This window comes from Nyctibius grandis, chromosome 6 (genome assembly GCF_013368605.1).
Source record: "Nyctibius grandis isolate bNycGra1 chromosome 6, bNycGra1.pri, whole genome shotgun sequence".
NCBI lineage: Eukaryota > Metazoa > Chordata > Aves > Nyctibiiformes > Nyctibiidae > Nyctibius > Nyctibius grandis.
This window is the reverse complement of record NC_090663.1, coordinates 81281145-81425323: the sequence shown is the minus strand read 5'-3', so window position 1 is coordinate 81425323 and position 144179 is coordinate 81281145. Positions and strand designations below refer to the sequence as shown.

Sequence of the window (144179 nt, the reverse complement as noted above, 5' to 3'; positions counted from 1 at the left end):
TCAGCTCAGTTTAAGTTTCTATTTGAGTACACGTTCCTAATTTTATAGAGTTGTTCCTATTACAGTAACTATAGAAAAAATGCTATTTACCAAATGTGGTAGTAAGCAATAAAGATAAATCTTGGGCATTAAGACAAACACAGTTTGATTGCAATTGACTGGAGATGTTGCCACATCAGAACTACTTGATTCTGCAGAGTAATTCTATCTTAAACTAAAGAACAAAGAAACCAAAGACCCCTCTCTGCATGGTAACTGATTTCCATCAGGTCAGTTATAATGAAAGTGCTGACTGGGAGAGTAAGGCACCAAAACACATACAGCTCTGAAATTTCTAAAACCCAGATCCAAGCCATGTTTTAGAAATACATTGCTAGTAAAACTGTTTCTTCGAATAACTCAGCTTTGATTTCCACCAAAAGTCTTAGTATTCTAGAGGCCTCCCTTCTTACCTCCTACTTTTACTGTAGCTACTCATCATATTAATTATCCAGTACATTCGATCACGCAAATCACCATGCTCAGTAGAGATGCAGTAGAAATTAAGGTAACAGGAAACCCATTCTTCCAAACTTCTCCATGATAAATATGGTATTCACTAAAATGATTCCACTGTCCAACCTGGAACTTTATGCTCCCTCTGAGCATGACATATTTGCACCTATGAAGTCAATCAAATGCCAGTGTTATTTTTTCTTTTATTACCCAGGACTGGTAGAGCTGTTTCAGTAAAAATAATTTATACCAACTGTTTCCGGTTAATGGAAATTCAAAGTCTTCAGACAGTGTTTTTTATTTCTGGTGCTTGAATTCTCAGAGAAATAGTGAGGTATAATTGATACCACATGCTTTTTATTGTTTTCCACATGAAAGAATCACGATTTTCAGTGGATCATCAAATTATGCTGTGGCATTGTGCCAAATCGTCAAACAGCAAGGTCACATGTGATGAAGGTACAGTGTTCAAAATAGGAATAGCATGTATCATATCTTTGAATTGAAGGTTTATTTCAGTTTGAGTAAACTCAGCCAAGAAATTTTCTGGGCTTTTCCCCAGTCTACAAAGCATCTCCTTGTAAATTACTGGAACAAGTCCAAGAAAATGTGCAAATATTCATCACCAAACAACAGGATTACAAAACACTGTCATTTCAAAGAGCACATTATATTAGAACCAAGCCAGTTGCTTCAGCCACTTCAGAAATGTTAAGAACTACCGAATATGAAAATAACTTCACCTCGCATATTTCAGGAATATTGCTATCATAGAAAAATAGTCTTTCTCCCTCAGTTGCGCCTGCCAAAGCCTTATGTTCGCTAATTGTTTTGAGGATTAATTTATCTGCTTTACACGTCTGTTTCACAAAATCACAACGAAAGGAATATTTTTAGAAAATCTGCAAGTTTTTCAGCTTTGGGGAAAAAAAATCTTTTCACTTTGTGTGCAAGTCTACATTAGATACAGTAACTGAATCTTTTTATCATTCTTTGACTCATTTTGTGACACTACTTCACACCTCCACTTCTGCCATATCATTTCAAGCTCAAAACTTGCTGGAAGGAGAAAATCACCTTCACAACACGCGTCTTACACAACGGAGCAATTAGATACACATCCACGAATTACAGTTCCAGCACCAAGTGACAGTCAAAAACTTTTAAGGTTTGCCACTAATTACAAAGTCATTGCAGTGCTTCTAGTTTGGTCAGGGCTTTAATACAGGGGAGACATCTTCCATTCTCAGAAAGTTTGCTCTTCACGTCAGACAAGGAACAACATAACACAAGGAATGACCAGGCAGCAGGAGTACGCCTGGAGTTATCATAACTCTGAACTGCTTACAGAGATATTGCACATGCGTTTCTCATCGTCACAGCAACTTCTCTTTTTAATCTGATATACAAAGCCATTTCTAAAATAATGTACATAGCACCAAAAGAATTCATCAGAGGCTGATGAATTAAAACTTTCATTTAACAGTTCATGATGCAAGTATTTCCAACTAAAGTGCAATTGGCATATTCTATCCAACAGTAGGATTTTTGAAGAGAAACAGGAAACAAGGCAGATTTTATCTCTCAGTACTTCTCAGGCAGGAAATTTAATTTTTCGCCTTCTGGAAGGGTTTCAGTTGTAAAGACTTTTGAAAGAACACAATGGCAATGTGACCTAAATTGATGGTCTTAAAGAAAGGAAACACTAAGTTTATGACAGGGACTAGGTTATAATCCAATATCTCAGCCTTTGTTAAAGACAGAACAAACATTGCCCTGGGGTTTGAATGACTCTGTGGACAATCTTCTTAGGATCTTTGTCACCACTGCTCTTCCAGGTCACAGATGAATTCATGAAAAAAGCAACCCCCTCTCAAAGCCTGAGCAAGCAAACAAGACTGAGGAAGAGCCTCATTAGCCCTTTGGCAATCTTGCTGTTTTAAAGTTCTCCCTACTTTTTGCCTCTGTGGATACTCCCTTGGTTATAAATAAATGAGCTATATTAAAAGATTCATATATATCAGATCAATACCAAAGCTCCTAAGGGCAGGTCTCTCCATGCCTTGTTAAGCCCTGCTTAGACCAGAAGCAGAAAGCACAAATAATGGCATGAAAAACCAACAACAAAAACAATTCTAGCTGATATTCATCCTACAAGATTTTTGGAATTGATTGACTGACCTTGAAAATCAGGCCACATTATGATCAGTGACCAGCTACATCCCCATCAGGATAACATCAGATGTTTGCCCAGGCTGGCAATCCTCACTGGAATGGTGTGAACTATTTTCAGTCCATCTTGAACCAACCCTAGCACACCCTGGGTGCACTGTCCAAAGTGTTCTGCACACATGAGCACAGGGTATCTGCATGGCTGTGAATCTGGCAGCCCTTCTTCTTCCCTACCTAAAGACCCATCCTGCAGCCGTTTGACCTCCAGAGGGAAACATGGGTGGATAGGCCATGAGGTTAATTTCTGAAAACGTTTAAGGGAGGTTCTGGGATTTGCTGGCAGAATGGAGGTAACTACAGAATAGAACCAAGGCCCCCAACATTTTCCATAACAAGATGAGAACTTACACACCCTAGAAACATTACCTTTTCCTTTCACAGGGTGTTCGAGGCAGGAACAAGAATGCTTCATTTTTTCTTGAGAGAGCAGAAAAACGTCCAAGAATTCTCTCTCTGGTGAGAGAATCAGAGATTTGTCCATTTGTCATCTTCATAGAGCAGTATCTGTTGCAAGACAAGATGGAAAAATACCTATCTTTTAGTACCATGCTTATATGAGGTGCAAATCAAATGTTTATCTATGAAATATGAACACGTGCAAGTATCTACCGAGTGCAAATACCTACCTACTGACTAAGTTTTTACACTCAGAGGACATTTTATATTTGCCTCTATTTTCGGGAATTGGTTACAAATGCCGGATTACCCTTGCAGCTATCTTATTTTTCTTTTTCTCCCCTACTTTTTTTTTTTTAATTACACATTCCTGGGTGTATGCCTAAGGGAATTTGGATGCTCTCAAAGAAAGGGAATGCTTAGGTCTGTCTCAGCAAGGGGAAATAAGATGTGTTTTTGCTGGAAATTGCTACTAGGGGAAATAAAAGGATTGGGGAGGAATCTGAAATATTAAAATCCATGTAAGTCCAACTCCCTGTTGTGAATTCAGCAGCAGTTTACAGCCAGTTTTGATCTGTGTGTCTTGCCCTCATTTTCCAAAATAATTTGCGTGTATGTTAAACACATATCAGCTTCAACCTCTAAAAATGTTAAAACCTCTCACAAATGAGCTTCTGTGTAAATACTGTTGGATAAACAATACTCAAAAAAAGTCAAGACACTATAACAAGTAATTGGAGATGATGGCTGCAGCCATGAAATGCTTTTGCCAGGGGCAAATAAATTAATCATCTTGCTGTTGTATCATAGCATATCTTATGCAAAATGCTTGTCTTTAATATTTATTTAGACGTGTGCAATGAGATATGAAGCTATGGTTTCTGTAAAATCCCCTGGAGGAAGCTTGTACCGCCAACACATCAGGGTTTTCTTTTGATGCTGTGTTCTGTAATACCCTTTGTATGTGTTTCCCAGCTCTACGTATATAAGATTAGAAGCAAAACAGATCAATTCTCCAGCAGAAATTTTGCCATGTGGCTTGAGAGATGGCAAGGCATTCCTTAGTGTACTGTCACTCCACATTTCCTGCCTCCTTGAAAATCTTATTTGGAGGGAGGCACTAGCAGTAACGATAGGTGACAATGATGAAGCATCACTTTCAGAGTGCATTGCACTCTTCAGGTGTATTCTGGGGATTTACTATGAGCACCTTATGCTCAACATACTTTCAAGCCATAGGTATACTCTATTTCTGTACATTGGCATATATCCCTTCTCACAAATATCCCACAGAGTATATTCCCAATTGTTACACAGAACGCATCTGGAAATGCTTCCAATTGCACACAGTTCCTATTTTTTTCTTGAATATATTCAACAAAGTGACCAAACCAAATGGGAGGAAGCAAAAACTTTTAAACATAAACAAATGAAGCACAAGACAGTCCTTCTCAGATTTGCGTGGCTTGTTCAACCCCAGCTAAGTAGTTGAATTAACAACATTTTTACTGGACACCTAAGACTCTCTGTCTTTTCATTTACTCCTAAGCAAATAATTTAGACTGGAATATTTAAAATACTATCAGTTCTGTGAAAAGGGTAATGCAGTTTCATCTTGTTACTGCTACACATCCATTGTGGTCAACTATTTTCTTTGCATCACTTCACAGCCTGTAACAACTCTGGACTTCGGGGCCAACAGCATGAACACAATTATCCATCTCCCTTTTAACTTCACGCTCTCCTGTGAGAATATTCTCAGCCATCTGTTGTCAGCACCAGTAGGTCTGCAGTCTCTGTAAGTGTGTAAATTGGTTCAGGGTCAAAGAATACAAAAATCTCTTTTCCCAAATGTTGGTCACTATGTTGCCTTGTAAGTCACACCTGTCACAACAATCCCATCCCAAATATGCTCTGTGCCCACAACTCATCACAAGAGCCATGAGTTCCATGGTTCTAAGATATTAGGGTTTTTAATGTAACTTATTTTAAGAGTTCTCACAGTGGATCAGTATAAATAATGAGTGAATATTCTGTTCATTTTTAAAAGATGTGTGTTTCCTTGCTGAACTCTGCTTTAGTACTTAATCCACTTCAATGCAATTAACCTCAGGGAAGAAACAGCCCTTGTGAGCATGAAGGAATGATTCCCAGAGACTGCCACCACTGCTAACAGACAGAGCTGTCACCAAAGCAAGTCAGATTTAAACCCCAGCTGGGACTCCAGGGACTCCCCAAAGCAAGCCATCCAGGAGACAGATGATGAACTAGTTCTCCACTTCCCATCTTAGCCATGCTATGGTGAAGATAATCCTGACAGCTTTTGCATTAAACAGCTCCAGGCTTCAGTCAGATATAATGGGCTTAGTAAACCTATGCAAGGACCTATAGCTGGGGCTAGAGGTGGTCAGATGTGGATTTTGGATTTCTTCTTTTTTTCCTGACAGAGGCAATATTTTACTGCCATAAAGCCTAATGAAGAGACCTAGGTGCCAGAACATGCCTCGTTCACTTTTGTAAGCAGAGGACCTGTTTGGGACTCAGGAACAATGTCCTCCAACAACGATCTTGCATCCTTCTCCAGAAACTCTGCTTAGCTTAGGGAAATGTAGATTGTATATCAAAAATAAATCAAAATGTCACAATTCTCTCTGGAATGAGATGGGATTAGAATACTAAATTAGAATTCCAATGGGGAAGATCAAATTCAGTTTTGGCATCCAGAACCAAACTCTGCAGCACTAGCACTTTTTTTTTCCCCCCTCTCTTCTGGCTTATTTAGCCAGTAGCACTGACTCTGCAATTACATTTTTCATTATTGCGAAGTAGTAATTATCTCTCCCTCTTTTATTCACATTTGTCACAGCAACTTCCAATCAAGTGCAGAAACTTTTTACAAGTTAAATGTGACTGAGCAAATCTGAAATTCAGCATCACTTCTTCCTCCCTTTCAAGGCAGCAGATAAAGAAATAAAAATGTTCCTGGAAGAGTAACTTGATTAACAAAAACATCTGTAGGCCCAATGCTGAAAAAAGCAAAACTCCTCCCCTTATCATTTTACTAGGAAATCTACCAATATAGACTGATAAATATCCCATTTTCCTAACAAAATAACATGAATGAAACAGCTGAGATATATATTGCTACGTATGTAGAGAGGCTAGGAAAAAAAAAAAACAGATAAGCTAGAAACGTAATACTGTGTTAAAGAGGAACAATCACTGAGAAATACTGATGATACTAGAATAGCTGTAGGAGAAATACTTGAATATTGGCACTGTTCAAGCCAATTTGAAAACTCATCTGATTTCACTAATCCCAAAATAGTTAAAACAGGAAACCATATCATGGATTTTCAGCTAATAGCTTTCCTAACCAAATTTCAAAAGGTAGCAAAAAACTCACAGCTGTCGGAGAGCACTACCAGATTTCTATAAATGTACAGAAAGGTCAAGAGGGTTTCATAAATCGGATGTTAAAAGCTATGTTCAAGGAACAGTATGGTTAATGCCTGAGGCTTGATCATCTAAATATTCTTCAAGTGGCCTATCATAGGTTGCCAGAAAAGCATTTGACAGCATTGAACGGCCCTTATAACATCTTCTAGCAGTTCTCAAAAAAATTCTGCTTGGGACTAACAACATCCAAAAGGCTTGAAATACTACATAAAGTGCACTGATACAACAGATGGATATAAACCCTGACCCTTTCAGCAAAAACCGTGAGTGCTTCAAGGATGTCTACTTCCTCTCCTTTTAACTTCTCCTTGGAGACAGGTGCTACTTATGCATAGTATGTCCATATCATGTTTTATGCTACAGGTAAAATATTGCTAGTGTGATCTTCAGGCAATCAGAACAGCTACAATCAACGTCATAGCTAATATGACGTGACTGAGAGGAAACACAAAATACGCTTTCAGATCTTTTCTGTACTTTACCTGTTCTAGTTCACTTAGGTGGACTTCCCCCATCAACATCCTTTATTCATGTATTGTATAAATTATATCAATATTTTTCAACCATACATGATGCTGCTTAAGCATACTGTGGAATAAATCATAGCAAAAGATGGGGGGATTATAATAGGATAATGACAAGAGAATATTGAAATCAATACCACCTGTAGGTAAGTAACAAAAAGAGTAATTTTCATCTGTTTTTTCTGAGATAAGTGTCTATGTTCTCAGCATATATTCTACCTTCAGTTTCCCTTTTCCCTCTGTTCCTGCCCTCTGTTCTTGCCCAGCAACCAAAATTGTCAAGCAACACTTTTGGTCACCACACACCAGGAACTCCACTTCTCAGAGCAGAATTCAGGCATACATGTTTTCTTAGCAGCTACTGACAGGCTGCTTGTATATCAAATATTTCATTTCAACTATTCTACCTGCTGTCTATGAAATTACGAATGTTGAGATTTTTAAAAAGACTGATTATTATTGTCCAGTCTCAACTTCCATTATACCCAGGAGAGTCTCCCTGATGTCTTTAATAGGAACAGACTCTGGCCAACAGAGCACTTTTGAAAATCCCCTCCTCAGCGACAGAAGGGAAGCACAAGCCACCATAACCACATTCACAAATATCAGAAACATATAAGCTGTTACCCAGATCTTTTCAAAATTAATACCCCCACCCAGCAAAAATGATAGACAGACAGACCTCTGCCCCCATGTGGAGATGATCACAGGAGTGAGGGTTGCATTTCTAAATAAATCCTTATGCACTCTCCACAAAGACTGCACAAGGCAAGGCAGAGAATAAAAAGAAGGGGCCAGAACAGCAATTTGTTCCATATTCTTCCAGGAATATATTCCCTTTTGTTTTAAAACATTCAGGTCTTCTTTACCTTCTCATTACTTGCTCTAAGATCACTAAGAAAACAAGACACAATTATTCAATTTCCAGATGAACTCTTATTATAACAATTTAGGGTTAGGATAGGAAGACAAAACATTCCTGCTATTGCTTGTTATTCTGTTAATTGTTCATATTTTGTTTTTTTCTGGCAAAAAGTACGATTCACAAACAGTGGAAACCATCCTCCAAACAGCACATTAGTCCATTATAAATGCAAGGCTTTGTAAGTGGCAATAATATACAGCAGAGCACGGGAGTCTCTGGTGTAAGCTGCTGCTATGAAACTGGTTGGAAAATGTTTCTTTCCCCCGCGGCAGGGTGCGTGTGTGCCGTGAGCTGAACATCCAAGCTTTCGTTGGGAATTCTGCCCACAGAAAAGGCACATACCACACAAAAGAATAAATAAAACCCCAATTTTCTGTAAAAAAAAAAAAAAAAAACCTCATCAGGAAACTTTCTCTCAACCTTTGCACAGAGTGCAATGCCTCACTGCGGGTGAGATGCAGTTGTGTAAACATAGGTGGCCAGTGGCATTCCAGCTGCCTTGGGGCATGTGAAAATGTCTCCATGAGGCTGACAAATGAGACAGGACCTCGTGCCCTTCTGGGCAAATGCAGGCCCCAGTGAGTTGCCCTAGGGCATCTTCCAGAGCACAATGGGGCTTAATGCTTAGGCAATTGCATCCCACCCACAGCGTATGCCTCACCAGTATCAGAGTCTGCCCGTTCAGATCTGTTACAAGAAATTCAACTTTTTGTTTGTTCGTTGGTTGGTTTTTGGGGTTTTTTTTGTTACAAAAACAATTTGAAAATAAGAGAGCAAAAACCATTAGTGAGGCACAGAGAGGCCAGAAAAGGTATACAAAGACGAAGGCTGAAAATAAACAGAGTAAGAACATGGACTGAAGTGTAGAGTCCTGAGATACCCAGACAGGGATCCTGAGGCAGGAAATCCTACCTGCAAGGCTCTCTTTTACAGCCATTCACTCCTGCAATTGTCATTCACATTTCTATTTACTTTCTTTCTCACCCTACAAAGTGGAACAGCATCTGAGTGCTGCACAGTGGTAACAAGTGGTGATAATCCCATGGATTTCCTTGAAGATATTATGGGAAATTTAGTTTTCACTGCCTGGGACACGCTACTAATGTAAGAATGTAAGCAGGAGTACAAGAGACAGCTGGGAGGGGAGGATCTGCTTCTAATTAGAGGGGAGGAATATTGTACAATTTGCATGAATGCTCCAGGATCAGAAATCATCCTACACCAATGTTGGCATCTCCCTCTGAATTTTAGCATTACTGACTCCATAGCCACCTAATTCCAGCTGATTTATTTAGGGACAGCTGATGGGTGAAAAGCTCTGCTCTCCAAACACATATTCTGCACACAGTAATGCTTAGCCGTTTTGGAGGGACTGCGCTCTTCCTGCACTTGAAAAAAACCAAAGTGAACCCAGTGAACATAAAGAATTTATGTCTCTGTTCATCCTGTGCATGGAGAATAACAGTGATGTGTTGAAGATATCAAAAGACTTATTTCCTGAGAAATATTTTCCGAGTTACTTCAGAGAGATTTTCTAAGAGATCACCACAGCTCATAGTCAAAATAAATCAAATTACAAAGTGTATTGTACAAAGGTCCTCAATTCAACTGCCAATTACATCTGAGAAGACAGGTATTACACCTATATATGCCATAAGCTCCCAAAAGTATTCAATTTTAAGCAAGGGCACAATATTACAGTGTTCATTCACCGTTTCTGTCCATACACATACATTGTGCGTCACGACCAGATACTGGGGTACAGTGCAAGGCAGTAAGAATTCCAGTCCACCCATTACCCAGACTGGGCAGCCTCTCTGGGCTGCCTGCCAGAGCTGCTTTGCATTGGAAGCTCCGCTAAACTCAGACATAGACAGAGCCATAAATACAAAAGTGAGGCGCACTTAAAAACCTCCCAGTGTAAGCCATGGGTCTTACACTCCTTTTGCAGTGGTATAAAATGGTTACATTCTGCACAGGCAAGCAATGACTCAGTCGTTCCATGCTGCATATGCACTCAAACAACAGGACCTATCTTACAGTCAATGTAACCTCATTTTATTTCTAGGAGCAGGCAATGTTTTGTCCCTTCTCCAAGGAAATGACAGAGGAATTTATGATGCAGAATGACTGCAAAGAGAACACCCAAAGTTATGATGCACTGAGCTACCTTCAAACCTGGAAACTATGCCATTAATGCTAAATCTCCTCAATCTCAACCTGTTTTAACAGGTTCAGTTTCACACTCTTGGAATACAATGTCTTCATGGTTAATGCTACAGCCAGAAAAATAGAGACATTACCAGCTCCATGTCCTTGTCTCAAATGCCTTCCGTTCAGACCTTTGATGTGGATACAGAATACACGCCGCTCAATTTCACATCAGTGTTTCAGTTTACTTTGCTTCTTGCTTTACATACAACATATGTTCAGTTATTAAAGGTTTTCTGCATATTACATCACTTTTACAAGTGACCTCCTGAACTTGTACCACTAATTCAAAAGGATTAGTGACATTTGCTCAACATTTCTTTGAACTTACTTCTACTAAAGGATGGGCTGTTGAACAGAAGTTCATACTCCTGCAAAAATAATAGAAAATAGGCTTTGGTATCTGTTAAAAACGTGTATCAGCAGGCAATCTGCTGTTACAACAGGGAATTACTTTTAATAACGCACAGAACTTTGATCAAACCCTTATACTCTGTTGAAATACATTCACCCCTATTGTTTTATGCAGTTCCAGTGGCTAAGCTACCTCAGCTTCAATTACTGCAGCCTGGCTCTGATAGATCACAGAATAAAGTAGCCACAGTAAACTATTCAGAGTTCTAGATTATAGCTGTTTCCAAAGTATTCCCACTGAACTTGAGGATATAAAGCATTCAGCAGTTTACAGTTCTCAAACATTTTGCACTGAAAATACCTTTCTCTTTCTTTTTTTTTTTTTTTAAAAAAAAGGCATTTTTTCTACTTTAGAGAAAAATCCACTTTCAATTAAGAGGATAAACAAACCACGCAGCCATTTTTTGTTTTAGATTTCTGATGTGTTACTTCCCAGTGTGGCAAACATTTAGGGTTTTGTTTTCTTCTTCAGATTTGTACATGGAGAAACATGAGTAGAATGAACTGAGGAGCAGACAAAAGATAAATAAAACAGAGAGTGCAGTGAAAAACCAATGTTTAACTGAAAATTGTCTCTGTTCCATCTGGCTGTTAAAACAAAGGTTCAGAAGCAAAGGTTCATAAAGAAACTCAGAGGTCATTGCTTTGTCACTTTGGGATTCAGAGCCTTGGGTTATAAAACCAGCTTTTCCAGGGATAAAGACAGCCACAAAACCCATCTTTTAAGGACAGTGATGCGCCTGCCTCCCTCCCTCCCTCTCTCCTCAGAGTGGCACATCTCAAACTGTAACAAACTCTTCTATTCCAGGCCATTGCTCTGCAAAGTAAGAAAACCAGACGGCAAAACTCAATACGAGTTTCCCAGGGTCAGTGTGTGCGCTCCAGTCACTGAAATACTGGATAAAAGGAACAGATGTAAACTCCTTGTACCTGTTCGAAGTGAAAGTGGCAACCACTGTTGTGCTGACAATAGCGAATTTTTCTATTAGTTATATTAGTCCATTGCTGCAAAAGCAATGGCAGACAAAAAAAGAAAAAAGCCTTTGGCCCGAATGGGGTCAGATTTTCACAGAGGCGAAATCACACATCTCAGTTGTCATGTCTGGTTTCCCCCTTGAGTTTATGAAATCTTTAATTCATTATATTAGGTTTACTTGATATAGACAGAAGCATTAATGTCGGGAAGATAGAAAACTGTAACTCAAGACGGAAATAAGAAATGAAGCAACAAGAATGGGAAAGTTTGTTTTCACAGGGTAAACAGGTAAAAAACCAGAAAACGTACGTTCACAAAGCACAAAGCTATGCTTTCTACAATTGTCCTTCACATCCGGCTCTTGTTTCTCCTTTCTTCAACTGCAGGGAAGATCGCTTTTCTTATTATGTGCATACAGCACTTAGCACAACTGTCAAGGACCTCCAGACTTTACTGAAATACAGAGGACAAATAAGATAACAGAACACATACAGTTTAATCTCAACAAATCTCTAGATAGAATATTTTCCCTAAAACAGCCCTTTAAAGAAGCATGCAACTGTCACGTATTTCCTGCATTTCATAAAATTTGTTTTATATATAGAAAAATGGGGGGGTGGTGTTAAAATTAACTGTTGGTCCAAGAATTTGACACAAAACAATACAATATGCTGTTATCCTATAAATCTAACCCAGGTTGGAAACTGGCCAGTGCTGCACCGTTTGAAATACAGTTTGCATACTGTCACATATTTTAAATACATGGTTAATAATATATATCAAAAGCAGATTTTTTTCAGATGGGGAAAATAAAATAAAGGAAAAAATAATTATAAAAACATAGCCAAATTTTAAGTTAACACAAATCCAAAGAATAATCCCCAGGCAGCCATAAATTATGGTGTCCTCACTCAATTGGAAAGCCACTGCTGCATCTGTGGCTTGGAGGGCAGGGATGGGAGAGACGGGAGAGTTCTGTTAATCAAATAAACCACAATACTTAATGCCTACTTAATAGTACCTAGTTTATTTGAGCAGATAACATATGGTGAGAACGTTACTTTAGCCCCATGGTATACAGCAATTATATCCATTGTCAAGTGCTTTCTCATCATCTACCCTTAGATCCTGCTGGCAGAAAATACCCAATGCCAAGCAATGTCTGAGAAGACACAGATCCTCTGCGCCTCTCACTTATCCGCTGAAGGCTGACCAAAGTAAAGAGCATCTCTACTGAAGCTGATACTCACCAGATGGCTATTAATTTTAATGATAACAAAAGAAACTATAATGAGTGTGCACCTTGCAATCCTGTTCAGTTCAGTACATAAGAAACTGAAAGTTTACAATTCCACGCTATTTACTAAAATAAGCCAGCACAGCACCCTCCCCTCCTCTCCCACTAATAAAAGACGAAATACAATTCACAATGTGGCTGTCCTATGCATTAATAATTCACATCTGGGCCAGTATCAATCTGCTGGTCAATGCTGAGCAATCTTTTTTTGGTCAGCAATGTCTGTGTCCCTTCAGCTGGGTCACAGAAACAGATCTTCAGCTAATGAAAAGTCAACATAAGTCTCCCGAACTCTGTGCACATGTTAGTTTACACACCACTCATAACAAGAGCTGACTATTTCATTCTGCAATTCAGTTTTCTGATTTTTCAGTCTTCAAGTTCAATTTTTACCCTTTTTTGTCTGGAAACAATTTCCTTCAAAAACTTTATAACAAGATACACTTCCACAGGCTGTAACTCATCCTAAAGAAATCTCTGATTTGTGAAGTTTAAAAATATAAGGGGAGGACTTTTAAAGCTGTTAACAAACGTTTCAGACTTGAATGCCAAAACCTAGCTTCAGATCACGGTTTACACACTTGATCCTTGTGGGAATTTAACACTTTTCAAAATGGCAGACCTTACAAGAAATAGTTGCAGAGTTTCTTGACTAACTGCTGCCTCCTGAAATCTTGCTGAGTTTTGCAACTGTGCCTTTCTACAGTGAGATATAACTGAAGAAAACTAATTGAGGGAAATGAGTTTGTCTTGAATATACTTGCACTGAAACACATTGAACTATAGCTAGATTAAAAATAGCGAGCAAGTTCTGCCAATTATTGTGTTTCCATGAGTTTATTGGAACATGAGTTTGCCTGTCACAACACGTGACTTACTGCTTTTACCTTTCAAGACACTAACCAGTAAGCAAATTTCAAAGTTACGTGCCTGACCGCATAAGGAAGATGAATTTTGAATCACCTACACATCCCGACCGCAGAGCACTCATACCCTTCTCCAATAGCAAAGGGAAACAGTGCCACATGACTTATCTGAAATTCAACACTAGTTGAATTTCAAGCACTAAATTAACACCCTGAAAAAATGCAACCACAAATAGCAGCATTAAACAGGTGAAAAAGAATATATTCAGCCTCATAGATATTCTTTCAGAGGATATAGAAGCTAAATTACTCAAAGCGCTATTCACTGTAGACTTTTCATTCGGATCTAGTTAAAACGTAAACAACCCTTGAAAATTTAGTTTGTTTTTCCACTTCCTGTGTTATGCAATGAACTCAAGTTACACAAGGTTGTTTTTTCAGCTGGATCACAACATGGTAGCATTTGCAGACCAGTGCTGATGTTTCATTAATGATCTCCATAACAAGAAGATCATTGTTTTCTTTTATGCAAATGCTGGCTCAGTTACAATCACATTAAAATTTACCACATTCTTTTTGGTGGCCCGGTATCAGAGAGCAGGTCATGCATCCCACCAGTAAGGACACTCCAATAACGTGTAGGCTATTTTGGGTTAGTGCCTGTTAATTAAAAAAGCCACATAGTTAATGAAGTCTGCCAGCAAAAGAGGAAACCTTGGTTGTTCATGTCAAAACAAGAAGAGAACTTGGTTTGTTAGGTGACATTCAAACTACTCCATAGACAAAAAGGTTTTGTACAGCTGAAGCTCTCTGCAGTCAAGGAGTCCAATCTAACAGCTGACTCAGAATACAGTTTCAAATTCTAGCTTCGCCACAGACTTCAGAGCATGGCCAGGCCAACTCATTGTTTCATTCCTCATTTATCAACCACAAACTAGAAACAGTATTTTTCTTCCTTTTTCTTAACTATTGATCTGAACTGTAAGCTTGCTAGTTAGGAATAACTAACTCGGTAGGTGCAAAACAGTACAAAGTAAAACAGCATCCCAGGCTGTAAATGAGAACAAGCAGAAGACCACAGTGCACACATCAAATAAAACTGTAATTCTTAGTCGGATTTTCAATTGACGTGACGTTTCAGTTCACAAATCACTCAGCAAATGTCTTCCCAAATCAAAAAATTTTAGCATAGTAATGAACTACTATCGTATTAAGAAAAAAAACCACACTCTATGTAAAGCCACACTTAGTTTCAGGTACAAACTGGCAGGAAAATGCTGACCATTCATGTAACACCCAAACACTATTCCAAGCTGAAAACAAGGTTTTCAAAACAAATGTTCTTTTACAGTGTTAGTATTTACTCTACTGATCAGAAAAACATGCACAAAAATCCACCCAATGCCCTCCTCACATGCATACTCTGACTGACACTTAGAAAAGCAGCATTTATGCAAACTGTAGATGCCTTAGGGAAAAAAACACCACAAGATATAATGAATAAAAATATCTGAAATAAACAAATAAGATCTTTTTTAAAAAAAACCACTAAAAATAAACCATGACATTACTAACAAATGCTTTCCATAAATATGCCACCTTTAATCTTGTAATTGCCTTTGCTAGTTTCCTGAGGCAACAAGTCATGTTAAGAAAATGCTGCCACTAGCTGGAGCCTACACAGGGAGTGCCATGGAATGGGCTCCTCATCATTGTGCAAGGTAGGCGGCAGAGAAGCCCTCCCAGAGGGACATGACACCTAATCATCCGACACAACGTCTCCTTCTTTTATGAAGACTTGTGGGTCTCATTCAGCCTCTTCTTTTGGAAATACCGAAATATTAGATAACTACAAATGTAGTAAGGAACTAAGTATCTCGGTATCTATATTCTCAGTCACTGCTTGGACACAAAACCACAAGCAGCCAGTCTCAAGTGCTCTTTTGAACGAAGCTAATAATGCTGACTGGCTCTATTCATGCAGCTCTGAAAATGTTAGAAAAACATGGTTTAAAAAGAACAGTACTTTAGCAGTTCAGTAAAATAACTATAGCATGTGTTATAGTTATAACAGCTATATGTTATAACTATAACATAGTTATAATGACAGCTACATTGCATCAAAGTTAAAAATACATTATAAGGTGTGTCAAAGATATCAGAACACAGTTTTCCAGGGACCTTGAACTCTGCGTAATTACTTATGTTATAACAAGCTCAGATGCAAAGGAAGCGTTAACTTTTCTCTACAGAAAAATATTCCTGCTTTTAGCACTTGCAGTCACATTTTCCTAGGTCACATCTTATCCTAGTAATCCATAGCAGTGCATAGCCACAGCAGTGAGAGTTTGAGCAGGGATCAAGATCTGGCAGGTGCCTCTGGAGGAAGGTTGCGAAAACACTGTGAAAAATATTGGTTCAAGTTGTGAAATCAGCAGGGAATACACCACTCATTTTGCACTTTTGTTCTTCTGCTTGGAATGAAAATAGATGAGTGCATCTTTCCAGATTTCTTGGAGAAAGATCTAAACACAGAGAAAGAGAGCCAGGAAAGGAAGGGTTGAGAAGCTGACATGTGTAACAGCAACAATAACCTGAAGGGAAAAGGCAAAGAGGGGAAAAAAACCTTAGAGGGAAACAGATTTTGTATCATACCTAATCTACTCCAAGAATTCTACTAAAATAAGAGAAAACGTTCAGTGGAATTGAGAACACAACAGTAAAAACTTCCAGGGAAACACTCTTGGCATTTGCCAGGACTTTTGCAACAGCTAAAATTCCAGTTCCCTCTATTTCACATGCAAAACCACCTCAACTTAGATGAAATCATGAGTTCCTTCTGCAGTTCATCTACCCTATTCCTAGACTCCACGATATTATCTCATAAGTTTACATACAAAACTACAGAAATCTACCTAAGGTTCCACAAACATCTCTTTTCTGTAGCCTTTCTGCTTGTAGCCTACTCTTTCCTCAGAGTCCTTTCACCACGTAGACACAAAGATGTATTTTTACTAACAGTAAGCACACCAAATCCAAAAGGTCCCATAGAAATTGCGAATTGCTGCTGTTCTCCCTCCAGGCACAACCACATGAACACCTGAGGTCTCTTCAATACCAGACAGTGAATGTTGGTTCAATAAAATCAGCAATTTTCTGCAGGTAATGCAATAACAATAGCAGATGGTGCAAACAGCCCAAGCTGCAAGGAGAAGAAAAGCCATTCTGTTCTTGTACATCTCTACTAATTCCAACGTAAAATATCGTGTCAAAAGGATCTTGTCATTAGGTGGCAGACTGGATTAAACTTCATTAAAATGGGTTGGAATAACACCGGCCTTTCACTTAAGATAGTTTTATACAGTCATTAAAGCTTCCACACGAAGCAAAACCACACACAAGGCCACCTCAAAACCTGACCTATGCAGGTGAAGGTGTTTTGCTGGATTTTTTTTTTTGTCAGAACTGTGTATCTGTACATCTGAAATGAGAAGGCAAACTATTACAGACAAGAGAAAAGAAAACCAAAGCCAGTCAGGAAGTCAGAGCAAGAATCACATGCATATACCTAAAAAAAAAAAAAAAGCTTTGTTGGAGGGAGAGTGTTTTATATGACAACTACCAAGAAATTTTTGGAATTGCACTTATTAGACTTCTTATGTGCTTTTTTTAAAACTTTTTGTCTGTCTTCAGAAAAAGAGTTTTGTACCTTCCTTGTTAACAAGTCAGATTTCATTGAAGATTTTCTTTACATTGCCATCAGTTTCCTCTCTTACTGGAAATTCCCTGCAAAGCCCCACATTTTGACTATTTCTGCTAGAGAAGAATAACATTCTTGCAGTCTGTTGCTAGCACATTCTCGCTAGTTATTCTAGCGTCAGCACTGCAATATTAGAGCAACAAGAATGATGTGAGGAAAAAATTCAGGCTCTAAAGAGGTAAATTTGTGTTCAAAAAGCAAATATGGCCAAATAGAAGTAAGAAAAAATCTGCTGCTCGGTCACCAATGCCTACAGCACTTTGAAACTCAGGAGAGAAGCTTAAAAATGAAAAAAGAAAAAAAAAAAACCTCACAAGCTGGGAAGAAAGAAAGCAAAAATCAGGAGTTGGAGATTTCACAGAACGAAGTAAAGCATCATTTAGAGTGTTTCCAGAAGAAAAGGCTGGATGATGAGTTGCATGGAAAAATAAAGCATGGTTCATTCACTTTTGTGCTTAGATGACATGATGCATGCCAAAAGACCTGAAGTCTTTACAATGCTCTCTGCCAATCTGAAGCTAAATCTGGAAAAGTTTGTAGTGTGTCCAAAAGAGATCATCTACCTTTCATACACCATCAGCAAGATGGGAATTACCACTGACCAACTCCCACAATGCTTCATTGAACAAACCATCTCCACAGATACTCCCAGACGTGCAATTCCATACATTGCTGCTTTAACTACAGGTTTATTTGTGGGTATGCCAATACCATAAGCCCACTATTCAGCAGAATTATTTAAGATTTTCAAGGCTGAAAAGGGCCCCTGTGACCGCTCCTTTCCTGGCATACCCATGCTTCAAACCCTTCAGACTGGACACAGATGATAGTGCTTATGGCTTGATGGCGGTGTCAGCACAAAATCATGAAGTATTTTAAGTAATGGACATTTATTACTGAAGTCCTTGTTCCACAAAAGGAGATTGGTACATCACCTGGAAAGAACTTGTGGGAGGGGTTGAATCTATAGGATATTTTCACTGATGTTGCCAACTTGTCAAGTGTCCAGAGATACTGCTGTGCTGTATTATTAATACTGCCACAAACCTGGTGACAAGGCTGAAAATGGTCAGGTTGGTATAGGCAACCTTTCAAGCGCATGCTCATTTATACCTGTGTGAAATATGCATCATCCTCTGACATGTTGTGGGGCTCTGGAGAATTAGACTGGAGGTAGGTGCAGCCCTTCGGACAATGTGAGAGCTGCCTTTCTTCCCAGGTCACTTCAGATGCAAGTGACTACATCTGCATTTCTCAGCTCTGTGCACCATTTCCAGTTTTCTCCGGCTTTTCACATCAGTCATTTGTAGCCACAGAGGAACTGCAGTGCTTAGCTAGGAAAATCTAAATTGCCAGTGCCACTGCAAGGGATTTTAGTGTAAGGAAACACATGATCCATTAGCAGCTTTCCTTCTGCCCTCCTTATATCTACACCTAGACCTCCATTCTGTTCTGTTGCTGAATCACTACAGAGGTTGAACAAATCAGATGTAACCAGCTTGGTTCACGGAGGTCATAAGTTTCTGAGCTCTTGTTCCAGTCAGAGGATGCAAGTGTGTGGATTATCAGCAACCAGGGCAATTAACTGCCTTGTGCTTCAATCCCACACCCATAAAATGGGAACAATTATTCCTTCTTTCTGAAGTGCTACCAGAATCTTACGTGAAAACTGCTGAAAACTTCCTCTCTGCTACGGACCATGGTGGTCTGTCGTTATGCCATTTCCTTTACCCAGTGTTACCGCCTGACTAGCTGCCCTTCTGTTTAATGAAACAGCCAGCGCAATGAGCTGGAAGTCCTCAACACTTTCTTCCTACTTGTCCATCTTCCCACACAGATATTTATGCCACCCCTATCTGGCTACCTCCTCCTTTTCTCAGAGCTGGGGACACCTGTTCTGCTGCAGCAGCAAAGAGGTAAGAAAGCGAAAGAGGCAAACGTCAGAGAGCGTATTCAGGAGTAACAGGGATTTGAATACTATCTGAATACTATACCAGCCTGATAATTACAAGGAAATGGCAGCAGATCTAAATCATGACTGGATAGGAGGTGTCCCTGCCAGCAAATATGACAGTCCTAGCAGGCTCCGTTCAGCAGCTCTTTTGCTGTAAAAAACATTATGGCACTGAAATTAAATATTTTGGCCTCACTCCAGCAATAACCAAGGCAGGCTATTGTTCCTCTGGAAGGAAATCTTGCTCAATGTGATGGAAGCAGCCACTGCCTACTGAAGAGAAAATTCAGCAGAAATATCTCTTTGTTCTAGTATTCTGAACTGAGCCTTGATTTCTCGCCCTGCTGTCAAAAGGAATACTCTGCAAACAGGACCTTAGCAGCAGACAGTGGTTTGAATATATGCTGCCTTGGTCTGGCATGCTGCCTATTAAAACAGTTAGTTAGATATTTTCTTACAGCCCTAAGACCTTCTTCTGGCTTTACTCTGAGTCAGACAAGTTCACCTAAAATGAAGTACAGAGTGCAAGTTAGATCTACTCAGAGTGCACACATTTTATTGCTGGAATCTACTGGGCATCTGAGAAATCCTGCCACTACAGCCTAAGAGTATAAGATGAATACAAATAATGAAAACATTTTGATAATTAGACTGCCAAGCAGAAAACCTAACAGAACACATTTAGATATTCAAATACACTTCAGATGCATGCGCATCAGCCCTTTGGTGGCCAATATACTGCAAAGAAAACATCAATAGTTTGCAGAAACGGAACGCAGACAAGACTTAGCGAGATAGTGCTCTAGCTGCTAGACCCTTTCACTTCCTGGCTTGTCACTGACACTGTTACCTTATAAAGCAACACTGGGCAGCAATTAAGTAGGACTGTTATTCACCACTAACTTAGCAAAGGAAAAGAAATGAATGAGCTTTCCCAGGTTGCAGCAGTTCCAGATTGTCTCTCAAAGGGCTGCATCAATTACTGTCACTTATTTGTCAGCAGTATGCCATGATTAATTGGCAAGATCCACATTTTTGTGTGCCTTACGTCATACACGGCTCTGCTCCCCCATCTGTTTTTATTGGTGTTATAGACCAAAACGTTCCACACCATGTACCTTGTCAAAGCTATATTAATGTCTCACCATGGACCCAAGCTAAAACAACTTAAAACCCTACAGATTACCTAAATGTGCTGAAAATAAAGATGTAAAGAGAAGTGACTGAAAGATTTAGTAGAACTGAAAGTTGAGATGCAAAAGAGAGCAACAGACTTCAGGCTTTCTTCAGTAAAAAGAGAATGTTGGCAGAATAAGGGAATTTGTTGTCAGTACTAAAATATGTGGAAAAGTTTTTATCACTAATTCAGAATAAGTAGCACTTTACAAAAACCCCCAAGACATTTACAAAGTAAAGTGTTACTTAGCAAGAACAAGTATGTTAAAAACAGCCTTAAGTTTCAGTTCCTCACATCCTTACTTTCCTGTTTAGGATGGTGTTTGAATGTCTCTTCCTTATTTTCTAAAAAACATCTGTGTCCTATGGACTTTCACAGAAGTCCAACATGCATTTAAACGTTTCCTTGGAGTCTTAGTGAACACACACACACATGTATGTGCCAGGTAGTGAGTAAAAAACCCCATACATATACTAAAGAGCAGCACAGCAGAACAGCATATGATAACACACAAACTTATGGTTACAACTATAATAAAGGCTTAATCATCAAAGCACCATTCAACATTTATGTGGTCATTTTCATGTGTAGAGATGAATGTGCTTTAAAAAAGAAGTAATTAAACAAATGTTATTTCCATTCTAGCCTTGACAGCCAACAGGACTTTTTATACATCTTGTGATACCTGTCATCTTTCTGAGAGCTTCTACTCAGAAATTGTGCCATTTTGAGACTCCAACTTTTGTTTTTTTAAAATACACTTCTCTCCCTCCTAGCTGAAGGAAAGGTAAAGTACCTGAAATACCATGTTTGGCATCCAGAATCCATCCATTTTATGAATACATCTCCTTAGAGCAACAAGATCCATTTCAAAAGATGCTGTGAGGGACACCATTGCGCTTTCATGGGAATTATGCTTGCCCTTCCACACTTCCTGCCTTTCTGACCATCTGAAGCACTCAGCAAATATTTACACTATGATCATCTTCTGGCTTTTTAGTTGCATTGGTTTCCAAGTTCAGAATCATGAAAATAGTACAGTGGGTAATTAGAAGTCTCATAATTATTGGACTAACCATTAGTAATTCTGCAAGGATGGCACTTGTCCATAGCAAAACAGGAAAAAGAAGCTGATAAGTGCCTCTAAAATAACATATTTTTACTCTCAATATATACAACCTCAATTCAAAAGCATTATTTTTCTTTCAAAGGAATTATATTTTAATACGCTTTTGTTGCTTACCCTTTAGTTAGCAGAAGTGATTGGCAGTCCAGGCTAAATATTAAAACACCCATATATCCTCCTTTGGTTTCCTCACAGCTCTGGAACATTCTCTCCGAGCTTGAATCAGAGTTCTTTTGAGTGAGCTAGATGATCAATTAATCTTCTTCTCCTGAAAAGTCTTATTTTCTATTCCTGTGTCAATGAAATAATGCAGGAGAGAAGAAGGGAAAATGAGATGACCTTTTAGGAAAGTGAGTATTCCACATCATGCATCTTCCCTAACAATATTGACAGGTATTTAGAGTTTCCGACTGGGAGAGCCGCTACTCCATTACTAGCTGGGATAAATAAATTCCTCCCAATAACAAGTCCCCTCTCAACTTGCAAGTGCTTTTATAGAAACAGAGCCTTCTGATAAGCTTTGTGCTCCCTTTACCTCAGAATTCTATTGCTAAACAAAGAAACAAAAGCACAGAAGAAAGGACCACTAACCTTATCAGTCAAAACTGAGTTTACAGTTTCAAGAGATGTAAATGGTCTGTAATGTCAAATACAAATAGTACCAAATACAACTAATGAAATTTTACTTCCATTTCTATACATGTCACAACATGATCACAGCATCCTCCTGGGACCAGGAGTTGTGGTGTATGTGATCTCTGCCAAAGAAACAGCATAAGCTTACTTCAATGCCTTTGTGTGTCTCAGTTTTTTCCTGTTGTTTCACTACTCATAACAGCAAGCTACTACCTCCACTTTCACCAAAGTGACCTCTAAAGCCTCTGCTGTAATACTGGAGGCATGAAAATGACCACAGACACCATAAAAAAAAGCAAAGAAAAAAACGAGAAAAGCAGGTTTTGACCAGAGAAATTACAGAGATTAGGAACCAGGTCCACATGAGGCAGCAACACTGCGTGATAAAAGTTTAGTTACCAAGAAGAAATGAATTTTCATAGGCTTTGAATGTTTTTGCTACTTTTCTCAAAACGAAAGATAAAAATTATTCTGCAATATCATGCAAATGAAGCAAATGTAATCACGGAGGAATAAGGTTAAGGTAATGGGACATTCAGGCCAAAATGCAGATAAGCCATGCTTTTGTGATGGCTATATACCATGCCTGCAAAGAAGTTACCACAATATCGACACTGTCAGTAAGATAGGCTCTGACAGTTCATCATCCCATGCTGTTGTGCAGAACAGAACAAAGCCTAGATCTGAGAGATCTGTCCTTTATCTAAGACTTTACTGGTCCCAGAAGGCTGGTCCCCACTTTTGTGGTGCAGATGTTGTCCGTGTCCCTCAGGTGCCATCAGCACCTTGGACAGTGTGAGCCTGGGCCTAACCAGTGGCACATGCTGCTACCCGCACGCAAAATGCAGACAAATCAATCCCCATGGTCACCCACGACAGCTTAGGGACACCTCTACTATGGCTTTTTGCCTGAATTTTCATGGCTCGTACCAGAAATATGTTGAATTTTTTCCAGCAGGCCAGTTTGTGTGCATCCAGAAGAGAACAGGATTCCAATAAAATAGTGTAAGACAGTTTTCTAGCACCACTGGCTGCTGTGCTCATTGAGCTGCTGACAGCAGCAGTGGTAGAAAACTGAAGAGGAAAAAAGCAGGATTAAACTGGGCTTTTTCTTTACCGCCACTTTGTTATAAAGCCCTTCAGAATGCTCCCTGGTGCCAGAATACCTCCTCCTTCTAGGAAACCCACAACCTATTTCAAATTTCTATCCAAGAATTCACTTTTCACACTTATTTTTTTAATACCCAACTTTGAACCCATGCTATTTATTTCTCCTTTCTTGTCCTTTGACTGTTATATTTTACAAGATACAAGCCAAGAGGCTGCCTAAATTATTTTGCGTTAACCATTACATTGCCACAACAATACTGATAGGTCGTTTTACATTAGCAGAGTTTTTCTGTTCCCAGATGCACACTATCAACATAATATCAACATAACACACATCCCTCTCTTAGTTCTGTAGCAAAATTCAAAACTGCATTGGCGTAAAAAACAAACAGAATGAAAGTGACAGATAATTTGAATGACTTGGAAAATCGCAGAATGTATACATAACATTTTGAATTATCTACGATATTCTACCTTGCAGGCTTACATACACTAATCCTCCTGGATGTATTCAACACAGGGAGTGATCCCTTGCCTTCAGCTTTGAAGCAATTTACTACTTCTGCACACACAGCAATATTTTAGATAGAAATTACAGATAGTATTGGTGAAGTGTTATGCTGTAGGAGGCTCTGATCTGTTCACGTTATGACCTTAGAAAAAGTTCCTAAAGCTTTGAATAAATCAGTGGTATTTCATATGTCTTGTCATTACGTTATGACCTTAGAAAAAGTTCCTAAAGCTTTGAATAAATCAGTGGTATTTCATATGTCTTGTCATTATCTTTCAATTCGTGGTTTCCTGAGACAGTTAAACTTGAAGAGCAATTGTATGACAGTAGGGGGATGAGAAATGAGAACAACATGTAAAATATCTGGCAGCTATGCCAGTTTCACAAATATGATTTAAAAACAGAACAAAAGAACTTCCCAAACCAGAGGGTAAGCAGTACAATTCTTTTAGTCAAACAATACACTCAGAAGAAATGTAGCAGATCCTAGAACATGCACTCTTGGGGTTTTTTTCTAGATAATGCAAATTAGTCCTAAGATCATCAGAAAGACCTGTAGTCTTAAAACCTGGATAACATAAATCCCCAGTATTTAATACATTTAAAATCCACAAGAGGGCAGAAGCAAAGGTAAACTGATGAATGTAAAAGACACACACAGAGACACCAGATAAAAAGAAGCTCAAGACCCTGGTGTTCCAAAATACATGTGGGTTTGGGTTTTTTTTTTTTAGTAGAAGAAATTGACCATTTACTAGGGGAAATTAGATTCATAATTGCATTTAGATTCCTCATTGCATTTACTTAAACACATAACCTTGTCATATGGTGAAAATATGAATCCTATTAACCAGGTTCAGACAATTCTTCATTTGTTCTGAAACTGGTCTGCTTTGGTTCCACAGATAATCAAAATGACCACAACTTAGTCATTCATATTTATTCACTGATTTCAGCTGGAAAATCATTAATCGCTGCCAATGATATAATGGCTTTTAAAAACACACAGAGGAAGTCTGCATCCTCAGCTTGGCAGCGACATGATCAGTGTGTACAACAGCTAGCCCAACTCAAACAGAGCTGCAACTGGAGAGTTTGGTTTCTCACATACAGTATCTCATGCTGTTTGCTGACAGGACAGGACAAAATTGTCCTAACTGACTTGGAAGCCTAAAACCAATCTTCAAAAGACATTCAAGTATTCAGGGCTACAGCCATAAATGGATTTACTCCCAGACATTCTTTCACCCAGCAGAACCTTCAGTCCCAAATCAGATGCCAAGATCCAGCTTGTAAAACACAGAGAAAGTATAAGAAAACAAAGCACAAGAGGGAAGTTGGCTCACATAATCAGTATAGTCAGAAGAATGACTAGGCAATTCATTTCAAGGCAGGTAATCACCTACCTGATTAGGGATTCTCTAGTCTAAATCCTGTTCTCTGTGGTGCTCAAGTAAGGACACAATTAGACATAAGAAAAAAATCTGCCCACTGCAGCCTCTCGACTAATGTTATCATTATCTAGAAGATGAAAAATTTGTTTTCATTCTTCTCCACTAGAGTAAGGACTCCAGTGCAGCTATTTTGGGAATCCAAGCCACAGGGTCAATATAAATTAGATGTTTTAACTCACACTTTGGAGAAGTCTATTCAGACACAGGGATGCTTCAGTTAGTCTGCAGACATGGAAGCCATATCCTGTGTTTCATTAACAAGTTGTTCAATGAACCTCCTCAATGAAAGGCCTTCTTACTACTGTCAGTTTTTCTTCATGGATGCAAGGCAGAGACAGAGTCTTCTCAGCCTAATACACAGAGCAGGTTTTCATCCTTTCCTATATAAAGGATGAATTTGGACCTGATTTGTCTTGTTCGGTCACTATGTAAAACTTTAGTCATATTCCTAACATCGCTTTCCTACTGTGTACACATTTTGATCTGTGTATGTGCATGCACGCATACCTATGTAAGCTTTTTAACTTAAATATATTGCTTGTGCCTGTTGTAAACAGTGAACTCCATGACCATAAACTTGCGTATGTATTGACTATAGTAATTTATTTTTCTTACACCAGTATAAATCAACTTCCCAAAGCAAATTAAGGAAGTATGAGATGAGAACAAGAAAACGTTTTCAGTTTTCTCAGACTGTATCTTGCTAAAATCTACAGCAGTTGTGGATTCACCTAAGGTAAGTTTGAAATGGAATACAGACCAAAGGATTCATCTGTGATTTATTTTGCTTGGTTTCTAGAAAATGTTGTTCTTTATGGCTGGGTCTTCTCAAAATATGTCATGAGGGATACAGAAAGGAAAAAGAGATGGTAAAACCAGTCACTTTATCCAGCCAGGATCTGCTTTTAGAAAAAGCAAAGGCAAATGCCACAGCCATTTTGAGTGCACAGCAAATATGTAGCTCTAAATTCTTTTAGAGTAAGTGCCTTCCTAAGTTGTTTTTATCTTTCTGAAAATATCTTTTGAAGCAAAACATTTACATATTTATCCTCTATTGACAGAGAGATGAACTATGGCTAAAATGAACAACATCCTTGTGGACATGACAGTAGTCCATATCGTGAGCAGACCTTGCTGGACTCCAATTTGGGCAACAGCACAATTAATCATAGCAAACTTGCAAGTACAGAATTGACTACTGATTGGGCTTTTATATTCACAAAGGAAGTTAACAGCAATTATGAAAGAAGTCTGCTAGAAAACACACACATGTTAAGCTTTCTTAGGTTTAACAAATGTATTCACATTAATACCTTGATACAATGATCAGTACTATGCTCAGGAGTAACAATTTACAATCATGACTAAGGACTCCTCAATCTGTCTATTAATTTTCTATTTCTGGAAAAATCTTGCCTTGTAACATTTAACTGGAAACTAGTTGTTTTACTGGCTAAGAGCTGTATTTCTGCTTACTGATGGCATTTTAATATTGATGAACGGGACATGGTTGAATGGGAAAATACTGTCTTCTACTGTTAGTCTTTTATAAAGAAATCAAATCATGAGCTAATCCTAAAAGACTAAGATATACTAATACATATAATAAAGTCCTTATACTAATATGACTCAGAAAATAGAACCCCGTTCACCATACATAGCAAACAATCACATGGCTAGTAGCTAGTAGACTGAAATTTAAGTAGGAGGATTCTTTGCAATACTTGTCGATTTTAAAAAAAAAAATTAGACAACCTCAGCTGAAAGAGTAGATCACTGAACTCTACAACAGAAAGGCACCATTCCTGTACAAAGCAAACGCACTAATGTATACCAGGGAAAATAAATATTTTTTCATTTTCCTTCTGATGGGCCGTTAATTCTTTAAGTTTAAAAAGAAACCATTAAACTTACATACCAATCATAGTAGTTTTTCCATCTGACTGAGAACAGCTAACTCTTAACCAACAGGCAGCCCCTTTGTCATCTCTCCAGCGATGAGCTGAATGATGTTCAGTTTTGTGGTGGCACAGAAGGCCTGCTTTCCACAGACTGATTTTTAGAATCAGGAAAACAAAAACTAAGTCCAAATCATTAATTTCATAGCTTTCTTCTACTCCAATCTTCATTTGAATTCTGAGGCCATATTCAAACCTTACTTATCTTACTATAATTGCTAAGCTGATGAAAAGTGTCAAAGCAAGGAGAAAAAAAAATCAGTTTCCAGCCATCCTGGCTGCATGGTAAAGGAGTAGGCAGAAGAATTTACACACGCTTTGTTTTGCAGGTCTGTACAGCTGGCCTCATTTGTAGCTCTAACACAGGGCTTGTTGATCTTATGGTCTTTTTCTATATTGAAGAGTTAAGCCTAGCCTTGTCATCCCACACAAATATTTTGGACCTGGGTGAGGAGATAGATAGTTTAGAAAGGGATAACCTCACCTGCTTGGCTTTCTGACAACTACTCTCAAGGCAGAAGAAACTTTCCATTGCACTCATGTGAGAATGACTCTTAGGCCAGGTCACTAAAAACAACTGCAGGATTTTCTCTCAGACATACAGAGTGAGTTTAGAAAACAAAAGTATAGGAAGAGATTTAACAGAAGGTGTTCTTAGGTGACTCAAGGCTGCTCAGATCACAAGAAAGCATATGAAAGCTCAGGCCTTGGCACCCTTTACCCAGACTGAGTAATTCAACCACCTTTTCTTTCTGTAAAAGCAGAACAGTAGAAAATGTCTTCTACATAAGCTGTCAGTGTCATCCGACAAGATTTAGTTATCATAAGCTAAACTTTGTGCTGAAAACCAGAAGGCAAGGCAGCAAGTAGCCCTAGTTAGAAACAGCAAGCGCCAATAAACAAACACAAAACACATGCATCCTGTCTTTTTGTAGAGATTAGCATAGTTTTACTTTAATAATTCATCCTCCTCTTGCATTTTCTAGATTGCATTAAACAGATATTTTCAACCTTAGTTTTATTATTCAAAGTTTTTAATAATTTAGTTCTAAGTGATAAAGGAAGAAAGCAAAGCAAAAGTGAGATCTGTAATCACAAATTTTTTCTTCTGTGCCCAAAGGGCTTTTATTATTTCATCTCAGCAGATTCAATCCCCAGTCTACCTACTATGAACTGAACAAACTGCATACAGATGTAGAAGATAATGTAGAGAAGAATCCTTCTGAGTTTTATCACAGTATAAATGACCTGTATTTAAAAAGTCAGCACATACCAGACAAATGGACTTTGATGCTTTAAAATATTTAGAAAAAAGATGACATTTTGTGAAATAACTTTGGTGCTTCTTGACTTGCGAAGTGGGTTTATGATCTACCTTGAATTTGGCAGATAAAGTTTGTTAAAGAATATTTTAAAGTCTGAAGCATGACACAGACAACGACCATAATACTTGTACCAAAGAGTTAACCTGGATAATGCTGTAGTGAAGGTCTCTAATCCAGCAGCAACATTACCTGTTGTAGTACTTCCTCCCAGTTTTGTTTGAACAGCTGTTAAACTGGAAATGAACTTGTGGATTTAAGGGCTTACAGTCTTTTCCTTGTAGAAGGATAACAAAAAAACCCCCCACAAATCCAAAACTTTATTAATAGTTCCTTTTTGTTGAATGCCCTTCTCAAAGAAGAACAGAAATGAAAACGTCTCTTCAATTATTGTTCAGCAAACAACACAGTTGGCTTCACCATGCAACAAATGGAACAAGAAAACTGTGAACCAGTTATTCACAGTTTACTACTTGCTAGATGTACCTGGTGCTAGGTGCTGCACAAACATGCTGAGATACACTTTCATTACTTCACGGATTTTATAAAGGGTAAAATAAATTAATAATATCAAATAAAATATCAAATAAAACCTGGGATATTTTCTGGTTATTTGTAGCCATATTAAATTCACAGTCCTCAAATACTGGTTTCCCCATCAGGTCCTACTACCCTGTCAGTAATTACCAAGCAATGCTCCTATTAGTACTACTACATTCAGTACAGTAACTAAGCAAAGGCAAGTGCAAGTGGCTATATAAGCAGAAGACAGATATTTTGTCTTTAAGAGCTCAGAGGCTAATCAGGAAGAAAGCAGTGATGAGAGAGAAAGAGGAAAACAGAGAGATAAGTTTGTCCAAGTGGCAGACAGTTAACAAGCAGATCCTGGAATACCCGCATGCTTCGGAGTTCCTCAGATACCCTTCTATCCTGGGCCTCCTGCTTGTTCCAGAAAGTGAAAAGGTCTCAGAAGCCTTGGCTCTATTAAAATGTCTTCTTAGCTAAGTGTAATTTCTTTTATTTTTAAAGATAAAGATTTCAATTCTCTTCTCACTTGCACTCAAATTACTCTATTGACTTAAAGAGCAACTGTATTTCATCAATGCTTGTATTTGTGCAGAACTGAATTCCTGCTTACTAGGACATCCTGTCAAGAAAACCCTTAAGAATGCAATCAATCAAATTCCAAAATGTACTTAAATTCCACTGATTTCCAGAAGCACACACAGAATCAGGCTTCAGAACTCTACAAAACTGTGATCTCACCTTTTCAGGCTAGACTGTCTTTTATATATCTGACGTATACCATCATCATATATGCATCTCGTACATTTCTAAGATACACTGCTTAAGTAATTTCTCAAAATCCTATTCCACTCAGGTCACACACAGACTGAGAGCAGTGAGAACCCTCTCAGGACTCAGCTGACTCCAGTTACAACGGATCATTGCAGAGCCAGTGCAGAATGACTGCGTTAATCAAAATTCCAATAAAACTGGTGAAAGTTCCACTTTAAAACGAAGATACTTCTCAAGAACACACTTCTTGCTCACTCCTGCTGTATACTCAAATCAAAGAGGTTTTGGTTTTGTTTAAGCTACAAAGCACTTACCACCACTTTCAAGGCAGGCATCAAAACGTATTACCGCATACATTTCTACCGATAAGTGAAACACTAAGTAACTTTGGCTTTGTTGCTCCATCTCACTACCTAGATTTTTCTGAGATGATCAGGCCCAGGACACGTGCAGTGGTGGAGATGCAAGAATATTTTCTTGCCTACCTCAGCTAGAGTTCATGAAGACAAATGGACCATCAAGTTTCTCCTCCACTTGTGACGTGGGTGGTTGTTTCCCCCTGGTTTCTTTCGTCACTGGAGGGTGATGACAGTTTATATTACATGCACAGCCTCTGGTCTCACACTGCTGCTGTAACACGAGAGGTAGCTGGGGTTAGCAAACTCAGATGCACACTACTTGAACATAACAAATAGGGCTCAGTGAAAGTGACACAGCATAGCAGCAAATGCTTTGCAAACAGAGTTTGCCAGTATACTGTCTGCCCTTGGTTCACAGGATATTAGGGATTCAGCACCAGATTACAAGGGAACGGGGATGGGACATAAAATAGACTGAAAAAATAGACAATAACTATTAAATAAAATTAAGACTGTCAGTCCCAGGTTGAAATATTCAACAAATAATTTTCCAGGTCAAGGAAACTTGTTTATCAGTGACAATTTTTCAGCTGTTACTGAGCATCCTTAAATTACTCCACCTTCGTGATGTGTCACAGTATGTGCAAGACACAAAAATAAGCTGTCAGAATTCAAATGTATTCAAGAACACAACTTTACAGCTGTAATTGCTATCGTACTCTGAGCTAGTACTAGCCTAAAAAACCAAACAGGCAGATTTCAAATCTCACTGTGAAGGCAATCCCTATACTTTTGTGCAATGAGTATTTATGTAACTGAACCTAAAACATTTTATTATAACCTGATCATACACTAACAACAGCACATTGAGCTTCTCCACCTCTAAAGGTGATGCTTTAGAGGGATTATTATGCTATGTCTTTTAAACTGGAAAAATTAAAATAAACTAGAGTCAGAGGTCTTTGAAGAATAATGGTATTGGCACATACTGACACAAACACGGAGCATTAAAGGCTGCAATTTAAAACACAAACCAGAAACATATTCTTATAACAACATCACAAATTAACTCACAGAACATACAAATTGCTTGGACTACACTATGTCTGTACATTCAAATATAACAACATAAAATGCACGTCACACGTTAACTTACACTATTTCTTCCTTTGTCTGATTTCTAATTAGAACTTACTAGTGTAAACTAAAGGATGCATCAAATCCTTCAAAATCATATAAGACAAAACAGAATTATAAATATCCCTTGTACTTGCTAATATTATCATATTAATGATTTGTGTCAGCTTTTGGTTGTACATCCGATCACAATAGAAAGCAAAAGGAACAAGCAAGTTTGCTGCTGTTCCTAAGATCAGAGATGGAGTTCTCTCCAAGAGGGGTTAACTGTAATGGAAAAATAAAGAGAATAAATTGAATGTCACGATCTGCAGAAAATTATACAATGTAAGGGGAAAAAAAGAATCACAGCCTTCTAAAATTGCAGTGACTACATGTCATTGCAGGAATATCTCTAGCTTTTCATGTTATTCTGCATGGCACAACTTACTATGGAAAAGTCAGGATTTTAAACTAATGATGAATCTTGTCAGTTTGTCATAGTAGACAGTAAAGCAAAACAAACATAAGCACACCCAAAAAATTAACTATAACCTTTAAACCAAAAAGTTTCAATTTCTCATTTCTCAAAATCAGCTGAAGGGAATGTTCTCTATTTTTTTCCAAAGGCAATACCAAGCTGGAGACTGTCAATGGAAATCTTTACTTACAAGGAGAAGGGTTTGTTGGTTTAGGTTTTGTCTTTGGTTTTGTGCTTGCTTTTTCTTTGTGTATGTGTTTTTGGTTTTGGGAAGGGTTTTTTTGGGGTTTTTTTTGGGGGGGGGGGGTTGGTGTTTTTTGGTTTTTTGGGGGGTTTTGTTTTTTTTTTTAAGAAAACTATGACCGAATAGAAATATATTGCATAATGTAAGTCTGCATTGCATATAAACTCAATTATACAGTTCACCACTACGAATTCAGTAATCTGAATCATATTTCCTCTGACTGCGAGAAATTCAAGCACCTCATGGAAAGAACAGGGCAGTTCTTGTCATGGAAACACCTGCAGATGCCAAGCCATGTGCTGGCTCTGTAGGAGCTCAGGCAGATCTGCAGCTGCTTTAGCCCACAAGGAAAGTTCCTGGAGGAGACGATCAAAGAGTCATCACCTGGAGCCACCTACTCCACCTACTTCTTTTATTTCCCATGAAGACCTTTCACTTGCACACTGATCATGTCTATCCCTTGCTCCATTGAAGCCATTAACAAGATCAAAGCTTCAGTTAGTTACCTGCTGCTATTGATTACATACAGCGTGATTAATGTTAATATGTATGTTGTCATTTATCCAGCAATAATTAAAAACTAAAAAAGTACATTCTCCTCTTTGTGTACTGACTTTCCGCAGCTGTTTTTCTCAAATACAGTTATTAATTCTAAACACGTAACACAACTTTCAGCAAAAATCTCTGGCAAAAACCCTATGCAAAATATATAAAATACATTATCTTTTTTTCTTCCCCAAAAAGAATTTTCTTCTTTTTGTTTTAATAGCATTGTTCCCCAAAAACTGCTTAGAAAAACTTCACTTTTGAACTTTTTCCTTTTTTTTTCTTTTGTTTTTTTTTCTTCTGCTGTTCTCTGTGCCTTAGTTTCCATTGACCAAATAGAAGAAAGAAAAATATAAAGAAAAAATATAAAAAAATTGTAATCTCAATTTTTCTATGATTAAATTATTGATTTTTATGTCAAAAAGGCAAACAAAAAAAGGTCACCTTTGCAATGTTGTCTCACCCCAGACATGCCAAAAAAAGTCACCAACCTAATTCTCCTTGCAGATAATTAAGAACATAGAGTTAAAACACCTTCAGACATCTCAGTATATTGTACTGATTGATTTTGCTAACTGAACACTTAAATTATATTAATTTTTATAACTGTAGCCATAAGTTAAAGTTCTCTGGACCTAGAAATACACTAGTCTGATCAACCTTCTAACAGAAGCTCTCCAAATAAGGAGAGGAAGTATTCTTTACTCAACTTCATAACGCCTATTTCTACTATATTCGTCTTACACACATATGATATATTCGATTTATATGAACTAATGATTTGTATGGAACTGGCAAAGACTCCAAATTTCACGTACCTCTCAGGAAACAAAAAGGGCATGAAGACTATGCTTTTACACATAGGTGGTTGTCACAAACAAGTGAAATATTCATAATTACACTTCTCCTTCAAAATCTGCAGGATTCCTAAACAATTTAAAAACAATTAAGTGTATGCATTTGAACAGGCAAACTGAATGCAAGAAAATAGTCAAGTGTTACTGAATAATTATAATTCATGAAACATCAGCCACACAGTTTGCGTTCAAAACTAATACTGTGAAAAACTAGTAAAAATACAGGAAAATAAGTTCTATATTTAATTAAAAAGAGCACAGAGGTTATAACATAACACAAAATTACATAACGCATACATGTAGTGATATGCTTTTCTGTCACACACCAGTGTAACACCAAAGTCACTCGTTCCACACTGAACCGATACATTACAGAACATTATATGAAATTGGGTTCTCCATCTGCAGGTCTTCTCCAGGATCGCCTTCATGTGAATTTACATCAGTGTAACTGCTGTGGTCTATTTTATACATTACAGTCCGGACCATATGTCTGTTGCTTTACTACGCACTTTATTCTTTTTTCAGCCCAGATCAGCCTAGGGGACACTGGATTCTAATTTCAAATCTGCAGATACAGCTGAAGGTTATCCTTTTGCCTGCAGACACCTTGCAGGTGGCTCATTCAAGCCTAACTAGTAACATGGAATTTGAGCCAAGGATCTTTGAAATAAATGGTAAGACATCACTTCGAAGTTTTCTATAATGCTGAAAATAGTGACAGCTCCTGCTTGTCCCTGATAAACTGTGTTAGAATTGCTAGCAGTAAGTGACCTGGTTTCTTAACTTGAGCATACAACCTCCTTGTAAATGGGAAGAACACCTGTAAATTTGTTAGTTTGTTGTCATAGAGCATTATAGGCTTCCAAAAGAAAAGTAAGGAGGTTGAAGACAAACAAAAGAGAAGGCTTCCCAGAAAAAACTAAGACCTCTGATATAGAACCTGTAATTACCCCTGTTAGTGGCATGCCTTCTTCAGCTTCTGAGAAAAACACAAAGTGTCTTCTGCTTATTTTCTGGAGAAAAGTAATGGCTTTGGAAAATATTACTATTGTGATCCAGTGCTGGGTCTCAAAACTGAACATGTAGCGTACAGATGTCCATGCAGAAGAATGGGATCCAAACTATTAGTAGAGAAGGAAGGAAGTGTTAATCACTAAATATATCAACATCATCTATTTCTAGCTATTTCCATTGCTAGCAATACCACTATTGCTATTTTTTTTGCTCTTCTGAGTAGAAAATCTACCATGGGATAAAAAGATTTGAGTAAAGAGTCTACTGTGAGACAAAGAATTATGCTGCTCGTTTCAGCATAATTGTCCCCACTGCAGTTCAGAAAAAAGCTGATTTTTTTCCCCATGAAAACTAGAAGCAAGATGTCCCAATGCAAGTTCATTTTACAAAACATTGACAGGTCCAAAATTAATATGAATAGTTTACTAATGACAGAGTCTTAATATTAACTGCTGATAACTCAGGAATTTCACATGCAATCACCCTCTGAACTTACAGTTTTACCATCCTTGTAGATAAAAATTTCTTGGTTATCTAGCTGTGGTACAAGAGGGCCTGTGGGAACTCTTTTCAAGAGTTTGAGTTTTACTGCAGTAAACAACTCAATCTGATAACATGAAGAATTTGATTGTTACTTAGTTGTAAAGCAATATTTTTCCCAGTGCCATTAACAAAATTAAGAAAACAAATGTAGTTAAGTGGGCTGAAGAAAACCAGGGCATCTGATGCAGCAGGAAGACACACTCTGGGAACCAGCTGTTCACCAGGAAACTAAATACATGTTAACTAGGCAACTGTAGCTGCTCAAGCCACTCTGTTAAGATGTCTTTCCACTTGCCTTGCTAGTCACAATGATGGCTATGAATGTAGTACTTCAACTAAATTGCTCAAAGTTTTCACTTCAGTCTTGTTTCATGTAACCAGAAGAAATACATCTTCCTCAATGCTTGTACAGAAATACTTAACGTGACAGTTTTCCACAGTTTCTGTACTCATACATTCTGGCATCTCAAGAACCAATTCAAGTTAATAAGTTTCATCTAGTAATGAGAAAGCTGTAAATAAAATGAGACAAAATCATGTTACAACAAAATGCAGAATTAAGATCTGAATAAAATATGCCTGGACGCAATCAGCAGCCAACTAGAATGACAAATCCTGTGTGGTTTCAAATTAAAGAATTTTAATGGAATCTTGAAGCTTAGATACAGAAATACAGTTGCAGACAGCCAAAGGTTCAGTTCCAAATGTCCAGAATTTCCAGGTAATGCTACCAATACCTAAGTTTCTAATGCTGTAATTGAGAAGATGAAGTTTGCTTAAAGCTTTTTTTTTTTTTGCTTTTTTTTTTTTTTCAAATGAGGGTCAAATTTTCCCAAAGTTCTTTTATCTTCAACTTTTCATTTTCAAGCTATGTTTTACTTCAGGTTAATGTCTTTCTTTGGTTTTTACCTTAATGGTATATTAAAAAAAAAGTGGGAAAAATAACATGTGGACACATTACAGTTGTTTCTCCTGCCTATGCTTACTAGTCAGGTGAGAAGTCTGGAGTTTGTAAACATACAAATGGAGCACTTTGGAGCGGGAGATCCATTCTTCTCACACAGGCCGTAATTAGCTGTCAGTTTCACCGTGGACATTTTCCATGTGCACTTTGAGGTAGTCATTTCTTGTAAACTTCTTGTGGCAAAGCTGGCATTCTGCCATCGGCCGATTGGGGTTGTGAGTCAGCTTGTGTCGGATCAGCATTTTCTTCAGGCTGAAGGACAGATCACAAACCTGAGGCAGTGAAGACAAGACAAAGACAAAATAAGTCTTAAAACTTCAAGCATGTATAATGCTCCTTATGTTACACCCCTGAGGCCACAGCCATGCATACCTGCAATACTTAATAAATGAGCTGGTCTTTGGAAGAATAACTCCTTCAGAGAGCATCTTAAAGATTATTACTCTGTCTGGTATCTTTCAAGGTCATACATTAACAGTGGTACCACAGGTATAGGGCAGGGAATTAAAAAGGAAAAGGGAAAAAAAGACGCAATCTTCAAAATATCAGCACACTGAGGTGTCCCAGTTATATTGTGGGGTTTTTTAAAAACCTATTCTTCCATCTGGGATGCAGCAAAAATTACGACAAAACATCACAAGCCTCCGTCAATTCAACCTCAAATGAAATATTTCCTTCCTCACCCTCCAGAATGACATCTGCAGGTTCCTAAAAAAATCAGTTCAAATTGCTCAGTTACTAGGAGGGAGGAGTAAGGAAAAAGAGGCTCTGAAGACTGCAAGAAAGGTTAATAACTATTATAGAGGAAACCTCATAGTTCCAGTCCTCCTCTGCCTGGCCAAGAAAACCGAAGACATCTGGCAAATGAAGGTGCAATTCCTTTGCTATATTATCTGGTGTGCTGCTCCCCCCTTCCTCCACTGTGCTCCAAGCAGTCCAGTTCATTCTGCCATTTGAATAAATGGATAGAGGGATGACGGGCTCTGCCATGCTAAAACCATCACTTCTTATAAAAATTCCTGTACTGAAGTCAAAATAAAAGGTTAAGAACAAGTTCAGCCAAGAGAAATTAGAATGAAAAGTTAAGAACCTGTGGGCAAAACATCAACTCAATTGAAATCGTGCAGTTATATTGTCACATTCACCTTCCAACCAGGTACATATTGTACGCATGAATTTCCCAGAAAAAAAAAATTTAGAAAGCACACTCCTGATTTGACAAATGAAATAGGCAGGAATCATATAACTAAATAAGAATGAACATCCATAGGCTTGCAATCTTAGAATTCCAGGTTCATTCCAGACAAAAACATCTTCCATGCAGAGGAAACTCAGGGAACCCAGCACAATCCTTCTTTAGGAAAATAAAATTTTAAATTCATATAGGTATCAAACTAGTAATGAAAATGCTGAATGATTACTGATTCCTTTTGAAACCAAGACAGACAAACAGAGCTGACTATCCAAACAGATAATCTGGAGCTGGAGTATATGTATTTTATGCCAATTAAGGCAAAACCATAAAACAACCATAAAAAGGGCAATTGCCAGAGGCAAGTTTTGTGCCAAAATAATTTTTCCCCAGACAAGAACACTGTATGTGCTGTTGCAATGGAACATTTTTGAATTTATGACATGACGTAATACCAAGGACTTTTATACAGCAACTGTAACCCTCCAACTTTTTTCCCCTCAATGTATAATTACCTCTTTCAGACCCAAGCAACAGTTGTTCTTTTGTTACGTGACAGTGAACCTCACTTACAGCATCCACTGGTCAGGTCTTACTATTGCTTTTGCCAAATACCATTTTCTATTCCTCTTCCAGAGGACACACCAAGTGAACTCATAACATTTATCTAATCGCAGCCATCATGCATGCTCACAACTCTCAACATGTTAAAACTATCATATACTTGTAAACACAACATGCTTCTTGGAAGCCAGGAAGCCCATCAAGGATATACACACATAAAAGATACGTATGTGTTCTGTGTATCTTACACACGCCTCTTCATTTTTCAAGTAAACAGCTTGTAACATAGTCTTAAAGTACATTTTTTTTCATTTATACTCCTCCTGTAACAACTAGTATAATGTGTCCTGCTGTTCCTTCAAGGCTCTAGCATGTTCTACTACCTAACTTCTTCAAAAAGAAAATGGAATGCACAGGATCATTACTTAAAGATATGACACATCTTATGCTTGCTTATGCATAAAAGTTTTGGGGTTTTTTTTAAGAGCTTGCTTCCTATTTCAATTTTATAAGCAAGACTGACATTTTATAGATTTACAGCCATGCTTGCTCATGTGCACTTGAACTCTAATCAATCTCTTCAAAATGATCAAAGTTTTGATCAAGTAGGGAGGATGGAAAAGACTGACATTTGAAAGTAAGTGTAGGGTCAACTAAAAACAGAGTGGAGGGAAAATACTGTACTGGAAAGAAACCAGAACAGGCAGTACTTGACCCTTCTGCCCCCAAAGAATAATCTGTTGTCTCTGAGGCAACTGAAGTTCAATTGGCCTTACAGTGAAAAACAGGCTGGTCTTCAGAGGACAGAAAGCTAATATACTAGGAAAAAAGTACGCTTTGTATTTTTGTATTTCACTTATTTTCACTCTCCTATGTGATATATACTAGAATTTTCACCTTAAAATGGGACTATTCAATTTCAGCTACTATCAGTGGGATGTGAGAGCTCTGAGTCATTAACAGTAAGTTCTGAAAATGCTTTTGTTGACTGATAAGACAACAGACTGATAAGACACAGAAAGAGCCACATAAATAAACTGTAGCACCTTCATCAAACAGGATACAAGGATTACTTTTACAAGTAGAACAATCCTGTACCGTAATGTCTACTCCCTATGCCTTAGAGAGAGAAGAGTGAGAGAGGAAGAGAAGATATGGCTTTTATTTCTGATTCTGGAAGAAAATTCTATTTAAAGCAAAAATGCAGACTAAAAAAAAATGGTACATAATAATTTATATTGGGTGGGGAGACGTGCGTTGTCAAGTGAAGCCTATTCTTGAGCCCATAAAATACACTTTTTTTTCAATAGTCAAAAGTTTTCTTTCTTCAGTTCTTTGGCACCGAAGGCAATTCCTGTCTGTAAATGCTAATGGTACTAAGAAACAAAGAAAATTCTGACAGCAAATGTTAATATGTTATTTAGAAGAAAAAGCTGAATAGTTTCTATGACTGCTTCTAATGCCAGGTAGGAAACAAGACCAAATCCCTCAATCCTCTTAAGACTTTTGTCTTTCAGTGTGGCTTCATGTATGACTACATTTATGAATATGCTAATCATTGAAAACACAGCCTGTTTTTCATCTTCAAAGGATACTTAGTAGGTCTGGGCATTGGACTTAAGGACTTTTCCAATTACTTTAATGAGTAAGTGTATGCCAATAGTATGCCTTCATCACCTCTTAAAACATCCAAAGGAAATGGGGAAAAAAAATTCAGAAAATAGTAACAAAAATGATTATGAACATGGAAAGTTGTCATGCAAAGTGCTGGCAAGAGAAACAACTTCAGAGAAGTTGACTAAGAAGGAATGTGGTACATGCACAGAAAGTAATGAATTGAATAGCTGTTAGCCCTTTCTGTTAATGAAACAACTAGAAGACAGTTATTGAAATTCTGTTGCAGTAACCTGACACACACTCCCCTCCCCAAAATCTCTTTCCACATTTAAGAATTTGTGGAAGTTATCACCATAAATTACCACTCAAGTCATTATAAGAAAAACAGTGAGAACATCTACGGCTATCTTTAGCAGGATAAAAAATTATAGGTGAGAATATCTGAGTGCAAAAAGCAATCTGTAGTATTGGGGAGCTAACAATAAATGTCATGTACATTTTTCTGTAACTGTCTACTACTGGTTTTCCTGTAACTTCTGCTGAAACATCTAGTAACATGCAATGTGCGAGACAGCTCTAGAGGAATGGCCTGCTCTGGGTGACATTTACTATGTCCCCAGCATCTGCAGAAGTGGAGTCTAGATGAAATAAGGAGTAACTATTGAAAACAAAACCTACAACACTGTCAAAGTGTACACTAAGCAGCAGGCCATGGTAGACATCTGGGCAACTGAAGAGTCTACGAATGAATAGTAGAGGCAACTGCCATTTATGTCCAAACCCCGAAAAGTCAGCGATCTCTGCAGTGTGCAGCTGGCAAAAGACTAGTGCTGAAGAATAATTTTGGTGAAACATGGTAGTAATTTAAAATATAAAAAATGTCTCCAGTAAATGAAGGTATATAAAAATTCTCAGAGAAGGACTAGGATTAGACACAGATTACAGCTGTTTCTAGAAATACTATGATTTGGGAAAACACAGTTCTATCTAATTAATGAGGAAAACTGAAGGAATAGTTGAAGCAGGAAAGTATGTTTTCATACAGCTCCTATTTTCAATTAAAAAAAGAAACAAGAATAAAACATAACCACCACCCCAAACTGGTCTGAAAAAGCATACTGTGAATCCAAGACCAGTGAATCTTGGATCCACAGTGTGGGAGAAATTACACTTACACTGCATGCTAGCCAACACCTGATAAACAGCACAGAAATCTGAAAGCTGAAAGAGTTACTGACAATGATTTGGAAGTAAGGAAATCCTCAAGGTACTATCTAGAGCCAGGCTGAGATTATCCCCCAAAAATACAGCAAATCTCCTGACTTGTAGACATCAGCAAAATATTGTAGCTGAAATTTTTCGTTAAACTAATACATTTTATTCTCAATGAAATGTCACCAGATTATTTGTTAAAAGCCGTATCAATTAACAGACCCTTGTGACTTTCATGCCAAGTGGTTATTCTAATTTTGCATCTAATTTTAGAAATTTATGAACAAATTTACAACTGTTCAGACCGAGCCATCTAGGATATAACTGAAAGCTGGCAGTTCCCTTGGGACTAGTTTATTAAGAGCCAGTATCACAAAACAAAGCACCTATACTAATTCTATACCCTATTCTGATACCCTTCTCTAAATCCTCCAGCGACAACTTAAATTCTGGCATTTGATAATTCTGAAAGACATTCTTTTCCAATAGTTTCTGCATGTTCTGCCTCCCCACCCACCTTCCAAAAGCTGTGAGATGCGTTGTATACAGGATGGGGTATGCTGAATGAAAGGTACTTGTCAATGATCTATGAACTGTAATAGGATATGCTGCATTTCAGTGCTGCAAGCATACACAGCATCCACAATTTCTTCATTGAACAATAAAAAAAACCCAACCATGAGCAGATGTTGAAAATATCAAACCAGATTTCACTAAACACAAACTGGAAATTCTGAATTCATATTTGTGTCATTCAACAACATCAGAAGCATTTAGATTGCATGTAATGAAAAATGCCTTTTCCCTTATAAGCTAATGTCCAACTATTAAAGTGTCACACAATTTATATGGGAACCCAACCAGCATGCATTTGTAACTTTTAACATCCAAATTGCATTAATAATGGTGAAAATAACTCTTAATGTATCCAAAACCATAAAATAAAAGAGTGTGCAACACCCTTGGCAACTGAAGAGGGTACATAAAATTCCCTGAATGGTCTTTCATTAGTTAGGCAATCAAAGACCATATGAAGTGTAACTTTATGCCACAACCAATAGGTGCAAGGACATGGCCTCACTGCAATTAAGTCCTGCTGCTGCACTGAAGTCAAGACGACAAAGGGATAGATCAACTCACATCACACTGAAACGGCTTCTCTCCGGTGTGGGTTCTCATGTGCTCATCTAGGCCTCGCTTTTGACTGAAAGCCTTGTTACACTCTGAACACTGGTACGGCTTTTCCTGTATGAAATGACAACAGTGAGTGAAAGTGAGCCAACACAGAGCCCAAGTCATTAAAGGAGTGGAATTCCATGCTGGATGCTGCAAGTTTTATATTCTCTCTAAGGGATTACAGTCAGTGAAAACAACAGAAAACGACTTTCAAATGATTAAGCGAAAGCTGAGAAAGCTGCGGCCTGACAGTTTCCACTTCAACACCCACTTATGAATTAATTATCTGTTCCAGTCTCTCAAACCCAGCCATTTTGGGAGTCTGTTTTTTGTAATGTGAAAGGTACAGAAACATAAAATTCCAAGGTACTTTCCTTTATCCTCCACAAAAGCTTAAAGCATAAAGACAAGTAAGATGTCTATAAAAACCTCAGGTTTGTTAGCACATTTCCAAGCAGGAGAAGAGGTGAGGGGAGGAAGTGGAGTACAAGAGAAAAAGAATTTATTTTGAAAAGCAGTGACAGAAGGTTAATCACATATTCATTGCAGAATCTCAGAAGAAGTGCAGATGGCAACCAAACCATCTGTTTTTTTATTAGACCTATTGGTTAGTAGCTACTGTAACACATGTTATAAAAGTTGCAAGCTCACTGACATCAAATAAATAATTAGAAATATGTATGGAAAACCACTTATATAAAGATTTTCTTCTTTGAAGTTCTTCCTTAATACAGAACCTTTTACATAAGGTGCAATTCCTCCTTTATTCCACTAAAGTTACAAAGGAACTATATGGAAAACAACTTTTAAATAAATTAATTAAATGTAGAAGTTAGTATTATGGCACTGCACATTGCCTCACTAAAATTTTGATTCTGTAGAGGCAACTTCATTTTGAATCAATTATACTTATTTCATTCTAATCCTACTTTTTTTCTGTGGTCTCTAATTCTGTATTGCTTACATTCTGAAGATGAGTATTTTAGGCAAAGTAAACAATTTTTACTGAATTAAATTGAAAACAAAGACTAAAAATCAATAGGCAATAAAAATGTTAAGTCCATGAATTAACAAATAATAGGCAGTAATCTCAATGGTCTTTTGGGAAATAATGTGGGATCCAAGGATAAGTGAGAAGGAACAACTCAGGTTAGGTGTTAAAGCCACAAAGTGAAGAAATTCTCGGGTTATTGAATTCCTATTCTGAGTATGTAGGGGACAATCAGGTCTCCATATATTGCTGAATCCTGCCAGGTAACTCAGCATAAACGTACAAGTAATACAGTGGACTATAAATCAGGGGTGTTCTGGGTAAGTCCCAAGCTCTCTCTTTAGGGCAGCTCTTTGCAGGTACAGAGATCTCAGCTGGGCTGAAGACTGAGCTCTTCATTTTGCTCTAGTTGCGATGGACTACCCTCCCATAAGGTTTCCTAGAAAAGGCAGTGTCATAGACAGAAACATCTCAGCTTTTAGTGGCAGAAATCCTGTAGCTCACCAAAAACAGGACATAAGCTGTGTAGAAAGGGAAAAGCATTTCTCCAGCAATTTCAGTTTCAGATACGAGTAAATAATGAGATAAATAAAGTACATTTCAGTATGATGCAAGACAAATCTTTCCACTAACACCGGCTGAGTACATGGTGCCCAGCTGCATATAAACAAACTGGCCTAAAGGGAAGCCACTAATGAGGTTTTCTGTGCAAGAATCTGCTTACACACATTTATAATCTTTGTGTTTTTTCATCATTGTCTTAATTTTGTAATTTCCATGATTATGCAGTATAGAGTAAAACATAATAACTTACCTAAAAAACACCTGAGCTGATCTTAAAAAAAAAGTATCATCTAGACCAAAAACTTCATGTCACAGGGAATTTTGCTAGACTGACTAAAGACTTCATGGAGCAGGTCTGTAATTTTCAAGGAAATGTATGAATAAGCCATATGAAAAGCAGGTTTCTGCAACACCCCCTTAATTGGTTTTGCATTGTGGTTAACATAAACCACATTTTCTGTGAGGTCTCTGAAAACAGCCTTTCTCTGTGTAGGTTGTTCCACAGAAAGTGCAAAGTAAAGTATATGATGTGTACATCTTGAGCACCTACGAAAACATTCATGATTGCAAACTGTACCAGATGTACTTGCTCACTTTTTATCATCTTGTTCTTCAGGTATCGGAAAAGTTAACTTGATTATGATTATCTTATTCATTTCAGACTTAAATGGACTTCAGGATTCCATTTTGGAGAAAGAGCCACTATAAAATCTAGGAAGCTGAAGTCACAAGCCTGGGCTGTAATATCTTCCCCAAGGTTATGTTCAGCTATTTGTATTATTCTCTATAGCATAAAAAAAAGGGTGTATCTAACCATCCCCTTGGCATTTGTATTCAAACTCACATATGTAGTGCATGAAACACATCCAAAGCTTTGATCTAATTTTAGATTCCTTACATCTGTACATTCCAGTGACTTCAGCAGATACAATTCTGATTCACACCAGCCCCCTCTCCACTAAGCTAAGCTGCCCTTCGTTCACATTTTGTGGCCATTTCAGTACAATCGGTAGGGTTGGCCAGAGCAAAACTTGGCCCTCATTTTCTCTCCAGAGAAAAAGACTTTTTTGATGGTTTCAAAGATGACATCATTCTCAGAGACTAATTTCTTCAAAACAAAACATTCTGTGCTTTTCCTTTTCTGTCCCCCTCTTCTTCCCCGCATATCAAATTTCCATTGCACAATACTCGGAGAAGGCAACATTTGTAACACGGAAAAGATAATGTTAGCTTGGCATAACCACCACTGCTCTAAACGTGAACTGAAAAAAAAAAATAGATAAAAACGACAGCAATAAGTCTGAAAGAAAGTTAATGCCACCACAAAACAACAACAGGGACAAACGATGAGATTAGAAAAAAGTTGGACAAACTTAAAACATCAAGCAAAGGAAAAAACCTGCTGTCAACAAAACAGGAGGTCATTGGGAAGAACATATAAGTCTGACTTCAGAGGAGTTAGCAACAGCTAGTACTATAAATCTACCCTCTGTTCAAAAAGCATCTGCCAGGCCATGACTATGGTAGCAGCAAAGCCAAAGGATTACATGTGTTTTCTTTTATTGATGATATAAATGAGGAAGGGAGCAGGGAGAGTGAGAGAGACAGGATGTAGCTGATACTGCAGTGATTTAATATTACATTTTTAAGTATACCATTTATAAATAGAAATGTGTAGATCAGGATTTATAACCTTCCTGCCTCCAAACAAAGAAAGGCCAAGGAGAGCCCAAATGGGACTTAGTATTCTGGAAGGTGCTTCACTGTAACATTGGGATGCTAACTTAGAAGTTCCCATCTCTGACGATTTTCACTTCACTACGTTAAAACTGAGAGGAATTCAACATCTTAACAACTATGACAAATAAAACAGTGCCTGCAATACAAAAGTCATCTGTCTGTGAATAGCTGAATCATGAATTACTACCTTGGATTATATGCAAATTGTGCTTTGCATTAGAAAGACATCAGAACACAACAAATTCTCAAGGCCATTTTGATGCCACCTTTAACAGATTGATAGAACATTTGTACAGACCATACTGCAACCACGGCAGATGGAAATACTTAAATGCAGAAGATAGAACTGCTAACTACTGCTGTAGTTGACTGTATCTCCCTTAAGAAATATAAATCCATTATGTATATTAGCTTAGCACTAGTGCATGCAGTTGTTCCTGTAAACCTGGTAAAATTGATTACACAGGTAAAACGTGAATACAGGAGTACCTCCAAAAAACTTCTTAAATCTAAATTTAGAACTATTACATGAGGTCAACAGCAACATAATCTAGACACTACTATATCCAAATAAATCATAGCTCAAGATTCAAATAAATGAGAGTTAAGAACAGTTCTAGTAACTCTTTCCAAGGTGGCAGAAACAAGTTAAAACTGGGCTAAACCCACACTCAGGGAAATTATTCTTTGGGTTTTTTTGGTTAAATTAATTTACTACAGTGATTGCAGATTTATACCACTCAAAGTGAACTTGTTGACTACAGAAATGTTACTCGACAATCCTTTTTGACACTTAGGTTTTAACTGACGTATAGAGTACAGTTAAAATTCCAGAGCTATCTAGGATCTAACCTCTCTCATGCTCATTTTTTTACATCCTACTGAATTCAGCAGATTTACTTCTGATTTATTTCAGAATTTCATGTACTGCACGTTTCTTCTTGTAGATAGTGTTCATACATCTAAGCACACATTAGAATTACTAGCATCTTATGCATTAAGGGAATGAGATTAAGTTTATGACACCCCGCATATTTCAAATAAACCCTTTGCTTTGTGTGTTTTAAACCAGAACTGGTATCATCCTGTCAAAAAACCCACCTGAATGTGAACTGAAGGTCCAGGGCTACAACAGCCTGAAAAGCATGTTCTCAGGAGCCTGGAAAAGAGTCCAACTAGAGGCAGCCTACACAGGGTTCATGATGCAACCTGTAAGCAACCTGCAATCTATCTTGCAGCCTCGCTAACAGCAAACTGCTACCAAAAGTTAAGCAGAACAGCAATGAATGAGTATCAGAAGTCCTAGAGAACTGGATGGATCTTTCTGCTTGGTCTAGAAACTCCCCACAGATAGTGTCAGACCATGCTGAGGGCCAGGCCAAGCGAGTCGTTTTTCACCAGAAAACCTGTTAGACAGCAGCTGTAGTAATAGACCTTTGAGCCTCAGCAAATTCCAGTGTCAATGCACAGGGTTTTTTCCTACATTTAAGAAGAGCGATGGGTAGTTTCACTATCAATTAAGTGGTGACATGCAATGTATTGCTCAATTCTTTTTAAAAGACCAGCTTTCACCTTTATCAAAGGGCTGGGAATTGAGGTACAGTGCAGAAAGAAAGACAGTAAAGTGCCTACTGAAACAAGGGTGGCTTATGCAGCTGATGTTTAGTTACATTCCAGCCCTAAAAAAAAGACTAAGCTGATTAATGTCAGGAAAAAACCATCAGTGATACTTTCTGCTAGGTCATCACCACTAGCAACACATCCCCCGCTGAGAAGAGAGGCTAAGTCACTTAAGATCACAGATGGCGCGAGTTAATGGAGTCCAGTTTTGTATCTAAGTGTGAAAAATGTGCAAGAACTAACAAGATGCTCTCTTAGTAACTGGAAGGTTTTTGGAAGTTACAGCAAGTGGCTCACCCACAGACAGAGGCCTACTTAAACTATCAGACTTGCATTAAATTACTAAAGTAATGTTGACACGGGAAGACAAAGGCTGATGAGAATTTCCAACTCTGCAGAAGTAGTTGGGATTTGAATCTTATAATGACTAAAACTCAATAAACAATCACTTTACAAGTACACATCTCCTCAGTTGAGAAGTAAAATCCTCTAAAAAATATTTCCAATAATTACAGCAGGCACAGAAACTTTCCTGTTGAAACAATTGTAAAAGGATTTTGGCAAATTTAAACAAAAAAGTCACTTTTATTAGAAGTGACTGATGTTTTTGTTAGAGAAGTTCTCAATTAATTCAGTCTTGGGGGTTTTGGGAAAAAAAAAAAAATCCAAAATTCTTGCAATAAAATTTGTAACGAAAATAAAAACATACATCTTCACCAAAATGCCTGCCAGAAGAAAAAAGGTATACATTTCTTCAAAAGCTCTAGTATATGCAATTAGTTGGACTTTACTATACCATTAACTTCCCGTTTTCCACAGTAGTTCTGCCTATTTGCTACTACAAGCTGTAAAGTTTTTGTTTCTTTAGTTTTTGTAATCTGCTGAAGTAATTTTTGCCCATAAGAAATAGTGAAGAATGGTTTATTTAATCAGTTACGATGAAAATTCAATAGATGTTGATCTGCTCTTGGAAAAAGAACAGTATCAATATAAAAAAATATATTTTCACTCTATGAGGAAAAGATGATCACCATTCAACATTACATAAAAAAAAAAGTGTGAAAATATAGGTGCAGTGGGATTCAAACTTTCAATATTCCGTATACAAACACAGATTCCACAGGCAAGGAAACCACAGCACTGGCAAAGTCATCATCCTCAGACAGATGTCTGAGAACTCACTCATGTCTCACCAACAGGGAAATATAAAGAAAATCTAATATTGAAAAAATTCAAAATTCAATCAGCACTTCATATTATTTCATTACACACTATCATGTGCATAGAAGACTACATTTAGTACCCAATGTAAATTTTTTTTTCCTTCGGCAATAGCATAGTATACCGTTTCTAGAACACATGACCTTTTTCAAAACTTTCTTAAGCCCAAATATTTCCTGGGAATCACAGAGCAAGTGAAATTATGTCACAACTGTCAATATTGTTCTTGCATTTTTAAAAATTATTTTATTTTAATATTCTTCTGGGTTAAAAAAAGAATAGAGGGGGTTGTGTAAAGTTCCAAATGAGCGCCTTGGAAGGACTGTTTAACTCAGGACCTGGATGACGACAGTTTTCTTCTTGTACTGTCCCAGCAGCAAGATGAAATACTGACTTGAAGAAAAAAACCTCGACAGTAGACTGCCTAGCTTCCATACTTATCATGACTTATACCTATTCCCAGGAAGTTCATAAATAAAACTCAAAATTAACTCAAGGTTGGCTAACTCTCACACGTACTGTGTCATACCTTGAGTCCCTAGCTTCTAAGGATACCTTTACCCTGAAGTCACTCACATGACTGCAGCCTATGCAGACATACTCAAAGCTTCAGACTAATACTCTCAGCCACCACTAACAAATTAACTGAGAGATTAAGGAGTTCAAGAGTTGACTTCGAAACATATCCAATACTCAGGCCACTAGATCACACCAATCCTTGCAATTTTGAGGCTACACTGTTTACAGTATCCGAGTTGCCCAGCTTCAGATGAACAAGAAAGAATAGGAGGCAAAGCTTCCTAAACAGTATTGTGAGTACCGATAGCTTTAAGTGTCCAGAAGCCACATAATGTCAATTGCAATCTATTGACCAGTTCCATGCAACATATATATATGTATGTGTGTCTGTATGTATACATAAAAATATACACACTGGCCAAGCAGTTCAAGTGTGGACAAGTAAAGTTAGTTGCAGAGTTACAAAAATATGCTTATCACTTAATTTGCTCTGTTTCTTATAGTACAATCTCTGAACATGAAGTGCTTTTTTTAAACATACTTAAAGATTAATGCATTTTAAAATAGCAGGCACTTATGCATGAAACAAAGACATGTACCTACTCACACACGGTAATTTCTCTAATTTTTAAATATTACCTCAGAAACATAAAATTTGAGCATTACAGCCAGCAGCCTTCCAATGACCAGAAATGAGATTTGTAAACAAGCTATAAAAATCACATGTATCTGTTATACCCTCAAAGTATAAACATGAAATATTCAAACCAAGTGATGAAAAAGCATTTGCAAATGGCTTCTACTCTTTCTGTTTTCCATCACTGCCATGTATTTAACTGAAACAAACTGTAATAAAACTACCTTTGTCAGAAGTAATGAAAACATCAATTTGACATGACAGTAAATCTGGGCACCTATCAACGATCATATTTCCAAACATGAACAATTATATTGCAGTAACATACAATAATTTCTCTACATGTTTAAGCTCAAACTATGTAACATTATGTCAGGTACTGAATAAAGCCTTAGGAAAGAGATGAAGTTTACTGCACTGTGAAGGTTGCAAGTATGTATGTATTTCCTCAAAGCTGATATGGTTTGTAAATTCATTTCATCAAGAACTTCAATGAGTTCCTCACTCATGTTTTCTTAGGCTGTTATATTTCTTCTTCAGAAAAACAAAACAAAACAAAAAAAAAAACAACCCAAAACCCACAAAACCAAAACCAAACCATAAACCAAACACATCTACTTTCATAGAAACAAATCAGTACTCAGGTGACATTTTAATATTAGGTAGTTGGTATTTTCTTCTCCTTACATTGTCAGTAGGGGTTTTGGCTTACCTTCTCTGTTTACCCAGAGTTTGAGCTGACACCTGTGGCCACCCAGGTTGTACTCACTTTAGCAGCTGCCAGACCTTAATCAACCTTCTGCAATGATTTTTCCAGCAGCCTTCCCTGATCCACAGGATCAGGTCTGGCATTTAATCCCACTGGTAAAATATATCTAGATTTAATCTCTACAGTGACATTTTCCTTGTTGAATTTCATATTATTTCTTTTAAGCTACTTCACAATTTTTCTGGACAAAAGACCAAACTCTTTTTTTTTTTTTCCAAGAATAGCCCTTGATGAGGGGTGCTATGATTATGTTTTTTCCACATTGCTAGGCTTAGCTGATACATCTTGTTATTTACTCTTTGAATAATTATTTTGCATGCAAGAATACATTTCAAAAATAAAATATATGTGTAGAAAAGGGTCAGAAAAGGAATAGCCAACATCCTTACGATCTCTTGAAAAGTCAACACATCAGACACCTGAAGAGAGAAGTTTCAAGTGTGACTTCCTAGCTTTTCTTGTTCTTAGAACTGACAAAATAAACATTGCCAAACACACTACATTTTTTATTTTCTAATCTTTAGTTTTGCCTTTGTTTAAATGGCCTAGGATCACAGAACAAGTTATAGTGCACAAGTAACAAAAGCTGAGGAGTTTCAAGCTATTTCTGCACAGGTATAATCTTTCTTCACTGGAAAAGTTCTTACACAGTACAGTTAGATTAATCTCCTTTAGCGTTTATATTCAGATCAGGTGTGCACTTTTAAAGCACACTTCCCAAATGTCCTCTGTTACTGTGCTTTGGTGCACACTTCCAAAATGTTTTGGACTGCATGACCTGGATCCTTTCTGAAAAAAATTAAACCAGGTTTAGTGCATTCCAGGGAGTGCTATTGTGCATTCAGTCCATAGGACCAGACTACATATAATCTGTAGTAAAATCCCTGGAACACATACAAGATAAACATCAGGTCCTCAGCACCAACTGTTTCACTTTGCATACCTACTACTGCATTGTACTACTCGTTAACATACACATAGTCTCTGATTTCTAGATGCAGAATTAGACCACGACTACCCTGAGTAACAGAGAGGTGGTACAATGTGACTGTATGCATTCGCTTCAAAAAAGACACATGTGAATAGCTCAGAATTTTCATTTCAGCTTATATTGCTCTTGGTTAAAGATCTAAAATGCTCAAAGCTGGAAATTCAACTATCAGTACAACATACAAATATGTTAGGCTACCAACCTCGTAGCGTAAACCTTCTTAATATCCATAACTGTTAATCACCTCTACAAAACAGGGTAAGGAGACGCTCTGACTGAGGGAGCAAGGCTACCTGAGAATTCCCGCCTTTTTCCCCAGCAGGCGGCACGCGCCTGCCTGAGGGGGAAATGGCGGGAAAGGGAGAAGGCCTCAGGTAGGAATGGCAGACCTGCCTGGTCTTCAAGTGCATGGCAGAAACTGTCAGTAGTTCTGCAACTCAGCGCACAGATTTCAACTTTGCTAGCAACCCTTAGGATGCTCTCTCTACTAAGTTAAAAATCATGCATAAACACCCAACACACAAGAATCAATTTAAGTTTTTCAGTGTCTCCTAACAAGATCCTGAATGTCAACCACTACATTCCTGACAAGCATCAGCCTACTACAAACGTTAAATAAATCTTCATATTCTTGTCAAGCACACAAGTGCTCTTGTAAATAATGGTCACTTTTTTTCAATTTACCTCTCAGTATTTTCTCTCTCTCTCTTCCTTCTTATTCCTTCCAAATACCCAAACTCCCTTCACCACTGTTCTCTTTCACTTACGTCTGAATCACACCAGCTAAAGTACATATTTATTCCCCTATACCTGTACTAATATTTACTCATCTGAACAATTAAACTACAGCTTATTATTTCACATTACTACATCGATAATGTTCTGCAGAAGAACAGACTCAGCATAACCACTCCTTCTGACTTGAAAATCTGTGAAAGTTTATTACAAACTTTGCTGTCTCTTCTATTGTTTTTATTAATACTACTATTCAACTTTTTTTTCCTCTCCTACTAAGACTTTAACATTTTTAGCTGTCCAGTTCTATTTTAGATATTAAATATGGTGTTGAAGCGTGAGGAAGAGGAAAAGTTGGGAGACACAAGGTTATAGCAACAGGTTTCGGTTTTCAAAATTACTAGTAATGTTAAGGTTATCAATATTGATTCTTATTACCTCGAAGTAAAAAATATTTATTTGGGGATAAATGAATATAAAATGCCATTCATATATGAACGAGCTTCACTGTGAAGCTTCAGAATCAGAGTAGCATATAAACTGCACGACCACAAAAAGAATCAAAAACTGTAACAAAGGTCTAATAAAATCATGTTGTGCCTGCATATTTTAATCCTCTAGCATAACTGTAAAGATTTCCAGTAGTCTGCTTAGCATACTCACAAAAAAGGAAAACTGAAATAAGACCTGTTCAGATCTAGATGATCATGACATCTCGAGTACATGGAAACACTCGTATCACATTTGGTGTGAACCGAGTTCGTTATTTCTGTAAGGATGATATATTGACTACATGGTACAGCAGAACATTTTCTGAGACATTTTAAATCAAATTTTTTTAAGTTCTTAGTGCAATACAAAGTCTGTCTAATTACAACATCTACATATAGTAAAAAGAAATCTCCACTCTCTAAAATCTATTTTCCTAACTCTTCCCTTTCCTATTAGCTAAATAATAAACTGGTTGAATTGTTCTTCTGTCATTCATAAGCAGCATTTAAATTATTTTCTTTTTCCTCCTCTTTCAATAATTAAGTCCTCAGTTTGCTTTTCAGTCCAATTTTATAGAAGCATTTTAGAGCCAGCTTGCAAATTTCAAAGATTTTTTTTTTTTTGCTTACATATAACAGAGGCAAAATATGATGACATGGGAATATATATAAGCAACACATTACATAGAAGAGGTAGTAGCAAGCAGCCAAACAACAATAAAACAGCAAATTCTCTACTAAGGTGCATAATTATGTTTCAGAACATAGCTAAGAGCAAGAAACATCCCAACAAAGTATACTCAGCTTAAGAGTAACTGTAAGTTTTCCACTCAGTGCAATTAAAAATCTCTACTTTGAAAATATTTCTTTTTTTTAATTTGTTAACATACTATTTATTATCTGCACTGTGTGGGTAAATCAGGACTAATGTATGCAACTATGAAAAAAAATATACAATTATCAAGAAAAAAATATACAGCTTTCCTCCACCGAAGTACAGCATTTTCTAAGACTGTAGAACACACAATCCTGCTGTAAATAACTGCTATCAGTTAATTTACAGCTTTTAAGCAATGGAGATGATGTTTGAAAATTCTCTAACCTCGCTCATGAGCATGCACTTTGGAAGAAATCATCACTTGGTGTAAATCACTATAGTCAACAGAGATACATCGTTATAGGCTCTAAAGGCCTACTCTTATTATTTTTTTCTCTATTTTTTTTTTTTCTACAGAGGCTAGGGGGTTTGTTTTTACTCAAACTGTATGACAAATCAGGAAAAAATTAAACTTGGCACTATTTCAGAGCTGGTCTTATTTACCACTCCTCCCACTCATAGCCATGTAGAACATGTACGGTAATGAAATTTCTCCTGGTGCAAAAACAGTAATACGGGACAGTAACAACAGAACAGATTTTATAGCACTTCTTAAAGTGATTTAACAGCTGGAAAGGAGAAGCAACTAACAACATGAGACCAGCCTGCACCCAATGAACCACCAGGAAGCATTGCACAAGCTACTTCTGATTACTTCTAAAGTAAAGTTTGGGATACATGAGCTAAAACTTTATCTAGGACCTCCAGCTAATACTCTCAAGACCTAAGCAGAAAGGCAGAAAATTAAACAAACAGTTTTGATCTTATCTATACTTATTTAGAAAGCTATTCTGTGTGCAGATTTGCATATGGAGACTACTAACTTAACTATCATCCTCCCTATTTCCTAATAGAATAAGAACTCTCTCAGTTTGGCCTCAAGGCTGCCTTGACTTCTGTAAGCAGTAACAGCTCCCAAGGGATTACTAGTAAAAGCTACAGTTTACTTCTAACTTTTTGTTTGTTTTCATATGGTGGATGGGGAGGTCAGAGGCAGGTAGTATATGGAATGCTAGACCAGCTTAACTTTACCTGGAGATCTCCCTTTACTAAGGCAATTCACATCTGACTGAAGACAGCTCTCCATGTCTTTGCTGGCTAACTGGGGCCAACATCTCACCTTTGCCCTCTAGTAAATATACATACATGACAAGACTTTTCCCTAAAACAGGGAATCTTTATGCTAACTGAGACTCAAGGTTCAAAAAATAACCTTGGAGACATCTGCAATTTGCCTTTTATTTTGCCTTCAGTTAAATAAAAGTTAAATAAAGTCATTTTGCAGCTTAATATTTGTTATCAGTAAAGTACAGTCTCCACAAAAGCTCACAGTGACTGGATTTTAAGGAAACACTGAGAACCAAAGCACTGGATATTTAAGTTTCAAGAATAGCGAAGCCTTTACAGAATTGTTTACTCATTAAACAATCACAAACATTAATTTACGTCTATAAATAACCACAGGTTAAAGGAAGAAATTAGTACTGCTATTATTTCAATATATAAGAAATCAAAGATAGAAAAAAGATAGAAGGTCAGTAAGGGAGTCATAATTAGAGTTTAACAGTTAATGACAAATCTTTGCCTCTTATTTTGGTAAGTATAAAATATCTTGGTTGGTATGACCTAATCTCTACACAAACAGTAATTATTTACTTTTCGCCACACAATTCATATACAATCCTCAAGTAATCACGAAAACTAAGCTACACTTACCCTTGTGTGGGTGCGAATATGCATCTTCAATCCATCATTCTTGCTGAAAGCCTTGTCACAGTAAGGACACTGGTAAGGACGCTCACCTGAAAACAAGAAAAGCATTAGAATCTATAAATATGGCCTCAGTACATGAAGGCCTTGCAGCACGGTTATTTGTCAAACTGAGGCGCTTTTTTCTGGCCTTGTTTTCACACTCAGTTCAAACAAAAAGAGATCTAGGCATTAGGAAAATTACAAAGAAAGGTCCACCTGAGCAGGATGCAGGGCTGGATCAAAATATTCCTATTTGCTTCTTGATTTTGTTCTAGCAATATATGAATACACACAGACAGCCTTGGGGGGGGGAAGAAAAAAAAAAAAGAAGGGAAAAAGAAAGAAAAAAGAAAAAAAAGAAAACACCTACTGCCTTTGCTCGAGCCACATTCTACAGTGACTTACACATGGTCACTTTTACGGTTAGCCATTAACTGCCCCCAAATATTTCTTCTGTTTCACATCTGGTCATTATTAAAGCCCTCTGGGTGTCAGAATTCCAACAAAATATAAAATCTACTCTTTTTTAATGCTGTATCTGAACTAGCTGTGTTAGAAGCTAGTTAATCAAAAGTTTCTGCAATTTCTGTCGCAATTTCTGATTGAAATGGAAGCAGAAGGATCTTAGCATCTCCTTTGCAGCACCCCATATCTTAAAGGTATTTAGTTTAATGCTCCATTAAGCTGCTGTCATTTGGCATCTATTTTCCCAAACTCACATTAGTGTAATGTGGATACTAAACTATTTGGAAGCAGAGAGTGAAGAGTTTCTAAACTAGCTCCATAATTTGGAAGAAGTAATAAAGCTTTATAATTCCCCAAGGGCATTTTAATTTTTAACTCTTTAGGCAATGCACTGGAATCTGAGTCTATTGCCTCCTCTTTCTGTACATGACACTTCAAAAGCAAATATCAGGCTGTTTCTAGTACAAAACCACAGTTCAACAAATTAAGACACAAAAACAATTTTTCCATTAACAAAACAGAATTTGTTCTACACGATCATAATGCTGAAGGTCTAACAAACCTTTATTTGAAAATACAAGTTAAGCAAAGCCTGTTCTACTAAGTCAACGCACAGCTTTCTGCTCACAAAAGAATCTTTGAACATACAGAGAGATGTAGCGTAGTCCAAATGTCAAACACTTATTAACACTCATACTCCACTCATACTCAATCCTGGAAAATAAGTAAGATTAACTACACTTTACAGTTAAAAAAATCCCAGACATATTTCACTGATATGCCAAAGATCAGAGTGCAAGAGAGTGACAGTAACAGAGATAAGCATTTAAAGCTCCACGGTCCCTAATAACAGGGATATTCATCCTGACTTGGAGAAAGGAAGCCTCATCCCTCTTCTCATCTTTTTCCCCATGAGGCGTTTCTCCGTGATCGCTCAGAGGGAAGATACTGGATGCTTTCTTTCTTGGGACAAGATGTCAAAGGACCACAAAAAGTATGTAATGGAGACAGCTTATAGAAACAGCTCTTCAGAAGGACCGGCTGTGAATACAGTACAGCTGATCAAATGATAGTCACTTCTGTACATAAAATCTCCATATAGTCACAGGTTGTGTAGAGATTTGAGGGCAGCTGAGAATAGATGATTAAGTAAGGGGATAAAAAAAAAATATTTAGTAGATAGACTATTCTGTTCTTTTATTACTGTTTAGATAATTCTGTTAATGACAGCAGCAAAACACTGTGTAGCAAAGTACTTGTGGCATACAAATATTTTTCCCTCTTGTACTCTGCCATCTCTCAGAAAGCACAATTGGGTGAATTTGGCTTTTTTTTTTTTTTTTTTAGGATGATGACAACAATCACTGTGTTATAGCTGTGTTTTCATTGAGCAGTTTGAAACACGATACTCTCTCTCATGACCCTCAGTGTCTTTAATCCATGCCTCCAAAATTCAAACACTCCAGCAGTTGTGAGTACTCAAATATTTAATTAATTCAGCTGGCATTTTTATGTTTTAGGGCTTTTGAATGCAGAAGCTAAAGCTTTCAGCAGTTTGTAAGCAGATGAGCGTTGACAGGCAGGAGTTGTATCCCTCCTCCTGCTTTCCCCCTATCCCCAACCCTCTAAAGAGAAAGACTTTTGCTTTCAAAGGATGGCTTCGAGTTTGTCTAAAACAGATCAACAGTGTCCTTCAGAAATTAACCATGGAGACCATGGTACTTGACGAGTAAGGTGTTAAGAGCTTTCAGCAGATGCCAGTAGAGGGCAACAGGCTGATTTCATATCAACATGTTACACCCAAAAGACTGGCTTCGAGTAGCTGCTATATACTGTAAATTTTCCAAAATCTCCAGTGTTCCAAAAATCGAGTTTACTACGTAACACAGACTGCGAGCTCTGACTTGACATTGATGCTTGGTGACATCCTATTTTTCTAAATTATATAAACAACTTCTCATGCACTTGAGAAGTTGTTTATATAATTTTTACTGACAACTATCATGTGTCATTGACAGCTGTCAGTAAAACAGCTTAAAAGATGATCCCACGTAACTTTACTGTTGCTCATATTTTTTATGTTATTTTTATTTTCTTTTGCCTAATCTTTGTAACCTGTATGCCCAAAATATATACAAGCACCCTTGCACTTATATAAGCAACTGTTTCGTCTGTGCATACACATCTGTTAAATGTATAACTTACCTTCTACCTCAAAGAGTTTTAGGATTTCACAAAATTAACTTTGGGCCACTTAAAACAAATCTGTGCTTGCAACAGCCAAGTTTCTTAGAATAAATTTCTCAGTTTCTCTGTAAGCGGTTCAAAGACGAGTTTGTGCCACTGTGTAAGAAATATATGGATATTTGTAATTGTTTTTAATAAAAAATAATTTGCATTTTGAAATTATTTTATCTGTGAAGAAGAGTAAGATTCCCCTCATTTGACATCAGTCATGTGAAAATATAATGTCTGATTTTAACTAGTTGTTCTGAATCCCAGTTAAATTAAGGATAAAAGAAAGTTAGGATGAATTGCTCTCTGCAAAGGGCCTAACTTTGTTGGCTGAGAACTGAACTAACTGCCTCAGTCAATGCATCTTTTGCTCTATTTACTGTAGCAGGAGCCTAGGCAACTAATTCAGATTAGATGTCTGAGCTTATGGATAGCAGATTTTGTCAAGATTATTACAATCCTACTTATTAACTTCTTTACCTCTGGTAAAAATTAACTCCCCCCCTTGCTTCAGAACTAGACTAGGCAAACATTATTCATGCTACCAGTCAGTTGCTCGTAAGAATGATCCCAGTAACAGATTTGTCAATGAGACTACTGGGGAAGCAGGTGTTCCCCAGTAGAAGTCTTACACAGTCTATCCCACTTTAAGTCCTGTAACATAAACAGGAGCAGTGGATCCTTTCTCTAATACTGTGAGATGCAAATGGCGTAAGATCACAATAGAGAAAAAACAGATTTGAAATAATGAATGCTAAATATATTCCTCCCACACATGAAGGTTTGCTGGAGTGCAATGTTTCATACAAAACTACTTCAAGTGTCCACAAACGAGAGGGTTTTGTACTTCAACAAAGTTTAGAATAGTCACTAAGAAAAACCAGAAAGCAAGTGTGATGTGATAAAAGCTCCTGGGAAGGTGACATTATCCATCAGTGCTTTCACATTTGTCTGCAGTCAAGCAAAGACCAACAAAAATCAATTATAAGCATTGGAATATTAAACTTCAGATCAACTCACACACAATAAGTACTTGGAGATTTCCAGAGGTAAAACTCCTCTGATCAGAAAAGGAATGGATCTGTTACGAGGAGATTCAAAGTAAGAATGACTAAGATGAGCAAATGAAATGGTGTTGCAACTCATGTATCTCTATCTATTTCTCTTTTCCTCACAAAAAGGAGCTACTAAGCACCAAAATGAAAGAAAGCTATTTCCTCTATGACAAACCACAATTTCTTCTTGAATTTACTTATGAGATATCAAGTCAATGTGTGGTAAAATCATACGAAGAGGGGGTGCATCTTAGGTAAAGTTGTTAATGCCAATTAACAATTATGCCATTTGCACACTGCATTTTTATATAAATATATTTTTATATATATAAAATATAGAAATATCTTTATGTTTGGAGGCAATGATAAAGCCTTACCAGTGGTACCATACTGAAGTAAATCAGTGCACCAGTTTTTTACTATAATGCCTTTTCATTCCAGTCAATAGTAGAGTAAGTTTTCAAAGGTATTATTTCACAAAGTAAGGGTGGTTGGTTGGGTTTTTTAATTTTTTATTTATATTAAAAAAATATGGATAATGTGGGGGGAAAATCTTTTAACTTCCAAGTACACTATCAAGCCTTAATCCTAACACTTCACATTTGGAAAATATCTGAAAAAAGGCCTGACCCTCTATGTTACTGTTTGCAATTCTGCCATTAAACCACAACTGAGACTATGATCTGCACTTTTCACTAAAACATTTCACCAGGCTTTCTACTTTAGTACAGTATCAAAATCCAGTAGGCATCTTAAATACATCTTAATTTGACAGCTTATCCTGTCAACATGCCCAGAAGTAATGTTGTGAATGCAACAATAGCTAAGAAGAATTGCTATCATTAAAATAGCAAAACATTCAAGTAAGAGGTAATAAATACTATGTTTACCCTCAAGTTACAGCTGACTGTCATGTCCCTGCTGTCCACGAACAAACTGCTCAACACTTTAATGGCACTTCTGTACAAATAACCCCAAATAAATAATCCTTGGATAAACTGCAGTGGATTTAATGTAATTCGAAGTCTAGACATTCTACTTGCAGATTTTGTATGAACAAAAACAAAGCTTTTAACATAATAAATTTAACCCTAATACAAGGATTATGAAAAACAATTTCATGATTGAAAACCATATGGGATTTTGATCTGAAAACATGTCATGATAGAACTGATATCTTTTTTTCTCCTCAAGTGTGTACCTCTCTAGCTTGAGACCACAATACCTATTGGACCTTAATGTAGCATAAAAAGTTGAACACCAGATTCTCCCATTCCAGTTCAACTCAGGATATAGAGTTTCCTATGAGACATTTGCAATCAAAGGTGCTGTAAGGCAGTATTTACAGTGAGTTTAGCACCCAGATTTCCCAAACTCTGATACCCCTGGGAGCAAAACAATTAAGAAACAAAACCAAACACACATTGGTTCTTCAAGATTTTCAGTGGCTACAACTAGACATTTAATAAAGACTTCAAGAACTAATAATTCAAATTAGTCATATGTGTTGCTATTTCCACACTGTATTTTGCATTCCCTATAGTCAGTTTAGCCACAAAAAAAGCTAATTACAAACTCAGGTGTAAACCTGATATAAACACCAATGTTAGTGATTACGTTGAAACAATGACCTCAAGTAAGATCAACCAAATACGTACTTTACGGGTGGCAAATATATTCCCATCAAATGAGACAAATGAAACGTGCAACAGACAAATAATCCTAAACCGAAGAGACAGTAACAAAAGCATCTGAAGTGACCAGCAAACCAAAACAGAAACAGAGGCACAGAGAAGATGGCCAACAGCATGCTGAAGTATGCATTTGATGAACTACTACATTTATTTGGACACTTTGGAAGCAGTCTCACATAGCTCTTTCAAACCATATACGGGCATTACTTCTATTTAATTCTGTTAAATTTGGAGTCATATTTACTGTCCCCATTCCCAGGCAGCTTGCTTGGTCACTTGTATACAGTGCTCAGGTACGTATGGTAGCCTTCATGTATGAACTCCCTGGCTTTCTGTCTTTATTGGAACTAAACTGCTGTATCAAGGAATGAAGAATCTGAATTATGCAGTGAAATTATCAAGGGGTTTTTTTAATACTTTTTAATATGTCTATGCTCAGTCAGTTTGGTTTATTCAGCACCACTGTCAACACTCAACAAACATCAGAAAAAGACTTATGACAGATTGCACCGACCATCAGATCATGTGCAGTGTACGTAACTTAAAATGAGTTGTTTTCTTTGGCTTTCTTTAAAAAATTAACAAATAATTATAGCAATGTGGTCCCTCAATCTTCCACAGATCATTTATCATCTTCTATATATCTCCTTTTCAGATGTTGACCTACCTATTATAAGGTATTTATTTATTTTTTAAAAATAAATATATTTCAAAATGTCAATTTTCAGAACAGTTATGGTAAAGTATAATTCTTTTTAAAGGCCAAACTTAAGACCAGGGTAGAGGAGAGGGGAAGAAGGGAGACTCCACCATCATGCAACTATGGTGGAAAGAAAGCAGTTGACGTGGGGAGGAATGTGGAGGCAAGGGGGCCATCTGGATCACACATGCAACACTCCATACCAGGTGATAAACAGGGCAGCCCAGAATGGGAATTGCAAGAGGGCTTTTTTAGTCAGAGATAATCTGGGGTGATGACAGCATTCAACAGCAAGTAAGGATGGGCAAAAGGTTAACGGATATAACAGTATTATAATCTGTGACATATGCTTTAGAACATCATCTGTTCATATAGAGCACTTGACAACTTTACACGTTTATCCTCAGCTGTTGTTGCTCTGTATATGGTGTTCCCATCAAATCAAAAAGGAAGTTTGTGTCCTTAACTGTACAGAATTCAGTTAATGTATTATATAAATATGTACACACAAAGAAACCTAAGATACACAGAAATTAATTTCTCCCACATGAAAGGAACTTCATTAGGAATTTAAGTTAAATAGGAAGTCAAGGAACCAAGTAATTTCAACAGAACTTAAATTAAAAAATGGCAGAAAATCAATTATTTAATGAAGATTAAATACTCACACTTCAAGAAAATATTCAGTAAATTTCACCGCCTTGTTGTTGCACAGCACGTCAAATGGCCCTTGAGAAGACAAACGCTTCTTAAAAATAATAAATTCCCTCTTGTGTAGAGGTGGCAGTTTACTAGATACCGAGTAGCATCTTCAAAAGCATTTAACACCCTAGGTCTCTTAAACATTTTTGTAATTTTGACCAGCGATTCTAGGAAAGGAAAATAACAGGAGACTAATCAAGAAGCTTGGCCAACTGCAGCAGCTAGCTGCTCTCTTTACAACACCTGGACTGGTCTTAATCTGGACTAGACAATAAAAACAGTGATCTGGCCTATACAAAATTCTGGCCTGACTAATTTTCAACCACTAAACACTCAAAATTTAGCACTTTAGAAGGCACAGAAGTACCCACGCAGGAGTAGCTTTCTCATGCCAAGAACCAAACAACTTCATGACTTGGAAGATAAAATACTCGCGGACATCAGCTAAGACAAGACCCAGAAACACCAAATATACATGTAATTCTACACTCAATAGTCAGCCAGATAAAGGAAGGGATAGCCCTTTGCTCTGAAACAGTCCTGATGCCTGAGAGAAATGGGAAAACAGTACTCAGATATGGGTCATTTAAAGACATTTGTTATGCATTCTTCCTTTTAACCAACATTCAACCTTGGCAGACTCTGAAGACAAGAGATTAAATATTTCTGCTTTTTTTTTGATTCACTGATGATTAACACCACTAAGCATGTGTATTTGTGAATGCTTTCTGATCAAGCTCCAATACTTGTATATTTTCCAGGCACAACAGAGAACTAGAATTGCTTTTATGTCAGTCAAATGCATTTCCCATTCACTAAAAATGGTCACATTTAATAAGAAAAAAACTCAAATGCTATTCTTTTCAAAATAAGTGAAAATCAGATTGCTTTAACCATTTTTTTTCTATTAATACTCTTTCTTGTAAGTACTTAGCCATGTCTTACTCTTTGAGGCACAGAAGTGGTATTTTCACAGCTGAGGAGGTTTGTTTTCTGCAAAGTTTTGGGTTTATTCAGAGAATTCAGATTACCTATAGTTAAGACCAATAGTCAAAATGTTTGTTCTATCTGCTCCATAAAAATTATAATGATATAATTGAGGTTTTAGCTATTTGTAACTAAATGAATTATAAAGACTAGTAAAGGATACTACAAAATAAGAAGGCTATCTGAATCTGTACAGTAGAGCATTAAATAACTACCATTATTACTTAGTGACAGACTCTCATCAGTTCTACATGGTATTAAGATTTTAGTCACAAAAAAAAAACCCTAACACTTTAAAGAATAAAACTGTTTCATTCTTTGCATCTGTCAGTGGAATTAAGCAATTTGGCTTCCCTATGAACAGAGCATTAACATCTCTGACTTCAGTGAACCCAATGGTCAACCAAATCTTTTAAAGTATATGCATTAATCAATCAGTAATTCATTTGATCTAAAGATGTCACTAGCATTCAAATAATCTATTCCTTATAAGAACATTTCTTCATTCATGTAGGCAGACAACAAGAAGTTGACAGCTGCATGAAACTTTACAGGTACTTTTAAAGATTTAACTGTTGTCTGGAGATAAATAGGACAATGATGTATAAACTGAAAGGTTTAGAAATGCAGAATCCTTACCTTTGAGGCCTTCTGCAAGCTCCTTTTTAAATTCAGTAGATAAAAGAGGGATATTTATAAGTTATTGAATAGAAACAACCTATCTGTCGACATCTGCAAGCTGTTCACTGACTAGATACAGATGCATTTTTTCCACAAGCTTTATTATGATATGAGAGGAAGTTCCTTCAAGCTTCCCTTTTATCTTTTTTTAACATAAGAAAATATAAATTACTTATAAGGTAATTTGCCAGTAGATTTGCTAGAATACGGATACTGTCTGTACATTATCTCTTATGTACATTAACAAATAGTTGCCTGTTTAGCTATTAAAACTTTGGAGGCATTTTACACAGTAATAAACGACTTATACTGCACTTCAACTCATTACTTCCTTCAACTACTTTGAGGTCTTTTATGTTCACAACTGATTGAACTACTGTTAATAACCAAAGATTTTTATTAGAACTCCACAACTAGTATTTTGTTTGGTTACTCATGAATTTTTACATGAAAGTGCAAAATTTGGACCCAGATTTTTAGACAGTTGGACCTTAAATATGATTTTAAATACACTCAAATGCCTAGTTAATCAAATTGTAGAAATGTGACTACAATGGCAAAGTTAGAACCATAACATCAGGCGCTCAGTGCAGACGATGGGAGACATCTCAAGAAGACAATCAGCACCTGAAGTTATAGGGGACAAGTATGCTGAAATGTTTTCATGGGTTTATAAAACACTCTTTAATTATGGAAATGAAAATTGAAAAGGTAAGCTTAACTACATTGACACAAAGGATATGGAAGTCCACGGTCCAAAAGCTTTTTGCTGTTTTAATGTAATCTCTTGGTATTATCTTTTATCCACGTATATGGAAGCAAATTCATAAAGAATCTTCTCAGCTTGTGCTTACAAAATAAAGCCACTTTTTCCACGTACCAGAGAATATAACATGTAAGAATGTCACATTAAGTCATGCCTTTTAAGTGGTATAGAATAGAAAGATTAATCTTTTCTGAAAACATTTAGGACAGATGTAAAGTCATAGATATTTCACTGGCTTTTTATCAGGACTTTGACTAAATGTGATGGAAAAAGCAAATAAGGTTACGTTTTAACCTGTATTTGCATGTGTAAGCACTTTCCGGAAGACATGTATGGTCATTAGTTGTCCCTCACCGACCCTATGTAACAGAGTGGGTAAAAGACAGCAAAGAAAGGACAGAATTACAGCTAAAACAATCAATTCTCTTAACCCAAAAATAAATTAACCTGCAAATATAAACTACCTCACAACTTTCATTGTTCCACAACTTGGTGCGCTACATCCCAAAGATGAAAGGGATTAGGATACAAGTAATTAGGAAAGCAACAGTATAAGTATCAGACAGATAAAATGCAAGTATATATATATTACATAGGCACACACAAATACACAAGACAGAAATTAACATATTTAAATACCTATGTATAAGGCAACTGCAAAGCTGCACAATCTGCAGCCAGTAACTGTTAACACTGAAAGCTGCTTGAAACTTTAGGGAAGTAATTAACCTCCTGGCCCCCCCAGTTTTCAAGCCCAAGGAGCAGACCATAGAATTTCTTTTACAATTTATGAACAAGCCAAGGAATTTATATCACAGTCAGAAGATTCTTTTGCTGAATTAACCCCAGCTCCCTCTGACCCTAAGAAGTCATAAACCAATAGAATACAGCAGAGGGAGAATGTGCTATAGTGTTTCAGCTGACCTACAGAGCGCTGTCTCTGTCATGCCAAGGCTGGAAACCCCTATGATGAATTACAGAGCAATATGCTAGGTTCAGATGCAAACATCAACCCCTTCCCTCTACACATGCACATGCAGACATGTTCACTCACCCCAAACCAGTTTCTGAAAAAGGCCAAGTACTGTTAGGGCTCATTTACAGAGTCTTACTCTAAGATAAAAGAGGGAGGAAAATTGCTTATCGAGGAAGCATGCATACATACATCTGTGAGTAACAATATTTAAGAACACATGCTACGTATTAAACAAAAGCCAAAAAAGCATTGAGCTTCTCTTTTTGTATATGGATTATTAAGTATATCAGAAGTACAATTCCAACAAAGAACCAGGAGGGTACCCAAGAACCTCAGCTTTTGTAAAGAGTGGCTTTATAAATTAAAAAATGGATAAAAATTGACACACAACTCTTTAACTCTGCCTGGCTTTATTTTGTAAATACAGAACAAAGCTTCTTATACAAAGTAGCTAATAAAACAAAGTCTAGCTGACCACATGCACAGAAAATGGGATAACACAAATGTCTGCATGAAGACCTCAAACCTAATCAGCTGTAATCACTAAGACATGAATGTCTTGGCAACATTTACACTTATGGGGTACTGCTTAGTTGCACCAAAGCTTAGCCCCAGCTGAAGGCTTATTTACAAAGATGAATCATCTCTTGAAAACGGACAGCGGCTGGTTGTTCCACTTCTAGCTCACAATGAAAACTAATACTTTGAAGTCTGACCAGAGAAGAAAAAAAAAAAAAAAAAGGGCACAGTTTTGAATTCATTAATTCAAAACCACAGAATTTAATAGATTCCAAGAGCCTGAAGTATTCAATACTGCAACATTTAGAAACCAAACATCCATAACTGAATAACGTAAGTTTGTGGCTCCACTGTTTGATGAACTGAAAATTTCTTATTGCTTAGAAAATCCCTGAAAAGTTGTTAAGAATTTTCACGATGAAGTGAACTTTATTACTAAAAGCCATCAAATGAGTACTCAGGGGTTTTTGTACTGTTTGCAGACGACACAGATTCCCTTCACCAACTATCCTTGCCTTCTTTGGAAATTATGCAAGCTATTCCTCAGAACACTATGCTTCCTCAGGCCCACCGAACATTGGACAACAATCTCCTCTTGTGATTAGTCTGCATGTATTATGATCATGAACAACTTGGTTGAAGTCTTCAGGTACAGCACAAGTCAAAACCACCCCTCCAGAAGTACAACATGAACCTATGGCATTTTCTCACTAAACCTCACATAAGGTATTTTGCCACATAACTTATACTTTTTTTTTTTTTTAACCACAAGTCACAACTCAGCAGCACCTCCCTCCCGCCTTTTTTTCCCCCCACGTTTCATCAGGATAATCAGGAAATGGTCAGGAATCATAACAGAATGACATCAAAAACAACCATGAAAATGTATTTCAGCTGATTCTCCCAGTGAAAGATGTGAATCACAAAATTCTCCACCAAAAATGTGACTGATATCACAATAGCAGCTAGACTGGAAGAGGAAAGGATCAGAGTTTATTTATCACGGGACATTACAAATGAATTTAGCAAGGCATTCTTCCTGAATTAGTAACTCTTTAAAATGAGTGCTTCTAGCTTTTTAGGTAAAAAAAGAGGCCTTGAAAGTTTCCCTCGTTCTGCAGTGTTATTCTTTCAAAAGTTGTTTTCACACTGCATATTCCTGTAATTCCAACCTCTACCATCTACTGGCAAAGTAGTTTCTCCCACTGTATTTAATTTAGAAATGTAATGGAAATCTTCAGTGCCTTTCTCCTTCAAGTAAGTTCAAAATGTCGTAGTTTACTGTTTCTCGTCTAATAGTGGCTACAAATTTTGCAAAGCTCTATAGTCAAGGTTAGAGGTCTCTGGTGTGTGGTTTCATGAAACTCAGCTTAGCCTAACTCTTAAATTTAGGAAAGCCTGCTTGAGAGAGCTGAAACATTAAATATAACTGGTAGCAGCACATGTGTGAAAAGCATTTTCACTCAGACAGCTACAAAGCATCTTCCCAAGAGCTATCTGTGTACTACCAACTTGAAAAACTAGGGCCTTTCTACTCGATATATAACATAGATAGTAGACAGAAAATATACCTAAAGTTTAAGGAAAGGATCTGTGAAATAATAAAAAAGCACCACACTAGTAAAAGCAATAAAACAGACTTGCCTGCAAAAAAACATTGGAATGTGAATCCAGAAGAATTAGAGTAACATTTTTATATTCCTTTAAGCACTGGAAAAAAAATATCTACAGAAGTCCTAATTTTCGTGAAAGTCTAGTATGCCAAAATACCAGAAAATTAAAGGGTAATGGAGTTCCTCATGGGATGGCAAGGTGAACGTAAAGAAATATCCATAATTAAACCAGCAAAATAACTTCATGAAAAAAGTTAACACAGATTAGAAATCAAGGCAGTCACATTCCTAGAAGCCTGGACTGATGTGCTGAGTGGCTAACTAACAATACTATTGCATTGCTTCTTTTTACTCCTTCTACCTGATTCATTAAAGTACAGCCCAGGTGGGTAAGTGATTGGTCCTTCCAAAAGGCACAGTCCCCAAGGGTTCTCTAGATCCTCATACCCCATGCTCCTGCGTTTTGGGGGGTTTTTTCTTCCTCTTCTCTGCATCTTCAGGAAGTCATAAGAAGAGAAACCCACAGCTTACAGGACAGAAGACTGAAGAGAAAGACAGAACAGGTGAGACTGTGCAGGAAGGACCTTTAAAGGAGTTGATCGGGTGGAGTTGTAGAAGAGAGAACAAAAATGAAGAGGAAGAATGGACAGAAGTGCTGCATTGCAATTCTGGGTCTTGGCAGCTTTGACTTTCAGTGTCTTTTGTGTCTATGATTGTACGGTATACATGAACCACCTGAGCAGAATGCATATACACAGGCTTATATGTATATGTTTTCATACAGATGCTATGAGGGATAAATGTCCCAAACATGGAATTTAGTAAAGAACAAGAGGTAAAGATAAAAGTCAGTTTTACCCTTTTATCCTCACTGCAGGACCAGGACACGAATTTGCTAGTGTCTATAGCGGTCAAATCCAAACATCACAATATATCAAAAACTAGTAAAACCTGTAATCGTAACAGGTGGCCTTGATAGACTAAAGTGATTAAGACCTTTCCAAACATAGTAGAAAGCTAAATGATTAAAAAAAACAATTCTGTCATCTCCCTGTAAACCAAATATGCTTATGCAAAGTGAATGGAATGTCACAGGAAGGCTGTTTGTTAACTGATGCTTTGATTGCCAAAGGCAAATCTGTACCATTATATGTTGGAAACAAATCATCACAAAGAAACCTCTTTCAGTTGCCTGCCACTTGTTCAAATCAAAGTGTTAAGTTCACAAAATGAAACCTATCAACACGACTAATTTATTTTCAGTGTGTTTACATAAGCACATATACAACATGACAGGGAAACAGCAATGCAATCTGGGTGACAATATGAAATAAGTTGCATAACTCAGACCCAGCAATATTAAGAGACCAGCAGAATGAGACAGATGTTGCAACAGAAAATAAATCTTGAGCTAAAGCACATTCAGGGTAGAACATTCTAATTTGGGCAATATCCAGGCTGTGATAAAGTCAGAAGTTACATTAATATGAAATCAGTTTCAAAACACCTTAGCACCCACAGAGATGAATGAACTCATATTGTATATACATATAAATATTCATATACATATACACATACATTCACACATACTTACAGTTGAGAGCAGAATCTGGTTTTACACATAAAGCAGGTAAAATGTCTGAAAAAGGTGCTGTGTTAGGCCTACCTGTGAATTTGCATTTCTGTTTGTAGATAGACAAGTCGTGGACATACTTACAGATACCTTGTTATATATTTAGAAAGTCTTCTCTGTTCATTATAATAAACAACACTGTACCTGTATGGCTTCGAATATGAACTCTCAGTGTTCCATTGCTTGCAAACTTCTGTCCACAATATGGGCAAATCTTCTCTTTTTCTCCTGTGTGAGTCTACATGGGGTAGGGAAAGACAAGAATGAAAGCTTCAGTATAGCTTTAGAAGTAGTGAAATATGGAATATTTTAAATGTATTGACACTGGCCACTATTATCTCTGTTATATATTTTATACCATCACACATCAGGGAAAGATTCTAAGGAATTAGCTATAGCTGTTCTTTCCATTTTCTTCTAAAATTTCTAAATAAATCTCATTATTAATGGCAAGATAAACCAGCTTTTCAGTTCCTAAGCTTAGTATTTCCTAAACAGTTACTATTAAAAATGCCCAATTCACCTTTATGTATTTTCATGATTGCAGGAGTAAGACACCTCTTTTTCAGTTTGATATCTGTGACAGTGGTTTCTAAACCAGCAAACAATAATTTGGTTACCTAATAAAATTAATCTTCATAAATAGGTCTATTTTTAAAAGCTTGTAATTTCACAGAATTTTATTACATTATGAAATGTAGTGAAAATAGTTTACCTAGCCTAGTATAACTTCTCCTGTTGCAAACTTGAACTGGAGCTTTAAAAGGCCTCTATGGAGATTAGTGCACATGATTTCTGACTGACTGTCTCATATGAATGAAACACAGCCGTCAGTTCAGTATGACAGACAACAATCCTTCAAAGTGCAAGTTCTCAGTGATTTCAGTCAACATAAATTTTACTGGATCCTATCTAGTTTGTAATTAATGGTAGAATCAGATTGCATTTAGAGAATTGATCACGAGAAGTATATTGTAATTGTCACTAATACTAAATCATACACTGAGCTTGTCTTTCGAAATCAAGCTTTTAAGGCTAGAGCGCTCTCCTGATATAAGAAAAATTATTTCAAAACAGAAAAAAAAATAATCACAAACTCTCCCATCCAGTCTGTGTGGTCAACACCTTTAAGTAAGTTCCATATAGGGGTTTTCATCATTTTTCACACTGTACTTCCAACGCCCAATTCTGAAATGAAGTTTTATCAGCCTATTGAATAATTTTTCCATATAGCCATGACTGCTCTTTTAGTGGAGAATTTTGGATTACTTCATTTATAAGTGTTAACTTAATTTAAATGGGATGGGAAAGATAACACATGAAATTATATGTACAGCTGACTATTTGGGTTTCAAGCTTTGCACATGACTATTCAGATAGGGAAATTAATTCTTATTTTTATGAAAGACACTGAAGTGACACGAAATTCTTCATTACATCATAAAAATCTTATCTCACACAGTACATATTATGCTGCAGCAGAAGGAAGAGTAAATGAGATATCATTTCAATACTGGACAGACTTGCATAGTTTTCATTCCCTGACATTAGGGATACAAATGTTAAATCCCTCTTGATTAGGATAGCGTTCTTTAGAAATTACTTATCTCTGTAACAGCGACATTGAAGGATACCAGACAGACAGCTATTAATTCATTCCAAACAAACAAAAAAAAAAAAAGAAAGAAAGAAAGGATTTCCGGGAACAAGACATTACAACTACAAGGCTCACAAACATACAGCTAAGTCCTAGTCTGACAGCAGCACAAAGCAATAGCAATTACAATTAAGAAGGAACATCGCAGAAAGAATAGGGATAAACTATAAACGGTAGCTGCTTTCCATTAAAATACAAATACATATATGTATATGGCCATTTTTAACATGAAACAGTAAGTCAAACTGAATTTTTTAGAAAGCAATCTGAGGAAACGTTTAAAAAGTATGCAGAGCTTATCAATGATTCCAGGTAATATTTTTGATTTTTGGATCTTACGATCCATCTCGGCAAGATCCTTCACAAAAAGTTAATCTGAAGTCAATGTTATCAGTATTGTAGGCTAGGTCTGTTACTCAAGTGATTAAAACAAGTAGATAAGGATGAAAAGGATTGTGTGTCTGAAAAACAGTTTGTTTTTTCCAAACGAAACAGTTTGTCTAATGAAAGATACTATGCCTTCCTAAAGTCCTGCTCCTCAACAACATAATCAGAAACAATGTATACCCATAATTTTTTAGTTCCTTAGACCCATATACTCAGGCTTGAAAAAACAAATGTGCTTTAATACTCCTTATTCTAAAAGTAACAGAAGAGAAGAAAGGAAGAATATCCTATAATATAAAGTTCTCTATTACAGCAAAACTCAACTGATTCCACAGGCTGAACAACAGCTGATGAACCAGGTTATCTGAATCTCAATCATCTTACAGTACATGTACTGAAGTCGACAAACAAGGCAATCCCAAGTCATTCTAGTTTTTTCTAAAGTACAGGTGAAAATCTTTCACTAAGTGTATCTGGGAGAAATACATCTTGGTTACACAGTTATGCCACTCAAAAAAAAATTATTCTGCTCACTTTTTTATGACTCTTCAGGACTGAGGGTGTCACAAAAGCTTTGTCACAGAGATCACACTTGTATTTCTTATGTCCATCGTGTACAACTTGAATATGAACATTTAATGTGTCCTTTCTTTTGAAAGTAGCATCACAGTGATCACACTTGAAGGTCCTCTCACCTTATAAAGAGAAAAACAAGGTTTAAAGATACCAGGTTTTTGTGGAAATGCAATAATGCTTATTGTTTCAGAAAAATGAATAAAAGCAACAAAGACAAGTGAAAATCTGGGTCCTGAGAACAGAAAGAAAAGTGATATCACATCAGGTAAAAAGGTCATTGGGAAATTAAGAAAGTAGTAATCACAACAACGTAGCCAGGAATGTGAGATTAAATTCTATAGCCAAAGGTGAAATGGCAATCAGTGGAAATGGCTTCCAGTGAAATGGAGCACTGGTTTTATCAGCACCTCCAGTAACAGACTCTATGGTTACAAGCAAAAAGATTAAACAGGCTTCATCTTTTGAAACTTAAATGGTAAGAGACATCATTCCTGAATTTAAAAGCCTTCTCAAAACAAGAAATACTTGCTTTGAGTAACCTCTCTCATTCACATCAATAGAGGCAAACTCATATGACAAAGACAAAACAACTTTTAAGTGTTATAGCAGTATTACTATTGAAACTGTGGTGATGTCGTTGAAGGCTATGGCAGAGGCCAGCTTAACATTGCTAATAGTTTTAAGATTCAATTAATTACCTAAGAGAGGGGAAGGGAGATTGTATTCTGAAAATCCGCATACATTTTTTGAGAGGAAAAAACAAACATACATGATTCTTCAGAGAAATCATTACAATGAACTTTATCACTATTGTGAATGCAGAAGAGAATATTCTATTTAATTCTTGATTAAAATTACAAGTTAAACATCTGCAACATGGCATTCATTGAGAAATCCACAGTCTAAAATGGAAATCAGGTGCTCATCTCCCAAAAAAACTTTCCAAGCAGTTACATCACCAAGAAAGACCACCATAATCTAAGGCCTATCCTCCACTTCTTATTTTTCAGGACAGAGGTCTGATCTATAGCCTCCTGATCCATACGAATAAGATACAGACTTGTATAAGCACAAGATACTTTTTCCATTAGCAATGATGCACATGTAGAGGTACACTTATTTCCTTGCTATAGCTCATTAAAGGATAAAATCATCCCAGCCTTGGTCCCAGTGCAAAGGCCAAGATGAATGGAAATTGATTTCAGTATGCTGCATATTAAAGCCCATTTGATGTTACATATTGAGGCACAAACTTTTTTCTTTATTATATATTATACACGTAATACATATAAGTGAAGCTTATCAATACAGTGGTGCCTCAAGTACCCACAGACATCCCAAAGCCTAGATAACCTGTTTCTGTCCCCCATAAATCAACCACAAATGCCCCCCTCCTCACCCTAAACTTCTCATTCTCTGTTGGTTTGGAAACAAAAGCAGTTTTGTCTTGGATGACACAAGAAGAATATTCTAAAAGGTATTAAGAGTGTAAGCTGTCTTATCCTAAAATACTTTCAGTGTAACTATTCAGGAAAATTTTCAAGGTCAACAAGGGATGCAATTTTATATGCTGTTATGTGGATGTTTTAACATTGATACTGCTTCTAACTGCTCAGTGAATCACTTCAGTCCTCATCTTGGGAACATGAGACTACACTGCTAACAAGGTGAAGTCATTACTATTTTTACTAAAGTAACATGAACTTCTTTACTGCTTCAACAAAGGAAAAATATTCAAGTAATTTATTTTAAAAGTTACTTCTTACAAGAACTTCTAGGCTTTGTGTTTTGGTTTGGCTTTTTTTGGGTTTTTTTTGTGGTTTTGTTTGTTTGTTTGTTTTGTGTTTTGTTTTTAGGTAGGCATTCATTTCTGTCTCTTTTAATAACTTAGCTCCAAGTCTGAGAATGAGCGGAAAAAAATGAAGCAATACTAGATATAATTTGAACAAATTTCCATGTATTCTGACAAAATGTTTGTATGATTTCCATAAATTCACATGATATCATTACGGTTTAACACAAGATTTGACATTTGTTGAGGTTCAGGAGGATTTGTCCTTTTTATCCTAAAGTTGTGTTTGCAATCATTCCTATCATTTTCAGTACTGCACTTCTACTATGACTTGAAAAGATAAATGACTTTCAAACAACAATAAAAAATAAGGTAGTAAAAGATCAACCAGTTTTCAAATAAAAAAACCTCCAAAGTCAGGGAATTTCAGAACTAACATATTCTTCAACCATTATAATAATGTTCAACTTTATACCATTTCAACGCCAAGTATGTATTTAGCCAAGTTCTGGCTTCCGTTCAGCAATTTTTTTCAACATGCAAAGTAATGGGAAGCCTAGAATTGGGTATTTTTTCAAATGTTATCCTGGATGAAGTGCCCACTTCTGCCGACCCCTGCAGGAGGAGATAATTGCACTTCTCTCACACTAACAAACTTTCTGTGTGTAAATTATTATTCTGGAAAACAAATACATAAAAAGGATGATGGCCTTCTCAACAAACGCAATCCTGTTCAATGCATGTCTCCACAATCCTAGACAACTGAATGATCCAAGGAAAAACGCTTATGGGTTACCCATTCTTGTTAGCCAGGTCTCTTACGACCTCGTGAGCCAGTATTAGCCAAGTATGAGCTACCATACACTTATCAAGTATCATACATCCTTCCTAAACACTACAGATGAGAATAAAGGCTAGCTCCAGCATTGCCTATGACATGAGAACACAGACCCTAAAAGTATTATCATCAGCAGCATGCCTAAGAGAAAAAGCTTGTCTGACTCTCAGAAGACAAGATCTGTTTACACAGCTAGAACCTGGGAGAAAAAAAAAAAAAAGGAGAGTTTGGATTTTTTTTTTTATTATTTCTTATTTAGACATATTTGATCTTGAATTTTGAAAGTTATATCCATGACGCCTTTTCCAATTTCAAGACAGGAACGCCTGAGAAGTGAGTTTATTAAATACAATTTTTTCTAGTTTGTAAAATAAAGTTTAAGTCATTTTACATCATTCTGCAGAGTGCCTGCTTCTAAAACAAGGGATACTGAATTTAAAAGAATATATGATGTAGGCTGAACTTCAAGTTTTCCTAAAAGCTTCAAGCTTCACAACTTTTTCTTTCCTACAGCACAGAACAATACGGTCAGCTAAACACATCTAGAGATTCTGGTTTGTTTCCCTCCTTTCTTTACAGCAACAGGTATAATTCAGTGCTATAAGAGGGACTATCATCCAGCTGTAACAGGACAATGCCTGTAATTCTGAGTTATTTCAAATATGAGAAACTCATTATCATGGCAGCACAACTTGTCAGTCTCAGAGTTAGGTCATGAGGGGAAGAGTTCTACATTTCTTCACTAGGAACACAAACTCTTCTCAGACAACAGCAGAGCCCCTTGTTTTAGTCACAGCCTTGAACTGAAAACTGTTTATTCTTCAGTTCATCCTAGTAATGACTTTCACTTTTCACTTTGCTATTGGTCTGTCAACACTTCTTCTATAGGCCTACAGACAAGAGATGCAGCACGACTATAAAAGCTTTGCTTATATTCTGCTATATTAAGGCCTCCTTGTTAAGCTGGTGAGTTGTTGGGTTTATTCCCTCCAAAGTAGGAAAAAAAAGGTTTAAAAACCTTCCCTGTGATTAATAAAAATACCAAATATTATTGACTTAAGGCTTTGACTCATTTTGGAGACAGTTTTAGCTAAGATAGCAGAAATTACCACTTTCAAACACCTAACTCTGTCCCTCAGCAAGATATGTCTCCTTTTGCACCAACAAAGACTGACTAGACAATGACTGTGCCACTGCAGTTCACAGTCTGTTATATTTAATACTTGTTTAAATAGTGGTAGTTCAGGAACAGCTAAACCTGCCACAAATCACAAGCCTAACTCAAAAGATTTCAAATCTCCTGAGCTCCCATTCTCTTGAAAAAAAAAGTCCAAGTATGTGTTTTTAGAGAAACCTTTACCGAGGGCTACAATTCTGCATACTGTGACTTACTACTTTTGGATAGCCTGAAAATGCTTGGTTCATTAGAATACATAGGTTTTTAACTTTTTCCCCCCATCATTTTTAACATTTAACATTGGAAAAAGATTTTACAAAATTCAATGCTTTGTGAAATTGCAGAAGCTTTGAAGGATAATTGTAAAAGAACAAATTACACACACCAGTCTAATAATTCATCTAACAGAAACACTGTTACACTGGATTAAAAAAAGAGAGGTTTGTGTTTTTTTTAATTATACCAACATAAATATTCCCCAAATGAAAGCAGTGTCTTCTAAACTACAAGGATTTTAGAAGATGAATATTTTCTAAAATCTAAATTGCTGACATTCACATGGTTGAATGGTAGTCTAGGGCTCTGTAAATATTAAAGACTGAGAAAATTCCAACGAAAATAAATCTTTACACAGTCAGTCAAAAAGCAGTACAAAATAGCAAGAACAAGTTACTCATGAGGGAAAATGGCCACAGCATTCCTCTGGGCTGCTAGTTCTATGCCAGAGGCAGGAAACGTTAACCTGGACTGGCACAGGAGAGAGAATCTCAGTTTCAAACTCTAGATTGGGTTAGCTACAAAAGCTGAGTAAACCACCAAGTTATCTCTGCTTCCATTTCTCCTTTCTTAAAATGGAGGTAACAGTATCACACATAATGCAAGAAAGAAAATTCTTGTCATTGGACATCAAATCATTGCTAGTTTTTCTATAGCATATTTGGATTTGCATTTAAGTGCATTTAAAGACAAGGTTTGAATGTGGCTCTGAATTTTCTAACTCCCTGGGGTTAGAGTTGAATCTTAATACTAATTTAACATAGCAAGTTGCATATTGGAGCAAGGTGCCATATGTCTCTTTTTCTCAGTCAAATGTGAGAACTGAGGAAGTTCTTTTTCCTCTTTGACTTAGCACTTACTGTTATGGATTAACAGATGCCTTTGTAGAGAGAATGGGGTTCGGAACAAAGCTTTGCATTCCTCACACTGGAATGGTCTCTCTTCAGAGTGGGTCTGCAGATGAAAGACAACATGTCAGAGGAAAGGCTCAGGGAAATCAATTAGCTGTCATTACAGTAATTATAGCTAATTTTCTAGACTGGATTCAGGAGGGGATATATCATAGCAAGTTGAAACATCAGGGGATGAAGAATTAAAACAATCACTCTGCCATTATCTAGAATCCTGAAAGTCAGCATAGCAGCTACCTAATAAATGTACCCTTCCAGTCCTCACAAGTGTTACACGAGGTGTGCATGTGAACAGAAACAAATATATAGAATAACCAGGAAAAAAACTAGAAGCTCAGTTGCATTGCTTCATCAGTACTAATACTGGCCGGCCTTAAGTACTTACTAATATGAATAATTGCTTTAAAATTAAACACATGTACACAAAACCCTTTTTCTCAGTTAAGTTTGAAGGTAAAACTGATCTGATGATCTCAAGATAGTATCTAAAATTTGGCAAAGAAAATTTCTCTAATCATGAGACTAGTCTTATATATCCTTGTTTCAGCTTCTTGTATTAAAAAAAAAGGAAAAAAAAAAAACCACATAGAAGCATCAGTACCGAGATTTTTGTTTGCTGTAGAAAAATTCATCGTAGCTGTGAAACAGCCTCAAATCCATAAATAAAATAAAAGGCTAAGCATGGATGAATCTCTCAAACTGCAGAGTTGCTGAAGCAGGTTTCTTTTCTGGAGCTTAGGAAACATCCAGCTTCATTCTACTTTTGTAAATTTCAAAGCACTTTCCCCGTTTCCCTATTAAGTGCTGTCCCACTGCAAATTAATCCATACAATTTATTATCTATCCAATTTCCTACTATTTTTGCAAAGGAAAGCAAGTTTTTAAAGCACCAGTACCTAAACATTGTATTAGCTCACAAGGACCTTAAGTAGAAGCTGCAGTGCCAAGAGGAAAAGGGGATGGACAGTAAGTGTTTCATTATATGCACAAAATTAGGTAAATGGCTTAATTTTGTAGACTAAGGGTAAATATTAGCATAGTATACATTTATATAATCTATTTATGCTATTCATAATACCATACAACATTTATAGGTATCCCTTAAACTATGGAGGAAAAAGGGATTGTGGGGAGTCAGCATAATTATTTAGATATATAGACTCAGGGCTTTGAATGTAGATTGATGTTAACACAAATGTCCTCTTACATACAAAAAACAGTACCAAAACATTAGAGTACTTGCAACGGTATACAGAGGCTTTGGATTCAAAGTCAATTCCTTGACCTCAGCCTATGTCACTTAAAGCAAAAAGGCAACTGAAGCAGCATCAAATGCGTGGAATATATCACACGTTACATGAAAGCTGGTGAATGTTTCAGTCCAGCTTCTACAGGTTTACATCACAGTTTGCATTAGCTGACACCCTGCTTGGGTTCTCATCAGTCAGGCCAAGGATTGACAGGACATGAAGAGACTGAACTACCTTCTCACCTCAATAGGTGGTTCCTCCAGAACAGGGTTGAGACATACTGACGAGACACTGTGGGGAAGCTCGCAGTGCTGCTGTCTGTGCTGTACCTGTTCTGTGGATAAATAGAAGGGTTCAGTCTCTAGGGCTGTCAATCTGGCACCTTTCACGAGCGCAAAATTCATGTTGTTTATTTTAAAGATGCCCTGTTTTTGAACACTCACCACTTGAGTGTTCTGAAGAGCACAGTGATTTGTACAGAATTCCTTCTTAGCACCTCCTTGACAGTTCTCCTAGTCTTTTGATCAAAATACAAGTATTCATCTGCACATCTTAACTTCACTACAAAGAAAAATACCTAACTAGGCACATCCACATGCAAAGGAAACACAGACCATCTGCTTCTTTCGTGAATGGTCCAGAAACAAACTAGGTCTATTACAAAAAGCCATGCAAATCTTAATGAGGAGAGGTATCCCTCCGAACAAGCATATTAGTGCTAATACTGTCCCTTTTTGTCCCACTAAGAGGTTCCAGATCAGAAATGGCTTCCATTCAACCAGAGCAGGGGACAGCCATACGATCAAAGCAACTGAGGATGTGCTCTCATTGAATATTTCATGGCAGCCTTTCCTACCACAGCATTTGTGGAGGCTTAAACCCAGCCCAAGGCTACTTATTCCCAATAGAGAAACTGAGGGAATACAGTTGTTTCAATTCATTATGCTCCCCTGTTGCAAATAACCCTGGATTAACCATAAAACCCTTTAAAATCCTGTGTCTGCTGACCTATTTCTGCTCACTGTCATATGCTCATATTTTATTCTCTGAATTCATCCTCTAATACATGGCAACAAAGGAGCATATGGAGCAAAAACTTCGCTTTCTCCTGTATGGAAGTAATCTCCATTACATGGCACAGAACATGCACCTTAATCCTATCGAACCTGGATGAAAAGTGACTACTTTTATCTGTAGCACAATCCAATACTACATTTGCCTCTTAATTTCAGATACTATTCTCTTCCCTTGTCGGAAAAATGGAACTGTATTCTTCATATGATCGCTCAGCCATATAGTCCGAGCTTTTTCAAAAGACATCTGAGCTAGTTCCACATCGCATAACGCTTCCCAGTGCTGACATCTCCAAGCAATTGGCAAAGCAGGCCTGCACGTGCACCTACACAGAGCAGTGTAGTACTTGTATGCAGAAGCAGCACATCAGAGAGGCACCACAGGAAGACTAACAGTTCCTGCCTCTCAGATCTGTAGCTACAAGGGTGTAATGAGTGTCAAGTTAGGATTCACACCACAATGCTCCACTGAACAGAGCAGGTATACTCTTAGCAACTCCACTGTCTACCTTCCAGTGAAATTCTGGGAAATGTGAAGAATTAATCTCCCTCTGCACCTTTGAAATGACCCAACGTTCACCCACATCTGAAATATGTTTAAAAGCACATTGTGAGAGCCACTTTTATTCTGATACTTTCAACACAAAATCAGATTAAATAACCCCCATAAAGGAACCATAGAAACAGTAGCAACAAGTTACCACCTGAAACACAAAACAAGAATTCAAAGACACAAAATGTATATGTATCCTTTTCCTCATTATAAATGAAAAGTATGTAGCTCTGCTGTAAAAATCAAGAGTTTTTTCAAGCATGTTGCTATCAAACTTGAAAGCGTGTTTTCTGGTAAATGCTGTTGATTTAATTGTTTTTAACTACTATACCCATCATTCCTACTGCAGGTTTCTAAGCTCCCTGCTACTAGCACAGTAACTGCATCATCCTGGAACTCAAAAAAAGCACTGAAATTATTCAGAGTCCAACTTTTCTTCCTCCAAAAGAAAATGAAACCTAGGAGGACATCTTAAAGGAATACACACCTAAAGAACCATTAAAAACCCGAGCTGAAGAAATACATAGAAGTATGATACACAATAAAGGTTTAGATTTCCACTGTTACTGGATTGACACTCCTGTGAACAAGCAAAAGAACTACTGTCCTCTTCCCCTAGTAGTAGAGCAGCCCTCCCAAAAGCATGGCACTTAAAACTATTTTGGCACCCTAAAGTACCATATCCTTGACTTACACCTTACAATTGGTTTTGTATACACATCCATACTCCCCTCCATTATCTACTACCTCTCCTTGTTTACTCAGTGGAGAGAGGCATGTCTAAAAACACAATTCAGGACATCTATGTCAGTCACCTGGCTCTCATGCTCATCCCTCCATTTAGCAAGTGAAATTACAGACCTAAATGTGGATGGGTGAGTATTCACAGCTGTTTGGGTAAACTTTATGTAAACACAGGAATAAGTTTCTTTCATTATAGGACAGGATTGATTTACAGACAGTACTATGTGCAAACAGGTTCCAGAAATAAGTATTCCAACGCGCTTTAAGGAATTCTGTCAAAATTAGGTACTCACTAAATCTGTCTAAATTCTAATATTTTTTCCCATTAAATGGAGCCTCTAATCCTTGTTTATGCTAGTGGTGCTGCTGCTTTAAACACAGAATTGGGTCAAAGTGTTTACTCATTCATACTTAATCCTGAAGTCTGTTTTCAGTTCAAACGCCCTAAAAGTTATCAACTGCAAATTAACATAAGGAAACACGTAAAAAGTATTCATTTAAGATACAGAAGTATCTTTCCAGATAGTATTTTACACATTTTCCTCATAATATATCCAATTTGTGAGATTCTGCCCCATTTTCTTAATAAAGTCTAAAACATAAGATACAATCACAGCATATATGGGAGCTAATCTTGTCCTTCAGCAGGCTTCTGCATGCTTTCTGTTTTAGACAGTCATCACCATTTCATCCTGCGAGAGGCATTATTATTACTCTTACATGATTTATGGCTGAAAGTGCAAGAGATGGTGCAAAGATCCTGTGCCAAATTCCCAGATGGCATATAACACGAGCCAAACTGCGAAAGACTTGTAAGTATGGGTATATCAGTTTCATCAAAAGGGGGAAAGAAAGGGGTGGTATTTAAAAAATGTAAAGAAAAAAAGAATAAAAGAGCAAAGGGTTCCAAATACTGGGCACAAAACCAGACAGGTAATATTTTTCTTTCTTTCTTTCTTTTTAACAGTCTTGTAATTCTGGAACAGCAGTCATGGATATGGCCTTGCCATTAAAAAAAGTAACCCCAGGTTAAAAATAATGACAGGCATTATAGAAATTATGCCAAGCAGATTTGAGCTTAAATCAACAGAAGTGGAGCATCCCTTCATATGTTTATTTTTCAGGTAACATTTTTTCTTATGTTTTAATGCGTGAACACTACCCAGCGCAAATCCAGTATAGTTTGAAAGCATCTGCTGCTAAGTCCAACAATGACTGCAACAGGACTATACTTAGTTTTATTGAAATATGGTATTTTTTTAAAGAACAAAAAATTTGAAGACATTTTAGATCAGTTACATTTTTAACTTGATAACCTAATATTTAAAAAAAAAAAAAAACACAACAAAAAACCCAGAAAAGTCAAAATGGGGATTTGATGCTTTTAACCAAGCAACGGTGATTTCCTTCTGCTTATTTAATTTTTTTTTTTTTTACTAGAATTCAGTTAGCATTTTGAGATTTTGGATATAACAAAGAACACTAAAAAATACATTCTCCGATACTTTAATCCCATGTTTATAAGCATGCCAGAGCTTAATGATGAATCACTTAAAAGGAAAAAAAAAAAAAATCTGCAAATCTGAGGCTGGCAGACCTGTAAATAACAACAGCAGAGTGCTTTACCTTCTTGTGATTCTTGTAAACATTTCTGTGGGCAAATCCCTTTCCACAAAGCTTGCATTTATAAGGTTTATCTTCACTGTGTATTATTTTGTGTGCAGTCACTTGATCAAGTCGTTTGAAGGACTTATTGCAAACCTCGCAGGTGTAGGGGCGTTTTTCTGCAGAAAATGAGTGGGGGACATTTAATCTCCTGTTTATACAGGGGGAGAAGATGAAAGGCAGAGACAGTCATCTCCTCAGAGAGATTTTTGCAATTAAGTCAACCCAATTAAGATTAAACCAATTAGAAAGACATCTAATGCCCTTTATGTTAGACAGTTAAGTCACTTCACAAAAGATGAGCCATGGTGTATCTCAAGAAATTGGCACATTCTTTGCAATAATCATTGCTAAAACTAAATTCTGATTAATTAGCTTAAATCAAAAGAGAATGACTTCAAAGAGGAAAACTCTGTTTCCAGATTACAAATGTGAAAGAGGGCATGACAGTTTAAATGTTTTAAAACTTAATTAACAAAATACATATTAGCTTCCAAAACCAAAAAGTTCCTATGCAAAAGGCCTTTATGCTTCAACTGGTGACTGCAACTTAACTACATTAATGCTCATCCAAAAGTGTCAAAAGCAAGCTAGGAGCCTCTGAGACATAGATTATGTTGCAAGAAATGAGCTTTTGGTGCAGACTGATACCAAGAAAATAGTTCAATTATAAGCCTGTGCAGCTGTAAAAACCTGCATTTTTTTAAACGCTAATGTATTTGACAGAATAGTGTTTGTGTTTCCATTGTGTTGGTTGATGTTTCTAATCACTGGTGAAAGACACAGAAATGCTAGATTGCAGTGATCAGAAATCCTGGCAGAGGCAATTTGTGTCACTGCCAAACCTACGGACAGGCCACTCCCCACTCATAGTGACCTGTTCTGGACAAACATTTGTGTGTGGTCTGTGAAACGGTGTGGAGTATGAGCTGCTTTCCTCTGACTGAAACTATGTGCACATGAGTCCACTAATATATACATATATATATATGTGTGTGAATTAATGTTTCCCTTTTTATCACATCTCTGTCTGACAGCATACCCCAGCTCCCATCCTCTTCTATTCAACACGAAATTTCAACCACTGGTTCTTCACCTCCTCTGTAAGCCAAGTAGCAATCTTTTCCCCCATCCCAGCTAGCTTGAAAAAATAGCTTGACAAAGCAGCAATAGGAAGATGACTACAGCATTACACTTAGATTTTTGAAAGGCTCAGAAAGGACAGCTTAGGTGGTTTCCCTGGAACTCGAGATTTGCTTGAACAGCTCAGGACAACACAGAATTCATAAAGCCTTCTATCAGAAACCAATTCAGGTAAAATTCAACATATGTTAAATACATATACATATATATATATATAAAAAGGTTTGTGTTATTTTTGTACTTTACCTGAATGAGTTATCATATGGCGTTTTAGCTGGTTAGCTGAAATAAATTTCTTGTCACATTCTTGACACTCAAAGATCTCATGGACCTGAAAAATGAGAGTTTAATGATAATTAAATATGTGTCTCAAACAAGATTACACATCTTGCACATACAGAAATTCTCTAACAGACTGTAACTATTTCTTAGCCAGCAGCTATACTAATACTCATGAATATTCTGTGATTTCCCCCTTGGCTAGTCCCTTGGTGAACAACAGTATCTCTCAAAAAATAAATATTCATAATTGCTAACAAAAAATTATCACTAAAACTATATTTAGAAACACAGGTTATGCAAATCCACAATATCAGGTACATTTAAAATATCATTGTTATGAAAGCATTAACAAAACAGATGCAGAATACCTTTTCAGAACATTTCCTTCTAGTCAATAAGACATAAGTAAAAATAATGCAGTAACTACTTCATAACTGCTGTAAGAATTTTAAAAAACAAGTACTATCAAACTCTTTCAGGATTGTTTCTCTTAAAAGCTTTCAGAGGCAAGACAGTGGACGGGCAGCAGTGTCTCTTAAACTGTAAATGCAGTAAGCATTAGCAGGATTTTCAACGTCACAGCACGTAGCGTCATCGAGGACTAAATGTTGGAAAAATAGAAGAGGCAGTTGAGAGCTGCAACTTCTGACACTCAATGAAAAGAAATTCCTGTGTTATTTACTGTTCCCCAAAATCACAACACATACACAGTTCTCCACCTGTCAAGGTTACCATTCATCTCCTGTTCTGTATTACATTTGCCGTCGGCAGCCTCCCCTCAATCTAGTTACAGTGCAACTGAACGCATATTTCAGCTTTTTGGAACTGCAGCCGTAGACCTCAAAAATTCCAGGCAGACATCACATTTCATAAAGCTTTTTTTGAGAACTCTATAGACTTTCTGTAGGAGAATCTAGCAGCTAAAAATAACAAAGGTTTAACACAATAATGAAAAACACTTGAGGACAGCACAGTAAAGAAGCTCAACTAAGACTTCCACTTAAACAGAAAAAAAAAAACCACAAAAAGAGATTCTCCATAAGTATTCTGCCTCACCATGTTTTTATGAAATTGAGCTAAAACCTGAAGATACAAGTAATCCATGATCAGCTTTTCCAAGAACTAATCTGAATTTCAATCTACCACTCCAAGAACTGGATGAGACCAGTTGTTCTCCAGGTACCCAGCCTCCTGAGCTGGAAGCCAGGGACAGGGAGCAGAATGAAGCCCCCATAATCCAAGGGGAAATGGTTAGCGACCTGCTACACCACTTAGACACACACATCTATGGGATCCACCCAAGTGCTATCAATTCTGACTGCATCATCCTGGGAAAAGAAACCAGCAACGCTGGGATTTGTTAGAATTTTTCTCCCCTTTCCACTTACAAGACAGTAGAGCCTCAGTGGAGAGGCCTGGCAGACTATGCTATTCACATGCATATGCTCACTTTTAAGTTTAAGTTCCTGTGAGCAATTCAAATCCAAAACATGAGACACCTATAATTCAGATGTACAAAAGGAACCCTTTGGCAAGAATCTGTATCAATGAAGACAACACTGTCCTCGCTTGCTTACTCATTATTATCATTGTTGAATGACTGAATTTTACATTTTACTTAAACTTCAGAACTTAGTATCAGAATACAATTCAGATGGTGTTTCATTTGCTCTGGCAGTAGACATGACAAACCTGAAGAAAAGAGATTTTAAAACAAACTTTTTCATTCTATTACCCAGTCTCCTGTAAGCTCCTGTACAGCATTTCCTGAGTTGTTTGGGCTTATTTCCCATTATCTCCTGTATTTTACCTTTCTATTATCTACTTTTATTTCTTTACATTGACAGGAAATGGGTGAAAAAAAAAAATCTCTTTTCCTCCCTGTTTCACCTATTATTTTCTTACTGGTTTTACTGTCTGTCTAAATATTTTTGGCAATGTTGGTGATGGATCCCACCCCACTTCCTACAAAAGCAAAGCAATTCAAGCAAACAAAAAGCATGAGTCCTACATGCAATCTTCACCACTATCTGATGTAGGTATGTGAATCCGGAATAACTACTTTCTGGATGTCTTAAAAGAGGAGCCAATCAAGAAGAGGAAATAAAGTTTTGTGCACAAAATCTTCATGGTGATTCTTAAGATCAGTAAGTGCTCAACTGACCTACCAACAATGCTACTTGAAAAGCCTGTTAGTGTGTGCCATAGTGTCTGCACAGAATTACAACTACTGAAACAAAACAAACAATTTAATAAAACGGACACACTAACCATGATTTTTGCATTTTCAGGGCCAACATAAGGTGCACTGATGTGTAAAAATTGTACTTACACGTGGCAAGGCACACCATAATTTGGTCTGATGAGTAACAAAGCATAGCCCTGTTAGTCAAGAAATGCAGGACATAATACAAGCAAGGAGAAAAACAAATTAAAAAGGAGGGGCCCCACCACTTCCTTTGCAACAACATATTTTAATTGATATAATCTATATCCTCAATGGATTCAGGTTATAACGAAGGCATTATTAGAGACTTACAGTTAATCTGATAAACAGTACAATGTAGCTTTTTGTAAAAATAGAGTCTCCTGGGTTTTAGTGATTTATCAAATTAATCTTGCAGGGACTTCCTTTGGGCATAATGGATTCAGAATCTCATATTCATAGTCCATCTGTATTTCTATATGAACCCCCTTATTTCCAACAGATGCTTTTCAAGCTGTTAACCCCTCCTGTTCTGGTTATAAAAGATTACATGCATAAACAAAAAGACATTAAAAATCTGGTTTTGAGGAAGAAATTTTTTTACTACTGCATAACTAAATTACAAATAACACCCTTACTAGTATGTCACAAAGTAATAAGAAAGATTGACTGTATTTTGTACAAAAACTGAAGGCTCATGAACCTATTTTATGGTCTGTATGTATCCTATCATTACATAACATACTTTTAAATTTAGCTTAGTGTTTAAGAATGCTGAAGAACAGCAGGCAACTTTGACTTAATGTTGGAATGCACAAATGATACAAGTACAAACATCTTTGTATTTGGTAAAAGACATATTAAAACTTCAGGAAGATTTTTGGTTTAACCAATTGTGATTACAAAAATAAATAACCACAATAAAATACATTGGTTTTGTAACCATGAAAGAGATCACCCACAGGTTTGCATTACAGCAGCTTTCAAGTGACCTAAGCACCACAGTCTCACATCTTAGCGAAGTCAAAGCCTGCTGTGGGTTAGCCTTCATCTTACTGACCTTTCGATGCTCTTGGAGATTTGTTGCTGAGGAACATTTCTTATTGCACACTGAACACATCAGCTTCTTCCTAGAATTTCCTGAAACAGAAACAAAATACCACCAACATCTTAAAAAGGAAGTGCTAAGAATGAACCTAAATATTTCCACTGAGTCTGTGACTTTTCACAGGTCATTTGACTGACATAAGATTTTTACATTTGTATCCCATCTTCAAAGTGTTACATATCAGGAGCTCTCTGTGGGTGTCCAACAAACCAGTTACTGATGGAATGTAAATCAAGAAAACTAGAACAATAAAGAAAAGAACTCTTCAAATAGATGTTATAACACATCACCAATCCAACAAGAAGAGCACAATTCACAACTAGCAACAACTGACTTTATAACCGAACAGTTGATTTCTTCCAGAAGTCAATACAGGAGTTAGTGCAGCAATGACAAAAAAGATACCAAACTGAAGTCAAAACCACCATTTCCCATTTTTCAGAAAGTATTAAGCATTCTACTATATAAAATAACATATCATTAATGGTCTTCAACTGAAGAAGACAGGGAAACCGTATTAGCACCCGATGATGAATTCAAATCTCATCTAAAATGCAAATTACAAAACAAGCTACAGGTCAGCTACCAGATGTATTTTCCTTCCCTTTTCACAGTTGCTTTAAGAAGTGACAGAGCATTTAATTGGGTTTATCTATTATTTACCTTCTGAAATTCATTTTAGTAACCCACAAAGCTATTTTATTACAAGACAAAGCCACCACAAACCTAATTCTTTGTCTACAATTACATGCCCATGCAAGATATTTCCTAGCTTACATAAAAAATGTTCATATTACATTGAACACTAAAAAGTATGGACACAGAATGAAAGAGGAGGGGAGTACTACTTAGTCAAGCACGGAGGAAGTATGGATCATAAACAAACTCATTGGATGGCTTCCAGCTCAATTTTTTTAGCCTCTCGGCATCCTGTATCTTTCCTGCTCTTGATGTCCTAAAGAATTTATATTATGTTGATTCTTCTTACCACAATGTACCCTGTCAATCGATTGGTTCAATACTTTAATTTGCAGTATAAAAAAAGTACTTAATCTCACATACGCATTTGCTGTTATAAGTATTTATATATACACTGATATACACATAAATACAGGAATATGCTTAGTACTTCAACTTACAAGAACATTAATGAGACCTTTTCAGAGGAGAGAAAGGTGATAGCGAGTATCTGTTCATAGCTTTGCATAACAGGCAACACACACAATCCATTCTACTTTCCCTTGCCTCCAGCTAATACAAGGCAGGAAGAAATTCTAGAAGTGTCCCTCAACAGTAGTAGGTTATTTTCCTTCCTGCACTGACACGAGTTGTGATTTCTATGACTCCCAAGTGGCAAAATAAAAGCTCTGCTCATTGTGCAAGCAGAGCAAAAATATCTTCCAGGCGTCTGCTCTCAGTCATGTCTGGAGTGATCATTCAAGAGAACCGTGGAATTCGTATACCACTACATAACTGACCAAAGCTAAGCCTAAACATTACCATGCTCATGGAAGAAAAAGAATCTTACTGAAGAAATGAGATAATCTTTTATAAGAACGGTTACGGAAGGGTTTCTGTACGCTGTGAGAGTTTGGCAGAGAATAAAGATTTCATGTAATGAAAATCTTACAAAGCCTCTCAGTGCTGTCACCATCAACTAAAGACTTTTCTTTGCACTCTGGTATTCTCCTGTCCCCACACACACTGATCTTCCATTGACATTGAGAGGGGACATGCAGAGAGAGCAGAACGCCAGAACTGAGATCTGCATTGTGGACCCAAGAGCAGTATTTTGCCCTTTCATGAAAACAGAGCGAAGTTTGATTGAAAACTATTGATTCACAGTGCACAGAGATAAAAACACTAGGGCCTAACGGGACCAGTGGATTGTCTGGTCTGGCTTCCTGCACAACAGAGGCCATAGAATTTAATCAATACCCTAATCAAGCCTAATCATTTGTGAAGCATGTCTTCCAGAAAGACATCCCATTGTGTCCTAAAATACCAGGAGATCAAGAACTCGCCACTTCCTATAGCAGTTTGTGCCAGTGGTTGATTTTCCTCACTACTGAAATGTTTTGCTTTATCTATTACTTGCCTAGTTTAAACTTCCCCAGATTCCTATTACATTTTCTGCAGCAGACTAATGCTTCATCTGGTATACAGTAATTTCTCCCTGGGGGAGTAGGAATAGTTACTCTTGCAATTAGTTACTTCTTAATTTTGTTTTTGATACAAATGAATCCATTAAAGAAGAAACCAAAGACAATGTTTACTCTGATTTGCAAATTTAAGGCTAGCAACGTTAGAGGGTTTTTTTTTTCCCTGAAGAAACATTAAACTCTTCCTTACCACTGTGAACATTTTCTTTATGTTTTTTCAGGGCATCCTTACTCTTGAATCTCTTCCCGCAGCTATCTGCCTTGCATATGAATCTGGCATCCCCTCTGCATGCCTCCTTGTGCTGTTCATAACTATATGGGATAGCCATAAAAAAAAAAAAAAAAAAAAAAGAAAAGAAAAAGCAACACATAAATCAGTATCTACAGAAACCAGACACATAGCAAATACTCTGAGCTTAACGCATGCTGCACTACAGAGTTCCAAGGCCACCTCATGCATTACTTACAGCGAATAGGAATGAAAGCATTTGACTTCTTTCACTGTTAGGATTCACATAAACTAACAAGCTTGAAAGGTAACATGCAAAGGGAGGCCAGCAATGATATGACAGCAGTCCAGTAACTCAGACACAAAACCTCGATTCTGAGCTGAAGGAAGTATTGCAAACAGAGCACTGAAAACTTCTTGAAGAGTCTCCTGGGCTGATACTCTCTGTGCACTGAAGTACACTAAAGAAAAATACAAGATAAAAAATAAACAACAAACAAAATAAGGGGAACATTCTACAACTTACACAGGCTTGCAGTATCTAAAAACATACATACAGCTCTACAAATCTTTAAGTAGGTGAGTAATCTATTTCATATATGAAGCCTCCTGGAATTTAGTGGGACTAATCAAATCATAAACAGCAAGAGTCAGGACCATACTGCTGTATCCTCACACAGATCAATCTTACTTTGCCTGATGTAAAAATTTACTTAACTAGCTATACAGCACAAATCCAACTTCCACTATAGACTAGAAGGAACAAGTCTAAGTTCAAAAGAAAATATTTAATTGCCTTCACCAACTATTGCTCTGCTATGTAATCTTAAATATTTCCATGAAAGAACACAGAGCTCATATAGAGCTGCCAGCTCTAGCAATGTTCACGTTATTCAGATGTAAGAAAGATCAGTTTATGACAAGAGCAGCCTTAAGTGCATTCTATGGAATATGAGTCTGTTTCTTTCCAATACAAGAGAGTTAGATTAAATGTACTATCTATAATCACTTAAGCATCTAATGTACTATCTGTAATTAAATGTATAATAAAAAGTAATGTATCTATTTAATTGCAAGCAAAAGAGACATAAACAACAAAAGACAAAAAGTTATGTTTTTGTACAAAGGTATAACTGTAAGGTATGCACCTTTAGTGACAAAACTGCATATTTACACTACCAAGGACAGTAAAGATGTGCTCTTAATCTCATGTCTTTCATGTTTCTATTTGGTTTTTTCCATCACCCAAATATTTAACTAAGCAAATGTGAAGCATTGTTTTTCCTTTTTTTTTTTTTTGTCCTTCTACATCACCATTTACTTTCTTCTAAATCTTACTTTAGTTCTGTAACAACACTCACAGCTTAAAAATTACATCTCCTAAACTACTACATAGGCCACTGACAAAGACCAACAGTTTTGTACCAAATAGCAGCTCTGATCTGGTCTACAGTGTATGATTTTAAAACAAGAAAAATTAGCAACATTTTTGCGATTCAAATTTAAGTCTCCAACAAATACAGGAAATTAACATATTAAAAGACTAACATAAAGGGTAAGGGTGCAAATATATAAGCATAAAAATTAAAGCTTAAATTGTGATTAAGCCAAGAGAAATAAATGATTCAATTAAACTGATTTAAACACTCCTGTTTCTACTCACTGTCTTTGTAGAGCTTGTTTAACAGGGAATTTCTTTCCACAGTTTCGGCACTTAAATTCCTTTTCCTCACTGGGTTTTTGGTGCAAAGTCTGAAGATGTTCAGCTAGAATCTCCTGGCTGGCAAAACTGGATTCACAGTTTGGGCATGCATGGTCCTCTTTACAGGTGAGGGGATCTGCATGATTGGAGGCAAAAACAGCAAAGGAATAGTTTTCAGGGAATATTTTGGTTACATTAAGAGAGACTCTCTGCCAGAAACAGCTTATGCAAAATGGCGTCACAAAATTCACAGAAGACATTGTCTCTGAATGGATTATAGACAGCCTATCTTGAGTGGATTACCATCAACATTATTGAAAATGGATGCAAAATATTAAGTTGGGTGTGACTCAGGCTGTTAGCCTAAATTAGTCATCCAGGTAGTCTCTACTTTGATAAAGATGTGAGAATTCACCAGACAGCTCAGGTCATCTACCTTTTCTTAGACATCTTACCTTAGGATTGGCTGAATAGTTTTATGAAAAGGTTTATTTCTCTCCCATCTAAGTAAGAGAGAAACTACCCCTCTTAGAGCAAAAACTTAGCTTTCATAAGACTATATGTCAGGTGAAATGAATTCCATCTTTAGTTCAAAAATTAATAGTAACTTCTCATGAAATCTACGCTCATTCATTCACTCAGTAATTTACAAGACTGGCTGCTTCTTGTTAGAGAAAGAACAGAACCTCAACTCAAACCAAAATAAAAAGATAAAAATCATACAAGAGCTCACACTAAACCTGGGGAGCCTTCCAGTTCCCCAATCCTATACAGTTAGTGTTCTCTTTGTTACTACTTCTAAGCTCTCAAGTTATCCTGTTTTTTACATATTGCTCACCTGCATTTTTTTCACCAGCTGGTTGCGCTTCTTTGTTGTTGCCACTATCTTCATCTTCCTGGATAACAGTTACTACTTCTTCTTCTTCCTCCTCTTCTTCCATGTCACTGTCCAAGTACCCAATTAGAAGTTCTGTGTCTGTTTCAATATCTTCCACAGCCAGATAGAAAATATTTTCCCCTTCCTGTTGCAAACAGTAAGAAAAAGCAATGAATAATTATGTCAGAAAAAGTAAAATCTAGAGACAAGTATAGGATCCTGAACTAATATTAGCCCTCAACTATGGAAGGGCTTGCTCCATTCCTCAGGGAGCACAATGCTAGAACAGCCTTTCTAAGACTTCTTTCCCAGTGTGGCTGCATGGATAAAGTGCCCTTATATTCTGGAAATATTCTCCTGCCTCACCTGTTAGGCTTTTCCAATATGCACTCTAGCCTAGACCACAGTGAAGGTGGTGTTAAAGTCCTCCTCTCCTGCCACACTCTGCCTGATAAGAACTTCAGAGTTTGAAAATTAAACATTTGAGAAAAATAACAGCATTTAAACAACCAATACAGCTTTAGGTCTGTCCCTTGTTGGCTGCATGAATTATAACTCAGCTTTCAGTAGCATGTTTAGGCAGTGTTATTTTCTCTCTCTCTCCGTAAGATTCCCAGCCCTCGTCATGAACAGACTTTCAACCCTGGTCAGTTATCTTCACTATCAAGTTAACAGGCACATCTCTAAAACACACTTTAAACAACATGATCAATACCCTCTGCAGGTTTAAATCAGTGTGGACTGACAGATCCACAGAAGGCCATAGATCCAGCCCAGATTCTGCATGAGAGGACAAACTACATAATAATAAGCTCCAAAACCTTCTCCACAATGAATAAACATGCTTCCAAACAGATATATAAACTATCAACTTTGTTTTTTAACAGTATTTAATTAAAGTTACCAAGGTTGGCACAGGGGCAGGGGATCTATACCAAAACCAGTTGTCTCCCAACCTGATATACAGAGCTGCCTATTTTTTGTCATATGTGAACCAACTGCATTAGACACTAACCAAAGCGCCAAAGGAGACTCATTTTTATGCAAGGAAAACTTCCAAGTTCTACCATAAATCTTAAAGCTTATCTGATTAACATCCAGAAAAGTTAATTGAAGCTTCTTTTTGTTACAAAATATATGGCTAGATGTAGCATACTTCCTAGCACAAGGGCAAGATAATGATTTTTAATTTTTGTAATATACTAAGATTAATTTAAACTGTCAAGAGGGATGTAGTATTCCTCGAGCTTTAGAAGGTCTGTTATATATTACACAAGATATTTTCACACAAGAATGAAACCTGTTTAATTCAGTAGACTTGATACAGCTGCTGCTTTCAAGGACACACCACTTTTCTGTCCTTATCTCAACAGCAGCATTTGAAAACAAAACAAATTACACATTTTTTTCAAGATACATTCTGCAGTTCAGATATCTATCAGCATGCCACCCTGACTTTTGCATACATCTAGAAGTTGCTGTTTTTCATATGCCTCTGTCAAGTTGCAGAGACCTTTAATTTACTACAGTCTAAATTCAAAACAAATCATGTACTGAAACTCTTGACACGAGTTAAAATAAAAGGTCTTTCTACACTCAGTCTCCACTTAAACAGGAAAAAAATCACTGGGGTAAACCTCCAATACATCACTGTTTAGGACAATATTATTCCAAAAGCAAGACAACCTTATAAATGGAAGCACATACCTATTACTGGCTTGCCAAAATAATTTACAAAAGAAAAAAATTTAAAAAAAGAAAAAGCCATGTATCCCAGGCCCAAATAAAGTCCCAAGCTTACTCATTAAAGAACCAAATAGCACCCCTTTCAATTAGATCACACGTGACACATCAGTAGATCTGGGAGAACAGCAACCAGAACTAATTATTCAGGTTAACCTAGACCAAGTGCATAAGACCAAGCTCTTATCAATACTGCTGCATTCTCACCATGTCTGAACTTCCCTTACATGCATCTGGGGCTTCTTTCATAGCTCTGTGGCTAAAAAGATCCTGGTTCTTTCTCATTTGTGTACTTTTAGTTAGTAAAAAGATTAATGGAATAAGTACTAAGGACTCTCAATGCTCGAGTGTTCTTGGTTGCATTTGCATTGAAAAGAAATTAGCTTTGGTGCCAGCCCAAACTAAAACACAGCTCAAACTCCTTTCTCCCCCAAGGCTAATTTGTTCGGCTTTTCCAGCCAAACAAGTGCTAATAGTCAGGTATTCAGAACTCTAATTAATCCAGATATACCCACACTGTAGTAGCTCCTCAAGGCAGCATTTTCAGTGAAACCAATGGAAGTTTTTCAGAAACCACAAAGGAATTTAAAATTTCTGCCTCCACCAGCAGCACCTGCATGAAGCACATTTATCTATATGCATGCAGACACAGTGAACATAGTAAGAAATCTTTCGAATAATTTTAATATTCCTCCCATTTTTAAGAACACATCTGCAGTCGTTCCACCTGCCCATCTGCTTAGGCCATGCTGGTTGTTTTGCTATCAACATTCATTTGCAGCAGACCACAACGGTCCTTGGGAGAAAACTCCAAGTGCTGGTCATGGTGGCACCACAACCTCCCTTCTCCCTTCTCTATTCCTGGTTTATTATTCCACTTTGCTTCTCTCACCCCCTGCCTTCACTTTCATCTTTTTCTTAAGCTATGAGCCACACTGACCTGCTCCACAAATAGTTTTCTTGTTCCAACAGCTCTTGCTATCACAGAATCAACCAGGTTGGAAGAGACCTCTGGGATCATTGAGTCCAACCATTGCCCTGACACCACCATGTCAACTAGACCATGGCACTAAGTGCCATGTCCAGTCTTTTCTTAAACACATCCAGAGATGGTGACTCCACCACCTCCCTGGGCAGCCCATTCCAATGTCTAATGACCCTTTCTGAGAAGAAATTCTTCCTAATGTCCAACCTGAACCTCCCCTGGCGAAGCTTGAGGCTGTGTCCTCTTGTCCGTATCGCTAGTTGCCCGGGAGAAGAGGCCAACTCCCACTCCACTACAGCCTCCCTTCAGGTAGTTGTAGACTGCAATAAGGTCACTTCGGAGCCTCCTCTTCTCCAGGCTAAACAACCCCATTTTTGCTCCACTACAGGCACGTCTCCCATTCAGATTCGTGGCTTTTCCATACACACCTTCACGTGTGCTTTGTAAGAGAGGAGGCTGAGAGGGAACAGGGGCCAAGAAGCATTGACAGCCCACCAGATTTTCATCCAAAAGTGTAAGGCACATATGTCATCACTCCTGAAAGCTGGAAACACAGGAGAAGGAGGAAGTAGATAGTCTTGTGTTACCTGAGGGAGAGTAGGGCTTTTCCATCCTCCAGAGCTCGATCAGCTGGCTCCAACCCAGCCTGCCTAATCCTTACCAAGTTTCCCCGTGTCCACAACCACTCCTTTTAACACGCTACCTGGCTTCCCTTTACATGTGCCTCTCTCCTACCCTGCTCCCCATCTAAAACAACATAAGTAGATGACAACATTTACTTTAAAAGTTACTATCTATCATATAATGCTAAAACACTTATTTTTTTCCTTCCCAGACATTTAAGAAAAAATTGTAGTGCTAATAACAAATGCCATATTCTGAATTTTTACCTCATAACACAGTATCTCAGCAACAAAAAAGCACTTCGTGATAGCAAAACTTGAGAAGAGAGGCCCTTAGAAATCCATGGAGAAATAAGAATGGTAGATCTTTTTGAACCTTAATATCACCACTTTATGCACCAGCTTAGTACTAAGAGAGCCTTAAATCAGAAATTAGTGATATTTAAATTAAAAAAAAAAAAAATATTCTGTAACCTCAGTGCTGAAAGGGGTGTAAATAAGTTTCACACTCACAGTTGCCTAGTATTACTAAGGTTCCTACTGCAAAATTAAAAAAAAAAAGTAACAGGTATAGTTTAAGGAATCTCATGGAGAAAAAGACTTATTTCACTCTTCAGAAGCTTCTCACTTCGAATTCTTCAATAACAGAATACATGAACAGCACTAGTATGTATTCAACAACAGATAAATGCAAATGATCCTGGAATTAAAAAGCTCTCCCGTTTCTTACAAAAAAATCAAGAACTGAGCAGATTTCTAGTTCTCCCCTCCGAGCAAGCTGGAAGTCAACAACTATGTTCATGTTCCTTCTTACATTGCACAGTAAATTAATCTTTCCTTTGCAGCACTCAAGCCACTAGTAAATTTCAGGCAGTCCTGAAAACTGTCCTGTAATATGTAGATTTATTAAGCAGCCTAACACACTTTGTGCTCACTTTCCTTGTATCTTCTTCTCTCACTCCTGCTTTTTAGATGGTCCAGTTTTACTACACTTCTTACAGAGCTGTCTCTCACATACTAATCTTCCTCTGAAGACATTTACTGTTACCGCACAGGGGTTTTTTACCTCAAGATCAACCAGGACGTCATTGAATTATGCCACATTAACACACTTCTGTGAAATATGACTTTAAACCCCTCTACTGCCTCACAGTAAATATCCTCCTTCACATTCGTTTTTGCTGTTCATTATTCTAACCCACTGTTTTCTAAGCTACAGCAGACCATCTCAGTGTCTTGCTTGCTCATGAAAAAATATCTGAATTTAAAGTTCTAGCTGGCTGCAATTCTGTTTACAAAACAGTTTCACAGTTAACAACAGGATCTGTTTTGCACAGTAATCTCCAGCGAAGAGTGTTTAATAAAATTGCAACTGACAAACAGATAAGCTTATGCATTCTGGATAAAGGAATATTGAAAATATAACACTCTTCCAGTCTAAAAACTGAAAAAACAAAACTGTGGTATTTTTGATAGGAGTCATTTCCTTTTGACTATGATAACTACAATGCTTTTTTGCTACTTATCAGAAGTCATAGCTAGGAATAGCCCAGGGCAAAAGAGATTACAATTCATACAGTTTCTGTTAATGCAAAAGTTGTCATTCTAAAGCTCCTTTAAATATAGTAGAGGACTAAATCAATTACTACTTCAAGTAAGTCAGAGAAGCCTCCAGAAATTCAGCTGTGCAAAATGGTCAGAAAAGCAATTTGGTACATACACAGATACTCTCCAACCTGTCCGTCGTTCTCTAGCAGCCACACAGCGGTATTACTCACCACACAGCTGTTAAAAATAATTCCTGTCCCTTCCTAGTCAAAGACAACCAGAACACCACAGCTGCCCCCCCCAGGAGGGGAGTCAGAACTCAGTGCCCAGAACACTCCCCACACCAGCACCAAGAGCTCCCACCAGAACCAGGGGTTTACAAAATATGTAGCATTACAGGGAGAATAAAAACAACGAAACGCACACAAACAATCCACCACCCCCCTAAAAAAAACCAAACAAAAAAAAAACACCAAACTTATTAAAAAAAAAAATCCCGTGCCCTCTTAGTTGCTTTTTCACCACAGGAAGCATTTTGCAGAGTCTAAACATGATCATTGGGTACAATCGAGCTATGATGAACTAATATTTGCAGTCAACCCAGGATGTGGTTTAATTTATTTGTATACAGGGACATACGCATTCACTTCATCTTCTTTTAACTGAATACCGAGCACTAGGCAGCAAACAGTAAACTGATTATCAACCACTTTATTTCAGAGAGGAGATTATAACGTTTATCACTACTAGAGTGACGCCATCAGGATAGGAAATGTTCTCAGTGTAGACCAAAAAGCTCCTGTTGGAGTGTTTGGAGACTGGAAAGAAAACTATTGGGCAAAATAATTAGTGGAAATTAGCATTAGTGGCTATAAACAAGGAAATTATTATTTTCCATTCACATTTTTGTTAGCTCATACAAAGTCTCCTTGCAAATTGCAGAGGGGCAGCTGTGAAGCACACAACCAGTGTTAAGTTCTTAACCATTTGTAGAACAGACGTAGGACAAGCAAGAGAAGCCCCTGTTCTACCTCTGTGGCTTACTTTATTTTCACATTTCATAGCCTAGCATCATTAATCTTGGTCAAATATTCTCCGTGAATCAATTTCAGCTTGCGAGATTCACTGCTAAAGATACACTTTAAAGAGTAAGCAGTAGAACTGAGAGAGAAAAATCAAATACTTGTTTAAAAATTCAGCCAGCCCCACAAAAATCTTCATAAAATACAAACGTCTGGAGAAAATTTACATTTCACAAGGATAATTATAATGTGCTGGTTAGAACACAAAGTCTCTAACCATCTCTAAATATTCTATTTTCTCCTCTTAGCAAATTAGCCCTTTCTATAACTATGCAGACATATTCTACTTTATTATGTAATATGTAATCATTCAGTTGGTTTAAGATTAGGAAATTTTTTTTGTTTGATGTCTAATCTGTATTACAAATTCTTTTATTTTTTAAATTATTTTAGCTACTTGTTCAGCAATGTAATTTTTTTTTCACAGCCACGTTGAGTAATGATAATGAAGCTAAAACAACTGCACTGATGTAATTCATAACTTCTTCCACCAATGTTTTGCCCACTGATTTCACAAAACAAAGTGCTACTGCACCAAGTGGCCTTAAATCTGCTCATCATTAAGGGAAAGATTGTGGACTTAAAATACTGAAGGATTTGTGGGCTTTGTTGTTTTGTTTTGTTGGGTTTTTTTTCCTAAAGGAAAATCAGAGCTTTGGGATTTGCATCTCCATCTACTAAAGTGAGATCAAACCCTGCAAAGAAATATGTGCATATCAGCTTTTTTCCAACACAAGCAGTACCTCTTCCTGTCATATGCAATGAAATACTTACACATATACACATATCTACACAGTTTCAAGGTCACTCACACAGAATAATACACAAATTACTTTGGCGGCTGATTATTGATGGTACTAAAAAAGCCTATTAGATGATTTAGTAAATTTGTGTTTGTTTTGTAAGTCTGCCTTCCCTATACTTTTCACCATGTTGTACATGCTGATGGTGTTAATTCTATTTTTCCAAACGTTTTTCTGTGAAAGCTTTTATAGCACTAAGGTTCTTGCCACTCTTTTCTTTTTAAATCATCCTTGATCTCTACTATGATCCTTTAAAAAGGCATGCAAAAAGCAGTAAGCACACTCTAAGCAAGGTATAACATTATACAATACAGCATAACAGTTTTTTTCCATTTCTTTCTTTAATCATTTTCATTATCCAAAAATCCACTGATACGCACTGGATATTCCATTAAAACTTCTTTTCAGAAGTTCAGGTCATTTTACTGAGTGTTTTATTTAAAATATAATAGTGAACATTAATTGTTCACACTGCTCCCTCTTGTGAACCTTACTTCGCATGTGCTAACGTTGACTGTAATTTGCTATCACACTGCCTATGCACATGCTAATCATTAATGCCTAGGACTCCTCGTGTATAAGGACCTTACACACTATACGCAGGACAAGATATCTTTTGATAGATCTTGGCATAACTGAGAGACAAAACCAGAAGGAAAACATATAGAAATAATTGCACTGGCAGCAGTCATACTAAATCAACCACTGCCTTGCCATAGACATCAGGAAAAGCATAATAAAGGAGTTATTCAGTCAGTGCTGACAAGAGTTTTTGCTGAATGGATGAATAGTGAACACTCTCTCTTATCCATTACTCAAAGTTCAATTGTAGCCTGGATGTTAAGACCTAAAGAGGTCTGAACAAATGACAAGCTAGTGTACAGGCCCAGAGGAAAAGCAGACAATGAAGCTGTCCACAGTGACCTAAAACAGGAACAGCAACAAGGTCCAAGGAAACAATATCAGCAGCAAAATTGCAGTCACGTTCAGCCAGTGATATGTGATGGAATGTCACGGACTGACATTGAATAAAACTAGAGCTTTGGAAAGCAGGAGGCGCAAATCAAGTGAAAACTGGCAGATAACCCGTTGGGTTTCCCAACGCAGTACACTGTTAACAGTAGCATTCAACTACTGTGATAATGGAAGGAAAGCCAGGCAGAAGAGGTGCAGTAGGAGACACAGCAGCAGAATGAAAAATCACAGAAAAGCTCACAATTGGGACAGGAAGAAGGAGGCTGATACCAGGTCTGCAGGGAAACTAGCAGCAGCAATCTCACTGGGCAGTGCTTGCCAAGATCCAAATAAGCAAGCAGTCCCTCTGGTGAGGAGGAGATCTGAAGAGTTGGACAGGTCATCAACACAGAAATTGGAATTAGTAGTGTTGAGTGCCACTGAGTATGAAGAGCTGGGAAGGGGCAGGGGGGAAAACAGCAGTAATGCATCTTTCACAGAACTACATGCTAGGGCTTTACTAGTATTCTTTTTCTACTTCGTAGTTTTAAAATATTTTTTCCCTGTTTTATTTCATCAGAAATGATCTTTGTTTTCTTGGCAAGGAAAAATAATTTATTTTTCATTTGGCCTTAAAATAAATTATGTTTTTAAATTCTTTTGCCAAGGATCTGCAGGCAAATCCTAGGAAAGAAGTCATCTTGATGAAAAAAAACAGAATAATAATTTTAAGAAATGCTGTTAAATAACTCTCCTTTTCCTAGTTTTTTGTAAATTTGGATTACATCAGCAAATAGCATGGGTTAGCTTGAAACAACATTTTGGAAAGTATACATTTAGAGCAAAAAATTTAACTCAGCTATGTAATTCCTACTTATGTGGGATTGGAACTTATTTTACTGTAAAACTGAGCTGTTGAAAAAAAATATGCAGATAGTTCATTTCTTTCATAATCTCTAAAAGGACAACAGCTGTAACTAGAAAAATATCGCTGTCTTTGTTGCATTCTGCAAAGTCACAGAAAGTTTCCAAAATGAGAGATTAAACAGATTAAGACTCTTCAGCTTGAGAAAAGAGCTGTCAAGTAAGAGGGAAAGGATATAAGAGGGTTCCATAAAATCAAGGATAGCATAGAAAAATGAAAAGTAATTATTCACTGTTATACAAGGACTAGGGAATCAAATTAAGTTAAGAAGTTTCTAGAAAAAACACCGAAGCATGTTTCAACATAATGTGTAATTAAAACAGTGGAACTCATTACCAGAAAATGCTGCAAATGACATATATAAAAATGTAAAAATAAGCTGGATAAATTCAGATCCAGGGCCAAGACTAGAAAAAAGAAAATTATCTTTTTTTATTAACTTATCCTCAAGCACTGCATGATCATCCTATCAGATAATTAGATCCTTCAATTCTCTGTTCCCTACTGGAATATTTTAAGCACCATGCTTGCTTTCAAACTTGTCACACTTTTATTTTAAATTTTAAACTATAAAGCAAACGCATGTTTCTGCTTTCTGCACACATAAGCCCATACCTGAGTTTGGCATGAAACACAACTAGGCCTCCAAATCATGAGTCCTGATTCAGCCAGGTATACAGTTACCTAGCTATCTTTTTAATTTCCACAATGACAAGAAAACAACTGCATTCAGGCAAAAGCTTAACCTGTCTGAATAAGGCTGTAGTGAGAAAATTAAACTGTTGTTACAGTAGTGAGTTAACTACTCTGGAAATTTTGATTTTTTTACATAAATGTTCACTTTAAGCCAGGAGAAATAGTTCATGTAAGTGATTCAGTGCAATTCTATCACAGCGGATTATTATAAACCTTTCAAAGAATATCAGATTGTGACTAAGGTCTTTTAACCTATCAATCTTATTTATGGTATTGTATTTAAGCACATGTCTCCATTTAGCCCACACCCAAGGCTAAACAATAATCAGCTGTTCTATCACCCAATCTCCCCTCCCTAATCAAGAAAGGGAATTGGGAAAAGGAGGGAGACTGGTCAGTTGAAATTTAAACAGATTTAATAAAATAAGAAAACCAATATCAATACTAATACAAAAGACAGAAAGTTATACTTACCCCATAGAGTGGTGGCAAGTCCCTCCAGGGATAGTAACCGTTGAGGAAAGGAGAGGACAAGCAGGGAGAGGAAAGCAGAGCAAAGAGCCCCCCATGCCCAGCAAACTTTCCCAGTTATGGTGAACCTGACGTTAATGTTACAGAACACACCTGTGGGCCAGCCTGGGTCAGCTGCCCTGGTTTCACTGCTAGTGGCCTTGATCACCATACCACAGCTGGCCACAAACTGAAACAACATGTACCAGAAAATGGATTCTATAACTTCTGTCCCTGCAAAGCCAGGACAGCGCAAGAGTCCACTTCTAAAAAGAAAGGAAGGAAAAGGAAAGCAGTTTGCTACTTTTCTCAGATCTTGCAATTTTACTGCAAGAGATAAAGATGAAGGGGGAGATCAATTTAGTACATCAGTAACAGGAAGCAAATGGTATGAATCCACCAAATCTACCTGGATGGCTGCCAGGTTCTTCTGTTCCTGTGATGGAGCCTCATGGACAAAACGCAGCCAATTAGAATGGCGTGGATTGCTTGCATCCAGGATATAAAGGACCTCACCTTTACTCCCACGAACCTGAAACATAAAAAAAAAAAAAAAAATCAAGCAAAATTAAAATTGTTTACTAAACACACACACACAAACATGTAAAACACTAAGGCATGCCTGTGCTCTGCAAGTGAATCTTGCATTCATCAGGTAGTCACAGATGTGGTGCACATCCACCTTTTTCTGTAAGCATATTTATTCACCTCAGAATAGAAGGGCAACTCAAATTCAGCAACTGGTGTCAGCTTCCTTTATTGAGCTCCTCCCCTCTTTTCTTAGCCTTTCCTTTAGTAAACAAGCATTATGACCGACTTCTGGGTCTCCCTCATCTGACAGTATGGTCACCAGTGCTCATGTTCCTTCCTCTCTCTTTGTTCCTTCAAGTTCTCTTTATGACCTTGCCAGAAACTGACACAACCTGAGAGGTCCTTTCCCATTCCAACCCTATTATCCCATTTTAGTTTTCTTTCAGAGTTCTCCTCCTTTTTTCCTTTAGCAAGGGCAAAATCCATCTTGCCCTTGGATGGAGATCTGTCTTCAGAACAAGGACCAATATAATTGCATTTTTTCATTCCATATAACCTATTTTGCAGTTCACTTGAACATCTTTTATATATGCCTCTCTAAAAGGAATTTAAATATGTAGCATCAATGAATAGCAGTCAGTTTTAAACTATGCTTGGCCAAAATTTTATCAGAATAGGAGATTATTTCAGTAAACAAATTAGTATATGATGAGGTGAAGGGCTGTAAATTATTTAGTAAACAAATACGCTCAGGTTTTGTCCACTAAGTGAAGAAGCCACTTAAAAAAAATAATTTCGTACACTAGATACATCATCTCTGTGTCAGGAGCTTTTGGCTATCATTACAGATCCACTGAATTTCTACGACTGTGACAAAATTCCAGCTTACATTGAAAAAAATGAAAATAACAGAAATAGAAACTTAGTATTAACCAAATCATTCTTCTCCCTCGAAACACAAAGACATACTGATGAAAAAATACAGCTGCCATTTTGCCATATAAGAAATGGCTTGTTTTGTTTTGTTTTAAATAATAGATCACTTGAATCTCCACTGATACAGAAGATAGAGAGGCATGCAAAAAGGTCATACAGCTACACTATTATTCCATGTGATTTATTTATATAATGAACATATTTTCTTTTTCATCTGTCAACAAGAAGTATCCAGAGCAGGTATTTCCTAAGAGCTAGAGATTTCAGCTATGTAAGATCAAAATTAGATTGTCTTTATGTCTTTGTATTTAAATTGCTCACATTCTTGCTGTATTTGTTTCTAACAGATGCAATATCATATTTCTTCAGTATGACTTCTTAAGTTACCTAAACATTTAGGATATCACAAGAAAGAAAAAACTGTATTCGATTACAGTCATAGCTGGTGACAGCATGTTGTTCTTAGATTAAAACAAAAAAAACTACTGCAGTCCTGCAAACAAATAAAAGTCTTTAAAATTTTCTACTGTTCTTCCAAAGGAAGATATCATATCTTAAGAAGGACACATCATGAAAAAGTGCCAGTATTTCAAACTTTAAAAGTTGTTTTATTTTCAAACACACAGATTAACTACATTTAAATGCACCTGGAAAAAATATTTATCTAACACTAAGCAGTGGGTTTCCCAGAAAGGTCATGTAGTCTCCATCCTCAAAGATGTAGATACTCAAAAGCTGTCCTGTGCAGCTGGCACTAGGTGGCCCTACTTGAGCAGGAGGGTTGGACCAGATGACCTCCAGAAGTCCCTTCCAGCCTCAGCCATTCTGTCATTCTGCAACTATCATCTTGGGAAGTAATGCCTGCTCATTACTGGGCCCACTGTTCTCATTAGGAACATCGGCAGAATGAGTGCAATCAAACCGTAAAAGCAATCTCCAAATTTACACAAAAATACATGCTGACAGTGTATTCACCTCCTGAAAAGCCACCTGCCAAGCAAAAGCGCTGCCCAGTTAGAAATAGGTAATCCACAGAGCAGAATCTCACTTTGAGTGAAAATGGTTAACATTGCAGATGAGCATCTTTGAGTAATTAAAGTCAAGCTAATGGCTTTGTGATTTAGCTACCAAAGAATGGGTTACAGAAGCCCATCATGTAGCTCCCATAAAGGTTTCCATCAGATCTTGACTTGAGTTGGAAAAAGAAGCAACCAAGATCCTATTATAAAAACCATACGTTACACTATCTACCTTTTCATCCATTCTTCTTCATTTGCTTGATCCTTAAATTATGTAAGAATAATTTATATTCACTTCAATGATACACAATCATCTCAGCTGTGCTTTCTCAGTCTCCGACAATCCATAAAGAGATATCAAACACAAAGCAAAGACTTAACACATGAGGAAACTATTGATAAAAGAATACAATAAATCCCTTAAAGATGTGCTATACTTTCTATTGCTTTTTTCACCTCGTAAAGAAATAACGCTGCACCAAATACACAGATGTGAGGAAGAAAAGTCAAGAAAAACAGTCAAAACACTGTACTTAACATGGACTTAACATGGACAATAGAACATCTTGGTCTAGGACCCATTTATTGCTGAGGCCCTTCCGACCACTGAGACCAAGATATTTCTGTAACCAATGTAGATATCTACTTGAGTTTCTACTGCCCGTGAGTGATGTGACCAGACATGCAGTCACCTTTGATTTCCCAGGCTAAATAATTAAGTAGCAATTTGTTTCATATTTAAGTATAGGCAGACTTTGGCATGAGCCTAGAACAATGCTGATTCAAATTCATGCCTGATAACCCACGGCAAGATAACTTTCCATTTTACTACAACACCCTCAATATTCAGTCACTCACTGCAATCAAACACCTAAAATGCATACACATATCTGAAGCATACACCAGACACAAAAGCACCTCAAACTGAGGTATCTAAGAACCATCTTCTTGAGAATCAATACAAAAGGTGGCACTGAACTAATTTAATCAAATGTTTTCACAGTAAGATGAAATACCTGACATTCACTGTTACAACACAGGGGGGTTTGCCTCAAGATCAATCAGGACATCATTGAATTATGCCACATTAACAAACACCATGTCCCTATAGAAGTATTCAGAAAAAAACGTGCCCCTAAGTCATTGTATAAGCTACCATATGAAACCCTACACAGGCCTAAATAACATCTAAGTTCCTTGTAATGCTCATCAACAACGTGCACTACTCCATCTGCTAGCCTTTTATGCTGCAATGAAATTATCTCCAGATTTTCAAAATGTATCCAAAGTTGTCGTGTATGCTACTTCAAAATGCTCATGAGTGCAATTGCAAACGCTCTACCATGCACACCTGGCAAGAGGAGAAGAAGAAAAAAAAACTTCACTGAAAATAAGCAGATGGTTATCTTTGCTGAAGGCAGTAAACACACTGTCTGATTTCTGGAAACTATTTTCTAAACATTTATACATCCAAAAATCTATGTTCATTCAAACAATTGTGTAAAGAAAAGTACTGTTTCTGCATGGCATTTTTTTGATTAGCTGAAAACGTGATTTTTATGGGTAATAGTATAAAACAGCTAGATGCAATACTTCTTCATCCTCAGTTACAGACCTCTGTCACAGAGCTTGCTGCAGAGTAGAAACTCACATTTTAACATTGCTGTAGAAAGTATTAAAATAACACTTGCAAAGGAAACCTGAGGCAGCAACTGTTGATTTGTTTACTCACTAAGTAGTATGGGACCTAGACAGAATGTTGCATTCTTCTTCAGCCAAAATATAGACAAATAGTTTTTTATGTTCATGAAGCTCCTGCTGCTGCATGACATTATTTGACCTTGTCAGAGACGGAATGGTTCAGAAAGCTCATTCCTAGACTTATGCTAACATTTTGTGGAGTTTTCACAAGAAGGGTTGAACTTCACCTAGGGAACTGCTAGAGAGAGTCCAGCGCAGAGCCACGAAGATGATTAAGGGAGTGGAACATCTCCCTTATGAGGAGAGGCTGAGGGAGCTGGGTCTCTTTAGCTTGGAGAAGAGGAGACTGAGGGGTGACCTCATTAATGTTTATAAATATGTAAAGGGCAAGTGTCAAGAGGATGGAGCCAGGCTCTTCTCAGTGACATCCCTTGACAGGACAAGGGGCAATGGGTGCAAGCTGGAACACAGGAGGTTCCACACAAATATGAGGAAAAACTTCTTTACGGTGAGGGTGACCGAACACTGGAACAGGCTGCCCAGAGAGGTTGTGGAGTCTCCTTCTCTGGAGACATTCAAAACCCGCCTGGACGCGTTCCTGTGTGATATGGTCTAGGCAATCCTGCTCTGGCAGGGGGATTGGACTAGATGATCTTTCGAGGTCCCTTCCAATCCCTAACATTCTGTGATTCTGTGATTCTCGTTCACTGGAAGGATACTCAAATCTCCTTAAGCAAATTGTGTGCGATTTTCTATAACAAGTTCACATTAGAATACTAGCACCTCAACCTGTCAACATGTACTTTCTAACATCTTAAATAAATCGCATAACTGAAGATGTCAGACTAACATACTCAGTCACTTTCAGGAGAAGATTCTTCTCATCACCAAAATCAGATCATTAAGTTGCCTGTTCCAGAAGTCACTAAAATTAAAACAGTCATACACTTAACATGAATAAAGATGACTAAATCAAGCTTTAAAAGAGTTGATTAATGAAATTTAGCTAAATAAACAAACTGGTAAGAATATTAATAAGTACTTTGGACACCTATCTATCCCAGTGGGGATTAATTTAACAAAATCGAAAACCTAGGACACAAACTTGCAACTGAGATAGGGCATCAATGTCCGACTGTTACGTGTGGCAAAAGTTATTTTAAATGCAACTTGCACAAAAATGCACACAGATGCATTTGTCTAAGAAATGAGAAAAACAACATTTCCAAAAATTAAACAAAGATCCACACAAAAACATCAAAAGCAAATAATTTTAAATGTAAATACTATCTGAGGAGTAATGACTGAGAACATAGTCTTCACACAGAAAAAAAAAAAACCTACATTGCTAAGAACTAGATTTCTAATATTTTCTAATAATTTCTAATATTACATTCACCTTGAGAGCAAACACAGAAGTCTTCAAATTAAGATTAATTTTATCATGAAACTCAGGACATAATTCAACTTAATGCCTTGCATGTAAAAGCCTTCCTATGCCAGAACCACATTTTACAGGCAAGATATCAAAGAGGGAAAAAAAAAATAAATAAAATCCACATCACCATTAGCTTAAAGTGCTTGACTTCTCATGCCTCAATCCTAAACATTAAAGCTCTTATCTAAAGCTGGTTGTAGCCAATAGCAGATTTTCTGTTGCCTTCACTAGCTTTCAGGCAGGCTTATTTAACTGAAAACAATTGTCACTGCAAAAGTGATGCGAGTTAAGTAGTAGAAACATAAGTTCATTTCATTTTCTCATATAAACAAACATGAACATTAGCGTCCATTGAAAGACTGATTTCCAGCATGTTTCTGTTCTTTTATGTTTTAATGTAACAATGAAGAAAACATAATCTTGGCAGACAGACAGAAACCAAATCTGAAATATGTAACATTCAGCATTACACAGCGTATTACGTGCCATCCAATCCTGACCAACATTTCTTCATGGTATGTCAGAGCATTTGAAGGACTAAGTCTTTCCAGCCCTCTCTGTTTTAACATTTGCCAAAGTCATCACCAAAAGTATATGTTTGCCACAATCCAATAGCAGTGAAATGAATGCTACTTTCTTGGTTAGGGATAATAAAGAAAATAAACTGAGCAGATATCTTCCCTTTGCAAAGGGACATCTAAGCCTCCAGAGGCAAAAAACTTCCATGAACTTTAATACCTAAAGATTTTTCTGTTCTTGCCTTAAAGCATGTGCTCTTCCAGCAAATACACATAATTCAAGATTGCTATGCAAAGTATACTAATACAGACCAATGAAGCAGTATTTAACCAAGGTGTTAGTGGGATGCTAAGAACAAGAACTCTCAATTCATCATCAGCAACTAGCTGCATACTTAACTAGCACAACACGCAATTCAGTCTGACAGATAATGACAGAAAGAAAAAGCACAAAGCCATTTGGACATTTTCATGGCTTTTTATTATTACTCTTAACTAGATGGTTACCACAGGTTTGGGTTTTTTCCCTTTCACATCACTTGTAAATAAAACATTTCAGCATGTAGCGCTTTACCAAGATAACCGCAAGATCAAGGATGCTTCGCCACTCCCCCTCGATCCTCCGGAATCTGTTGAACCAGCAAGTGTAAAACCTTCGATTTCTTCAAAACTATGCAAGTTACAGGCAGACGAATAGCATTCTGCTATATTTAATTTAAACACAAACTCTAACATTCTCAGAACTTTATTTAACAAAATCACTGGACCCAATAAATTCTTTTGGGTTCCGTGTTTTCCCAAAGACCAAAAGAAAACATAACGTGTACAATTCCATCTCAGTGTGACTTCTTAAAGATGCCAACTCACACTGCTGGTCTCGGAGAAAAAGGAATAGCCTGATCAAAACAGACCACATCACAGACCACAACTCTACACAACTAGAAATGCATGTGGCAAACTTCCTCGCAGAAAACTATTCCACAAAAGTGAGGCTCAGAGCCCAGGCATCACATACCAAGAAAAGGAATGTTCCACCCATGTTCACTTTTACTTGACTTATAAAAAGCCTCTACTACTGAGCCTTCTTTCTAAAGGTGTCCTCTCTGAAAATGCATTTTTTGACTGCCATCAGACTGCGAGGTCAGGCTTTAATGTGTCTTCATCCAATAGTCTTCAAATTAATTGTTTTTAATATCTTTGGTACAGCTGACTAGGCACAAAGTTGGCTAGCTGCTGTGACTGCCTCCCACAGTCCCTGGAATAACTATCTACTTGGACTGTTCAACTTTTTACTTTTGCATTCCTGGTCTCTATTTGCAACTTCAGACTACTCTCAGCATGATTTAAATATTATACAGCTCATGTTCAGATCAACTTCAGTAAACATGAACAACTTGGGTTCAAACATTCAGGAAGTCATAAGATTTGGTATGCAGGAATCTTTTCGAGGCTCTCAAAACTAGGTTACAACAAGATGTTATGAAACAGTTTTAGAACAGCTCATAAAAAACTCATTTTCTGATTTGCTGTCGATGGGGTCATATTAGTGTTATCAGTAAATACATGTATTTGCCTTTTATTTTCTGTCTTACAGAAACAGATAAATCTGATTTAATCATCAGCAATGATGCATCTGGAAAATCATATGGCTTTCCAATAAACCTAAAGACCTTCTCGTTGCTATAATCTACCCACCATCCCTTCTGAAAACCTTGTTCTAGCACAAGTATTTTACTCATTCAAAATAACCTGCAGAAACATTATGAAAAGGTGAGTGAGCCAGGGTATGTTAACATGTAATGTACTCAGTAAATATTTGTAATAAAAGCACATTGTGTTTTGTTTTCAGCTGAGAGCAAAGATGAAGCCAGTTGCTCTGAGTACATAACCAAAGGAGAGAACTGTCCACAGCTCCTCTCTGGGAAAGGATATTTTGGGGACACCCCTAGATTAAAATAGGAAAAAAAAAAAAGGAAGAGGAAAAACAAAGGCACAGGGATTCACAGACTTCAGTTAACGCTCCTCTAGGAATATTTTGCCATTCAGTGTATTTATATTGAGTTTAGGTTTAATGAAACGGGCGTTTAGCTTTCTCTCAGTCTTTGTTCCAGTGTGTAGTGTCTACTTACAGCTCTGCTAAGACCATATCAATACTACGCTCTCCATAAGCCGCTCAGCAATGCTAATGCTAGAGGCTTTTCTCAAACACACATTATTTTGTAATAAATGCACAGATAGTGCTTTAAGCCAGATGTCAAACATAAGCTTTTTTTGTACAGTGCCACACAGCATAAAAATAACCATAGAAAGGTGAAAAAAGTAGGAAATGAGTCCCCTTCTCAGTGTAAAACAGGACTAAATATGCATTCAATAGAAACTGCTTGGCTGGGGGCAGGGGGGGGAAGGAAAGGAATTCTGCTCAAAGAACTACAGCAGAAAAGAAAGATTACAAAGACTGAACAGAAGCACGGAAAAGCAGGAGTTTACGACAAGTTGGAAATGTTATTGCAAGTATTTTTCAGTTAGTGTAATTTCAACTGGTAAACTCGGACAGATTTTTGCTACAGGCTAACACAGCTATGACAGGAACTAGGACCTAATTACAAGATCTAGAGTATAAACTACTGTTGCTGTTTAATACATACAAAAAAGTTTAGAAGAGCCCTGGAACCATTACGCCTTCATCTGCCCACAGCACCAGGTTTTTATTTTGCTAAAGATCTCACAACTACACATTGCATTACAAAGTTGCTAAAATTTAAAAACTTCACTTATCATACAATTGTCAAACCCTAGCACAAGTGTCACAGCAGGAAATGTTTTATATTACAGTTGGAGGAAACTATGAGCTGACACCTGTTGATCAGCATAAATCAGTATCTCAGTAACTTACAATCATCTTCCCATATTTCAATTACTTCAATCTTTTTTTTCATATTTTTTTAATATTTTTTCACAATGTTATTATATTCTTATGGTTTGCTTGACTTGATGGTTTTTTACACTTCATTGATTAGAAGCTATCATTTGCTATTTCTTTATCATTTTAAAGAAGTCAATCCCCCTCTGCCCAAAAAGCACATTTTAGAAGCATCAATAAGTACAAAACCTTACTACAGTACCTTTAATCTGGAGGGGGAAAGGATTTGTTACAGTAAAAACTGAATTCTGAGAACACTTTTTGCTAGGTGTGATGATGTCACTCTAGACTACTCACTTCCCACATGAGCCTGCAGTCCGTGTTCTCATCCAGTTCCTGCGGCATTCGCTTCTCCCCTGCAAAGGGGCCAAATTTTTCACCCTAAGGAATAATTATAAAAGAAAAAGAATCAGTGGGGGAAAAAAAGGCAAGTGAATTACCAAACTCCAGCAGAGGTATCATTTTTAGCTTCAAATGGAAAAGGACAGTTTTCCTTTGATATCCTACTGTATGCCAAGAAGGTGCACATCCCTGAGGGTTCAACTTCAAGCTCACTCCCATTCTTTTCATAGCTTGGATAATCTCTTAAAACCATATCTTTCCTCTACATGCTTGTTTGCCCTTTGGGAAACACAAATTTTCTTTATTTTAAATAAGGCTGAAATTTACAAGTCAAATTTCTTACATTTCTTCTAAGATTTTCAGGAAGCACCTTGCAATAGCCATCCAACTAAAACGTAACATATTTGGCAAGCACAAAGTTTACATTAGATTTATTTGCAAGATTATTTGCAACACTACCTTTTGAAGTGCCACAAATCAAAACACTGAATAACTGAGGTTTTGATCATACAGAGAGATTAGTTTAAAAATGTAGGGAGTATGCACGTGTCTATGAATTAATTCAAGCCTTCATAAACAAAATTAAAATGTTACACCACCTGCTAGTCATAACACATGCTGTGAAAGCATTCATTGGTATGTTGTTCTAAAAGTTTTGGGTATTGGTGGTTTTTTCCATCACAGATGTCACACTAGCAGCAGGGTAAATTATTTAAATAGGACTTTCTTCTTACACAGGCCTAACTTTTTTTTCCCCTCTCTTGTCCCTATTTGCAGTGACAAGCCCTACAAACCAGAATGTAAACTGCTCTGTCCCTTTAGGCAGTATTCAGACCAAAAAGCTCTATATGTTTTTAAGTATTAAAGATTAGAACTATGTAATGAAAAGCAACTTTGGTGTTTCTTTAATAATAACAGTATTTTGGCTAATAAAAGTATCGATCTTATCCACGTGTCCCTTTCCTCAGACACATTTCATGATCCCAGAAACAGCCTGCTACATGCTTTCCCTCTTGCTTAGTTTTTACAGACTGTCTACAGGTAGAGTGTAGAGGAAGAAATGGAATGGAAAACTTGCAGGATCATTCCTCTTAGAAACAATCAACCAAATAAAAAAAAACCTGGTATTTAAAATTAAACCTGAAGAGGTAATAAACACAGGAAAAGAAAATTGGCATGGCATAACAAGGCAACAGAATTGAGGAGCAATATTTTAAGATGCGCACAATGAAGATTACATTAGAAAGAATAGCAAAGCAGAAAGTAAAAAGACAAGAACAGCAGAAAACAACTGGAGCCCAGAGCAGTAATCGAGACACAAATATGGGCAGTGGTAGCAAAACTGGCACTACAGGGCTCCATCTGCTTCACTTCTCACTGATCTCCATAGCACTCTTCATCATTTTGCTAATCAAATGAGGTCAGGGTTCCTCCCCTGCCAGTTTTACAAATCCTGGGATTTAATACTCAAACTGAAATTGCCTCCTCCTTTTACCTTCATCAGCAATGAAGGTGAAAATAGGTCAATACAGTTATACGTGTGCTGCCATCAACGTTCTCAGTTTATGCTGAGCGCCACCCCAGCAAACATACTGCTGTCTAACAGGGGCCACGCAGGTATTACATGGGAGGCAATTTGTTTAGATTGCGTTTTTTGCTTAGATTAAGGAGGAAGAAGAGCCAAGATGGTGGCAGAGGAAATCTGCTCTGGAAACCTACAATCCTATCTAGCTCAGTAAAGATAAGGCAGGCCCTTTCTGGACCAGACACCTCCTGCCAGGCTGAACCGGCTTTTCCCATTCACTTAGAAAGCAATAAGTAGTTTTGGTGCAACAAGGAAAGCAGCTCACTACAATTGCTGAGCTCTAAGAGAGGGCATAATTATATCTGCAGAATCTCTCATTACTCATAGCAATTATCAAGATGAAAAGAAGCTTATTGGACTATAATCTAGATTAGTTCTATAAAAAGAAAAGGAAGAAAACCTCCATAAATTTAATACAGAAATCATTTGAAGATGTAATGAGCAAGGAACCTGAAAAGGCTAGTTTCCCATACTCACTTCAGTGGCAGAATAACACTTCTGAAGAGGGCACAGAGAGATTAATTTCTTCCTTAAGTACTTTGGAGCCTTCCACAACACTCACCCCAGTAATACTTTCATCCTTGCAATCCAAAGGATCCAGAGATACCTTATAAAGGACCTATGGGGTTAATTTTACCCATCACTGAAGCACACATCACCTCTGGGATGAAGCACAGCAACAGCTTAATACTGCATACTGACTCAAAACAAGAAACACCATACATCATTCCTACCCCAGCTACTCCAAACCAATAATCCTCTACTGCAATAAAAAGTCCCTGTAGAAGCTCAAAACAATAGCAAAAAGCAAAAGGCAAGATGTCCACCTCTAAATGTAAAGTAAATGTAACATGAACAGTAGGTGATTCAGACTTCCAAGCACTTTTTATAGCTTCTCAAATTTGGAGAGAAAGCAGAAATTAGAGATAGCAAAACCTGATGTCTTGGAACACAAAGGTCCTTGGGGATAAATTAATTATTCATTTAGCCTTCGGAGTATTTTCTTCATATATATATATTTATTAGTCCTAGTTAATAACTTGCTGTCATATGTCAATATATATTGACCCAAAACACACTAAAACTTCAACTTCCTCTCTGATCAATAAAAGTGAGGCATACAACACAGTCTGAAGTCAACCACAGAAATGATTCAAGATATGAAAGGCACACCATTCAAATGTTAAAAAAGCTATTTTCAACAGTTGCTTTCACAAAAGCAGAATTGCCTAATCTTCTTCCAGTCACAACAAAACACAGAAATGTAGTGGCCCTGATGATTATACCAAGGGCCTTATGATACCGGTGCTGTAAGCAAAAGGCCAGCTGTTGGAGAAAAGAAACTGCAAGAGAGTAACTGCTTTTGTTAAGGTAACAAAATAAAACAAAAAGTTTCCACCTTTTAGAATTACAGATGAATACTTGAAAGCACAGCCTGAAGGCGCAAAAGCAGATGGCAGACAACAGCAGTTCAAAATGTATTACTACCAAAACTTTGCTCATAGCAAAATTTTCAGGGGCCTACTTCATGATTACTTAGCACTTGGAGAGCTGGTACTGCAATTTCTGATTACAAGATCATCTGAAATGTGATTTACTTTCAGTTAAGACAACTGCAGTTGTGTGACAGCAACAGAGCGAAAATGGTACAGTATTTACTACTCAGGAACATAAGATCTTACTTCACAATTAAGTGTCCTATACAACACCTGCTCCCAATCCCAAAGCTCCAAGGATTTAATTTAACAGCTATTAGCTACTCTGTATCATAGCCATGAACTATAATACTGCTGCCTCACTACTGGACAGGAGAACATGTTGAGAGCACTTCAGATGTGATTTTTCTTTCCATGGAAGAGTAACGCACAGTCTGGCTATATCCAACATACCATCTGTGTTATTTACACATCCACCTTTCTCTGAACAGCTGTGGCAACACACAGTGCTTAGGTCTCCAACCGTTTTTAGGAATACCTGTTTAAACCACTGCCCACAGATCAACTCAAGAGCTGGTTCCTCAACCTATCAAAGAGCAAAGTCTGCCTGTCAGACACATACTTCTGAGGAGGGCTTTGCATACCACAATTGTCTGTGCTACCAGCACAGAGGATTCACTGCCAAACAAGGCACAACCCTGTAACAACCACTGTCACCAGACACTGCTAATACAAATGGATCTTACTACAACTGCCTTTGCCTTTACCTTCTGCATTCCACATGCAATATTTCAGTTTTGCTAGGGTGTCCTGTATGACACACTCACACTGGCAGAGCTGCACAGGCAGAGCTCTGACAGCATATACTTTGCCTGTATAAAGAGAGTTCAAAAGCAACGTAGAGTGACTCAGGCAAGAAAATGCCCTGTATTTCCTAGCATGCAGCTCTAATGATGCAACTGATAACAGTGTAAAGGAATCAGACCCTGAACTCCGAACTGACATTCAGAACTGATATTGACATGCAGATGATTATTTCCATGAGCTTCACTTCAGAGCTCACTCTATCTCAGAGTCCAGGGAGATTAATATATGCTAGTAGCGTGCAACATTCCTTGCTGTGTGAACTTCCAAAGTTTTCAAATGAAAGTTCAGAACCTCAGTGGAAAAAATTCAAGCCAAGTGGTATGAGATTGTTCCCCTTCCACCCCCCATTAACACTCAGGGACACCTTAAAATGAGAGACTCCTACCCCATGGCGTCTAAGCCTTGTTCATGAAACCACTGAAAAATTAGGCAGCCCTCCTAACCCACTCAGAGCCAAAACCAGGACAAAAATGGAAAGCAAAACACACAAAATACAGCGAACTGTATACTAATGCAGGGTTCATAACTTTAGGTATGTCTTTGTTCAAACAAGCCACTTGGATAGTTGTAATTGTGATTTCAGACAATCAAGAGACTTCCAATTCAATTACGAGGTGTCAAGGGACATGACCTAGTTGGGATATGAGTGACCCGCAGTTCAGCTGAACCACATCTTTCACGGGCCTGGCTTTATCACCCCAAAACGACGAATTAAATCATCCATCCCACCGAGCTCTGAATGTCAGGAGGCGACAGGAGCCTGCGAGCGGCGGGCGGGTACCCCTCTCTCAGAGGCGCAGCGCGGCCTGAAGCCAGGCGATGATCAAGGAGGCAGCCCTGTCCGGAGGAGCTCTGCCCTCAGGACAGCGCCAGAAACACAAAGTAAGTTAAAAGAAACGGGGAAAACAAAAATCCACAGAGAAACCCCGCAAGGTAGCCGCCAGCCCAGCCCGGCCCGGCCGGCCCCTTCCCCGCCTCAAGCGGCAGCGCCCCGCGAGGCTCCGTTTTATCGGGGGGGTGGCGAGGCGGGCGGTGCCTCCCCTGAGGGGAGCCAGCCCGGGCGGGCGGAAGCGGAGGCAGCGCCGACAGAGCGGGGCTGAGGGAAAGTTTGAGCGCGGCAGCCCGGCCGGCGGCGGCGAGGGGCGGAGGAGCCGCCCCGCTCTCCTGTGATACGTGGCAGCCGCTCCCCGCCGGGCCAGGCCGCTACCCCGCTCGCCGGGCCATCACCCACCTTTTTGACTCTGCGGGCCGTGTAGAGCCCCATCCCGTCCTGCACTTTTGACGACTTCAGGGCAAACCTATCCGGCACGTACATGCCCAGCATTGTGCACCGACTCGGGCCGCCGCCTGCTACCGCGGAGTAGGATTACCGGGGACTTCCATCCCACCGGGAAAGCGAGAGAGAGACCGGGGGAGGGGGCAGGAAGAGGGGCTGGTTGCGGGGCTTCCCCGGGCTCCTGAGGAAGAGGGGAGGAGCCAGGCGGCCGCCGAGGCCCCCGCCGCGGCCGGGCAGCGGCGGGACGGGGCGGGGCAGCGCTGAGGGGGCGCGCGGCTGCCCGCGCGCGGGGGCTTCGCGCCGTCGAGGGGCGCGCGGCCGCTGCGCGCGGCGTCTTCCCGCCGTCGAGGGGCGCGCGACCGCGGCGCGAGGGGGCTTCGCGCGGGTTTGTTGCATGGCGTCGCGTGAATACCGTGACAGGAACGACGAGGCCCTTGGGTTTGCAACAGCCCCGGCTGCTGAGGCCTGGCCCCAGCGACACGCTCCGGCGCTGGTGGACTCCTGATATGCCACCATGGGCTCACGCACCAGCAGTGTGCTTGGCAAAGAGGCGTAAGAGCATGTTCCTCACCAGAGCAAATGGCTCTTCATCATCCAGTCACAGCCTTGTGGTCTGGCACCCTTCTGGCAATTGCCCGTCATCAGTGGGTTGGCTTTTCACTCAGTTTTCTGCAGCAGTGTAACCCAAAGGCAGGTGTGAGAGGAAGGAGGTGAACAGGCAGCACTGGGACTCAAATTTGAGAGATGGAGTTGATTGTGAAGCCCAACAGACACAGATGGGCTTGACCCTGTCACAAAAACCCAGAGTTGTTTTTTTTCTTTTTTTTTTTTTTTTTTTTTTTAAGAACTGGGACCTCTCACATCCATGCCAAAAAAAATATATATCTGCTGCTATTGACATATATGGCTGCTTGAAGAGAACAGGGGTATTATCACCAGAAACAATACCCAAACATGCTTCAATGCTACATAATATTTTCCCTGACCACTATGTTTTCTCAGATGCCACTCAGATTTATCCTCATTATTTTTTGTACTGCAGGAATGGGTGAATCCAGATTTAGTTTAACTTTTGAAACCACATAATCTTTCACTTTTGGGGATTGTTTTTGAGGGAACTTGTATAGAATGCAACAAATTTAGCAACCCTAAAGGAACCCAAACATAACACTGCTTTTGTCTACAGAGTAACGTCCTCTACATTCTTACAACATACCCAGCAGGGGCATTGTGTTCTGACTAATACCGCACACAATCTAGTTTGAACAGGGAGAAAGAAGTTACACTTCAGCAGGTTGCTAACATCACACCAGCACTCTTCGTTTTTATAAAACCGCCATATCCAATGTCGAACTTTTTCTGGAAAGCTGATTTCGGTTGGGATTTCAGCCCACGTAATACATATTCTTGTCTCTAAATTGAAGTAGTGACCATTGTAGTTGGAAAAGGGATTTAGTTACATCTAGATTATGCAGTTAAAAGCAAGTACAAAGGCATGTGAGGCAAGCAGAGGGAAAAGGAAAAAGACTGAAAGAAATGTTGTATTTACAGACATATTTTAAATTTGTGCTGCAAATATTAATAATTAGACCACTGGAGTATAACAACCTCCTTCTCTTAGTAGTCTTCCAGAGACATTAACAGATGTATCAATAGAAGAAGTATTAAATGCATCTTGCTCCCACCAAAGTATTAGAAAAATTTTGTATTTGTGTCAGTGGGAAGGAATGGAAAAATGTCCAGAATTTTAGTTACAACATGACAGTGAATAGATCATCGCAAAAGTGTGTGTATTGTTTTGGATCAGTTGGATTTCTTCCAGTCCACAGACAGACATCTAAGGAAAAATAAAATAAAATAAAATAAAAACACCCCAGGCCTAGCTGTACATGAGACTCCCTTTAACTACTTTCTAGGACCTTTATATTTTGCACACAATGATGCCATTTTGTGTTTAGTATCTACAGAGTCATATGGTAGATATCATGGAGCTTTAAAAAGAAAACAAACCTTAACAAAGGTAAGGTATATTCTCACCAACACACTTATATACACAAATATGTATATAGTGTGACATGAAATCATTCAATATATGAGCGACTGCTCTGGCAAATTAGATGAGGCTCTCACTTTGAGAAGAAAAACAAAAAGAGAATCCAACATCATGGTTGGAAGAATGACTTTGGGAATGAAAACAGACACACAGGTTTTACACCTAGATTGATAGCCTGGACACTCACTCTTAATTTGGTAAAAAATAAAAATAATTAAAATGGGGTATCTAAGTCTATGTAATTAAGAATTCTAACAGCTCAAAAACAAATACATTGAACATAGAGGAATTAAGCTGCCTGGGCCAACTGCTTCAGATTGAAGAGTTAGAACAAAATTTAACTACATTTTTCATTAAGATCCAGCTCCAAAGCTTCCACATGCATAACTGAACATACTTAATATTTTTGTAGACTATAATACTTCCTTGAATGGAGGCAAATCTGTCTTAATATATATCAGATTTAAATGTTGGCATCATTTTCCCTGTCTCTGACCTTTTCAGAGGGCTATGAATATTTAAAAATCATCTTCCACTTTATGAAGGCCTCAGTATTTCTTCAAAAAAAAAAAAAAAAAACCACAGGGGTGCTTCATTTTGAACCTTAAAAGATTACATTTAACTCCACATAAAAGAAATAGTACAGCATAATTTGCAATGCAAATGTGTTTTGTTTTTAAGGTCTTGAAGTACACAAGAATAATTATTTTCATTTCTAAACTTCATCCATTATTATTCCAACATGAAATGCAGTTACCTGTATTTCATTCAGTTTAAGCAAAATAGGAAAGATGCTATAGCGTTGGACAAAACAGACATCAGTCTCTCCTTTTGTAGTGTAATAGGTGTTGTGACATTAATCAGATATTCACAACTGCCTGGCCACCGGTACCAGCATTTTTTTTTTATTTAATCATCCATTCACCGTAAGGTCTTATAAATGGGCTTCATGCACTGTTGGTGTTGGTATTTGTCCTTTCCAGTTCATACAAGGGCCACTGCAGGGAATAAAGTCAGCCTTGTTAAACATAAAGCTGACAACTGCTAATCAAGCAGACGTGTATGTTACAGCTCTGTTCTACTTTGTCCTATCTGCAGTTGCAAGGAGGGTGGGGTCTCAAAGGTCCAAATGAATCCAATCAGACAAACCAAAGATGAAGGACATCACATCACGCTGACTCAGTTGATCACTGGTCAATGGCAAGAGCAGAGCCCCATAATTTTCAGCATAACTGTTTTGTGTTTGGTACATACATAGCATAGGAGCATGTGGCCTGCTGTAGTCATCTGTTTGTCCTGAGGAAAACTGATTGCAGAACACACCTATGCCAGCACCGCCTTCAGCTGAGGATGCAGCATACACCAGTGAAAGGAATTTTCTTGCTGACATAGCAAGATCACTTCAGAGATCACTTATCTCTGAAGTGACCAACTGAACCAGTGAATGCACATGAGCACGAAAAGTCAACCATGTGACACAACTACACTGACAGAACTTCACAGTGCTGACCAAGTCTCAGACTCATAAACCCCTAGTACCCAGGCACAAAGCAGCGCTTCCAGGGCTCCCTCCACACGTACAAGCAGCCACCAGATAGCATAGAACAGGTGAATAGCTTTCTGCTTTCTTAATAGAGGCTCTGTTGAACAAAGTACAGGAAAAACTATTGTCAGCCCATTTTCCCAGAGACTGAGAAGTAAGCCTTGGTGTCCACCTTCCAAAAGTACTCTTGTCAACAGACTTTAATCTCTGTATCATGATCCACATTGACCTGTTGATTTCTTCTCAGAAGGTCACTGCCAAAAGGTATCTTTGCACTAAATATTTGAGCAGGTAGTATCTACCCTGTAGAGTTAAATCACCACCCTTCCCCAAAACTTACTGGCTTGCTTTCTTCACATTCCTCACTCCTAAGCCACAGAAACACCTGCCCAGGTAATTTTGTTTTCCAGTATTCTTTTCTTGGCACTTGCACTAAAACAGTTACAATTGAGGGGAGGGTGACAATCAATCCAGGAACATTTGTGCTCACAGAAACAACCAACTTCATTGCCAAAATGCTAAGTGGCTTAACTGAACTGATGGGTGGCACTTATGCTCTAAAACAATGTCTGAGAAACTGGGTTGTGTGCACAACTCAGACAAAAGATGACATGCAGAAACCACAGTCACCCAGAGAAAACACTAATAACTTGTCTGAGAGTCCTTAGCCCAGATTAATGACAACACTCTCATTATTCAATAGAGCTGATCTACCACAGCCAGGCTAAACAGCAGTAGATGTTGTTCCAAAAATAGGAGAAAAGTAGCTTTGATATGTACACAAGATAACGTTATTAGTTCCTATAATCAATAATAGATGTACTCAGTAGGGTCCTGCAAGATTTCAAATATACATTTTCTCTTTAGCCAGAATCCTGGAAAATGAACTGTAAAGATGATCCAGTGTGGAGCAGGTTCCGAATATGAAACACACACAGGTTTTACCTTGTATTGCAAACTGGAATTAATCCAGAGTATTAAAAAAACACTCTTGAAACGGCAGTACAAAGTTATATGGAAAGAGTGAAAAATATTACTGTTTCACTGTGAAATCTTACAACAATCCAGCTGTGTGAAATTTCAGTGAGTCTTTTCCTCATCCTGAGGGACCGTTGAGTTTGTAAGGAAATGTGAAAGTGGACAAGAATCATGTTTTCAGTTGTACTGCATATAACGCATTTGATTCTAATCATAAAAGCACACTGGCATGTACGTGATGTACATGAGCATATTCACTGTTTGAGATACATAAAATACATTTCAATTAACACAGCTAGGAGGTTTAAAGGTAGAATAAAGGACTTTCCAAACTTGGCAGCAGTCACTGAACAAGCCTCAAACACAGAGGTTATTTTGTTGTTTTTTTTTTTTTCAGGGGGTGGGAGTGTTTGGTTTGTTTTTTTTGATTCCCCCTTTAAGCTACAAGTTGCTTGTACCATGCCAGCATAGGGCTTTTCCAGAAGTCTTAGAGGTAAGTTTCTCAGTCTTTCCCAGTTGCTGCTATAATTTACAGGGTTTCTGCTTTATCTGCTTCATTACAGTTTTAATTATTTCATGTACACAATTGTAATATTTTGTTTCCTAGTGTTATTAGGGTAACCTCATCACTTCTGTTTTGCCTTCTTAACTTACTGCACCTACTTCAGTTGCTATTTACAAAATCGCATAAAAATATGCAAAGAAATACAAGGGGACAGCTGGGTTCCATTTTTATTGGCCTAATTCTTTTAAGAAAAATGCTTTGATAGTTTTAGCATTCATTTCAACTGAACCAGTCAAATGAATTGTTGGGGATCAAAAAAATCTGGGGAATATACCTCAAGTAAAATAATTCATTCTGAAGAAATGCATTAAATAAAAACCATATTTTGGTGGTAACCTTAATCGAATAACACAGTAGATAAATAATAATGAAGCACAAGTAACAAACAAAATTGAGGCATAATGTACAATTTGAACTGTTGTAAACTTAACACAGAGAAATGCTAATGCAAGTTAGATACTTTTAATTCCTCCTTTCATTATCTTACTTCTTAAATAAAGGTACCTTTAATATTTATATATCAGGTCCTATACATATTATTTTGCAAACTACTTCAACCTGACTTTGAACAGAGGGTGCCCTTCCTACATCTTGCTTTCCCGTAGTTCTGCTTTTTACTTTCTTCATTGCTTGGTCATACATTAAGTTAGTTATGCTTAGGTTAATAAGGAGCTATAAAGCTTTCTGTGGGCTATCCTAGGGCATATCCACAGCCTGCACAATGCCAAGCAGTTGAAAAACCTCACCCCTCCTCAAAGAGCAAACACTGAGTTACAACTTATTTGCAATCTAGCACAGAGAAACTGGACATGTTGACCCACTCTATGTTGCTCCGTAGTTGCTTCTTTAGAACTACATGAAACACTAAGGAGAAACACAAGGGCATCCAGCAGCCTTCAGATCTGAAGTTTAATGGTGTCAGGAACTACTTATATAACTTTCTTGGAAAGAGAAAGATGTATTTTCAGAAGAAAGCTCTTATGTAGTCATGGAAGCTGCTGTGCCCCAAATGAAATTCCATGGCAGGAATCCACATGTGGTGACAAACAAAATAATTACAAGAGTTGCTTGTCTGGAGTTACAATACCTGTTGCAACATCATGCCAGACGCACAATATGATACTCCCTACACCTGAGGAACAGTTAATTAAGGGTCATGCTTAATAAGTTAACATGTCACATTCTAAGAAACAAAAAGATTAAAGACAAAAATGGTCTTCAAGATTCCAGAAGTAAACATGCCAGCCACTGAAGTATCCAGCAGCTTAGAAGGAAAATGTGTTCTCCAGAAGAAAGGATGGCTTTTCATAGCTAATCTGTTGTTTAGATGGTGTAGTATCATCCCTAAATGTTTTCAGGAACTTCACATTTCTTTCTTCCTTCCTCCTGCCCCTCAGGCAGTTGGACTGAAATCAGAGAGGCAAATGGTTTTTTATCTTTTTAAGAGCTCCTTGCATCCTTAAGTATTAGAATATTAGCTTTTGCAGCATCCATAGCAATACCAGAATTTGATTCTGGCAGCTGACAGATCTGAGAAAAGGTGTTGTTCATGATAATGGCTCCCCCTTCCTAGTTTGTACATTCACTGGTCCACAAAACATTTCTGCACTACAGATTAATCAAGTTTGAAGCTACTGTTTTGAAAACTTCCCTCCTGGATCTACACATCTACTTTCCAACCCCATCCACTTCCTTTTAACCTGGTTAGACCAGGAGCAGCACTTTAAAAACCATCTTTGGCTTACCTGGATTGTATCCCACCTGCAGGACACTTACAATATTGTCAGACTATTTCCTCTTTGTTCATGTATATCTGCACATTTCCAGTGTGCAAATAACATTTAGCTTTGACCAGGTATGCAAAGGTTTCAGTCAGATATTGTCCTGGAATTTGCCAAGCTCATTTCTCTGACTAGTTACAAGGTCATTAACTTTGTACAGGATCATTGTTCTTTTTTGCCATTGTACATGACTTCCCAGAGCTTCTACACTGCACTGTCTGGCCCAGGATGGAAAGAGGTCTTCGTACTTTCTCATTTTCCATTGAAGTTTTCAGGAAGCAAAGGTTTCAGCTTGTCCAATGACAGAATCTGAGGGAAGATGGGGCGAGGAATAGCATACAGACATCTCAGGGTTTTTTGTTCTTTTCTCAGTTGTAAGTAGTTCAGCCTAAAAAAAAAAAATATTTTTTTTTCTTCCGACTACTCCATTCCCCAAAGAAACCAATAATACATATGGGAAAAATCCTCCCCTTCTTTGAAGCCAATAGCAGCCACTATGGTATACAATGCTGACAAGCTGAATATGAAACCATATTGCTTTAGTCCACGCAACATGCCAGCACATACAGACACAATGACTCTTCTATTGTTTCTGAAAGCAAATCCAAGAAGTGTAATACTCTCAAATGAAAGCTTTAGAAATAGAAGCAGCAAATTAACTAGCAGAGCTTAGTAAGAGCTGTGTATGCCTTTAAAGTCTGCCCTGCTTTGGGGACTAGTAATCTAGTAATGCTACTAGTAATCACCACACACAGTGACTCTAAGTACCTGGAACAAATTGTGTTGACATGAAGTCAACTTAAACCATATGTTATACTACCAACTAAAAACTCAATCTCTTAGATCTAAGACAATCTACTTTCCTAAACAATTAAATGTGCCTTTTGCAAATATGATAAGCCTCATCTACTCTATGTCTCAGGGCTTTTTTCCAGTTCTAAAAGTGTTTGTTTTGTCTGTATTTTCTGGTGATCTGAAAAACTTAAGTTATTCTTTCCCTAATACACTTTGATTTGCTGAGGAAAATTCCTTTCAGAACTATTTTTAAGGACTGCTTTCTTTTTTGTGGCTGCTTGTTTTTTCTACATTGGTTCTTTCAGAGCTTTCTGAATTCAGTAAACATTTCAACCTAAAAAATTATTTCCCCACCAAATCCCATCTAATCAATGCATGGTTGGATTTTTGTTTTTTTTCTGTAAACCAATACAGACTTCTTGTGTTGCAATACTCAAGATCATGCAAAGCAGTAAATTGTAAGATTAATTTTTAACCTATGTCTCTTTCTTTGTTTACATGTACAGAGTAGTTACTGTCCAAGTTTCTCAGATATTTGAAGTCCTGAAAGTTAGCTCCAGGATTTCAGAACTAAAAATTTTCTCCTTCCCCTTTGAAAATATTAAAATAAAATACATGCATGTGTTTGCATTTCCAATCCCAAGCTGATTGCATATTAAGAGTTCGCTTCTATTGTTTCAGAGATTTTTAAAGTTTAAAAAAAATATTAAGACAAAATTTTAAGTGAGTACCAGATTAAGCTAGTAATTCAGGTTTCATAGTGATATATTAAGTAATGACCACTTAATTAATCCTCATCATATGGACCTAAAGGAAGCACAATATAATTTGTCTGTAGAAGATTTTGGCTGCTATCTCACATGACAACTTCACATAGGCAATATAGGAAAGAAGTCTAAAGAGCTAGTAGAAAATGGTTAAAAATACTGAGTAGCAGCAACTCGCTTTTAGAATAGCAGGCTCTGCCCTAAGCCCTGTAGTATTTACATCTTTAACTTGACAAATTGAAGGTGTGATCTGATAAACCAGGTTGCAGTTCAATAGTGAAAAGATCTCATAGCTACAAAACATAAGCAAAAGGGGTAGAGAATACAATTGCATAGGTACCAACTCTTTAGAAAGTGCTGGAAGCAATAATGTGTCTTAAGCTGAACTTGAGTCAAAGTTGTTATGATGGTGTGAAAATGTAATATATACTCTTATTTATATACCCCAGCATGAGAGACTGCAAGATAAAATAATCTTCAGTATGGGTTCAGCCTCAGCTGGAGAACTGGATTTATTTTGAGGCATCACATTTCTAGAAGAAAAAAAAAGTAGAACAGCAGACAAAGCTCTAGCATGTTTTTGTTAAGAAAAATCATGTCAAGTATATCCAATTTCTCTCTATAGCAGTTACAGGCTTTACAGACAAAAGAGAAGTCCAGAGGATAACCATAGACATTGATCAAAAGTCTAGTAGATATGGCCTCAGAAGAAAGATTGAAGACATTCAAGTTCAGAGAACAGAAAATTTCTAGATACGTAGTAAGTCTTCAAATACATTAAAACTACTTTAAAGAAAACTAGAAAAAACTTTTATTTTAGTGACCACTGTGGACATAAGAAGAATAAACAAAAAATTGAAGCAAGTTAGAATTTGAACATAGAAAATACTTTTTAAATGAGCAAAGTACTTGCACAGACTGCCTAGCGAGGTCACTGGGCTTTCATTAATGGGCGTCTTTGGGAATAGGCTAGGCAAGTATATGAAGTGACATAGGCACAGCCGGTGCTTGACATAGCCCTACACCAGATGGTCTCCTGACCTCTTTTCTAGTCCTCTTTCCTGTGGTTGTATTAAAGTGAGATGCACAAGAAGCGATAGTAGACTGATACATAACCTATCAGTACATACAGAAAAAAATTGAGGTAGCTTTCTGATATCCAACAAGGACCTCAGGCCCCAGTTTTTTCTACCTTTTCTGATTTGACGTTGTTACCTTTCTAACCCCTCCCATGTTGGTAGTATCAGTTGGTCAGCTTTAACTGGAAATAAATATAAAACTTTCCAGCCTTCATAGCTCTGGCAGTTTGCTCAGGTTCAAAGGGCTATTCAACAAGCTGATGTAAGAAAAGCCTGTTGCGGGTTATTACATTCATAGAAGCTGCGTCTAGCTAACAAAGTCTCCATGCCTTAAATATTTGGAAGCTAGACAAGTACCCAGAGGCAACACCATGCACACCTGACCCAGTCATATAATTTCTCTTAGACACCTGCTATTGGACCCTGCCATGGAGTGACCTCTGGTATACTCAAGTGTTATGCTCCGATATAAAAGAACCTAGGAAAACATGAACTTGGGGAATCTTGGAAATTCAGAAATTAGAGCATAAAACTGCAAAGTACTTATTTTAAAACATTTAGTGTAAGCCATCTCTATTATTTTCTTCAGTGACAGGAACTGATAGAATCACTTTATTCAGTAGCAGATGAACTACAGGGACGCATCCTTACACATTCTCAAAGTGTCTTCCTCAGCTCAGTGATATCCTATTTCAGCTTGAGAGTAACTTCCCAAACTGATCTCACCCACCCTGTTTTTCCTGTCAGCCCCTTCAGGATCAGCTCACCCTTTTTTTTTCTTCATTAATGGAAAGTGACTTTCCAGATCCAGCTTCTCCCTGGTGAGCTAGTTCCTTCAATCCTAACCATTCACACACATGCCCCATTGCATAAAGGTCATACCTTCTCAGGCCCCATTTCCCATTAGGCCTTGCATTGAGTTGATCATATGCTCCTTCTGGGAGCAATAAGTCTTAAACTTCCCTACTTCCTCTCCTACTTGCAACCTAATCTTGAGAGAGATCTTCACATAACATGAACTTTGTCACCAACCAGATTCCTACTCTGCAACTATTTTTATTTGTTGAAAAAGCATAGAACTCCAGCTCCTTTTCAGCACCTGCTGTGCCTATCATTTAACTCATCTTTGACAGTCCAACCACACAATAAATTCTTTATAAAACCTTGAAAGAGCTTTAATGCTGTGAAGTATTTTTCCACCATTCCTGAAAAGGACGTGGAAGCTGGAACACAGTGCTGGGTTTTCCTGTAGCAGCAAGACAGCTGACTACTGTACTATGAACTTACAGTGGTTTGTTAATATTATTATAGCAGATGGATGACAACTCTTATTACTGACCTCTGCCTTTCATGTCTGCCACAGGGTGTTGGATATTCATATTTTCACTTCTTCACCAATCTTTAGCACTCCACTACATAGGGTATCATAAAGCTGCTACACAGAATATTTTTAAATCTTTGGAGAACAGCTACATACACGCAGAAGACATTTCTCAGCACTGCCAGCTATGGAAAATTCGTTTTGGCACTCTAAGCACATTTTCAAAATCTGCCCTGTCCTTTGCTCAGAGACTTGTCTCAGGTTATCTTTCACTTAATTATGCTCTTTGGCCTCACTCTCTTCCTCCCAGCCTCAGAAAAACAGCACTTCAGTTACTCTTTTCAACAGCATGTATGTCCACTACCTTTTACCTTTTAGTAGTCTGTTAAGCTGTCTGAACCACCAGTGGAGGGCTTAAGCCTCCTGATTATCCACACTACATACTTGATTCTTCCTGAACTATGAGCTGGAGCAATTTAATTCCCCTGGTCAGGAAACCTGGTCACAGAAGAGGACCATTTGCTCTAAGGCCTACAGGAAATGGGAAAACAAATAGATCTAGAACATTTAGTTGGGGAGCTAAACCAAATTCCCAGGTCCACCTAAAAGGCAATACTTACATAGCTTTAATCATCTTAGACCAGATCCAACATTAAAGTATTACCTTCTTGCACTACGGCCTGCATACCTGCTACTTTTCCCTTCTGACTGCTTTGCAGCCTCTTTACTTGCATCCTGTCTTCATTCCTGCTTCATTTTTGCATTTCCAGTATTCCTTTCTGCTGAAAAAACACCCTCAACTTTTAGCCACCAAATACTTCCTCTCACCCCCCTTCAAAGAATTTAAAACTTCTTCCCTTAATCCTCCTCAATGCGCCACTGGTCTCACCATCAGCCCCACCTCAGTCTACCTTGTAGACTTTGATTTCAAAGAGATCACATGTTTCAAGGACCAGCACATGCCTCCAGTATTTACAGACCCTAATTTTTTTTTTCCCCCCTTTTATTAAGTGGTGAATTCACAGCTATCAATGGTATTTGACCTGAAATATTAGACAATAACCCAGGTGGCCAAACTATTAGGGGTGGAGGCAGTAGATTTGAAATGCAAGGAGAATTCTCATTGACTTCAGGGGTCTAGTATCTGGGAATATTATTTAGAAGGCTGTTTGATTTTTTTTTTTCTGGGTTTGGGTTCTTTTTAGAACAGCTGAAATCAGGGCACCATGTAATTTGAGGTGTATCTCATAAGAGGCAATATGACATTCAGCCCCATAAATAGAATGTTTTTTTCTTTTGGGTTTTGAGTCCTATGCACAGTACAATGTTGCAAGGAGGACTATGTTCTGTGACTACTTCTGTGAAGTAGAATTATTTTGTATTGAGCTCTGCTTTGACTCTAAGCTGAAACGCATTCCTATACCTTTCCTTAGTTATTCTGTAATTTTGTTTATTTTAAATTATGTTAAATTTCTGGTAATTCGGTGTCATCGCTAAATTGCAAGGTTATAATAAGATATTTGGGAAAGTTGCATCAACACAGCAAAGAATCTTCTAGTCAGTTTTAAGAATACAGATTTTTTTTTTTTCCTTGACAAACAGAAACTATGTGGGGCTTTTTAAAATCTAAATATAAAAATTAAATATTGTTCTAAACCTTTTTGGAAGTGTCATGTGAACTCTTAAAAAAAAGTAAGATTTCCTTAGAGCACACACTAAAATGAGAGCTATTAAGTTAAGAATGGGCAACAACTATCTTAAACACAGCTTAGTGTTTTCCTTGGTTTTCAGTCTTCTACCTGCCTGTCCTCCACTAGAGTCACTTTCTCAGCTGATGACATACTCCCCCAGGAAATACTTACTTCTCAGTGCTGTAAGAAATTCCTCTGGAAGAATGGGAAATTCTCACTGCTTTAACACAGGCCTAGAGGACAAAGACTTCAGTTCTTCTGTGGATCTTTGCTGTATTCTGAAGGAGAAGCCAGAAGCCAGTCCTGCATATAAAAATTTAAAACAAATCTGAGAGTTTTCCACCTACAGGCCTTAGGAGAACCAGCTTCACCAACATTCATGGTCATGAGCTGCTTTATATGGCTTAAGGACCTGCATGATCAGGGTACCATATGCATCTATGTTTAGAATGAACTGAGCCTAACAAAAACCAACCAAAAAACCCAACCACCAACATCTGTCAGGAATTTAAGTTTTCATTAAACCATGCAGGATGAATATTTGAAAATGACTTTTCCATTGCATGTTTCCATTTGAAAACCCTAATCCTCACTATATCCCACCTGACATCATGGGTACTCAGCAACTCTGTCCCAAACACTCAGAATTCAAAGTCCAGTCAGCTGAAAATGTAGGACCAGAGACAAGCAGAGCTGCAAGTTACCTGTTGGTATGTGCTATGTGTATTTGTGGGGTTTGTTTTGTTTTTAAAGCAGCACATCCAGCCATATAGCCTATAGTTTTGCAGAACGTCAAATAAACAGTCACCTTAAAAAATGAGACTTTGTATTGTCAATATTTAAAAAAACAAGTGTCATAACATTCTGATTTCAATAATAATTGTTCTGATTTATGACCACCCACTGAATAGCATCAATTTCTGTAAAATTAAGTCGTGCCCTCTATTAATCTTTGTAAATAACACTAATTTTTAGATTGCAACTACCTAAAATTTCACTGTCCATCAGACAAATAGAAATATTTTTTGATGCCTTGATGTGCACATTTCTGGCTACTGCACTTCTTGGGGCACTGTATCTCTTGTTAACAAATTATTTAACTGGGGTGCCATGAAATAGATACAAGATTGTGAAATGAACTGGTTTGGAAATTGTATGCCAGATGTCTCTGGAGACTGCCTAATTCCACTCCCCTACCCCCTGGATACAGTCACAATATCAAATAAGAAAAACTACAAACATAGTTCTTCTCTTATTGGAAAGAAAAGTTACACAAGATAGTCTTTCACAATACTTAGTAGGATAATTTATTTAACCGTAGGAGTCTTATTTCCAAGTCTGTATTATACAAGATGTCAGACTAGACTCTAAAAAAAATAGAAGCAGCAGCAATCATCAAGTATACAACTGGCTCAAACGAGTTTTGGATATTGTTGCCAAGGTCTATAAGGATCAACTGTAAAATGACTTATGTACATTAGAAAAACAAGCAAACAATAAAAGAAGAATGAAGAAAACCAATAGCTATTTCAAAGATTAAGTTGTGTTATTACAAATATTTTGTGCAGCTTAACATTGCTTAGTGAAGTTATTAATTTTTGAAAGCACTAGACAGATTTAAGGCAAGAATATAATTTTTCTTTTTATTCCCTTCGTTATTTTTATGTTTTCAAAATTGAGACAGAAATAAGTAGTATGTTCTTCCCTACAAGCAATGGTAGAATGATTCAAACAAGTTCACTCTTTCAGGTAAAGCCTTCTGTTTAAACTTTACAGGTCTGCTTAGCTTCACAAAGCAGAGATGTCTGGAGACTCTGAAATAATTGGGGGAAAGCATCTCACATGGCACACTCTCAGGAGCTGCTGTCACTGTTCACCAAGAACCAAAGCTGATACAGAAGCTTGATACAAGCCTGTTAAACCCACAGTCTGGGGCAGAATTTGACTTTGAGAGCAGATTAAGATCAGCAAGGAGTTCTGTAACTATCTGAGATTGGAAGAGAAGAGGGACCAATGGAAAAATGTACATGTGTCACGGTTTAAAGCTGGGCTGGCGATTAAACCTGCAGCAGACGCTCTCTGTTAACCCTCCCCCCCCCACCCGAAGGGAAAGGGAAAGGGAAAAGGGAGAGAGACTTACGGGTTGGAAAGTTAAAACAGTTTTAATAAACCTATAATAATGAAAAAAGAGTATAATAATAATATTGGAATAATCAAATATATACAAATATATATACAAAACCAAGATCGAGCTCCCCCGATGTCGGCAACGTCACCACCGGCACTGCAGGGCAGGCTCCGGGAAGGCCCAGGCTGGGCCTAGCGACGGTCGAGAGCTGGATTCAGGGATGCACAGATCAGGATCGGGGGCAGCAGGAAAACAGTCGGAGTCCTCCTTGGACACCGGCCATAGCAGAAAGAGCAAGAGCGAGCAAGAGGAGAGAGACCCTCATGATCCCCCCGCTTTATACCGAGAATGACGTGTATGGGATGGAATACCCTCGTTGGTCAATTTTGGGTCACCTGCCCTGTCTGCTCCCCCCTGCAGCTGCGACCCCCCCTTCAGCTTTTCACTTGTAAGCAGTGAGGAATCCAGCGGTGACCTTGGTTTCTCTAAGAAAAAAGTACAGCAAGAGCCTTACTGCACAACATCCCTACCGGTGCCTCAGCGATAACTACAAACTTCGAGCGTTATCAGTCCTGGAAGCAGACACTGTCTGCAAAAACATGCAGTTAGTTTCAGAAAGTGCAGTTATTTAGAGGAGACTTAGCTGAAAGTAAAAATCACTGAAAGGAAAATCGGCCTGGTTTAGGCCAAACCAGGACAACATGTATGTATGTATAGATTAATCTTATGATTAATAAGAGGACAAGTGTACTTTGAAAAGCATGCTTTCAAAGAAAAGTAATAGCTACAGAAAGACATTTGAAAGATGTCTGCCACTATGTTGCTTCCTTTCTGAAGTATTCATCCTTGGTTAACAAGACCAACAAATCCTACTGCTCAGTCTAAAGCTGTAGCTGGTTCTGTTTTACCATGTGCAAAGCCTGCCTATATAAATGCTTTCTCTTAGCTCGAGTGTGTTCTCTGACATTTCAGAAAAAAAACAATGGCACCCCTCTGGGTCAGGCTGCAGAGAGTTTGGGTTTGATATTGTTTGTGGGATGCTGTTCTATTTATCACACAATAGGGTTTCTGTTTCTCCATCAGTTCTATTGTGTTAAATCACACTGCTTTTTTTTTAAAGTTACATTTTAAGTTATAGCCATCAGGCGCCCTAAGGCATCTAGACACTGGGTACCCCATAAATTTAAAGTTATTACTGTTCAGTATTGCCATAAATGAGTTAGTCATCTTTTCTCATAAAGCAGCAAGGGAATGGACTGAAAATACAATGCAGCTGTATCTTATTTAAAAGTGTGTCTTTCAAGATGTACAAGACATTAACATGCCCTTTCTGAAACTATATGAAAGTCTGCCCAAACTATAATAATTCATCATAGAAAGGCTGAATGCTGCCCTGTCTACACCCAAGAAGTAGCCATAGTTAGCCCTTGCTGTACAACGTGGCTGTGGTCAACCTGTGTGCTGAACACGCTTCATCATTCTGTTAATGGGGATGAAAAGCATTAACCTGCACAGAGTCACCAGATATAACACAACTAACATGGTTTTGCCTGATCTGTGCCTAAGCAAGGTTATTCTTGCAGCACGAAGGGAGCCTAAGAGAGAAGTGGGAGAGAAGGAAGCACAGTGGATGCAGAGCACTCAATGCACAGCTGCTGCTACAGCCCTGCCAGGGGATTTCTGAACCCAACCCGCTCCTCACGTAGGCACAGGCACACATCTATACACACAGAGCCTCCAGCAAAGAACAACAGAAGCAGAGTCTCCGTTTCCCTTCTCATGCTTTCCTAGAAAGAAAGCATCTTTTTTCTGTTTGGAGTTGCTAAATTTTATCATTTGTGCAATAGTCCTTGACACTGCATTACTTCCATTTAGTTTACAAACTGCAATAAGAGTTACCAGGTGATATACGATACATTTTAAGTCTGATAAAACACCATCAAATAATGGCAGTAGTTTATTCTCATCTCATGTCTTTTGTGTCTTTACAGACTTGCAGGCAGTAGGCATAACCATTATTTCTAATGAAATTTTGAAGGTTGGAGTATGTTTATAATAACTATTATTGAACTATGATAAAAAACCTGGAAAAAACTAGAACAATCCAAAAGGTTGGGAGGAGAACATTAGATATGGGTGAAGCATTTGTCCATTGCAGGGATTTTAACCCTTCATAGTCTACACTTAGTTGAATGCAATTAATCTCTAATGTTCTTGAGCTGGCTTTTGAAAATTTGTTATTAATAGATATTGTTATGACAGATTAAAGTCACATAATAACACCCTGATTTAAGAACCAGATGGTTATATGACCTGATAGATCCCATCAGTGAAAGCTATTAACAAGAAGTGAGAATTAAAAAGGTTTCAATAAAGTAAAAAATAAATCTGAAATACTTTCTTAAGAAATCTGCTGCTTTGAGAAGTCTAGGAAGAGACAGCTATTGGTTTTGGTGTCATCCCACATGATATTTTGTCCCTTTTCCCTAGCTTATAATATCTGCCTAGTGTGACAAAGCAAACAATAACCCCATCATCATCTAAATCAGACATTTATCCATTTCAAATACAATATGACATGGATGAGTGCTACAGCAGCCCAACATCAGTAGGAACTAGAGCTAGCTTGGACTAAATTCAAAGGCAAGTAATTTTTAGTAGACTCTAAGCATACCTTTTATGACAGATCATTTACTAACAATTTTGTTCCCCCTCTCCCCTTCACTTCCCTCCCATAAAAGCAACAAGGATTAAGAAAATATCAAATGAGAAAAAAAAAAAATCACATTCAAATGGAGAGAGGGATAGTTGGGAACACAGATTCCCTGCAGGTTCGAGTAACCTGCAAGCTTTCACTTGTTCGTTCAGCCAAAGAGCATATACCCACAGGCTTTGTCCAAGGGATAGACATTTGGACTGCATTAAGCTTCCAGGGGGTATGTGTGTAAAACTCCAGTATGAAACAGTTATTAAAAAGGCTGCATGTTTGCTATTTCTGTGGTTTGTCAGAAAGGTCACTGTTTAAGATGTTTTCATTTAAGGAAAATGTGCCTCTATTCTTGTTATTGTTGTTTGGTTGTTTCTTTCATGTACGTTCCTCCTCCTCAATATCATTGTTTGTCATCATATTGTGAAGTATCTTGCTGTTCCTCTAGTTGTCATGGAACTGGTTAGATGTTATAGAGTTATATAACTTTTCATTACCCTAGTGGTTAATTTACAGATGGTATGTTTCTACCATAACAACTTTTCTGATCTCATTGGAAGTTTTGGGCTGGAGTAGGATAAAAGCAACCATATTCATTGTGCAGAGTAGTGTGGGATATGCATTACTTTAGCAGATGAAGACGTATTATACTTCTCAGGAACTCCTCATCAGATTGCTGCTCATCAAATCTTTCCTCTTAATCTCATCTAAGCACCTACTCTGAGCAGACACGTACACTTGCACGCACTCTGGAGGCCTACGACAACAGTACCAAATGTGAGCAAAATTATTCATCCCATGCAGAAAGTACACCAAATACTGAACCTCCACTCTTCATTATGGACATGTCTGCTAAACTAGAAGAAATAAGCAGCCTAGACAACAAAAACAACAATTAAGGACTCAAAAGCACAAATTCCAATGGTGGTACAAGGCAGTCAGAGAGATCTCCCAGTTAACCTCTGCACAAACTGGACGTGTGGATAACTGTACATTTTCTCCCTTATGAGAACTCCTAAAAACCTGCCTTTTACATTTTGAGATGGAAAAGAATGTTAGAAAAATCATACAAAGCACACAAACAACTTTGAAAAGATAGCCAGAAAACATGAACAGATGAGTTAACAGTAGCTAAATATTTATGTTGTACATTTCACTTTTGTCACAACATAGCCTTCTTTTTCCAGCAAAATGTCTCTGTTAGGGGCTAGGACAGACAGTATCCAATTTATTTGCTTCTCTTGGTATATTTTATTCCTTTAAAGAGAGTGACAGAGCCAAGTGGTCTTTTCTGCAGGGAAAAGGACCCAGTACCTTCATTTGAGAGCTACTAGGTATGCTTAAGGAGTGGAGAAGCAAACAGCAAGGAGACATAAGTGTGCAGTTCAGGCTCAGGAAATACCCAAGAACAGCAGCAGAAGCTAGAAACAAACCTCAGTGACAATGGAAAAAAAACTCGCTAGGGACCAGAGTGAACTCACAGTCTGCTTCAACCCCGAAAGCCACAGAGCTGACTGAAACCAAGACTGGAAGCGAGGACAAAGTGAGCAGCAGGAGATTTGTTTATAAACCCTTCCCCATGTCTAGTCTGTCTTTTCTCTCTCTTGTCTCTGTTATAGGAGGTTTGTCTGATGTAGGCTTTGTTCAAAGAAAACCTGAGGTTTGAGTTTAAAAGCTCTTTGAGGGAAGAGGTCTGGACAGACCTACCTCAAAGGTCTGGTCAGCGATTTTTTTTTTTTTTTTATAATAACAGAGGTATTTTGGTGTTTCATTTAATTGTGATGACAAATACTTCGCTACTATGTGCAGCATATAAGTAGGGGCTTTGTCAAGCCATACCTCTTAGAGAATGGTGAGAGAGTGACAGCATCACAAGCTATGCACAGGGCCACAATTTGAGCTCAGAAACTGCAATGATCTCAGAAGCAATTACTTCACATTTGGATATAAAGTCAGCACAAGGCTCTGGTAAAAAGGATTTCATAACTTTCCAGGCTTTCCCCACTTCTCCCATACTTGATCTGAACTAGGAGCTGCTGATCAAAACCTCTGGGCAAAACCTCCTGCAAAGCATGCTAAGGCTAGACCCAGTTATTATACAATCAGTTCTAACACCACTTGAGCAAGGCCAGAGGAAAGTGATCAAACATCCCCAAAACACGATGAGAAAAGGGGCCTTGATTGTCAATGCCAACAGAACCTATGACTAAACAGGATCCAGAAACAATTTAACTTGCCTTAACCTACAGCTCAAACCAAAGCAGCAGGCACTGTGTTTTCTGTGTCCTTTAGGTCTGCTCCACCCCCTCCGGAGAGGGCATGAGACGAATTACCCAGCACTCAGCAGTCGCCAATTACAGAGGAAACAGAACCACTGTATTGTCTATACACTGTCACGCATCATCTGCCTGCAAACCGTGTTGCACCAGCCATTGTCACTGTGCTGTCCTCCCTGGCAGCCAGCTGCACAGTTTGAACAAGAGATGGTGAAAGAACATAAGGAAGCCATTAGAGGTTAGGAGCAGTTGCCCAACATGACTCAAACAGAGATCTGAGGAAACATAATGAGCAACTGTCCATCCGGTCAACATCTGCAGGTGGCCTGCAGCTGCTCCTGCTCTCGAGACAGACTAAACCAGTTCTCTAGAACAGCACGATATACGTGTTAGCTTAGTGTACCTGCCTATTAGTTTTAAATGTGTCAAATAAAAAAGCCAAACAAAAATTTGGTCTGTGACAGAATGCCTGTGAATAGGCAGTACTTGAGAAAAGAAAAACCAAGAGGAGGAACAATGCCTCACTACTGAACAAAGGGAGAGAGTTGTCTCCAGCTTCTAATTATAACGCTATGCAAAACAACTTGAAGTAAATGTATTTATGTTTATTTCACATTCAACTTCCCAGTTGTGTGATGGGAAACTGAGGAGAATAAACACAGTTATAATAACGGGGCCAGATTGCAGCTGGCATATGCTGCATGGGTGTGTGGGAGGAAAATTATCAGGAGTGCCCACAGCCTATGTGCAAGCCCAGCCTACACTCAGCAGGGTCTTCATCCTTGTGTCCTCAAAGAACTAATTAATTCCCCAGGACACAGAGGATGAGTAAGTCCTGATTCCACCAAGGAGCAAAATAAGAACCATGTTTAACTGCCTGAAAGGAAACACCCTCCCATCAACATCATCCCTCCCTGATAAGTTATCTGGCTTTGAGATGTAACATCCTTTTTAATAGACATACTATTTTGTGTCTATAAACAGCAAACATTCAAGTAATAACATTTCCACCTGTTCTTTTTCAGTTTTCCCCACAGTAGATAGGATCAGTAAGGAACGTCTTCAGAGGAGGAGAGGATATCTTTTTGAAGTGAATGATAAACATTTATCTAACAGTTCATCAAAAGGTACCTCAACTCAACACTTTTCAGCAGGCAGAAATCAAATTGTAAATCAGTGGACTTTCCAAAATACACAATAGTTGCAAGATCAGAATACCAACTATACATTCATTATTCAGTCATGTCTAGATAAGCAAGCTAGATAAGTCCCTCTTTTGTTAGACAGACACACACCTATCATTAAAGAGAAAGTTGTGCCAGAAAGCAGTAACTAGCTGCATTCAAAAACCTACCAGTGTTATCAGGTCACTTGAACTTGCATTTGTAAACATTTCTCTTTAAAAGAAATGGCTTAAAAAAGAGGAGGGGAGTATGTCCCACACACTCTGGTATCAGTAGTGGTTGTCCAGGCAAGCTGAGGATTACGGTTATTATAACCAGCTATGGGGACTTCAGAGAAATGATAAAAGCATTCTTCCAAAGTAGGCTTTGGAACCATTGAACAGATGAGATGAAGAAAGAACTTGCATCTCCAACAGGATTAATACCACAAGTTTATAAACCAGTCTAGACACTTATTTAGAAGACTAGACCATCTCTGAATTTTATCAGTTGCTATTGTAGCCTTTCACAGACTCACTGAAACTCTAAAATCCCGAGAGTACCTAAAGACAACAAATGAAAGGCTCTCCTCAATAACATGGAGCTACTGGGGAAAAGGCTTAATATGGAAATGACGTGAAAAGCCCAGCTTCTCCTCTACATATAGGTTTAAATTACACAGCCAGAAACAGCTGCTGCAGCTCAACAGGAAAATGCAATATTTGTAAAACAGCAGCTTGAAAAGGCAGGGGATGGGGAAGCCAAGTAGAAATAAGTGTGCTGTAAACATTAACACTTAAAGAAATTGGGGGGGGGGGGGGGGGGGGGGGGGGGCAGGGGGGGAATTAAAATCTTTTACTTTACAAAACATTTAAATCTCAGTTTTTCTTCTATATCCCTCTGTTTCACCTGAAATAGCGTGCAATGCCAGGTGTGGAACAGCACAGGTAGCTAAATAGGTACAAATTAGGAATTAAGTTAAACCACTGAGCACCAGCCATCAGATCATTTTTCTAATCCAGACTCTCAGATCTTTTTCCCCCATCCAAAACCCCCATACTTTAACAACAAGCAGAATAATTTCTTGTCTGTCATTCTAGAAGCAAAGCAAGCTAAAGCAGTGTTTCCCATTTGTGATTTAATAAAGAACCAGTCCTCCTCCCATCTTACAATCAGATTTCACATGGTCAGTTGGACCCTTCACTACCAGACTTGCTAGACTTAGAAAAAAAGGATTTTGACACAATTAAAATGAGAATTCAGGTCCTTCAGGAAGGTATGCATTATAAGATTAATAGTTAATAATCCTGTCAACATTTATTTAAGCTAAGCCATTGGAGCAGAAATTTACCATTATTTCAGCCACCTGTTGCTACAAACACACATTTCTCTTAATAAAGTGAAACAACAAAGCACCTGCCTGCTTACTTCTAGCAGGTGTTATACTACATATTACTATTAACTGAGAGGTTTTGGTTGTAACATGACACAAATAGTGTGTAACCTCTCTTGTCAAATTCTGTATCTGCCATCACTTACTTGGCATCCAGAGTACCTAGGGCAGGCTTTTCAGAAGTGTTCAGTGATGGCTGGACCCTCCTATCATCAAAATTAGTAGGAGTAAGTTTGATGAGAACTAATGCCTTCTGGAAAAGCCTCATGTAAAACTAGTCCACACATACCAAGTGTGATTTGCTGTAGTGGGAAGATGCAGTAACATCTGCTGAATCTGGGATATGGCCTTTTTAGATTGCTTATACTGAAACCCTTTATAGAAGTACAAGACTGATGTAGTCAAGAAAGAAATCCATTGACTTCAAAAGGCTGCAGATTTCATTTCACCAAGAGATTGTTTCCCAGTAATACTTACAGGCTGTAACAACATCAGAGAAAATGCTCACACCTCGGCCCAGTACAGCAAAAGCTAAGAAATTTTATGTTTTAAGAAAATTTGCTTCATATTTTTCCTATCTTATTTCAAGCACTATGTACATAGCTAGCACTGTAATTAAATAACCAAGCAATACAAATACATGTATGCAGATCATACAGATATGTTTAGTTCCTATTCAGATCAAAACAAATTAAGCCTCTGAATACCTGTAGCCTTAAGCAACATAGAGCCTGCCCTTACTGCCACATAACAAAAGTCTGAACTACTATCTAAACACAGCATTAAAGTACGGGCATAGCAGGGGTGGACAAAACATGTAATGAGAATCAGCAGGTGTATCAACATAGCATTAATGTCTCCCAAAACCAGCAATTAATTATTTCCTCTGTATCAGCTTTTTAACAGCTTTGCCATTATATTATCAACACACATTTATGATATGAAGTACTTATTCATTGTTTACTCAGAGAGCAGAGAAAGACCTCCAGAATTCTTTTGTTTGTTTTCTAAAGTAAGAAGACATCATAGTTTATGTTAAGCCTCTTACACATGAAGTTAGCTGGCTCAGGAGACCTAATACAAGAAAGAAGTACATACGCTTTTCAGACATAAAGAGGGAAGATGAGTGAAACATTTTTTTAGTAGGGCCACATTTACAAATCATTCACAAACAACTGGCTGAAATCCCAGTATCACAATAAGAAAAAATAATTCTCTCTGGCAGAGCTAAGAAACAAAGCCCTACAGATCTGAAAATCCTCCTTTTACTTAAAAAAAAAAAAAAAAAAAAAAAAAAAAAAAAAAAAAAAAAAAATCCAAACACAGACTGACCCACCTCCATCCAACAACTTACTCTTACACTCCCTTCTCCTAGGGCAGGACAGGCATCTTTTATAGTTCCCGTTAAAAGGCTTGTTAAAGGAAGCAGGGTCACCTGGCCCCAGTGGTGGGGCTGGTAATGAAGCCCAGCTGCATCCTCCTGGGCTCTGCGGGGCTGAAGGGCAGCTACACGCTCTAGAGAGCAGGCTGACATTTCCCTGGGGAACTGGCTTCCACTTTGTGTAGCTGCTCAAAGCAGTGAAAGCCAGGTAAAAGCAGATGGAGAAAGCTGTCTTCTTCAGTGTGGTTTTATTTTGGACCAATATTGCCATTAAAAGTCTATGTAAGAGGGAAGGCCAGCAGAGAAAGGGATTTTTACAGGGTTTTCCTCAGGTGGCTTTGCTGATGCGCCACAGCCCCATGTTTTTTAACATGATCATTGTTGCCTCCCAGAAGAGGAAGTGAAATTGCTCTGAGTTTGTTTATTGGGCAAAACTGTGCATCTTATTCTGCTGCCCCTTCTAAGCAGATGTGTTTGAGTGACAACGAGCAGCAAGAAGTAACAGGCAAAAAAATAAAAAGTGTATAATAGGCAAGAAAAAAACATTCACATTCCTCTAGCCACCTTCTAACATCACTGGAATGCCAGGAGACCTTTTAAGGAATAGCAAACATTATGAAATGGAAGAGGACATAAAAGAAAATGTTAATATCTCAGGAGTACTCCAGTCCTTCCTAGCTTTCTGCACTAGGGCAAGAACTTCATGTATACTTTGGCATCCAGAATCTTATCAAATATTTTATTTGCACATGCCAGACTTTATCTGTTCACTTTAGCTTGGACCTGCAGGAATGCTTGCGCAGTGGAATTGGAAAAGGGGAACGAGAGTGGAAATACACAGTTAAATTGTCCACTTCATTTCACCGTAAGCAATTAGTTTGTGGTTAAGAAGAATATAGATTACTATTGGTGGAAAAAGAAGCCAAACAACCTCCCTTTCCCAAATAGTCAAATATATTCTTGGCCAAAGAAACAATTTAAATTAGTCTACACACATTATTTATCAAATGCTGTCAATTCACGCAGTCTTTGTACTCTCTATAGGGCCTCATAGTTTAAAGCCCAAATTCTGAAATGAGATCTGCTTAGGGGAACCCCTGCCCTTATGCTGACTTCCAGCCACAGCAGGTCCCTGTGTGGACACAAGAGCATCACGTTACCAGACAGGGACCCAACTGACATTAATTGTAACAGGTAGCTGCTAATTAAGTTGATACACAAACCGGAGAAAACTGCCAGACAGACTGCTTTGAGAATGGTTCCCTGGACCAAAAGCCAGTCTGCAGTGCTTTCAGCAAAGTAACCCTTCCCAACATAGTTTCTTCATTTGCTAATTTTATTCATTATGCCAAGGGTGAGTTTGTTTGATTTCTCTGGGAAAGGGGCTTGCACTTCTGAAGCAGACAAAAACACTGTGAGGAGACGCCGCACTTTTCAAACATGAATTATGTTCCTGGTGCTGGCCAAGTGAGAAGATAACATATGCATTCATGCCAAAACTGTGGGCTTGAATTCTTTTATCTGAGACATAAAAAGGAGGTCTCCTTGGAGTAACTCTTTGACCTGAAGCGTCAAAGAGAAGAGCCTGAGAAGGCTCACTGGCCAGATGAGCAGAACTACATGACAACTGGCATTTGGAACTAAACGCTGCACTCACGAGTACAGCATTTGTTGCTGTTTTTATTAGTAGCAGTATATTTTTTACAAGACAAGATAAAAATGAGTACGGCTTGTAGAAAACGGATGAGACACTTCTCAAACTGAGCCAAACAGGGGTGGGTGAATACTGACTTTTCGTAAGGCTCCGTCAAAGACCAACAGCTTACTAGTATATGAGTACCATTTGATGCCTGCCAGTCTTACACCTATGGTAAAAGCTTTTCATAGTGCACACCAGCCTTCAGCCTCATGTTCTCTACTCAGTACAAACCAAGTGTAAATTACGTGCTTTCTTGAAATGTGTCTTTACTTCTAAATAACTCTGAAGTCACAGTAATTTGAATTAATAGATGATGTACTGAGAAACCAAATCTGCTGTGCAGATCTGGGACAATCTCCGTGTGGTCAGTCAGACCAAAGATGTGTGTATTGCCACAAAACTTGAGAGCTGATCTCTGCTATCACAAAGGTTTATGAACAGGTTTCCAAGCAGAGGGAGAGAGAGAAAGAAGAGTTCAAGGTGCCTGGTACACAGTTGCTCACCATTATGTACTGAATTCGATAACATGTGTTTTCACATCCCATTTAACTGAATGTATTCAAACACGATAACTTCAAAGCTAAATATTCAAAGGACTTTGAGAAACCACAACTACTGCATTTTTTTTGCCAAGTGCTAAGGTAAAAACATGTTTGCTGTTCTGAGTAAGGATTTTATTTCTCCCTGGTATGTTATCAGTCTTAAAATTGCTACTTAGAACCCAAACAAATATGGCACTCAGACCCATACCTTGTTTTCACAAGTGGAGTTCTTGAAATGAAGTCGTGTGTCTGTGTGTATAACTGATCAATTTATTTGGCAGCTTTGCTACCATCATAACCTTAACTTGTGTTGTGTAACTCACGGACCATTTTGTCCTTTGGGCTCTTTGAAGCTTACATTGTAAGGCTGCTGCCAGATTTGTCAGTAAGTAAATCAGGAAAATTAGATAAGCTCCACTTTGATTGATGAAGGTGTTGAAGATTATGTTGCTGTGGTATGCAATGGCTCAATGACTCTTTACTCGTTTTGAAACAAACAACAGCAACAACAAAATCTGTAGAGGATTTCTTCTCTGTGACACAGTCCTGCAGTAGATACACCTTAATGAGGTGCTGCTTTCCTATAGCCCTGCATGTTCCTCAACTGCATGTTCCAGCATGGCATTTTTTTTCCTGAAGGGACTCATACCATCAATACGAATGCTGAACTCCATTTAACCTTCTATTTCTGAACTTATGTTTCCATTTGAATCACCTCTCCAGCCTTATGCTTAAAAAATGTTATATATATTTGTATGTGTATTTGGTATACTGGCTTTTTTTGACCTTTTATGCCAGGTATCCATCTATCATATTCTTTAAGAAGTTTTTCATATATGTTTTGATGGGAAACTAGGGATATGGGTGTGACAGTGGATTAATAACAGGATCCAGATCTGTGACTAAGTCAGACCCCAATGTAGAGCAGCAGTTCAAAGTCACTGTGGTTCTGTGGCCCACGTGAAATGAGTCTGTAGATTTTATTTCTCGGTAGACAGAAAGCTGTTAATTAGTGATGAGTTAAGCCAGAGGATGAAGACACATATAGTCTGAAGTGCATTCACGGCCAGGGTGACTGGCAGTGATGGGACATGAGGAAAGCTCTTTGGTCGCCCATACTATGTCTCCTTACTTGGGCTCTGTGCTTCACAAACACTCAGCACAGAGCTTTCCCAGTAGTTGATACCTATTTTACTTTAATACCCACTTCAGTCACCTCTCAAGGATGACTGATATTTGCACTGTTTAAAGACTGGTACCCTTATTTTTACTCCATCCTTCAAAATAAGAACTGCCTCTCTCCGATCCACTTGACTCCATTAAGACATGAATACTAACGGGATAATTAGTAGATGTGATAGTAGCATGGTCTCAGTTTCATCCAGAAGAATATAGAGCTAGCTGTTTGGGAAAAGAAGAATTCCAGTGGGGATAAAGACAAATATTGTGACATTTTTCTTTGAAAATGTAGTGTTCAGAAACAGGAGATGCCTGCATCTTGGGGAATTTTTTTGTTTCGTGACATACTGCAAACATAAGTGGTTAGCAGGCAGAAAAGCCAAGTGAGCTGGATGGTTATCCAGAGAAATCTGGCTAAAGGGAACAAATAGAGCTGGAATGGTGATGAAACATGTGTTTTCAAGTAAACATTGTAATAGGCCAATAGAAGGAGTAGCATTCCCCACAAAAATGGCAGCAGTGAACAGAGAAATGCTTAAAAAATGCAAGTGTTACCTTTAACTGAAGGATTCAGTAGCTTTTTGGACAGTGAAATGTAGGGAAAGTATCTCCCTGGCAACTGGTGATCTAACACTGGTACCACAGTCCTGTTCTTGAGGGATTCCCAGCTGTAGTCATCTACTGCTCACCTATGCCTTGGCACGGTAATCTAGCAGGCGTGTGTTACTGAAGCCATTCACTTTAAGAAATCAGAGAGATGTTTTCAAATAAGGAGAGGAGATCATCTCTAGAGAAATCTAAATTTCAATTATTAGGTTTATTATATAATTACATTAAACACAGCAGGCATCTTCTGATCAGTCTTCATACTGTATCTGCCTCTGTCTTGGAGAATAGTCACAGTAAACTCGGCCTGTGCAACGGCGTGGGAGCTTGCGCAGCCACGAAACCCTGCTGCCGCCCATCAGTCTGCAAACTGAAACATGCTGGGGGCAGCAGAAAGGAAAACCTGAAGAGCTCAGCACTATGGGGCCAAGGAAAACTGAAGCTCACCTCTGCAGGGATGGAGAGTTTTTGTCTCCCCCTAAGAGAAATATGCTTTCAGCCTTTATGTGGATTTTGGTTCCTTTCCCTCATTCTTCAGAGCCTTGAGGGGGCTGACAGTGCTA

At 37.8% G+C, this 144179-nt stretch overlaps 1 protein-coding gene across 4 annotated transcripts; it reads right to left on the bottom strand.

The window, feature by feature from the left end:
* Positions 1-36336: 36336 nt before the first annotated feature.
* Positions 36337-116017, bottom strand: PRDM5 (PR/SET domain 5). 4 transcript variants are annotated; one of them, XM_068403813.1, is made up of 17 exons: positions 115925-116017; positions 110761-110844; positions 101810-101932; positions 91493-91676; positions 90616-90790; positions 89321-89413; positions 88914-89035; positions 86514-86593; positions 83212-83296; positions 82845-82848; positions 81784-81973; positions 76487-76580; positions 71502-71662; positions 69068-69161; positions 54862-54947; positions 41955-42059; positions 36337-36501 (listed from the first exon to the last, which is right to left on the bottom strand). In XM_068403813.1, exons 1-17 carry the CDS (start codon positions 116015-116017, stop codon positions 36337-36339), a joined length of 1938 nt encoding a protein of 645 aa, XP_068259914.1. The 4 variants fall into 4 exon arrangements, with proteins under 4 accessions (XP_068259914.1, XP_068259915.1, XP_068259916.1 ...); XM_068403814.1 differs by lacking the exon at positions 82845-82848 and having other exon boundaries at positions 81784-81941; XM_068403815.1 differs by lacking the exons at positions 82845-82848; positions 89321-89413 and having other exon boundaries at positions 81784-81941.
* Between the last annotated feature and the right edge of the window lie 28162 nt (positions 116018-144179).

Excerpts from the sequence above, each read along its gene's own strand:
- PRDM5 (XM_068403813.1), bottom strand. The coding sequence starts at position 116,017 with ATGCTGGGCATGTACGTGCCGGATAGGTTTGCCCTGAAGTCGTCAAAA. Across the intron at positions 89,414-90,615 it reads AAACAAGCTCTACAAAGACA|TGTACTTCAGTGCACAGAGA; the intron begins GTGAGTAGAAAC and ends ATTTTTCTTTAG. Across the intron at positions 83,297-86,513 it reads ATCTCCAAGAGCATCGAAAG|GTCCATGAGATCTTTGAGTG; the intron begins GTCAGTAAGATG and ends CTCATTTTTCAG.